The 144,179-nt window shown below is 44.6% G+C and overlaps 1 protein-coding gene across 2 annotated transcripts; it reads left to right on the top strand.

The window, feature by feature from the left end:
• The first annotated feature begins 47,679 nt into the window (after positions 1–47,679).
• Positions 47,680–137,526, top strand: LOC111839361 (leucine-rich repeat transmembrane neuronal protein 4). 2 transcript variants are annotated; one of them, XM_023803196.2, is made up of 3 exons: positions 47,680–48,507; positions 57,876–59,419; positions 137,224–137,526. In XM_023803196.2, the coding sequence occupies exons 1-3, from the start codon at positions 48,504–48,506 to the stop codon at positions 137,440–137,442; spliced, it is 1,767 nt and encodes a 588-aa protein (XP_023658964.1). In that variant the 5' UTR covers positions 47,680–48,503; the 3' UTR covers positions 137,443–137,526. The 2 variants fall into 2 exon arrangements, with proteins under 2 accessions (XP_023658964.1, XP_023658965.1); XM_023803197.2 differs by having other exon boundaries at positions 57,876–59,469; positions 137,224–137,328.
• The last annotated feature ends 6,653 nt before the right edge of the window (positions 137,527–144,179 follow it).

Raw genomic sequence — 144,179 nt, 5'->3', positions numbered from 1 at the left:
CCTACCTGCTGAGGCGTACACTGCCCCATTAAGCTCATAATTAGTCACATTACTAAGCAGTGAGAAGCACTGGATTCATTGTTGAATATTGAGAAGCAACAAAGTCACTCATTTATTCTAATTAAATTTAAAAGAGCACTGAATTCACCATTGAACCCCTAAGAGAACTTTAAATTCACTATCGCGCATGAAGTACCTCTCAGTTCATCATTGAAAAACACTGAATCCCTAACTCAGGCCATTGAACCAATGGTTCACACTAACGCTGAAGAGCATGGAGTACATCACTGAGCACTGAAGAGTACGGAACTCATCAGTGAACACCGAGGAACATTAATGTTACACACTGCACGGGTTTGCTGCCAGGTGCAACAGCTTTAAAAGCATGAACAAAATACGCACACAGGTACTAAGTATGGATAAGGAACGGTTAAGAAAACTGTAACAGAAGTTGGGAAAATGCAAAAGTTCAGCGGAGGGTTTCTATCGGTGAACTTTTGGGCGAAGTGCTTCCATAACAGTTTGTCCAGAGTGCTTTCTATAAAAATATTCCACTCTGTAATGGGGACACATATACAAAAATATTGATTTTGCAAACAGTGGAGACCAAGCATCCATATCTACGATGCGCTAACCTTTGCTAAGCGACAGATCCGCTGTACCGCACCGCCCCAGTGGCTGGAGAGGACATTCTTTCTAGGTTCACTCTAAGAACAGGAGAGCAGCCTGTAGTGTGTGTATAGGGAAAGGTTGGAAGCAGGTGTCCTTGAAGCTGTCTCCAAACTGCAGCCGATTGCACAATCTCCCCTCAGGACGGAGCGAGGCACAGACAGACGCTGAGGTTTAATAAGAACGTTCTGGCAGCGTGAGGATTTCGAGGTGCACTCCCCTGGTGCCGACGTCCCGCCCTCCTCAGCAGGCACGGATATTTTTAGCCGGGGGACGGTCCCCAGTCTACCAGTGGCCGGACTTAAGCTGTGCACACAGTCATCTGTGTTAATTAATGTCAGTGCTCCGTCACCTGGACAGTGCCAAGGAACCAGCAGTGTAAGCCAGCTCGTCCCGCAGCCCAAACCCCCACCCCCTGGCCCCCACTCCCGCCGCGCCCCAGGGGTGACCTCGGCTGCGAAGTATCCCCTCCGCTGGCGAAGCGCGAGGCCAAGAGCATGCGCTGACTCAGGTCCTGAGACGGCATGCGGGGCTGCACCTGAGCATCCATCACCGAGCCTGTGGGGCCGCATTCTCTGCCAACGCGCACCCAGCTCTGCAGGATCTGGCGAGTGACAGCGGACCCACCCTCAGCACGCACCAAAGCCCGGGCTCATCTCGCCTTAGCGGATCTTTGATCTTCAGCAGTGCACGTGCAGGCAGCTCAATGGCAGGACACCCATCCGGCCCGGTATCTCACAGGAAAAATGCAACCAGAGGTTCTCACCTGCACAGGCTGCAGCTCAGAAAGTTGGGCCTTTGGATTAAAGGTCAGGACGGGGTCATAGAACCACACAGTGAACATCAAACCACAGAAGAGCCTATATCCTGCTGTAATGTGTTTCCTAGCAGCGCAATACGGGCCATGATGAGCCTGGAGCCCATCCCAGGAAGCTCAGGGAGCCAGACAGGGGACACCCTGGCCCAGATGCCAGTGGGATGCTAGTTCTAAATGCACTGATTGGTACAGACGGCTTTAGGTAAATGTGTCGGCTAAACAATGAGATAGCAACAAGCATAAGAACAATGTTGCTGTGTGAGCTAGGAGACAGGTACAGGGAAACTGTGCCAGTGTGTCCGGAAATGCAATGAAATAATGCCTGTATTTATAGGCACGCAACAGTTACATGACTGAATATGTGCCTGGAACAATTTAGACTAAGTACAGCATAATGGTCAAATGTCCAGCAGGAGTGACACTGCTAGGTCACCAGTACTTTGCTAACCATTGCCCTCTTTAAAATGCGTGACAGTGTTTGGCCTTCCTGCCTCCCCAGGGACAACCACAGCCCACCAGTGCCAAATTGCACCAACGGCCCCCCAGAGATAACGTAGAGGCAATAACCAATTTCCCGGAAGGATTTCTTGAGGAAAGGAAGAGACCAGACACTCCCTTGCCCTCCTAATCACTCCAAGGGCATTTAAGAAGTCTGACCTACCATCTGGAAGCAGAGTGTCGGTGCACTTTACCTCACGTTGAGCTCTTGTGGTAAATGCGCTGCGTGTGTTTAAAGGTTCCTCCGCATGGCGTTTATATGCAATCTGTGTGGGGTACAGAACAGGTCCAAGGTGACCTACATAGCCCAAGCAGTTATTTTTAGGGTTTACCCTCATATAAAGCCGGAGATTTTACCGGAACAATTAAGAACCTCGCTTAAGGGTACAACAGGATGTCCATCCTGGACTTAGGTGTGTGCTAAATGAATCCAGCCATCGCTGGAGACTTGTTATGAACTGTCGTGTCGCATACGAATTTTCTTCTCCATTTAATGGAGTAGACGGCGCACTCGGAGCGTGTCTAGCATGGCTCTGGAACATTTTTATGCAATTATTTACAAGAAATCAAACTAATGAAACCTGAAATAAACATCTTTAATGTTCCCGAGAGAATCCAGGGTTGCTTTTTGAGAATGACAAATTTGTCCGCTTATTGAGTTTGTGGTTTGGTGACGCGTAATAAGAAAAAGATCCGAGTTGCAAGCGTGCGGAGCTCAAAGTCAGCTTACCAACTGCAGTACAAGACAGGACAGGAGGTAAATCACTCAGACAGTTGTCTGATTAGTTGCCATGTTACCTATATTACAACCGTTTGCAGCAAAAAAAGAAGAAGTTTGTATTGAGGCATGCGCTTGTACTGAGCTAAGACCAAGAATGACTGCTTCACCACAAAATTCAACAGGCTTCTTAAAGATACATTCGAATTCCAAATTGCTTATCCAGTATAGGGTCGTGGGTGGGTCTGGATCCTATCCCAGGATGTACCGAGCAGAGGGCAGGAGATACCCAGGATGGGATGCAATTTCCTGAATAATCCATTGGCGCCTTACATTTATTAAGCAGAGGCTTTTATCTAAAGCGATGTACAATTGAGAAGGTGGGATCAGATGGTCCCTGGGGAGGGTGAAGGGCCCCCGTCAGGGTCCACATGGGAAAAGCACTCTGCTAACCTGGGGGTTTGAACCTATGACCTTTCGATCTCACAGAATCCACACTCCCTCAGTCACACACCATCCCCCGACATGTCAGTCCAAGGATTCGCGTGACCGACAAATATTAAATTGGGTTGCTGTTTGCTAAGCCAGTGATCGTGAGAGATTGAAAAGCAAACTGAAATCCCCCCCCCCCCCATGCCACCAACCAAAGACATAAATAATAGGCCCCCATAGCTTTTTAGAATTCTGCCTTCTGCTCTTAGGCTTAGGCTTCTGATCCCGTGTGTCCATCATGGACCCCCCTAAGCCACGCCCCCATTCTGCTTGCCCAATCTTCTCGCTCGCTACCTTAAATGGGACATTAGCTGCAAGTCCAGTGACATAAAACAGGAGCTCGATTGGAGAGGTGAGGTCACTGAATCTTGGGGGGGCACAGCCGCGCCGTAAAAACTGCATTTGTTTATACTGTGTTCGCCGGAGCTGCCTTTCCATCTTTGTGCAGATTAATTACTGTAGCAAATGTGTTTTAAAGGGTGGAACAAAGACGGAGAGAAGCAGAGACCTGGGTCTGGGGCACATTTATTTATTTTTTTATTTATTTATGGTTTATTTGACACGGACAGTGCACATTAATAAACATAAAATGTAAATGTGCCAGAATTAGCCAAAATGGCTATTTTACATCTGTTGTCCATGGACCGATGGTAACAGGTCAAATACATAATAAAAGAAACAAGATACATAAAGTATACATAGATCATAATAAAAGAAGTGAATAAAAAGACACATAAAACATACAAAAAAAGAAGGGTCAGTAAATAAATGAAGAAAAGAATAATAATAATAATAATAATAATAAATACATAAAAAAGAGAAAGACAGAACATGGCCGATGGCAGAGTGATATAAATGAAGCAGCACCCAGATACAACTAACTAGAGGTGCTGGGCAGTGTGATGTTATTTAGTGTTGACATGTTTGGAGGCTAATTAACCATTTTTTTTATTGTGTTTGAATGTGTGAATGTTTTTATGTCTCTGATGTGGGATGGAATCGTGTTCCACTCAGGTGCAGCTCTAAGATTGGCCAAAACTGCTTTTTCTCATATGAATTATACAGTCACCTCTAATTGTACTTCTTGTAGATATATTTGTAGATGAACCTGTTTTTATGAATTGTCTTAAAACTGAAGGACCATGTCCATTGATAATCTTATGTCAGACATAAGTTTTCACAAGGTTTTCCCAACACATAAGGGATGCTGCTAGTGTATGCAGTATGAGGCCCACTTTGACCACTCAGGAGAGCATGTCAACACCCACCTGGTGTGGGTGAGGAGGGGTAGGGTCCAAGAAAAAACAGGTGGGTTTGAATCAAAAAATCTTCCATCCATTATTTTTCTATACCTGCTGTCCTGGCAGCTACAGTACAGACAAAAGGCAGGGAATAACTCAGAATGGGGCATCAACCCATCGCAGGGCACACACACACACATCCACACCTACGGACAATTTGGCAACTCCACCTTTGCATGTTTTCGGACAGTGGGGGGACACAGGAGAACCCAGAGGAAACCCTACGACAAGATGGGGAGAACATGCAAACTCCGCACGCGTAGAGCCAGAATGGAGAAGCAAACCAGTCCAAACACATTCCTCTTTTCTTTCCTGTCGACACTACAGCGCGGTGTCCTCTCAGCGTCCCCTCCACGTCCCCGGCACTTACACCACAAGCACTTCACGGTTACAGGGACAGTCGCACGGCCAGCCGTTCAGTGGGATGTAGGAAAAAAAGGAATTAAAAAAAGAAGAAGACGGCAAAGGAGAGGACAAAGGAGGCGTTCATGCGTGGCGCCCCTGCTGTGCGGCGTCAGCTTGCAGGCTAGGGAGGGAACATCCCTGCCATTCCGACACCCACATCCCGAAGACGCGACTCTCTTATTACACCACTATTTTGAGAGCTGCGTGATGAGCTCGCCATCATCTCCGAGCCTTTCGCTGTCTTTGGCTTTTCGTTTGCACCTTTTGCAAAGGTTGCGTCATGCTTCACATGTTCTAGCAGTTGGTTTCCAGCGGTCATTGCTGGAGTACAATTTCTAATAAGTCAGGGATGGTAAAACACATCTCTCTATCTGCCTTTTCATGTAGACGGTAGCAGGTATATATATAAAGACAACTTTCTGCTCTTGTAGGCATCAATAACAGCCAAAAAGCTCTTTGAACTCCCTGAGATCTTCGAGACACGCCATAGTGTGGTTACTGCACATACGCAGCTTTAATTAAATATTCAGCCATTTGTTATTTTTGTATGAAGATGGAACAGAACCACGGCTCTGGTTTAATTGAACCGCACAAGCTCTGAATAACGATTTGAAGGACCTGTCACCGCTTATGACTCGACACCTCAGGAATTAATGGAAAATGTCACATGAAGTCCTTCAAGGATAAAACCCGGAACCCAATCGGGGCCTGAATCAAAGTGTGGTCCTAAACGGTGGTCTTAAGAGAATTGCAGTCGGCTATTGATGTGGAAGTTTAAGCATTTGGGAACCAGATGAAAACGCACCAATCACATTCCAGGAGACCTCCAGTCAGGTTGTAAAGGGGGCAATATGGCAAAAACGGAAAACAATGAAAAGAAGAGGCAGAGAAACCGATGCAGAAAATAAACGTCACATTTTACATACCGTGAAGATCTGTCGTTATTTATTTACTTAAAAATGCCTGTGAGCTGATTTTACCATCTCCCTATCAGCTGGTGTTCATGTCGCTTAAACTAATTATCTTCCACTCTGTATGCAGAAACTGCTGGGGATCATGTGTTTTGCTGCTTTCTAATACAGCTTATATCCGTTTATTAAATTGCTAATGTAATAGCACAGATAAAAATGTTTTTTTTTTCCCCCCCTTTGTTTATTTCCCTCCTTCCTCTCTCCTCATCAGTTCCCGTTTCCTATCTCACCAGCTGGAAGCCGAAATGTAAATGAAGAACAATAAAGTCGACGAGCTCTGGAGAATAGCAGGCCCACGTCTCCCTCTGAGTTCGACTCGGCTTAGCGTCACACCAGCAAACAGAGAAAGGCGCTCACTGCCTCCTGGGCTCTTACCTGTCTTTAGGCCGTCCTACCATCTCTTAATAGTGACATATACTTCATCCTGTATCCATGCTAAATAACTAGGAAATCCATGAAATGGTTCTGGAGAGTTTCATCCCCAGAAGCAGGCTGTCCTGGGTGTATGACAGGCAGGATGGTTTGTTATTTACTGTGATCAATGGTTGGTTGCAGCATTTCTGCCTATTCCTGCACTTTTCCTACAAGTGCAAAGTTGTGACAGGTAATAAATAACAAATTTGTAATCATAAGATTTTTTCTCTTGTCCCTAATGCAGAAAAATAAGACCAAACAGAATGAAATCCAGCTCAGCTACTCATATAAAGTACCTGTACAAACATGGATTTGCTCATTAATTGATATTATTTCAAAAAGTAATTAATAACATTGGTGTTTTTAAGTTTTTAGTTGTATTATTTATCCATGTTAAATTACTGTGTTTTTTTTTATATTTCTGACCTTTGATCATTTAAAAAAACCTTCATGTTAAGGGGAAGATATTCTCTTAAAAAAACACAGAAATCCGATTCCAATACTTTTTGAGTGGATGTTTTTTATGTCAGTGCAATAATAATTTAATGATTCTTCTTCACATTATTAGCTTCAGCAGAAATTAATAAATAATTTAAGCACATATTTTCATTCAGATTTAATTTTAACATTCATTATAAGATAGTTGTGTATAGATATTAATTAATGTTGTAATTAATAAAAATGTAATAAAACTGTAGTTAATGATGCAAGTTATTACCAGCAGTATATCATCTACCTGTAATTAAAACCTTTAAAGTATGAAATTACACGCCTAGACTAAAATGACTCTTTAAATATTATAAATACATTATAAATAATTTATTCTCTTTGAACTAGTTATCATATCTTTCAGGATATCTCTTTAAAAAGTAATATCCTTTTGAATAAATAGATTAACAAGCACTGTTTAATAATTCGAAGGCGTTACTACATAAAAATCCCTTAACCCTTCAAAATCGGTAGTTTCACTATGAAATATTGCGTTACATGTTGGGCTTATTAAAGTGATCGGTCCATGTGTCACAATTATAAACAATAAAGAACTTGACTAAAGTAATGCTTTTCATATAAATGATTATTTAATGAGCCAACAATTAAGGATTATGTTAACCATGTACACTCAGTCCATTTTCAAATGTAATATAGACGATCTGCCGTCCATGCATCCAACTTTGAATTACTTCTCTAGTACAAGGTCTCAGCTAACCAGACATGAACTACATTTATTTCAGTGTGCCTCAGCACACATGCTCTGTGTTTCCCGAGGTAGGATCACCCTGACCCTGTCCTGGACAAGCATCCATCCATCCATCCACCCATCCATTCATCCATCGGTCCATCCATCCAAACATCCGTCCATCCTATAACCCCAAAGATTATCAACCTTAATTAAACCAAAGACACCCAGAACATAAAAGACCACGCCTCAGTACCTCTCAGAATTTGGTTAAAAATAAAGTCTGGATTCCTAGTTTACCACCTGAAATGCCTTTAAGTAAAATTTTTGGGCTGATGACTTAGACATAACAGATACCTGACCAGGGCATTAAAAAGTAAAAATAAAAAAGTATATGATTGAATTACTGTACAGTGCATACAATGTCAAGGTTGCCCAATGTCAAAGTCATCTTCTACTGAAATGTCCAGATATCAAAAAAATTATTGAACAAGGGCCTCAGTTAAGAATTTGCCCTCTATAAACAGATCAGTCAAGGTGAAAAATAACACAGCCAGCGGTAATAACACAAACCGTCTCCATAATTTAGTTGTTCCTACTATAAAATGTAATGAGATCCTGATCATATTTCAAAGTTAATAGAATCAATAAAGCAAAATACATTTCCTTGCTTTATGACCATGATTGTTTTGTTAGGTCAATTAGCAACCACTTTAATTAATTTTTTTTTCTTGCTTTGTAATGCATGGTCATTTTATTTGCCAACTGATTAGTATCAATGCAAGTTTAGTCAATAACAATAGTGTTTTTGCTCCTTCACAAATCTCTACACAATAGCTTAACAATAGGAAATATTGTTTGAAATAAAGTGGAATAAAGTGGAAGCTTGTCCCTGATAGGCTAGTTTTCAGGGGCAGGTTCTAATCTTCCCAGCACCTTGTATGGGAAGAGAGCTTGGGCAATTAATGGGTGCATGGATGGACAGATGAAGTGTCGAGAACAAATGGAAAAAATTGGGCCCAAGATTTTCACTGGGGGGCCATGGGAAGGAGGAGGAGGGCCAAGTGAAAGGTCGTGACTGGGGGGGAGGGGCTTGAGTAAGCACATGATCCATAGCCACGCCCCTTTGCCAAGACAGATTATCTGTTTTAGGATGAACGCCTTGATTAAAAATTTAAATTAAAGACAGTATTCTTGTTGGATGGCATTTGGGGGGCTGGGGGGCACAATGGCCCATTTGGGTGGGCCCCATGGCAATGACCCTGGATGGATGAGTGAAATTATATACCCCTACGTTTTAGAGATTTTATTCTCTGAGATGCTACTATTGTAATTAGCATAAGCACTGCATTGTGGAGAGCAGTTCACAAAATAATAAACAGAGAGGCAAGCACTTTGGATATGAGAGCCCACTCTCCGATTCTTAAGGTTTGCAGGTTTTTGTTCCAGCTGAGGCTCTTATTTAATTACCCCTTTGCTTTCATCGAGCCATTTGTTAAATGCATCTCAGACGTTAACTCTTGGCAATCCGAAAATCTGGAGCACTAAATACCATTCAAATTTCTTATTAGCTGTAAGACACCTGTTACATGTTCGAATTATGGCGCTTCTGTGATTTAATAAACCATGATTGACTGATAGTGAGTTTAATTCAGGCGCGTTCAGTCGCTTGTAATGTTTCATTTACGCAAAGTTGTTTGTTCAAGGGCTAATAAAGACTGAGTAATCAGTGGAAAAATGAAATAATAAACACTGTTTCATTCATTATTTACTTTGGATTTTTTTCAGTGTTACAGGTATATGTCAGCAACACAGGCTGTGTTTGACTCTGAGAAACAGAACAAATATTAAATGCACCATTTCACCTGATTTGTGATTAGCGATCGGCTCTATCAAAGTGAAAAGGTTAATTAGTTAAAAGTGCAGTTGCGTTTTAAAAGACGGTATGACCAAAAGCTTGCCGGGCATTAAATGTGAGACCCTTGAATGGGGGTGGATCAGTTGTCCCTTGGCCCTGGGTCAAGGGGGGCCCTCTAACCTTTAAATCTGTTAGAATAATTTGTCAAAAATACATATTTGTTAAAACTTTATACAGTATTTGTGAATCCCATAAAAGTTCATTTTTGATCTTCCTAATTTTCTTTGACAAAGTGGTCAAATTATTTTACCTTTTCTCCCTATAATGCATAAAATAGTCTGGTCTGTTCTTTTAGTGCCAGTCAAACAAACTCGCGGACTTTGAAAAGCGACGTGTCACAACGCAGAAAGAAAGTAGCAGCGACGTATTCAGTTTTCTAGCAGATTTTTCTTAAATAGAGACCGAAAGGTGATAAACCTGGTTTAACATTTCACAGCAAACCCAGAAAGATGCAGTAAGTGGATTGCAGTGGTCAGATGGGAGAATTGGCAGCCCACTGAATACACGTATTTGTGTTTTATTTATATGTATGGATTGCATATGTACTCAGTTTGTCGCCTTTTTTATGCTCTTAACCTCTTCATGGGCAATTCTCTGGGAATTTTACATAAAAATAGAGCATTGAAGTAAAGAAATAATGACTTGAAGAATGACTTGAACATCATCATAGATATCGATATAGTTTGATATGAAATAAAAAAAACACGATTAAATATTTTACCGTAGCGCTCAGCACTAGGTTGACTTAAATATTTCGTCATCATCATCATCATCATCTTCATCATCTGGTTCATGTGCATCACCGCTTGGCTGTTAGCCGTTGGCCCCCCCAGCTGAAGCATTTCGGACACAGTAGCCCTACACCCCCTACCACACTCGCATCTGCTTTGTGAAGTTTCACCCAGGAACGAGACCTTATCAGATGGTCCGTCATGTCTCCTCTCAAAGGTCTCTTCTCTGTTTCTCCCTCGGTGTGAATTTCACTGGCCTGGGAAATGTCACATTTTATCAGACAATGGCAGATATTAGCTCTGCACCGCAGTTGGCATGCTACTTGTGTGTATGTGTGGGTGTCTGACTGTATGTTATGACCAGTGCTACATTATAATGATAAAAATAATACAACGTGACCTTTTCTTGGACACCTACTTTAAAAAGTTTCAAAGTAAAGGCGTATGTTTTCAGTGTTGGAAAATCTTTGCAACAGATAAATATTTATTTATGTGTAAACACTGAAAATCACAACAGAGTTGTTTGCCAAAGAAATGTCTTTTGTTATCCCCCCAACTGAAAAAGCTGCTGCTCGATACTCAGAAGGGTGTGTAGCCAATTTAATGAAATGAAACTTTCCAAAGGAGAAAAAAAAGATCTTAGAGAATACAGTGATGACACTGACTGCGATGTTAATCCCAGCAAACTGGCCCTTGATTGGATTTGTCCGTCTCCTTTGGAGGCTTTGAGCCTTCAACTGGGGATTTAGCCTGGAATTTCTGGAATTAAAGCATAATCCCTGTTTTTGTGGATTACATCCAGGGTTATTGAAATAGATTAATTATTTACAACAAAAGAAGTCAGATGTCATGATGGTGAAAGACCTCCCGGCCTTTTTTAGTTAATCTTTTGGCCCCTTTAAACTCCTGCCCTGAATAAACACAACAGCAGATTGCTTACTCCAGTGCCACCATATTCCTCTGTGCACATTAGCGCTTCGCTGCCATATGGACTGTACCACTTCTTGTCTGGGTGACAAACTAGCTCATTTCCTCGGTGTAGAGCTCTGGGCTCAAAGAGACCCCTGCCTGCCACAGGTACTGCATTCTGTTTGCCGGTGTTCCCCAAAAAAAGCAGATCCTACCTCAGGGTCCATGCAGGACCGCTGCCAGGACACAACAATCGGTACGACTTGGTTTCAATGAAACTGGTCGATGGCCGGGGGCTTCCCCCTGGCATCGCAGTGCCGTGGGTTCTCCCAGCCGCCCCCCCCCCCCCCCCGTCCCCCGTCCCCCTACGGTGGTCTGCACTGATTCACTCAACCGTTCATGTTCATTTTCGCAAGCCTGTTATAGTTTGTTGATTGCTTCAACAGACTGAGTCCCGAACCACCAAACTGACACGTCTGTCCCATCACCTTGTCCGGCACAGATAAGCAGTTTCACAGTCAACAAAATATTTTCTTTTGAGCCCACAGATTGGTCAGCTCAATGGGGAAGACAGGATAAATGAAAGGTCATTGGTAAACATGTGGATGTCTTTCTGGCAACATGGCAGTTTGCCGGGGGGAACGCAAATATGTCAGAGTTGGAACATCGAGAGGGGGTAACCCCTAAGTTTTTGAACCCATACTGTGTCGAGCAAAGTGGTGCTTCCTTGGCCATGAGCGGTGCTGTACCACACTTCGATCATAGACCACACGCTTTTTAGCTTGGAGCACCTTGAGGTGTGCACAAACAAACCACTCCTGCGACATGAATGCGGGCACTTCAGCAGAGCGGATGAAGTAAAGCATCGCTGGGCTCTTGTGATAATTGTACCTCTGCCAGCAGAGACTCTTGAAGTAAACAAATGTATGAATGGAATCATGCGACCCCCTTGCACACCTGTCACAATTCGAACGAATTATAAGCGTAATCAAAAGGTCAATGTATAACCACGACAGGGATTTTTCATCCTCTACATCCCATAAAAACCTAAGAAAACTGTACAGAAACTGCCATTATACTCAGACACATTCCTTTCAGTGCCCTGCATTGTCATTTCATGTGTGATAATTGTCCCATTTGTTTCCCCATGCAAAGAAGAATGTTAGTCATCAGATAAATCATTATCAAAACATCTTTTATTGTTCCTTCCACGGTGTCCCTGGCCTCTGCTTCCTGGGATGGGGTCCAAGTTCACAGCCACCCACTACTGGATTAGCGGTTATAAAGATGGATGGATCTCCTGGTATGTTTGATCTGAAAAGACAGCTAAACAAAGGCCGTAACACCATCAGGCCTCCAGCTGGTGCTTGTTTGGCTATTACAGCCATAGTTGGCAGGTGAAAGTAGTCTATTTCAAATCAGTCTATTTACTCTTACATTGTCTACGACAGTGTTGCCCAATCCAGTCCTTGGGGACCCACGGTCGGTCCATGTTTTTGCTTACTCCGAACTCCTTGCCAGATAGTCTACCTTTTTGCTCCCTCCGAGCTCTCTACCAGGCAGTCCTCATTTTTGCTCGCTCCCGGGAGCTGGGCGTGAGCAAAAATGTGGACTGTCCGTCGGCCCCAGAGGACTGGATTGGGAGACACTGGTTTACAGAAACCGAGAGAAGACAACAGCAGAGCTCTGTGGGCCCATTGTTCAGGACACTGTATCAGAACCCTACTCTTCGGGTCAGAATCAGACCACAGAGTTTAATGTGTATACCAATCATGAAAGATTCCACATATTCCCCTGAAAATTAATTAAAAATCCTGAGTTCTGCCCCATAGCTCCAGCAATGATGTGTTTAATCGCACCTCGCAAGAGAAGAGCGCTCTTACCTAATAGACACTTTTGGAGGAAATAAAGGATGACTGATCTAAGCAGGTTAACCAGAAGGCCTTGTAAGCCTTCAGCGTGGGAACATTTTACTGCCTTCGGGACACTTAGCGAGAACTCTATTAAAGTTTTATTTTTAAATCTCTTGCACAAGCTTGTAAAACTTTGCATTTATTGTTGGGGGTTTGGACCAGGGGCAGACATGGACTAAATTTCTGGTGTGCAGGAAGTATGAACTGTTCCATTCACATTAAAAGGAGCATTGTTATTACTGTACTCCTCCACAAAGTGTTTATTGACTGTCTCACGGTGGATTTGGTGCCACAGAAGCTTCAGTTATTCTTTAATGGTAATGGAGATAACAATGGTAATGGTAATGGAAATAACAATGGTAATGGAATAAATAACAATACCCCACAATGCTAACTGATGGATGGATGGATTTTTCTGTTAACATTAATAGTGGCTCCATGAGTAGTTTTTTTGTTGATCTGTTGACCATGACTCCCTGTTATGGCGCTTTTCCACTGGCACACAGGAACCGAGCCACTTCGACAAGAGACTAGTTACAGCTCGCTTTGGTTTTCCACTGCAGGAGGATCAACTGGCTTAAGGCGACAGTGACGTAAAACCGAAGATACGCTCATTTACTGTTCACACAGTGTACATCATAATTTACTATGTGCTTTTTTTAAAAACTCTTTTTTATTGTGTGGTAATTTCTGAAGCACGTCTGTGAGAATCGCCATGTTCTGCAAGTATCATACACTACCAAAATTAGCATTTGTTGCATAAATTTGCATTATGAATCCACTCCGTTCAGCTTTTCTATAGTACTTATTTAAGTAGGTTGGAAATTTTCAGCTTCCGAGTTATCAGGAATGCATCGCGATGTGAAGGAGATCGAAAGGACCTTTATTAAACCAAATGTAAACAGGGGCTGGAAAACAAAAGGGACCACAAGGGTCCCTAAGGGAAGCTAGATGTCAATGACCAAACTGGGACTGATGAGACAATGTTAAATACAAAGACTAATGAGGGGTAAGAAGCAACAGGTACTGTATGGATCCTCAGGACCACATCAAGCAGGAGATGGGAGGGTTAGGCAGACATGACGGGCAGGACATTACATGTGCGATGCTTCTAAAAATGAATATTATATAGAATAAATGTTTTTCCTTCAGATAATCCATGCAGATGATCACTGGTATCTCCGTGTATTCCGATCAATCAGATGCTGGTGACACAACCAGCTTGATTTGGTCTCGCTTTCGGCCCTGATAGTAAGCAGGACCGTGTCAGCATGGTTACGGCTCGCCAGTTCGTGGTATGGCTCGGTTATTGGTGCTAGCGGAAAGGCGCCGATAGCATTTGGTTAACTTAAAACAAAAAAACAAGACAGGAAAATAGTGAGTTTATTTGACAACAGAGGTGTGCCCCCCATTTAACAGCAAATAAGACTAATAAATACCTCACAATGCAACACAATTATTCTTCACTAAAATCCACATGAGCCTCTGAAGCAAAAACTCTATGCTGTGTGATCTCTGCATCTCAAGGCAGGTTTCTTATTTCCAAATGAATGTCCTCCTTTCAGTATCAAATCATTGTATACGCATCAGTGTATACATTTGCATATGTGTACGCTCTAAAATTTTGACAGGACTGTCTAATTTTATCCATTATTATAATTAGTTGTAGTAGCAGTAGAATTACTGGCATGCAGTAGACAACTAATGCGAAGCATGCACCTGTTATTATTTTTTATAGTTATTTCAATATTTATTTATCTGATATATGATGGTATAATCAAATGCATTGTTACTTATAAAGAGGAAAATGCCTGCAGTAATTTTAAGACACAAACATGTCAGCTTATTAGAGGGCAAAATACACAAGCTACGAAAAATACTAAAGGAAAAATGAGTTTCAAGTTGTAGTTTCTTACTTTCTTTTTCTTTTTTTTGACGGTGTTCCTAGTAGTTTGCGCACATTTATTATTCATAATGTCTTGACTTCCCCAGTCTCAAAGTAAAGGAACCTGCATACATTTAGAACCTGAGAAAACAATGTTTGTGATTTGTGTCAAAAGCATAAGTGAGCAGAGAATAAATTTAAGCGAGTATTAAAAGAGATGTTTGTTCGATCTGCAGCATGCATTTGTAATATATTCATCATTTTTACAATTCAGTAAATTACCTTTTTGACATCCTTCCAGATACACAGTTATTGCGACCAGCTCTTGTGTGCAGGCCTCACAGAGACATGGTTTCCATACAGAATCTAGCCTTTCTGATGAAGTAACCAACCATGGACAGCAAAGACAAATTCAATTATTATTTTATTATTGCTAGTGGGCAGCACCCAGTTGGGGTAAAATCTCACCTAGACCCAAGGGCAAAAGTGGCCTTCAGTTTTAAATTAATTGTGATTTTCCATGTCTTTGGAGGAAATAAGACATCTTTTTTCAAATTTATTTTTATTTTTAATTTCACAGCATGTCCTCTTTAGGGTATAACAGGAATAAATATGTTTCCTTACATCAGTGAAAAGAAAATGTCCACTGCAGTGGACATAAATGAATGGGTGGGGTCTCGGGAGGTTACGTGAATTTTCTCCCACACACTTGCATTTAGGACGAGTGGTGTCTTTAAATTTCCAGCGGTATGTATGTGTGTGACTTATGTATGTATTACCTTGTGGAGCCTAAATGTGCCCAAGATGTGATGAAAACCTGCCATTTTGACCTTGTGGGGACATTTTTCTGGCACCTACAAGGGAAAACTAAATTTTATTAAGAAAAATCTGTGAATGCAATCAAAAAACTAAAAATTCCAAAAGTTTTTTATTTGGTTACTTACTTTAATGGTTAGGGCTGGGTAGGGGTTAAGGTCGTCATGTTGGGGTTAGGGTTATACCCCTAGAAATGAATGGAGATTCTCCACAAAGACATATATACTTAATTTGTGTGTGTGTGCTCTGTAATAGACTGGCATCCTCACCAGGCTGTACCCTTCCCCCTTTTCTCTGTGCTGCCTGACAGAGGCATCAGAAATAGGGGGTCAGGGGGACGTGTCCCCCCAGTACTTAAATAAATAAATAGGTAGCTTACTGAGGCCAATATGCTGTGCATGCAGAGCGCGAGGACAAAACACACCTAATAAAGAGTTCAGTCCTGCATCAGACAAACGCGGCTGCCGTGAGAGACCCGGCTGTCCTGTCCACGCAGAGAGAGGGATGTTTACGCGCATAAAGGGAGGAATGACGTCAGAAACAGCCAGCAAACATAAAGCCCAGTCACTAGCAGCTGTGGTTCTTCTCAGCGCTATTGAGAGTCTCTGTGTCCCTTGATGCTACAGAGCTCCTTGTCGGCTTCGGTTTCAGCCGAACTCTGTGCAGCCAGATAGAAGTTTTGAAAGCATCCATACTTCAGCCCGCTCTGCAGTCGCAGGAACTCGCTTCTTCTTACGCATGTGGAGATAAGCCAGTGCACGTCCTGTTAGGCTCACTGTAAATCACGCCTGTTGTTCAGACTTCATGAGTAATGGCTCTTTTATTGGCAGGGTGATTCACTCTGAAGAGGTCACTGAGCAGTAAACACGCTATGCAAATTAAAATGCGCTCGCATGGGGTTGAGCATTCAGGCATGTATGGCCTAAATCGGTCTCCAGGTACCTGTTTGGGCGTTGCAGATGTCGTTCGTTCTCCCTCTTTTATGATATAGCCAAGGGTGGAACTTAACTATATTTGCTCCTAGCCAACCAGGCTAGTTCAGTGAAAAATGTAGCCCAGCATGCAATAGCCAGCAGGCTAGCATTCAGCTTTCTTCTACTCGCCATTCGTCTAAATTACTCACCTCGGGCGGGTGAGTGAGCTTAATTCCCAGCTTTACAGCCTTTCTGGGGCCTGCTGCCTACTGACAAGTGACACTCTCAGTGAGCCTCGCCATTGGTCACCCCACCCTCCGCTGCCTTATCTCTGTTTCTGTCATGTTCATACGTTAAAATTACAAATGGGCAATTCTTCTAGCAAGTTCATGATTTGATTGGTTCCCTAAGTGCAGCAATCTATAGGTGAACATCCCCTCTGACTCCACAATGCAACATAGCTTCCATTCCTGTGATGAATGTCACATGTCAGGGGTGATTTGCGAGATCCAGATTCAGACTCGGAGAACACGGCAGAGTCACTGAAAACAGGAGGTTCTGTGATTTTTGTATGCTTTTGCTTGTATTCTTTATAATAGCTATATTAGCCATCTTGAATGTGCAATATATAAAGTTATACAGATAAGATATGCAATAGTGTAATGTGAAGGAAAAAAAAGTGCAATGCTGTTATGCGAAAGTGGATAGAAACATTTTGATTAAATTCACAATTCAAGAGATAAAGTGAAATTTGCTCATCACTAAATTCTATTACCTTTTTTGATTTTTCATATACTTCAGTATGGATTTTTAATTTTTTTGTTCATTGATATTTTACAAAAGTTATTTGATATGAGTTACGTGTGTTTGTAAGATGTATCATGTGTGCTTATTAATTTCCTCGCTTGTCATTGATTTTTAGGAAGAACATTTGTAATTGGAAGCTGAGTGACCTCCTGCTGCCCATCTTGGCATCTTTATGCATAGTGACTCTCTGAATTTAGTTCACCAGTGGCGACCCTGTGGGCCTGACCACACTCGTGCTCTGTGACTCCTGTAGGAGTCCAAATCATGTCTTCTTCTGCATGTTCTTCTTGCCATCACAATGCACCTCTGACTCCTAAATCTCTCTCCATCATTCTGAAACACTAGGGAGATATCGCCTCAAGCACTTTCAGAAGTGTAAAATGTAAAGTGTTTGCTTTGGCAAACATTCTCCAAACAAAATGCAGTTACACATCCCAATTCATCAGGGCTTCTCCATATCCTTCCCTCCTTGAGTGCTTATGAGCTCCGCTGTCTCCCGTCCTTCATCTCTTTGCTTAGTCCATAGCGCTCCGCAGCCGCCCGTAGACGTCGTGTAATTGTGGCGAGCATCTGTTGCCTGCTACGGCAAGCTGCTGGCGCAATTTCACAGTCCTTCTTCAAGAATTTGCTACACAGCTATTTGCAGCTGGCCCCTGCCGGCCTCCATTAGTAATGGCGGAGTGATATTTTGTTGCCGATTTTTTTTTTTTATCACCCGAGAAGTGTAAACAAGGGTAGGTAATTATCATTATTAAATTTCCAGGAAAAGAACAGTCTAAAATCACAGCGAAACAATGGCGTGAGAAATTGAGGGGGCAGGATTCCGTGGTACGTGCCGCCCGCTTCGCTGGCCGTGTGGGTAATTAGGGTCTAAAAGTGCGAGCACGCTACTGGAATGCAAATAGGGACATAAATGAATTGCATGTGTCATGTTATTAAATAGTGTTTTTTTAGGGTCACCTTGTTTTTTTCTTTTTTTCAGGTCTAGAACATGTCAGCCTGCGAAACAGCCATGCATCTCGCGCAAATGCCCCCTGCGCATACTCATCATGTGCCTTGGACTGGAATCAATTCCCTATATATTGCAGAGTTACGATCATCGCGAGCGTGCAGCCTGTAAAGAGGGAGGATGGCAACTTATATTGCGTTGTGTGAATGCGAGCGTTGAGCCGTGGAAGAGGTCAAGGTGGGTGACCGTTTGCTAGGACTGCAGACGAGCTTGGTCACAAACAGCACCTTCAGTGAAAGATGATGGGATTTCCCCCGGCATCCCATGTCCCTCGTATTGGGAGCTGTGGTGATCTTAACAAGCCACCAAGCAAAAAAAAAAAAATTAAAAATTGTAAAAAGTGGTCAAACATTTGGATTTAAATGGCCACAAGGCTGTTTAGCTGATGGGCAAGTTTGCTCCCTCTCTCAACATATGTGGGAAAATAAATTAAAACATATGCATATACATACATTTTACATACATTGTTTGCATTGTTGCTAATCTATAAATACCTACTTGTTTTGCAGCTGATAGAATTTTTTTGGTAATGTGTATTTTCATACATGTTTCGCAAAACAATCGGCTTATACACAATTCCATAAGCTGCCATTTACCTATTGACTTGCAGGTTGCTATTTGTAATTCCCGTAATTCTGGATGGCAGCAGTTTTGGCAGGAAAAGAATCACTCATCCAGCACTATGAATGTAGATGCAGACAGCGTGGGTTATGAGGCTGAGACACTGCATAGGATACCAGTCCATCACAGGGCACCTGTGCAGACATTTTTATACCAATAATGTAGCCATAAAATGCATTAAAACTGCAGCAAGATTCCAGTTATTTGGGATGCTGAATCATATTATATGTAAAATTGTGTCACTGGAGTTCATCTCTGTAATGCATATTTACATGCTGTATATTTATTCATCGCTGCATTCATAGATGTGTGGATGATAAATACTAGCTTAGGCTGGATGATTTGCAGGTTAAAATTGCGAAATTCTAGCAGCCCAGGACAAACGTCCATGCCAGGGAGACGAAGGGAATGGGATTTGCAGATTATCTAGACTGGATTTCATGGATCTATATATGAGCATTCATGGGCTGGCTGGTGACCCCCCCGGCTTTGTCTGGGTGCTGATCTGAGAGCATATCCAGCAAACCTGCGAGGTTTAAGGCCGGCACCACGGCCGACCAGAAGTCTTCTCCAGTGACCTGTATCCCTGGCAGTGTTCATCATCTTGCATTTGTTTTGCACTGTAGTTGCAAGTAAGGATGTAACTATAACTGTAAAAAACCTTGAACCTTCAGCATTGGTTGTCAGTCGCTTGATGTTGCAGACAAATTCCATGCTTTGGTTGCTGCTCAGTTTTTGTACCTTAGTGATCAATATCTTATCTGTGCATAAGTGTAAAAATCAAATGGATTATGAATAATATCTAGAGTGACCACCTGATCCATGTCAGGGCGACACTATGAGCTGTGACAGGGTTTGTAAACTACCATTTCAATTAAAAAGACCTGCATTTCACTTTAGTGCTGAGTTTGTGCTGTGTGCTGATTGGTCAGTCCTCTATAATGATACATGTGTCACTAATGTTCGCATAAAACAACTGGATGAGTCTTTCAATCAAACAACCTTTTACTGCAGAACCTTTATTCTTAAGAATGGACCAGAACAGTTCCATAGAGCTGTTAGCTATGGCTAACATGAACCAGGTCTTGGTCACTGTAATATGCATCCTGCCGTTTTCCAAAGCCGTCATTACTTTTTTTCATGCAAATTGCTGAGTACCAAATGAACGCTAAATGCCTTGTAAATCAAAGGTCAACAGTGGCATGACTTTTGGATTTTTTAAATATTAAGTAGGCAATTACTCACACAGCTAATAGAGAAGATGTTTATTCCATAAAATGTGGCACAATGGACTGTGGCAGCCACACTACTGCACAATGAACATGCGCCACCCAGAATGAAAAACACATTTTTTTCCAGTAGGGGGAAACATAGTTTACTTAGGCATTTGTTTAATGTATAGCTGTCCGTCCAGCTGCTGTTTGACGGTATATAGTATACCTACACGTTTGTGCATGCGCGCATGTGTGTATGCATGATCAGTAAATGAAACAAATACAGTGGTACCTCAGTTCTCAAACTCATTAGAACTTGAATTTCTTAAAAGTCGAACCAACCAGTTCGAAAAAAACTGGTCGATCTGAATCTCAGAAGTCAAACTTTGAACGCCAACCTAAGATAACTTGTACGCGCGTGGAAATGAGTCACGCGACACGTCTCAGCGGAAACAAAGGGTAACGCTTCAGTCTCATCCTTGCATTCGCTGTGATAGCACCGTGCATGTTTACACTAGCTGAATACATATATTTAGACAGTAAAAATACATTTAGACAATGATAGATAGTAACAGTAATTATTATTATTATATAATAAAATACATTTAAAAATAAAGATTTCTTATTCATTATTTTAATATTAATAATAAACTATCAATGCATTTAATTATAATAATATTGTCGTGCCGAGCGGGGACGGAACGGAGACAAAGGCGCAGACATCAGGGTATCGGGGAATACGGGGTTTAATTACAGGTAAGGCAGGCAAAACGCAGACGGACAATACAATGACAAGACTGGGGAAACAAACTGAACTGAACGCGGACGAAATACAGAGGACTAATGACAACAACCAGAAACAGCTGATCACATGGGGATTCCACACGGGGTTAATGAGGGGGCGTGGCACACGGAAGGAGCGGACGATCGGGGCAGGACACATTGTTTGGATACATTTATTTTCTTACTTTACAAATTACTGTTTTGATAAATGTGCTTAGATGTGTTTAGTATAGTATATGCTCTTCTTGTTTTATCATGTTCATTTTGTGTTTAAATGCTAAGAAAAACATATTTAGCTGTAATTTTTTGGGGCCGGGAACCAATTAATTGGTTTTCCATTATTTCTTATGGGGAAAATTCGATCACAACTCAAACTTTTTAGGATTCGATCCGGAGTTCTGAACGGATTAAATTCGAGTTCTGAGGTACCACTGTAAATCGTCCCTTTCCCCATCCACAATCAATTTCGGGAGCACAAGCACCCCATAAACACTCAGAATGCACTTTAAGGAAGCAGTGCTTCCTATGAACTTTTCAAGAAACTTTCAGCTAGCTAAGTTTTCCCCACGGCCATGTGCATTTATCATTGCATCAGCCGTCCTGCTGCTAAGCTGCAATTGCTGCAGTCACGCCAGTGCTGGATGTATGCCCCTTGTCCTGAAAAGTGTCCATTCTATGGCTGGCTGCTACATTTGGTGGCGGGGGGGGGGATCTATATGTCTGGGTGTGAGCAAACAGGAAATCGGAACACAGCTGGGCAAAATGAAAACAGGAGTATAGCTGAGCACTCCCCAACCTCCTACCACATCCCCCTTCCCTCCCCAATGGCCTCCTCATCTTGCTCCACTCTCCATTCCTCATTGTGCCATTTTTTTTTTTCACTGCTATATTTTCTTTCTCCACATCACATTAAGGTGGCGACAGTTACAGCGGAAACAGAAGGGGCCTGTTCCCCGCGATCGATAATTCAAGTTTCATGGAGGTCAAGCAGGAGGCAGGACAAGGAGGTCCTGAGGTGAGGGAGGAGGGGCCTGTGGGTCACCGCCTTGCCCATGGGGGGGCTGGTCGTGGGTGAGAAGATGGCGGACCGTGAGGTAGAAATGTGAAAACAAAGACGTACAAAGAGACCTGGCAAAAACTGGCCAACAGCACTGGCACCTCCCAAGTGGTCTGGCGGCTCGCCAAGCAGGAGTAGTGCAGTGGATCATGCTGCAGTGCTGCAGTGCTGCTCTGTCCTTTCCGTGACCAGCCCTCCTCTCATCTTCAGCGAACCCCAGTACAGGAGGAGCAGGGCCTGCCGCGACATCTTCATATATACATTAGCACAAAGGCAGGAAATGCATTGTGGGAAATGATAAGAAGTTGGCGTGCATAGGACAGTATGTGCCTCAGTGGCTTAGGGCACTCTGCATGTGCTCAGAAGGGCGTGGGTTCAAATCCTTGAGTTTCACAGTTTCACCCCCTGAGAATGACCCTTAACCCCAACTTGCTTCAGGGATTGTCTGACCCTGCGCTCTCTAAAATCTCTGTCGCTTTGGATGAAAGGGTCTGCAAAATTAATTAAATGCTAATGTGTGTTAATGATAGCAGTTGGGTTACCTGAATTATGAATGAATATGGACATCAAGGGTTAAGATTCATTCTCTTCTGTTTTAAGACTGTATGGAAAACAGATTCATATGACACTGGGAGGAAGGGATGGAGACTTGGCTTTCAGACTTTAACAAATGGAAGAGGTAAAATGACTGAAGTGGTGCAATTTCAGACTTTAGCTGTGGGGGAAAAAAACTCAGAGACGCAAAAATAACGTAGAGGTTAGGGAGGTGTGACGAGGTCTGGCTGTCAGGGGCCAAGAGGGAGGGCTGTTTCATAACTGCAATATTGGGAAAGAGGTGAATGAAGGGCTCATAACTTTGCCCCGCCCCGGGATGTTCATGGCCTACTGCCATCTTACCCTTATTACCCAGAGTACCTTGCTAGCCGTGTGAATAGGGCACCCTGTCCATGTGTGGCACCCGGTGCTAACACTCACATAATCAACGCCGGCTTTCACGGCCGTGAGCGTGTTACACAGCTGGGAGAACCGTGCAATTACAGAGTGGCTAGGAAAGGTCCCGTGGTGTCACCCGGCATCAGGGCACGTAATTTGGCGGAGAGCGTAGAGAACCACGGCAGGTGACACTGCAAGGAGGCGCTGTCCTCTCACTAGGGGTTTCCCGGCGGAATGTTCCAGACAGACCAGCACTGGGAAAAAAATCAGGTCGTTGGGCAACTCAAACTGACTGCCGCAATTTACCTTTAAATCCAAGTGCTGTTCACCTCAAGCTCCCTGCACCTTCTTCATTCCACATCTTGTTTAGTCTCTCGCTGACTTACACACACAATCATTTCCCTGAAGTCATCTCGAAGACTGTACTCTAAGATAATAAAACTCTACATAAAACCGATTACTGTAATACTCTGCCTTGGAGATTAACTTTGGAAGTAAATAAAATCTCAGGAGAGCTCTATAAAGATATTGTTTCTTTTCATTTTGAGATTAAAAAGGTTTTGGCCTAAATAGTCTTCAAATTGAAAAAATAAAATCTCATTGAAAACACCCAGACACCGAACTTAGCAGCAAAACTGTCTAATCATTTTCTCTGCCTGATATAAATTAAATTCAGCAGTGTTACAAGGACAGAAATGTCTACCAGCACTAGTGAAAATAAACAGTTCGCTCTTCTGAATGCTTGCACCTGCAGCGTCCCAATTTTGTCGGATTCACCGGTAAGCAGATGAGATGCTTTGCTCGTCGAGACTCCAACACACATGCAGAGAACCTCAGGGCACAGTGCAGTTCACCACCTCCTAGGAATGAAGACAAGTGGTGGCCTTTTGCTGGGGGATTAGGTCTAATGAGGCCCGAATTTCTCACTGCTGACATATGATTATGAGCAGGGGTGTCAAACTCCATTCCTGGGGGGCCGGAGCCCTACGCATTTTTGGGTTTCCCCTCATTTAACATACCTGATTCAACTCCTTGCATCTCCTTGTGCTAATTACCACACAGCTCTTTAGTTGAATCATTTGTGGTGGAACAGGGAAAGAACTAACTTGAGCCTAGCTGACTTTCACAATTCCAGGCTACGCTTTTTTTTTGGTCAATCTCAGGTAACCGCCTGCGGGACAGAAGTCAGGACAGTAATTCAAAGTTTAACCCATATGTTTCTTAAATGCAGAAGCGGAATCCATATGTTGTTTTTTTGCTAATGCCCTGCCGTTTCAAGGAATGTTGTTTCTGGCAGTTACACAAGCCACAGAGATAAATGCACGCACAAACAAACATGCAGATGCAACTCTTTAGACCATGAGTAAAAGGAAAATTATGAATATTATACCGCACCTCTGATACCAGCGTATCAGCTATACAGAGCAATGTCCCTAAATCAAACATCAAAAACAGACTCAACATTCAGTAACTCTTATATATAACGGCACCTAACAGAAAATATAAATATTCTAAAAGAAAAAAATTCTCCAGAGCTTCCCGCCCATAGAGTTATTAGCTGTACTCATAATCAGCCCTGAATGATAATGGGGGAAATGTAATCTGGGGGGGGGGGGCAGATTGTGTGCTGCACGGAAATATTAGAGGTAACTTCATGCCTCCAGCAGAGAGTCTGATTAAAAATTGGGGAAAAATACGGAAATGCTGAAATTTACACATTTATTACAGATGCATCCATTTTTCTCGCCTGGGTGTATCCGATTGCAGGGCTGCAATGTGACACAAGCACCTCCAGAAAATTTGAGCCTAAGCTTAATTGTTAAAATAACAAAACATCAGACTTTACTGAAGATGGGAAGATATTTAACCAGTTAGCCGTTACGAAGCACAATAGTGCTTTCCTTTCCACGAAAATCGGGGCAGCCGGCGAAAGTGGCACGGGCGTGTAAAGATGATGACTTATAAACAGGTTCATACCCCTGGGGAGATAATTAGCTCCTTTCAGCAAACTCTTAATAAGAATTAATGAGGGAATTTACATCAGGCACCATGGAGAGGAGGCTGCAACAGATCTTCACAGGACACTGTCCGTCTTCCCAACCGTGGGCACAATATCCTAAGAGAAAAGAAGAAATCAAGGTCAGAAGTGATACAGTCATTCATAACAAAAAAAAGCATTAATAAATGTAAATAAGTCAAGAAAAAGTAACATGTACTCAAGTTGTAAGCATGATTTGACCCGATAAAGAGCCTTCCGGACAGCCTCTGGCCTGCGATGGCTTTACATTGATATTCCAGAGCTTTTGAGGGAGTTATGATGCGATGAACACAATCCCACTACAACCTTTCTTTTTGTTGCCAGTGGATCTTGTCGCTTTTAATCTGCCTCCAGAAATATCAGATTTCCTCCCCACACATGGTGCCGTGTGATAGCAGCGAAGGCTAATCCCGCATATCCTGTACAGCCACGACTATCGCCATATGAGGAAGTCCCACCTGGGAGGGGGGGGGGCCCATAATGCCTTTCATGCTGTTTTAAAGCTTCCTAGCTATCTTCTTATAAGAAGACAAGCACGGTTTGACAAAGAGGATGTTTTCGCTGTTTGATTGGTCACATGGTAAATGTAGTATGGCATGTATGTCTAGCACTTGGGGAAAAGTAAAAAGAAAAAAAAACATAGTGCACTGGATTCAGATAGATAGGCAGTAACTGGTCAACTAATTAATAACTAGGCATGGTAGTAGAGGTTATCCCAAAAACCCGCACCCACACCAGCCCTCCATGCATCAGTGCCCACCCCTGTCGTTAACCATAATGCAGGGCTCTTCAAATCTGGAACTTGATTCCAAATCCAGGCCTTGTTTTCAATTCTCTCGGGTCGGTAGTTTAATGATCACTGATTGTGATTGGCCACAGAGGCTTCACACCGGTCAGTGCTCGGACCTTGGACACCAAGATCGGAATAGGGAATAGGCCGGCCATAATGGGTTCTAGGTTCTCAGTAGTTCCTCAGAAGAATCTGGAATGTGGTTCTTATCATAAAAAACAAACAGCATTCAGTGTTTTACATGGTGGAGCAAATTACATGAATTGGCATCTTACATTTTTTTAATTAGAAGTTAACCAAGTAAAGAATGTAAGCTACTTTACCTGAAATAAAAAATAGAAGTAGAAACCCTTGAAAAAAATTAAATTAGATTGGCTCAATATAATGTTATGACGGATTATTCCGTTTTCTTGAAACATTTCCATGTAATTGCTGTTGAGAGTCTTGCTTCATCCTCGGAATTGCTTTATGAATCTCCTTAGGTTTTTCTGAGCCATCACTGAGGTAACAGATTTATTAACTGCCTGAAATTTTAAACAAATATCGGTGTGGAGAATTTATAAAAACACATTTAACTGGCTTTATCTTCTAGGTTGCCCAGTCCTTTCTGTGTGAATGTTTTTTTTCTATAATCCACACTATGCCATTACTTAATCATTTAAAAGTTTTACATGGTATCTCTACTCCATCTCCTACCTCTCACTCTCTGTTCATAAAGTAAACACAGCATTTATAAATTTCCTGTTTATGGCAGATGGTAATTTTTTTAAATGGGTGAGGCGCACGGTGGACAATTGGCAGTAGTGGAGAAATAAAAGGCCTTTTTTTATTTTAGTCGGTCAGCTACTTATATGAAAATTCTTCTCTCCTTTATCAAAAGTCTTCTTCAGAATGAAATGAACAACATTGGCTGCAGTGTCTGTCATGTTGCTTCACATTCTGTAGCTCAGCTTGAACATACACACGGCTTAGTTTGCAAGCTAACTCCCACACTAGTCTACTAAGAAAATCACTGAATTTGAACATTAAAAGATCAAACTCAAAACTCAATGATAATGACTTTATTTGTAATATTTACAAATGTCAAGGGTGAAAGATGACATATGTAATGATAAACTGGCACACTGGGTTTCAATGAAATGCTTCTGTGCACCTGCATGAAACAGAATGAATGAACGCTGCCAGTCAACACTGCCGACATCATGTGAAATAGTGGTGGGCAGATCGATACAAAGTATCGATATTTCTTTATACATCGATATGTCTTGTTGCATGCTTTCAAAGTATCTATATTAATGCCAATTATATAGATGCCACAAAAAAAATGAAAGAATAAATACATTGTGTGTACATTATTTCACTGTTGTCATTTCTTTACATCAAAAATCTGAAAAATCATGAATGATTAACCAACAAATCAATGCATTTAATGTTCTGTAGCTGAAATCTTTTTGAGGGCACCCCAACGGCGTGGTGACTGCGACCTGAAATGGACCACGGTCTGAACAGACCACGTGACCAATACCGCTATCGTAAATTTTGGGTATCACCCCACCTGTACTTGTCAGTCCTGAGCATTAATCCTGGGTAGAACAGCTTGGCGTCCAGGTGGGTCTAAAATACCTGTTATGCAAGTGTATCTGTCCAACCAACAAAGCTACAAATTAAGCTATCAAAGAAACCCAGTGAAGCACGTTGTTTGGGGGGAGGGATTCGAAAAACACATCATCAGAGTATATTCGGCAATACATTTTTGTCAGTTCTCCATTTAGACAAAGCGTACAAGAATTTTTTATAAGCTTCCACTGAAGCACAGCATCAATGGGCATCTATGGGGCTGTATTTGTCCTAGTTTCAAAGGGAAAATTAACGTATATGTTGTCAAAACCAACTTCCGTGAAATGATCAGTGCTGTGGTTCAATTAGTAAGATAGATTACACTTTTAGATTACACATTGACTAATTCAATTTTTTTGGCAATTTTATGGGGGAAGCGAGCTTCCTGTGCAGTCTTGGAGCGATTGCTTGTTGTACACACAGAATCCATTTTCTGTCTGATAGAGTTGTTTATGAAGTGCAAATGCGGTCAGCAGGATTCCAGGCACACTCACCTTTGCATTTGCCAATGAATACATTACCTTCATCTCAAACAGTCGTTCTTTTTCTCTAGCATCTGGTGTGTATGCAATAAAAGTTTGCATAAAAGAAATTAAAAACTAAATAAAGAAATGAGGATCAATGATGCCACTTGTTTCAATGCAAAACAAATTTTGTATGAAATTTTTGTCAGGGGTTTTCTATGGAAACGTAAAGAGTTATGAGTGTCTCCTCTAATTAGCTAAGAATCTTTTGTGAGAACTGTATGAAATGTGCTACTATGAGCTTGTTTGTATGGTCATTTGAGTGCCGGTTGAATTCTTAACCTTGAAAATGTAATTTTGTGCAAAGATGTCACAGTGAAGTATAAAATCAAACAAATCAGATGCTAAATCATGCCTGAATTATCTGAGAATCTATTCATTCAGGTGTCTTAAATTGAATTCATTTATTTTCCTTTTCTTTAAAAATTAAACTGCTTGTGCTGCTTCAGATAATCTAATCTGCAATTGTAAAATTATTACATTTCTTTTCTCTCGTTTCTTCACATGATGTTATTCCTGACTGTTTAGATACCTGGCGGTATGTGTGTGTGTGTCTGTGTCTGTGTGTTTTATGTTCAATTTGCTATGTGCTTCGAGGAAAGCTCTGCAAATGGTGAAATATATTTTATTGGTCCGTCTTACATATTCCCCAGTGAGAAATCAGAATCCTAATTGTTGAAGTGTCTAAGGTGACATCACGGAATTCTAATTTTTATGTCCCAGTTGAGCAAATTTTTTATTTCGCTATCAAGTTCTGCTTGATTTCCCTAAGGGTGTAAAGTTTATGGCTGTATTCTATGTATTTCTCTGTGGTTTTTTTTTTTTTTTTTTTGCTTTTTATAGAAAAGAGTTCAATTTTCCACTAAGGCTGAAGCTTCAGGGGCAATATAATTCTTCATAATTCCATACATTTATGTAAATATTTGGACAGCCTCCAGTGTTAAGTAATACCGTGGCTTGTTTCTGTTGCTGCCTAATTCCCTGTTTAAAATCTATTATTTTGTTATTATTTTTTAAAGTAAACGTTGCCTGGTGAGTTCCTTAAATATGGCGCCCCCTGCTGCCTGGTGTGCTGAGAGGAGCCAGCCTGGGGTGTAAGCTGTAAATGGACTGCAGGTATCTGCACAGCTGAGACACCCTATGGCAAGCCCCCAGGTCCTGCGCTTTGGCTAATAGCCCACTTAAGGGTAAACTGTCTTTGCCTTTAATCCTCATGGTTTTCCCCACAAGCCTCTTACTTGTATCTACTCTCCAATGTCTTTTGATTGAATTAATAGCAGGCGATCCCTACAGTTGTGTTGTTCACTCTTGTGTTCCGTGCAGGGCCGTGCAGAGATTTTTTGAGTGGCAGGTGCTCAAGGTTTGGAATCAGTGCCTTTAAAGCCCGCCCCCCCCCCATCACACACACACACACACACTTGGTTCTGTGTTTCCTCAGCATCAAAAATTGGTTTTTGCTGGAAAAGACAGAGCCCCGGATTCACTGCCCAAATAAGGTGGCATCTTCTGCGTGATCTGGAAATTGGGGAGTACAAAATGGAACTTAGTGCCCATGACACTGTTTTTATTTCAGCGGGGGTGCTTCATCTGACACAGACAAAAGATAAAATGCAGATATCATGAGGCGGAACTACTGTAGGGTTTCGAAGTGAGGAATCCAAGGAGGAAATTAATTTAAAATTGTTTAAAGTGATTGTTCCCCCAGAGATACAGGTTCTAATTCAGTCATATTAACTGAAATTGCTTCTGTTTTTGGAACTGAAATAAAATCCTAGTTATTGTGTTATGGAACACAAAATCACTGTAGTAAACTGTTGTGGGAATTTGATTTTATGAGTTGTAGATTAAATGACAAGTTAGTACACCAAGTTAGTACAACCAACACAGAGAAAGAGTAAATGCAACCAATTGAACTTTCATCCACACCAGCAGGAGAGCCGCATGCAGTTTAGGTTGGCATGGCAACGCCTCCAGTGTTGTGGGGTCAGTTTCTGAGCCCAGCAGTCTGTGTGTGGGGTCTGCGTGTTCTCCTCATATTTGCATAGTGTTGCTCTGTCTACTCTGTTGTCCCCCCACAATCCAAAAGCATGTGGTGCATTCAAATGTTATCTCAGTTACCTGAGAACATAGTTCTCAACCAAAAAAAAGTGGATTGCCCTGTCCTAGTGGGGGATGAGTCACGGCCTCAAGCGGATGAATGTAAGTATCTCAGGGTTGAGTGAGGGAGCGGGCAATTGACAGGCGGATGGGTGCAGGGTCGGCGGTAATGCGGACGCTGTACTGCTCTGCCGTGGCAAAGCGAAAGCTGAGGTGGAAGGCAAAGCTATCGATTTACCGGTCGAACTATGTACCTACCCTCACCTATAGTCATGAGCTTTAAGCAGTGACCCGCAAGGTGTCTGGGCTCAGCCTTAGAGACAGGAGGAGGAGCTGCTGCTCCTCCGCATTGAAATCTATCTAGGATGCCTTCTGGACACCTCCCTGTGGAGGTGATTCAGGCGTGTCCAACCAGGAGGAGGCCCCGGGGCAGACAAAGGACATACTGCAGCGATTCAATCTCTTGACTGTCCTGGGAACGCCTTGGTGTTCCCCCAGAGGAGCTGGAGGAGGTGGCTGGGGAGGGAGGGGTCTGGGAATCCCTGCTTAGACTGCTGACCCTGGAGCGGCAGAGGATGGATGGATGGATGGATGGATGGATGGACGCATGGATATGCATGCATGGATATCCATATATGGATATATGGGTATACGCCTAGTTATGTAGCACCATTTCATCTATGCAGCCATGCACTGTATAAAATGCGTAGATGCGTATATAATGTGAATCTATGGCAAAAAAAGAAAATAGAAATATATATAGAAATGCTAAAACTTTCAGGCTTATTTCAAAAACATACCCAATCTTTGGCATGACAAATCTTACGGATGAACTTCTGTTTAGCCAAAGTTATGGATTTATTGCATAATTCTTTGATATCACAGTTAATTGAACAGTATTAATACATCAGAGGTTCCAAAGAGAGCAGTGAATTCGAAGGACAAATTCGTACCGGTGCCTAATACATGAAGACCAGCTACACCATCAATCCAACTGTCCATTTTCCAAAGTGATTCATTCATTGAGGGTCATGGTGTCTGGTGGAGGACTCCAGCTTACTTGTGTCATTAATAATGTTCATATTAGTGGATTTCTAAAGCTCAGACTAAAATAGAGAATATCCATAGAAATTTCATTCTCCTGATTGCACTACAAAAACATTATTAATATATGTTAACTTTTCTCAAGTGTTAACTCACTATTCATGCCACCCTGATAATGACACATCTTCTTATATAGATATGTATGTTGTGAGCGACTCACTGGGAAGTTAATCTCACCCCTGCTGGGAGGCTCGGGAATTGCACAGGATTCCGGTGCTTTCTTGGTTTTTGATCCTCTCTTCCCACATACTGTCAGTGTTTGTCACAGCGACAGTCGCTATGGCATCGCACCGCTACAGGGCACCCCACCCCCCACGGTGTCGCAGGCAGTCTGCGCGTGTGCTCTAAATTATTCACGACCCACCCACTGGGGGGGTAAGCAGAGCGTGGAGCGATGTAAATCTTGCCGGTCGGGGGTCGTTTTTGTTTTGTTTTGTTGTTTTTTTTTGCTAAATTAAGTTAAGCATCAAAGTGAGCACTGAAAAGATTTCTGCTGAATTATTAAATGCTGCCCTTTGCTTGTCTTTAGCAGCTGGTTATATTTTCTGTCATACTTGAGCCAGGTTGTCACATGTCACACTAAAAAGAGGATCAAACCACATATAATGTAACTCCTTTGACTTATGTATATAAAAGAAACAGAACAGAACTTGAATGGACTTAATAATTCATGTACTGTGAGCCGAAAATTATTCATGGGGGGGGGGGGGGGTTGGGATCCGTTCCAGTGTAGCACCCACGCGAGTCGCGTGTTAAATCAGACCCTGTCTCCCTTTCCTAACTCGTGCCTTTACAATGCAGTGACACGCGTGAGTAAATTGTGTTTGCTCCCTACTTCACATAAGCCTGGAGTTTGTGTTCACACATGCATGTGTCCTGTTGTTAAAACATCTCCAAAGAGCAATTATTCTTGCTTTGCTTATTTACAAAAACTTCTTCATGAAATGCTTTTCGAGGGGCTCAATAAAAATAATTTCGGTAGATGGTTATATTTACAGCATAGCAGAGTCTCGCCGTGTTACATTAAAGCCGACAGATACAGAGCTTAAATAGGGAGCACGTGGGATCTCTGTGCCCCTCCGACTACCCAGCCAAAGCAGAGTCGCTCTGTAATTACAGGTCATGGGATCCATCATCTCCTCTTGCCACTTAGGCAAAGGTGCATTTTTGGGGCTGTTAGCTTATCATCCTGCCTCTTTCTCCCCTGGATTCATGCTCTCACATCTTCTTCTTCCCCTGGCATTAGTAACTGCATATTCTTCTCCCATTGATTTCAGGACCTGCTTCTTCTGGCTTCCGGACCTCCCCCTTTTTCTCCTCCTACCTTCAGGTCTTGCATTTTCTTCTCTCCTGGCTTCTTCTCCCATTGATTTCAGGACGTGTTTCTTCTCCCCTTGGCTTCAGGTCATGCCACTTCTTTTTTCTGGCTTTCACATCTTGCTTCTTATGCCATTACTTCCATGGCCTGCCTCTTCTTCTGCCAGCTCTACCTGTGACCATTAGCTGCTCATTTTTTCTTGAGATGTGGATTTAATCGGATTTATGTGGATTGATTTAGGTCTCAGCGAATGAATTCAATCTCAGTGTCAGTCCCCAGTGCCCTGTTATTCAAACTGGTTCAATGGTCTTCATAGGTACTTTGTCTTTTTTTTTTTTTTTTGCTTAATTTCAGTGTTTTTTTGCAGACTTTTTGCATTTTATTAATTTACCTGATGCTCTTCTACAATTTGACTTCATTGACCATCAAGCCTAGGCATGCAGAATGCAAATTGCCATCCATTTGTAACAACACCGCAGGAGGGGAATTTTTCTTTCAGGGCTGAGAAACATGCAAGCGCTTCATTGCATTCTTCTACTTCAAAAGTCCCCTGCCTCTGCACCTGCCCACGAACACAAAAATACTCCATGCTGCCCTATGACATGTTCCTAGTGAAATGTTATCCTTCTGACATCATTTTTTTTATTCCCTGCCAATCTATATCAACAAGCACCACTTCTATTAGATCTTTCCGCCAGGCTGCCGGCACAAGCCACAAAGATTTGGATTTCCCTTTCGCGTGGACAGCTCAGCCTTCTGACTCCCGGATGCCGTTCACACTCCTCCACCTGGAATTGAACAGATGCTATTTTTCACTTATCTCTGATCTTTACCACAAGACCAAATACATGCATATGTAATGGGAAACTGAAAAACAGCATCCATAAAAACAAATCATTACTGACTATTACCAAATTGCATGTAATAGACTGGCATATGACACAGACCTATCTGGCCTGAAATAGACTCCAGGCTCTCCCTATGTAATAAATAAGCAGTTGGAAATTTAATGATTGGATTGGATGGATGTACGTGGGTGAACAAGACAGTGATTTCATATAACAGATTTTATATGTTTAGCAAGGATTATTTTAACAAAAAGGTAGTTGTGTTAGGGTCATGCTTTGTTTAAAAGATATTGTATAGTTTCATTCATTGGAAGTTGCGCCTAGCTGCACTGATGCCACGTTGATACCTCGACAGACGTATATTCATGATCTGCCGCATTCATGCATCTCTTTGGATAAAAGTGGCCGCAAAATAAATGAGCAGCGCTATGTGACTCCAGGAATGGGATTCCCGCAGTCGCCTTCAGTGTTCCCTTCGGACACTTTAGCCAAGACAGCCAGTGGTCTTTCACTCTACGCATAGCCACTCAAAGAGACCAGCCCAGGAAAGATGGGAAGCGATTAAAGACACCTTTTGTGCTCTGCGGAGCAAAACCTGATCAATCCACATTGATGTATCATGAAATGTAATTAGCATGGCTGTGTGGGGGTGAAATCCAATACCTCAGCTCGATTCGGACAGGTATGCCCTGCCTGAACACCCCACAAAAATGGAGAAAAACAATTTCTTGCTCTACAAAATCGGTATCGTCTGAAAGTATCCTCCTTCTGGCCCAATCCCTTTTGCTGGTTGACCTCAGGATGCAATGTGACCCCAGGCAGACAGCCTATGCAATGGTCCATCGTCTTCTGCAGCCCCATACTTAAAGAGTTTGCTCTGACTAACATTGACCATTATTTTTGTCATCTAAACACTATCATTACTTCCTGGATCCACATCCACACAATCATTTATGGCCACGAAATCCACAGATATCCAGGGATTTGCCTCTAAGATGATAAGATTTGCAAATGAGTTTCAGGAATCGAACAGCCATCGTGGTCTTGCTGCTAAATGCTAACCACATCTCTGCATGCCTCCCCTTAGCTAATTATTGGGTAGATTCAGATTTTGTTTGTTATGGCTTTAAGTATAACTTATGGTGGACGATTCATCGCGTGGTTAAATTCATTATGTTCTATCCTTGCCTATGTTTGTCGGAATACATGAATTTGACGAGTCATACCTATTTCTCTAAAGCTCTATTTCTCATTCGCTGTCCAGCCAGACTAGGAAGTAAATTTACTCTCCTGAGAGACCATATAGGTATTTCATAATTGGGGAATACTCTGTTTTTGATTGGGGATTTATCTATGTGAAAAATCTGGTTCTTTGTGAACAGATTCACGGGACAGGAGGACTAGAGGATGGCGCAGGGCGATTTTATTGCCACGTGCAGGAAGCTTCAAGTAGGTTAACTGTGTAACCTACAAAACAATGGATTGAGCTCACTAATGAACCAATAAGACAGGCTGTGAGAGTCTGGCCACCGTTGCTCGCCTTGCACTCTGTAACGCGCATAACAAGCTTCCCTTACCGCTGAGTAGATGGACTCGTACTCTGACCTCGCGTTTCCCCTGAACCCTCCTCAAACTCCAGGTATTTCACAGCTGATGGGGCTCATTTAGCCATTATTTTACTGATTCCGCTATTCCAGGAAGCTATGACACCTGTGATTACCATGGAGAGTATTCCTTTCTTGATTCTTCCGTTAGCCTGTCAACCGGTTTTCTCCGTCTGTCACTGAGCCTGACAGTCATGACCTTGAAGGATCACGCTAACAACAGCAACATTAGAGATCGCAATGTTTATTACACAGCAATAAACTGAAGCATGTGTCTAAAGCAGGAAGATGACAAGATGAAAGTCTGAGATCAGACACGGATCCTAATGGTCTTATTATTGTGTCTTATGCTGAACAATTTTTTCTCGTATCACAGTTTCTGAGTGGCTGTGCTCTCTGCTTAGGGTTCATTTACTAAATATTTAATAGTGCATAATTATATTTTTTACACAGTTCAGCAAGGTGACGTAAGTGTTATTTATTTAATATAGCAATATATTGCACTTGTGGAAAAAATAAATCCAGGTGTACCTGGAAAGGAGTTAATAGCTAGTTATTTTGCCTTTAATGACTGGTGACCAAATGAAACTGAATCTATTTCTTTTAAAATGTATGATTTCGGTGATATTCGCTGCTGTGTTAATCGGGTTACATTGTTGTGCAATCTGTTTAATTAACAAGAAAATATACCTGCAGTGGTCCCTGTGCTTCTAGGGAAGTATGAACGCTGGATGGATGGCAGTCAATTTAGGCTTAACACAAAATTGACAGGAGGTCCGGGAACCTCCACATTGTCACATGACCGGATCACAGCACCTCTAAGCCAAACATGCTGGAACAAACCTATTCCGTGCAAAGCGGTTCCTGCTGATTGGTCCCAGTGGTTTGCTATATGTGATTTTGTGTTCTCTTCTGGCCAAACTGCGTGTTTATTTTTAACACATAGCTATCCGTATCTTGCCCCCCTATTCTGTTTGCCTCCCGCTCTCCTCCGTCTCTCTCTGAATACTAATTCTGCATTGACATGCCAAGGTTCTCTTTGAAAGAAGATTAGTTGTGAAAGGCCCTGCATCAGAGTAGAAGCCAGAGCACACACAAGCATCTCATTGAGAGCAGTATGAGAGAGTGGTTGGGGGGGGCAGCGGAGAGTGAACGAGGGACGAGCTGACAGATAAAGGGGTAGCTGAGGGAGGGAAACTGCACTAGAGTCTCGTAAATGAACGTCGTAAACATGCAGACACACTGTATGACAGCGAATAGCTGCAGTGTGTTACTCTTTCTATTAATTTAACAGGCTGCATCACTTCAGAAAACCAAAAATACTATTATGGAACCACGAGTAGGCATGAAGGAATGGCAAAGGACGCGAGGAGAAATCCAAATTGAGAACATCGGAAACATCTGCCAAAAGCCCACCTCAGTGAAAAGGAGATTTCAAAGGGACAAAATAACATTTGCTAATCAAGTCAATAAAAAAAAACCCTCTTTTGTTGCCAAGGATACTAACCGCTTTCAACAAGTCCATGTGACTGCATCATGTCTGCTGATTTTGACATTTTGATGGGATGAAAATCCTTTGCTTTCACATTGTTTACATCATTATCTGCTTAGCTAATACTTTTATCAAATGCAACTTATGTAAAGCTTGTTTTTGGATATTTTATACTGAAGCGGTTCACCTTAAATTCTTAGGTATGAGAAAAAGGCCACTTCTAAACTTTAAGCCAAAAACCTTTGCTTAAATACTCAGCTGCAGAAACTCTACATTGCCACATTGCCTTTCAGCTAGATTGAAACTGGAAATTGAACCTATAGGTCTTGTGATAAATAGTTTTGACCAGTGCAGGCAGAATTGAAGAATTTCTTTAATACGTCACTCGCATTACTGCGTGTAAATGAAGGATTCAATGGCCTGATGATCAGGGAGAATGAGAGAGGAAAACATCTTAAATTGACCCAAAATGCAGCTATTTTTTGTGTATTGTCATTTTTCCATCCATAGAGCACAAATTCTTGTAAGTGCCAACAAACGTCAAAGAGAAGTACAGCGTTCCTTAGTCTTTAGATTTTAAAGCTTTACACTGTGGCAAACAGGCACCTCTGCCAGCTCAGCCATTTGCTTTGCTGTGCAGGGAGTCTCTCTTAAATGGCATTAAGTATTACCTCCTTCTGATATTCTTTGGACTAAGGCACTCACGGTTCGACCACAGGTGTGGCTCTCTCCCTCAGAATCACATTAAAATGCATTACCTCTGCGGCTGGTCAAACCTATGTCCTCAGGGGAGGAAAATAAATAATTCTGAATTTGAATTCTGGGAAATCCACCCTTAATAAACAAGATGCCATCTGATGCATGCCTGGCACTGTGTTTCTGATTGTTATAATGCCTCATATTTATCAAAGGACACACGCTGAAGTTCAGAGAATTATTGAACACATTAAAATTTAATGTTATCACATAGTGTTTCTCCGAATCTGCATTCATCCAGGACAAATTAGTCATATTCTCCTGCAGATCAATCATATTCAGATGTGTTCCGGAAAGTTTACGACGTGACATCGGAGGTCAGTCATAATCAATGAATCGACTTAGGTATATTACTTTGAGTCCAACCATCTATGCATCACATTCATTTTTCTCACATTTGCAACTGAATATTGGAACAGGGAAGAGGTAGGTAGGGGGCATGCACTGATTACAGCATGTTGCCGCACGCACCACCTCAGGGATGAGGACCTCAGTGCAGCCGTGCAGTGGGTGATACCTCAGCACCACACAAGTCCGAATGGACCAGTGTGAGTTTTTTCCAGGGGCTGGAGTGCTAATTCTGCCACCAACCCCTAAATTTCCCTGTAAGCTGGAGGGCCTCCTTTCAGGGCTGGATGTAGATTAACGTCATACCCAGGACGAAGCAAGTACAGGTTAGGGGCCTTGCCCAAGGGCCCAGCGGAGTTGGATCACTCCTGACATTCACAGGATTCAAACTAGCAACCTTCCAATTGCTGGCACAGATCCCTAGCCTCAGAGACACCACTGCACCCAACAAGAAAGAGCAACTATATGAATTGTGGGACACTTCCAGGGAAATACAGAGTCCACACACTGGCTAACCACCATTGGTACTTTACCAATGCCAGTTTGACTGCCTATGTGTCTTTGGACTGTATGAGAAATACCTGCAGGAAGCATGTCACATGGGGAGAACAAGCAAACTGCACAAACCCGGCATAGGTGTGGGATTCGAAGTAGAGTTAAAGTGATTAGCTGTTCCTTGTTGACACATCACAGCAATGAAATGTGTCCTCTGCGTTTAACCCATATTTGACAGCAGGAGGTAGCTAATTCAACACCTGAGGAACAATGCATGGGGGTGGTATCTTGTTCAGAGTACCTCAATGGTTGATTTGAACCAACAATCATTCAATCACAAGTGCACTTCCCTACCCATTAGGCCACCACTGCACTGGTTTGAACCCCAAACCCTACAGCCGGGGTGTCAAACTCCAGTCCTGGGGGGCTGGAGCCCTGTGTAGCTTAATTCTTTCCCTGTTCCACCACAAATGATTCAGCTCAAGGTCTGTGTGGTAATTAGCATAAGGAGATGAAGCAGGTGTGTTAAATGAGGGGAAACCCAAAAATGTGTAGGGCTGCGCCCCCCCTAGACTGAAGTTTGACCCCCCCTGCCCTAGAGGTTTCAGGCAACAGTGCTATCCACTGCACCACAAAGCCTAAATTCCCACATACCTCTGCCACAATAACAAAACTATAACAGTTTGATTTTTGTCTCAAATGGACAGTGGGAAATCCTTTTCATGGGTCTGTGACGAGTCTTTCCTTGTTATGTGAAGTCTTTCCTTGCTTAGCAACAAGTAGGTCCAACTCAGGTAATTAGACAGTCCAGACCGAATGTCCACGATGTAAAGACTGTGACCAATTGTTAATGAGGAGAAGTGATGGAAACTCAATAATGAGAAAGCAGTGACTAATTGTCATTGACAGGATCAGACTCCTCTAAAGGGTAGCTCTACGGACATTAGTGCACATTAGAGTTTAGTAGGCTGAAGTGTCAACAGCACAATCAAATGCAAAATATGGAAACCCTGACAGAATTTCAACGAGGTTCTTGGAATGCATCATGAGAAATGTATTACGAGTGTGCATACATGTGTGTGAGTTTCTGTATCTATCCGAATTTATCTATGATAATATGTGGATTGTATTTCCTGTGTTTGGTCTGTGTGTCAATGAATGTATGTGCAAGACTATAACAAGTACTCAAACTTTTTTTCAGTACATTTTTAATCTCCTTTTGAATTTTGGATGCCTGAGGACCATTAATTACATAAAAATGACCCTCAAGAGATGGGTCCCCATAAAGACATCTGAATATTGTTCTTCTTTACATTAATTGCAAACTACACATGATTATTCTTTGTCTCTGTTTTGATAAGGATTATTCTCCTGATCCCTCTAATCAGACTGAATGAGACGAAGAAGAAAAAAAGTACCAGCAAATTGCACCTAATACGACTAATGTTTTTGTACACATTTGCTCACTATTAATTACTGTTATTATTTACATTTCTTCTGAAGGGAACAAACATGGAAACTCTGCCAAGGGCTACCAAAGACAACGATAAATACTGGGCAATTGACAGGTTTGAGGAAATTTTGATGCATTCTGGGCTCCCATCCCAAGCAGAGTCATTAGCAATTAGATTGATTTGATTTTTGTTACTGCAGAATTTCTCTGCCGCTTCACTGAATGAGCAAGGAAATGAAGGTGATCAGGTATTCATTGATTAGGAGCCACATGTGTTTTCAGCCTGTCTGATTTACCTAAAGTTAGTGATAAGGTGAAGAATGGTAATATCTGGGTAAAGCGATGTACAAGTGTAGTGAATATTTGAGCAGCTGCATGTCTGTGCCTGTGAGTGTTTGTCCATGTGTTCTTTTATTGTATTACCCAGAAATCTTTTTGGGCGTTAATTGAACGATGCTTCTGCAGCATCTAGCGTATAGCACCCTGCAGAGCTTGTATTCTTGGTATATGTCATGCCGATGTCCTGATGGCGGGGTGGACGTCTTCCAAGTTGGTGCTTCTCAACACCAAGAATGCAAAGATTGCACTTGTGGTTTTGGCAAGACCGATCTTGTTGATTTGCCTCCCAAGAACGAACTTGGGGCACAATGAATCATAGGATTGGTCTCGTTCGATGAGGATGCAGCTGACGTATTCGTGATTGTTGGGATGGAGCAAGACCAAAATCCAGGGACTTTTACCTTACTCTGTACTTCTGTTCTTAGTATTGGAACCAGTCTTTGGCAATGTAAGATAACATAAAACAGGTACACGAGAACGCAAGTACAGGCAAGTACGCATATTGAGAAACACCCAGTGAAAGGCTGACAAACAAACATGGCACCTTTGACACACTTCAACATGGTTGTGCCGCTTCATATGCATTTTAATGAAAAATCAACAGTGTGGTCAGTCTGGCACAAAACTAGTCCACCTCTTTAGATTCCCACCCATGATTGTTACTCTTCAGACAGGCGGAATACAGACACACACAGCATGAAGCCCTCACACACACACACATATTCACAAATCCACAGCAGCGTGCATACAGAGCTGCGCACACGGCCTGTTAACAGCATTTATAATTGCTTGCTTCTAGCCTGATTTTGCTTTTTTTGTTTTCATTTATGGAAGCTTTTTCTTTCCGGTGCTCGCAGTCCCCTGTTGATTGCATGCCAATCTCCCTCATCATTTCAGGTGGCCCCCTATTCATTAAGCTTTTAAGCTGTCCCCCCCCCGTGTCCATGCAGACCGTATCGGCAGTCATATGGGAGTATTGAGAGTCTTGGCTCTGAAATGTCATTCACTTACAAACTCTGGAGAGCTATGATCACCAGGATCATAAATGTTCTCAGCTAAAAAAACACGATAAAAAAAAATTAAAATTAAATGCCACGAGTTTGGAAGCTACTTTACAACTAAAAATAACCCTGTGAATAAACTGAGACATGCCTGCTGTTTAACAGTGCTACAAAATATCTTAAAAACACAGTGATTTAACAAATCTGATTAAGGGGAGAAATCGATCTGAGATTGTTTGTTGTAATGTCATATCTATATATTATGGGGGAATTTCACAATCTGTGCTTGAATTTTGACTTTATTTTGGCAATGAAGACATCAAGTACAATATTGTGTAACCAAAAGTATGACTGAGCGCCTGTATCATTCAGTCTGTAAATTATGTAAAGAGAAATAAACACATGTATATTTGGGAAAAGATACACAATATCTCTGTCACTTTAGGCCACTGTCTGTCACTCTTGACGGTTTTTTTGCTGAATTCATCAAAAACATCCGTGTGCAACTCGGCCTCCGAAAGGTCCAGCACTCCTTCTTCTGCATAATTATTTCGGAAGGGGGACAGAAAATCATTGTCAACTTTATACCCACCCATCCCTCCTTAAAAGCCACATCCTTGCCCCCCCCCCCCCCCCCACCACCACCACCGCAGAGTGCTTGCTGGTGCCATACACACCCATCGAAATTACATTGCTCGGAAAGTGGCTACCATCTGTGAATTGTCCTCTGCCAACAGATGTCTGCACAGTTGTGACTGTGGTTATTTTTGCCTGCTTGTGTAAAGACAGAGAGGCCAATGCTGACATAATGTCTTTGGCCCAGTGTCTGTCATCATCCCTGCTGACTAAGTAAACCTGCCACCTCCAGCAGAAACCGACTCTGTCATTGATTAATTTGATTTAATTATCAAAAAGCAAATTGACACACTCGCGGCAGTCCAGCCATACGTCTGAGGAATATGATGAACCATTCTGATCCCTCAGTGAACTTGTGACCCCTTAGCCTTAACACTAGATGATCCGTCGAACAAGGGTTACACAACAAGCCGCTGTAACCCTGCGCCCTCACACTTCATCTACCCTGTGGTCCATCATGGCTGCGGCCATTCTAGACAGTGCCCTGGAGATACAAAGTACTATGTGCTTTTCTTCCAAGCAGCCTCCAGATCAATAACAAGCTGTTATATTAATATTGATCAGTGCAGGAAGTGTCCTGGCATTTATTTTCTCTGACATCTGCGTGAAAAAAAGCTTAATTATACTTATCTAGATGCAGAGCTGAGGGATAATTGCAAAATGGGGAAATAATTTGCCAAATTATATAAATTTCTGTTTTTTTTTAATTCATCATTATTATAATTACATATCTTTCCCAATGTTTCTGTCAAGTGAAATTCTCTGGGAAATATTTGGGAAGTGCTGTAACCAATTATTTCATACATAAGTGTAGTAATCGTAGCTGATTAGCATACCAATGTCTAGACAGGAATAGGTTAGTATAGGAAGAGTGTGCCAGATAGAGTATCACCATTCAACCCTACAATGGTTAGTCATCACTGAATTAATGCTGGTTTAGACACCGTTAGTTACAGGGAAGGCCTACCTTTTCTGGGGCCCTCGGCAAATCTTTACATGGGCGGCCCCATTAACAAGAAAACTGATGATCACTGCCTTCCTCCACAAGGTTGGAAATTTGGGGGCCCGAGGCAACTACCTAGTCAGCCCTCTGTCTTGCTGGAATCGACTGGGTTTTAGTTCCACATGTCAGAAAACCAAATTCCACCCATAGAGTTCATAGAGTTAGTTGGAGTATCTATGGAGAAGCCATATTTATACAGTACACAACTAATGGGGAAGGTTTTACACCGATAAGTTCATTGTATCGTCAGTGCATGGCACTTTTAGATGAATATCTCGCACGCTTTACGCACCGAGAGCGTATGCAGTCACTGAAGAGTGCTGTATCTGTCAGTCTGAAATCCTGCACTTTTAAAATAATGGTACCTAAAAGCCAGAACTGAACTTAGCTTCTGTTTTACACTCACCAGCGAAGCTGACAGCAGGAAATGTATGGGCCCCGCATTTAAGGCTGAGCGTCATGGGAGTTCAGGCCGGGTGTGTGTGTTGGGGGGGGGGAGGTGAATTGTTGTTGTGTTTGGAGGAGAACAGAAAGTTGTGATTTAGTACCACGAGTCAAATAGAGTTTTCTTTCTGCTGTGGGAGACGAATGGTGCTTCATTGTTTTGCTGTCAGGAGGGACAGGCCAAAGGACGTGCCAGCAGGTTCCGCACTGGCTCTGAACACCTACACCTGTGACCATTATGCACCCCTGCTCCTTTCAGAAACTCCAGAAGATTCTACGTACTTCACACATAAAGGTTCCACCTCATGGTTGGGTGGGTGGGTGGGGAGGGGGCACTCATTTCAAATTTGATCCCCAGTGTCCATACACCTTACCATCTTCCCCAACCCAAGTCCATGTCCAGGTAAAATCTTACTTACGTAAAACCCCATCCATCCATCCATCCATCCATCCATGTTTGATGAGTGTGGGAAAACAGTACTCCAATAAATTGTTTCAATAAAATATCTTGCAGCATAACTGGGTGAAAAAGTATACTTCACTCATTACTTTGAGATAAAGGTCTCAGAATCACAGTAATGTAGATGCTGAACAGCGACTTCACCTGCAGAGACAGAAGCTATTGAACTTTTGCAGCTAAAGTGGTTCTATAGTTTGTACATTTATACAGAGATTGTCTGTCTTATTACAAATACTAAACAGAAAGCAGCCTTTATGAATCCAAATGAGATTCTGTCTTCCTTCACACCTTAATGGAATTAGATTCAGTTAAATTGTTTGGTTGCTTAGCAGATATTTCCAAAGCTTTTTTTTTGCCTATTTCTTCCTTTTCAAATACATTTCATTTACTGCTTTTATTAAAAGCATAATAGAAGATCCTCGGCCAATATTTGAAGCAGAAACATTACAGCTGCAAGATCAAAAGCCCAGACCACTTCACTGCCTGCTGCCCTGTGTTGTTCTTGTGGGTGGGGGGCGGATACATTTTTATACAAGATATATTTTAACTAGCAAAACCACCTTAACACCCTCACTTGGGTCATTCTGAGCACAGAGCACTTCTCTATTGTATAAAGGCAGCAGCTGTAAAGTAATGAGCCCCTCAAAGATGAGTAGCATATTGCAAGCGTTACCACGCCAACCAATGCCATTATTCCAAATCTCCTACCAGTTTCATCCCTTTTTAAATCACCATATGATTCAATAACATGTTGGTTCCCGGGCTCGAGTGGTAGCGCTGTAGCCTTAAAATGCTACCAGTGAGCACCTCTAGGGTTACGGGCTTCAGGTTCTGTGGTTGGCGATTTAGAATGCTTTGTTCCCGCAGACCAAAAGCATGGAAGATTGGTGTCTCTAAATTTCCCATTGTGTGTGAATGTGCGTGCATGAGGGCGTGAGTGTGAGCCCTGGCTGCCTCTCTGCCCAGGGTATCTCCAGGCTCCCAGCCTATTCCTCCTGGGGCTGGTTCCCGGCTGCACTGCATTAACAGAGCAGGCAAATGAGTTGGTGATGGTTCCTTGTCTTCCCTGCAACTTTAGAACTGCACTAGTGGCCAAAATTCTGGAAACATCTAGTATTTTTGGCAGAATGCCTTAAAAATGAGTCCATGAACAGTAGAGTTAATAAAAACAATCAAAGAATGTTAAAAATGATCATACATTGGGCAATTAAACTGGAGTGACAGTTGAATCAAGTTCTGCAATCTCTAAAAACTGGAAGTGTTTCCACAATTTTGGTCACTAGTGTGGGACTCTTTTTCTTCTTCTGAGCCAAACCTCTGAGCAGACTGCTTTGTTACTCTGACACGGGTCTTCACGGGAAATTTTATGCTAACTGGTATGATGAGCGATCAGCCATTCCCTCCCGCGGGCCGTGGCGGAGAAAGCGAGGGTAAAACATGAGACTCTGTGTCAAACACCAACAACTCTCCCTCCGTTCCATGTGCTCTTATCTCAGACCCAGCGCACGACGCTTTCTTCACTAAAATCCGGCTGCCACTGGGAAACACCTCAAAGCACCCGGACGGAGCGATTCGCTTCTTATCGACACGCCCGCCGGACAGCTCAGTCTCCCTTTTAAGATGTCGTCCGCATTTGTACCTTTCCCCGTATCTCAAGAAACCAAGCTACGCTTCACAGCTGAAGACACTGAACATTCCGATCACGTCTAATATCACGTATAATGTGACACAACCCAACACAACACAACAACGCGCATAACCTGTGCCCTGGGCTCCATTTCTTGAACAAGCAGCGATTTGTTCTGCCAATGATATTGTGTGCTGTAAACCACTTTACCTAGATGGGCGTCTGCCCGTAAACATATTGCTCTCTGTGTTTAGCTTGTCACATGGCTTTGTGACACAACAAATGCCCGGATTAAGTCCTCGGGGGGACAGGAAGGAGAGCTCCTTTAACTTAAAAAAAAAAAAAAAAAAAAAGTTTGCACAATATATCTAGAAATGTACAAAACCGTAAACTGTCTACAAAGCACACAAGTGGTGCAAGTTTCTCTGAATAACAGTGTTATGTAAATAAATGGACGCAAATATAAATCCTTTTAGCAATTGTTTTTTTTTTTTTAACATAACATCACCCTCCCGTTATAACTCCAGCTATACGTACTGGCTTTAATGGCCTGATAGGTTGTATATCTTTCACTGCCACAACCCAGCTCTATTGCATTAGAGATATGAGTTTAAGTGTCCATTACCTGTAATTAGACGGGTGATCAAGAGCTGCAGGAGACAGAAATGCAATGGCATTGTCTCCATTATACAATCGCGCTACACAACCTGTGTTTGCTCAGAAAACTCTTCAACAGATAACAAGAGGCGGAGGACCCCCAGCGAATCTGAACAAGCTCCAGGTGCCGAGTCCATAACTCTCTCATCCTGACCTGTTCCCCAGCTCTTCAGATGGCTCACCAAAATGGTATACTGGTATTTGGGGCTGCTACACAACCGTTACCTTGACTACCGAAAAATATGACTGCACACTCTTTTTGAGTTTTGCTACAATCGCAGCCATATGATGCACAAAGGAAGCAACCTGTTTTTTTCCATTAATCATCCTTATGCATAGTATAGTATCATATATTACAGTATAGTATAGAACACTGTAGTATACCATAGTATGGTACAGTACAGTATAGCAGAGTGTACAGAGAAGCAATTGCTGTGTGTATTGAGTATATTGAGTAATCCAGATGCTACATATTTGTGGTTAAAGTTATTCTTTATAAATAATGTGAAAAAGAGAAAGATGAAATTCTTCTGCTAGAACCTAAGGAAAAACAACACTGTATTGGTAAGCGTACAAAAAAAGTCCCAGTGGTTGAAGATGAACTACAACCTGAAATGACACTTTTTTATTCACCAGACAAATTCTTACATATTAAGGGAACGATTCAGCATTAATCATCATGAGGGAATGGGCCATTTCCAAAGTATGTCCCCTTATTACATGCAGGATAACGGGAGGCGGAGCGACAGAAGCAGGCTGGGGGTAGCATGTGCAATTTCCGTCTTCATGGCGGATCATCATATGTCCTGAGGCTATGAAACTTAGCCGATCCTGACCAAGGCTGCATCTCCTGTCCTCTTTTGACTGATATCTGCAGCCATGGGCGTAACTTTGGCTGGAACATTGGGGGGGTCGAGGTCTCCACCCATTACAGGGGAAAAATTATTATTGGGGGGTTATATTGGCTGGATCTGATTATTGGGGGGGGGGGGGGGGGGGTCATGACCCCCCTAACCCCCCTGGAATTTACGCCCATGTCTGCAGCACAACCTTTCCCCAAGAGATCCTTTTGCTTACATGTGTGTTGGCTTTTTCCCACACATTTTACATTTTTTTTCAATACCTCAGTATGTTACCAACCAAAAATACCTGCGGTGGCCTCATTCCATAAGGTCCGAGTGCTTGGACCAAGGTGTTAACCTGAACTGCTTCATTAAACAGGTCAAGAGTAGACATGTCACCAGCAGTGCACGGTGTATGTACCAAGTCCAGTAAGCTGTTAAAATCAACAAAAGGCAGTACATCCCCTCAACGTCTCAAGTTTAATAAATCTCAAATAAACATAGCGACAGATTCTGTTTATCTTGGGCTTTGTTTCCACCAAATTGCAACTATTCCGATAAAAATGTAATTACAGTGCACTCTGCGGGACGGGGCGAGTTGGTGTTCGGCCAGATTGCTTCACTGCACCTAGGAAGAAGCGCCGCTGACTTCCTTGAGAGTTGAGCTAATTCTCGGTAATTAGATGTAAATTGCAAAGAATGGCAAGGGGGCACGCGGGACCTCTCCTTTCGCGGCACGCGGCGGCGCAGAGGTTATGAGCAGACGCTAAACGTTTAATAGCGCTTCGGCTGAGCAGTGCTGTTCTTTCGGCATCTTGAGATGGCAAGAATAGTAAATGTATATTGTTTCAAAGACGTTTAAGAAACCCTCTCTCAGTGCACACTGTGCGCAATATTTACTAAAGAGTGAGTTAAGATATTAATATATAGGGAGAATATAGCAGATACATATATTGCACATCGCGCGTACTGTTGCCGAACCTTAAGTAAAAACACATCTCAGGGTGACGAGTTTCTCGGCGTCCGTTTTTTTCCGCTAAACTTTGTATAAATTTGACATGTGTCCTAATAAATCTAACAACCCTCAGTTTTGTTTGATTGCGTCCTGATGCATACTGAATGGCGTTTGTACAGTAATCGGAGAGGGCAGCGTAGGGGTCGGCATCGCTGTTTGCTGCGGGGGTTCGCTTCTCGCCAGAAGAGGGCAACCGGAATCATGCCTCCAGTCGCCGCGTCGCCTTGAGAGACAGCCGTGATATTGCTACAGTAGTAGCACGCAACTCAACCGCCCACTCTACCTCTATCCTGTTTGGGACTGTGGAGACGGAGGCAGGAAATAAAGAGTCGAAACCGCATTTAATCTTTCTGGACAGTTTGAAGAAAAAAATGTTCCGATGCTGCGCAGGCACATACCCTCACGCATCGCTTTCTCGCCTGATCGCTGGAATACGAAGTCTTGGGAAACCCGCAACACGGTCCACTTAAGCATTTGGAACAGTTTGCTTTTTTTCCTTCTGCAAAGGAGTTTCTAAAATATTATTTCATGTAAAATTATCTTCATCTTGCGGGAAAGGTTGCCCGCGGACTATGACACGGTTTATGGATAAAACCCAATAAAGATGCGTGACATGGTTTCCCTAAACTTTTCTTTATTATAAAAATAAAACAGGATTTAATTAATACGGGTTTGGGATTATTGCCCGTGCATTGTACCATAACTGCTCCAACGCATACGGACAAGATTATTATAGTAATTCTTTTTTTTTTTCAGACTAATGCGCTCAGGTTCTGGGGAAGATTTTTTTTGACTAGCTTGCACCGGGGCACCCAAATGTGCGACATGGATGGACTGCAGGATTGAAAGGCGGTGTGAGGTTTTCTCCTGTCCTGAGCAGAGAGCCGGAGAGCGTGCGGCGGGCAGGAGCGCCTCGCGAAGCCGGCTGACGCCGAGGGGAAGCCGTCTGAGTGTCATGCGGGCTGCGGCGTCAAGCGCTAGTTGCCTCTAAAGCCGAGGACGGCCGCTGATAGATACGCGGTGATGGGTATGTGAACTACCATTTTCTAAGCACACGTCAATTGATTTCCCGTACACTGGTGCTTTGCTTTAACGGTAGACCCTGCAATCGAGGGCATCGCTGTTTTGTTTCGTATTGTGTTCATTGGGGGAAAAAAAGTCTCTGTGGTGGCATGCCAAAGGAACTAATGCCAGGATTTGGGTTTTACATCCCTCCCTTTTTAAACGCTAAAACAATGAACTTGTTGTTACGACGATCGGGTCTTAAAAGAGCATAGCACTGATTGTTTTTGTAACGTGTATATTTTTATGACACGACGAAACTGACATGGTTTACATACTTTCCTTTCCTTCCGTGGAATCTTTGGTTGTGCGTAAAATGGGTAGAAGATCGACTGCAGCGCAGCGTTTATGCTGGAAAAGCCAAGAAACATCTGCATCTATTTATTTTCAGATGCGGCTCGTATGCACGATGCTGGTGTTTGATTAAGAGACGCTAGATATGCAGTTTTAAGAATGAATGATTCACGTATGCTGAAGTCTTATCTCGCTTTCTGGTTTATTTCAACAGATCTAAGAATGCCTATCGACTGAGTATGAAACCGTAATTAAGGGGAACGTGAGAAGCTCCGCAACTTTATCATGCGTGACGCCGTTTAATTATCTAATAAGCTCAGTGGCTGTTAATTCCTATTGCATACATAATTAATAAATACTTCATTTGCTGTTCAACAGGTTCGAGCATTGATGAACCCTTAAATTGAACGTGTTGTGTTTTTTTTGCGAGGTATACCAAATGTTTGCTACCGTACACTGTGCCCGTTTTTTTATCATTATTATTATTGTAATATCGCGTACTGCTCTCTGTTTAGGTTTATGAAACGTCAGTAGGCATTTTGCCGTCACTTCAGCAGTTGGGGAAATCTGCAGGGTTTGATTAATACCTTTGCAACAAACTGCGCATCACATGTCCCCACGTTGCGTTATGCTAGGGGCCTCGGAGACCGTACACGCTGTATTCGCTTTGGCTGTTGACCTGATGCGGCCACAGCTGTTTCAGCCTCCCCGTTGTTTTAGATGATCAGTGTGTTTATAGAGGCAGGCGCTTTCCGCTGTAGCCCCCGGTCTCTATACGCCTACGGCGATCCCGACCAACAACGTCGTAATTCTCTCGGGTACACAGATGGCCAATAGTCTCCATACCAACTATGGTCATTAATAACTCCCGTGTGTGATCTATCTGCACAGTCTTCGTTAAATTATTAAGAGATATAGCCGTGTTTAACTAACTCTGTGATAATGTATTCTGGGTAATTATATTAGTAGAAAACACAGATTTTGTGAAGAACTGAACTGCCCCCCATTACCTTTCCCACCTATTCCTAAATCAATTATAAGGGGCTACATAGTTAAAACAATATGTTCCTTACAGTGCGTGGCTTAATGCTTTATTATTATTATTATTATTATTATTATTATTGTGTTGCTGCTACATCTATAGGCCTACGTGTTTTTCTAGAATTACTTTGTACTTATATCAAGATATTGTGCTCAATTCTGCAGTCTGCTAAAGTGCGAATTAGGATTATTTATGTACGGCCCGAAGCCAATAGTTCGGCACTTGCTCGTTTTTCGAATTGTATATCTGCCGGGGTTGACGTAGGATTATTAACAAACAATTAACTCGTTTTACGAACTGCGGCTGTCTTCGAAGGTGTTTGCTAAGGACTGGCGGAGCCACTGGCTTTAAGCCTCCGATGTAATGAATATCGCCAGCGGCTCTGCGGCAGTGTAACGGGCTTCGTGTTTTTGCCAACGCGAAATGACAAGTGAGCGGGGAGCGGAGGCGTTGAGTTTAAACAGGTATACAGTAAATGAGGCAAAACAGGAGCGCAGCCGCGGAGAAGCGACGTCTCTGCGGCAGATCGCAGCGCCACTGTTATCCCCCCAGTTCCCCTTTTCCCCAACTTCGGTGCCGGTGTTTCCCGGTCGCCTCAAAATCGCGTCTCAGAGACTGTAAAATCTGAAATAACTCATCATTTTCTCTAATTCTCTAAACAATCCACAAAAAAACTGGGAATAACATTTAGATCATATTTAAATGAAATGTTCGTTTCCGTTAGATGTAGACGGCTGACTTTACTTGGTTAGTTTTTTTTCTGCAAGCACTATGCCGTTTGGGGTCGTTAAATGAAATCACCACAGGCCTTTTCGTAGCCATAAAATCGCAGGATTAAAAAAGTAAAAGCCCTCACGGCAGCTTTTATTTATGGATTAATTTACTAATTCATGCAGAAAGCGTCTTCCTGATGAACACGATTCAGATTACAAGTAAAGGCGACGAAGAGGACAGTGACCGCTGGATGCGCGAGCAAGATTCTGAAGCAGTCAGTTACTTCTGCTTTTAAGTGAATGAAATGCAAATGAAATCGCTTCGAATGATCAGTAAAGCAGTATGTGGATAAATCAGGCCTTCAGTTGGCGATGGCTTTAAGTGAAAGGGCAATGTTGTGGTTGTATGATTATTACAATTTGCAATGATACACTAGAGTATCAGTAACGCGAGTAAATAGGCTACTCCCCGGATACCGCGAATGTTGATGGACTGTTTTGCTGTAGTATCTTGATGGCTCGGTTTGTTGGTCTGGACACCAGCTTCAGATAAATCTGCAAAATGAATAATGTGATGTGAATGCTGTTTCACCACCGGGGGACCACTGATAAGGAGCAGTACAACAATGACGTGGTCTGGGGGGGCGGCGGTGGAGGGGTGAATACTTAAAGTTTCAGGGCCGTGGGGCAAAGCAGGAATCTCTGAGGCAACACTGGGTAGCTGTGTCATGTGTGTCCCTACGGGGGCTGAATAGCTGAAGATTTTTACATGGTTTGGATGCTGCCTGGATTTGAGCCTGCGTTCTAGTAACCCAGCGGCGTACCCCCCGCCGCCAAAGGCGTGTGAGAAATCCTTAGCAGCTACACCTTTATCTGATATCGTCAGCATGACGTAGGAAGAGGCAAAGCAGCTACCGGCCCTGCAGACTGGTTAAGGTTAAATTAGCCGAATGGAGCACTCAAACCAGCCTCAAAGGAAGGTGGGTTAGAGGCAGTGGGCAATAATTTAGTTCCATTAAACAGAGAATCACAAGCTTCTCATGAAAAGGAGAATCTGCATAATGCACAAAAGGAAGATGACTCAAGATGCAAAGAAGAACTGAGTAAAGATTACAAGACTAGAAGATAAGAATTATGTGAGAATGAATTATACAGTTCGTATGGAATTATTAATTAACCAGATTCTTGAAATTAGAATAAAGTTGCTGTATTTTTAGAAATATATGCTTTTATCATCCTTCCAGAAACTATGGAGAAGGTGCCCCAATTTTCCTTGCACCAAACTAGTGATTCAAAACAACACTTGCAGCTGAACTGAGCACAGTTTTCTTTTTTTCCCCCATGTGTACAAACAACCAGACGCAACTTCAGGCTATAGATAAAACTCACCACAGGGACTGAGGACCCTGTCCATATGGGAATTTATTTTTCTGTGGATTTCCTTGATGTTTCCACACGTTAATAATCATGCCCGAGGCCAGCCTTTCTTCATGGTAGTGTGAAGGCCATTCACCTTGCTCGCTGCCTGGTCAACCTGCAAGATCCGTGTCACAAGTTGCTGAACCCAAGCCGGGCGTAATTCTGGTCCCTTGTGGCAAACTGTCTCTAGCCGTTGTGTCTATTTCTATGTCTACATCTGAGCATCTCTTTTAAGCATTGTAACTGCATATATCTCGGCGGTGACTAGATATTTTATCTTGACATATAGGGCAGCTTCACTGTAGCTCTCTTGCTGTCTGATAAAATTTTAAGTCTTTCTTTGAAGCATTAGAATCCCTTTGTCAGTGCAGAATCGAGTGGTGTGGTGAGGTCCTTAACGTCACTACTTTATGAGAGATACAATCTAGTCTTCAATGACCTTAGGTATTTCTATTGCTGCCCCTATCAAAGCCTCACACCGTGCATCAAAACACCTTTGAAACGGCCTGGTGTGTTGAATCCGGCGTGGATGTTTGCTGCATCCTGAACGCGGCCAAAAATAAGAATTCATTCATTTGTTTGATTATGACTGATTCGTTTAATAAGGCTCCAACACTTTAACTTCACTGCATCACTTGGAGACTCCGCAATCCTGTATGGCCATTAAAACAGGCATAAATGTTTAAAAACATTTGTATTTTTTTTAACCCCCTCCCCTTTTAAATAGCTATATGATGCTGAGATGCTGTTAGGCAGATGATGTGTCCCTTACTGAATGACTAAGCTTTCACATCTTTGGAAGCGGAGGAGGTGTCAAGAAAGATTAGACTGTCGAAGATTGAGAGTCTGCTGAGGGGCGGGAAAGGTATGAGCACAATATATATCTGTTTTTACCTCTTCTGCCGCTTATGCAACAAATGATTTTGCTGTCAAGGGAAATTAGAATCCTTCCTATGGACATGTTGCAGGCAATGGGATGAAGGGAGAAATGACCTCAGTGTACTTTGAGAATCCATGCTTTGTTGTCGGACAGGCATATTAAGGTCTCACTCATGAGTGTTCCAGTTCTGTGGCATCATCACTACGCATTATTAAAGGATCCTCAACATCCTTCCTAATTTGAAAATCTCCACGACGAGAGGTGACACTGAAGTGAAAAAGGTCCGGTCCTTCAAGCGGAGTAACATGGAGTCGCGATGCACCGGCGTCTCTGTGTCAGAGAAGACGGTCACATGGTCCCCGTCCACGCTGGCCAACCTTAGATCCTCTCTGCCAAAGCCAGAGCGAACGCTAAATGGAGCACTTATCGCAAAACGGCCGCTCTTGCCGAGCGACTGGTTCTCTGTCCACAGATAGGGACGCCGTCACCTAACACCACACCAGACAGGCAGTTTAGAGGGGCACTGAAGCACGGTTAGTAATCATATGGAGAAAGGTGACTTTTAAGTTGAAAGTAATGTCATTATGTTCATTTTTGGGCTAAGCAGTACACTGGGAATGGTCATTCGTCTATCACCATCAGCATACTCAACTTGTGCTCTTTTTTTCTTCTTAAAAGCAATTCTAATTTACATCATCGGTGAATGAATTTATTATAATATAATGGGCTCACTGGCCATTTTATTAGGTACACCTGCTAGTAGCTACCAGGCATAATCTTCTATTGCCAGAACTATTTTAAGGGTAGACACATAGGGTAGCCATGTAGAGGACAGATGTGACTTTCTGATGCCAGAGATGACTATCAACTTATCCAACAGTGCCTCATGAATGGGAGGGTGATACTAAGTGACCTTCGAAAAGAATGGGACACATCAAGTGGTGTGAAGTGCACTGCTAGGACAATTCATAATAGGCTCCTAGAAGCAGGACTGAAGTCCCATAAAGCAAGGAAGAAGCCCTTCATCAACGAGAAGCAGAGAAGTGGCAGGTCAGGGTTTACAAAAAAATGTGTATTATGCAGAATCATCCCCATAAATTGAGAAAAATTTTGTTGCGGTCCCTTCATTTTTTCCAGAGCTGTAACGGATAATTGTTTCCAACTGTATGTGTGGAAAACAATTCTAATAGAATTGAGTGAACTGCTTTACTGTATGATAAATTATCTCCATGTTTCGGAGCTGACAGGTTGAAAAACCAAAGGGAAACAAGGTGTACAAACAGAATGCACCACATTGCGTGAACCTTAACAGGAAGTCTTTGCTGTGAAGATCTTTTCTACAAACCTGTTGATATTCTGTGTCCATTTAGTAACACGGCATGATCAGTTCCCTGTGAGCAGGCCCAGAACTCTTTAACCACTTAAACGTGCTGACTGTGGTTTTTAGCTGGTGTGCAGAAATGCACAATGGCCTATTCTTCCCTGTAGTGGGAGAACAGGCAGGGATAGTTACTTTATTGGTGAAAAATAATGGTGTTCCATTAGCCACTACAGGATAATGAAGACATTTGCACTTGGTAGCTGGACTTAAGCCAGGCACAAAGAAGCAGTTTCTGAATAGTTGCATATGAAAACAATGCATATTGTGAAGAAGAAGCTGACAGACGCTTTTTTTTTCTTTTCTTTTTCTCTTTTTCTCATAATGCTCATGTTAGGCCTGGATTCGCAACGTGAGACCATTACAGTGACAAAATGGCACCACTTACTAAAAAAGGAACATGACTTTATGGAGGCAGATTGACCCATTACGCCAACATCCCACCCGTTAGACTTCTAAAAGCCATTAGGAGTTATAACCTTGGTCTCCGCAGAGGCAGGGTTGTGAGGAGAAATGTGTGCTATGCTGGTTATCTGCATGTCGGTGAGGCCTATTGCACAAGTGTGGCCCATTTTCAATGGGCTTTCCTGACGCCAAAAAAAACAAAAAAACAAATCTCAAGCTTCATACTAACAAGATCAAGTTCCCCACATCGTCTTTAAGTGAAGACTTAGAAGGAACACTGGCAGGTCATGAGTCATGCTGGTCTTTCTGGCCTCTGGGGGTTCGGTGCTGCTTAGAATTGAACGCATCAACACATTAGCGCATTTAACATTATTACCGTGTTTCCTTATTGCATAATTGTTACCCTTGAGGGAAGTCTGTTATTTTTTATGAATGTATACATACTCCTCCATCCAGAGACGTGACTGATGAATGGCCAGCCAGACTGAAGGCTCTTAACACAATATGCCATCACACTCTTTAAGTAATTGCTGAGTGTGCCTGCATTAAACTATAGGTTTAACACTCAGTCTGGAAAAAAGGTGTTTTTTCAACTTCAGCTTAAACTGAAGAGATGATGGAATGTATCCAATGTTTAAGAGCAGGGGGTCATCAACCTGTCCGTATATGGATAAATGCCTCCGTGGCGAGACTCGTTTATGTTTGTGACAAAATGTTTTGATTGGGGGGAAAAAACTACATAGGCCATGTTTTTAAACATCATGTCTGCATAGGGTGACCACCTAATCCATGTCAGGGGGACACTGTGAGCTGTGACAGGGTTTGCAAACTACCATTTCAATTAAAAAGACCTGGATTTCACTTTAGTGCTGAGTTTGTGCTGTGTGCTGATTGGTCAGTCCTCTATAATGATACACGTGTCACTAATGTTAACATAAAACTGCTGGATGAGTCTTTCAATCAAGGAAACAAACCAGTCAAAGCACAAGAGGAATTGAAGTAATTAGTCGAGCACGGGAGCCTTTCAGTTTTAAAGTAGTTTGTAAAACATGAAGTAGCTGGTAGTGTCCCCCTCCGACATGGATTATCTGGCCACCCTATGTCTGCAGTAAAAATAAAGTTTGATCAAAATGTCCAGCAGCATTCACTGTAGTATTTTCCTTGTTATTCTCGTCATGAAAAGAAGATTGCGCTCCAGAGGTAATATTCCGCATACCACTTAAAAATGGTGCAGATTTGCCATCAGACTGTTTGTCTCTGATAGTGTAGATGAATATAAGAAGCGCTACAGTATGTAGAAGTAGGACCACAGGGAGTCTGTCGTAGCAACGCTGCGTGTGTGAATGATGATTGTCCAGATGTACAAACACAAATGCATGCAGATGGCACTGTCACTCCTCTGCGCGGTAAGGCAAGCCCGCAGGTTAAACTAGTTTTAACATAAGCTATGGGCCAGAATGTCAGAATGTGACAGTGAGTTATGTCTCATTTCAAGCACCAGCAAGAGGTATTAATCTCAGCTTGCATTTGAGAAGAGTATTCGGTAACACAAGTGAATCCTTAGAAATTTGCTAAATATGGCATTGATTTTGGTTACCAGTAGACACTATTATCCGTGAGCTCCATCTATGCTAGTTGACCTCAAGCGGGATTAAACAGGTTGGGACCAATGTGAAAATCCACACAAACAAAATTTGAAAAATTGAGGTAGAAGTCATTTGAATATCATCACAGTAATATAATTATAATGTAGAGCATTCTGACCTTTCATGCCTGTGTTCACTTTGTAAGCATATGTTTGATGTATCAACTCATTCATGGTCCAGCACCTCTGTCATTAAAGGATTTGGTTGAACTTTGTTCAGATCAAACAGAACCTTCCATGACAGCGAACTGTTTTATACACAGAGTGTATGATATAGGTTTAAAGAATTTGAGTGGTTCACTTTCTGATTTAGAGCAGATACTCTGGAGAATTTAAAACAATATTTGCATCGACAATGCATTAGATACAGCCATTTTGAAATCCTGCTAGAATTATGGGTAAAATCAGCAACCATGTGATCATTGCCTTGCTGTAATGTTTTAACTTCTGTTTCCTAGTGATTGTGTGATGTTCTGTTTTCTTGTTAACTTGCCAGATGTCATTGCATCATCTGTCCTGGGACAGAGATACAGAGGCAGTTTTGGTTATATCACATTAATTATGTTAATTTTGCAAAAGGCAACAAACTATTTAAAGAAGTGTGGGAACGAGTGCATAAATGGGGAGCAAGCAATGATGGAAATATCTCACTTTCCAGGCGGAGAGAGATTTCCTGCTAATGTCAGTCAGGTTTAAAATCTTCAGTCCAACTCATTCCACCTTTGATGGTTTGATCTCTTTCTAAATTGTGATTTAAAATAGAAATTTTAGACAAAACGTAAGTTGAAGGATGAAAATCAATCTACAAATCTCTTTTTAGCAAAGCTGTCAATGTACGTTTGAACTCTGTTGATTAATATTCATTAGCTAGTGACTGGAGGTATCGATGGCAACAATTGACCAGCCAGTTTTTGACTGAAAGAGTTTTACTCTCATATACACAATAGCGGGCTTTTATATGTGGTTCTATATGATGCAGAAAAGCTTTTCATACTTTTTCTTTCTTTTGTATCTCTTAACGTGAGTTACATCATAGACCTAATTTCCTGTTTTAATAGGAAAATTGCATTAGTGACTCAGCCAAATTATCTGCTTCATTCCTTTTCTTGATGAAGTATGAAGTTTAAATAGACACACTTACGTCTGCGCATGGAAACACACACACACACACAAACACACACACACGTATATACACCCCTTTCTTTTTTTTGAATGACATATGAGCTTCAGAAGGTGCAAAAGTGAACTTAAACACCATCAATATGAACAGAGGGAGAGAAGGTGAATTACAAATTGGAGCTAACTGGCAATACACTACATAAATATAAATATATTTCTGTATCAGTGTTTGGTCGGTGTTCTGCCAAATGATCCGAGACGACAATGACTGAGACACGTCTCTCTCTCTCTGTCCCACCAGAATCATTCTGCCCATTTATACAGCTGGGTTATGTCGCAGGATCACTTGAGGTTGCCCAAGCGTACAGCATCAGGACCCCGTCGGGGATCTCAGTTGACTAATTTCGGGTCACATGCCCCTTCTGTCTGTGTCCGCAGGGTCTCTGGTGCGAAGCCAGTGGCTGGTGGTGCCTCTCCTGCTCCATGCCTGGATCCTGGCCTCCCCAAGCAGCCTCCGCGAGCGCCCTTGCCCCCGGAGCTGCCGCTGCGATGGTAAAATTGTCTACTGTGAGTCCAGCGCTTTCCGCGACGTACCACAGAACTTGTCCACGGGCTGCCAGGGGCTGTCGCTCCGCTACAATAGCCTGGCGAGCCTGCGGGCCGGCCAGTTTGCCAGCCTCGGCCAGCTGGTCTGGCTCTACCTGGACCACAACTACATCAGCACCGTGGACGGCCGGGCCTTCCAGGGTGTGCGGCGGCTGAAGGAGCTCATCCTGAGCTCCAACAAGATCTCACACCTTCTCAATGACACTTTCCACGCTGTGCCCAACCTTCGCAACCTGGACCTGTCCTACAACAAGCTGCAGGCCCTGCAGCCGGGCCAGTTCCAGGGTCTGCGCAAACTGCTGAGTCTGCACATTCGCTCCAACTCTCTGAAGAGCATCCCCATGAGGCTCTTTCAGGACTGCCGCAACCTGGAGTTCCTGGACTTGGGCTACAACCGCCTGCGAAGTCTCACACGTAACGCCTTTGCGGGACTGCTTAAGCTGACCGAGCTGCACCTGGAACATAACCAGTTCTCCAAGATCAACTTTTCCCACTTTCCACGTCTTAACAACCTGCGGGCGCTCTACCTGCAATGGAACCGCATCCGGTCCATCAGCCAGGGCCTCACATGGACGTGGACCTCCCTGCAGAAGCTGGACCTCTCTGGAAATGACCTGCAGGTGGTGGACGCACATATCTACCAGTGCCTGCCCAACCTCCAGACCCTCAACTTAGACTCCAACAAGCTCAGCAATGTGTCCCAAGAGGCGGTGGGCGCCTGGATCTCACTGACTACCATCAGTTTGGCAGGTAATGTGTGGGAATGTAGTCCCAGCATCTGCCCCCTAGTGGCCTGGCTTAGGAACTTCAAAGGAAACAAGGAGACGACCATGATCTGCGCTGGACCTAAGGAGGTCCAGGGGGAGAAGGTGATGGATGCCGTGGAAGCATACAGCCTCTGCAGAGCCACGCCGGCCCCACCCGTCCAGACGCCATCTACTCTGTCCAGCAGCCCATCTAAACCCAAGAGGTTACCCATCCCCACCTTGTCCAAAGCGACCGAGGACCTGTCCCGTGGCAGCCAGGCCAGCCCGTCTCCCACGGGCGACTCCTCCGCCACCCCGGAGCAGGAATTCGAACACGTGTCCTTCCATAAGATCATCGCTGGCAGTGTGGCGCTCTTCTTGTCGGTGGCCATGATCCTGCTGGTCATCTACGTGTCGTGGAAGCGGTACCCGGGCAGCGTGAAGCAGCTGCAGGAGAACTCGCTGGGCCGCAAGCGGCGGAAAAAGGCCCGCGAGACCGAGCGCACCCTCAGCTCGCCTCTGCAGGAGTACTATGTGGACTACAAGCCCACAAACTCTGAGCCCATGGACGTGCTGGTCAATGGGTCAAGCCCGGTCACCTACACCATCTCGGGCTCCCGTGAATGCGAGGTATGATTCGCCACCCTCCTAAAATCCATTTCCGCTGCGGGGAACGAGAGGTAAATCTTCTGGAGTTTTTTTTTTTGTTTATCAAGGAAAAAAAAGATGCGCACCCCCCCTCAACCCACCCCTTCCCCTGCTGCTTGTGTGTGTGGGGCAGGAAAAAATGGATTGCGTTGCATCGTAGCTTGACTCATACTTTCTTGGGCTTTACAGGTTCTTTTCTTGCCCAGTCAGCCGTGGCAAATAGTAATCTATAATTCATTAAAAAGCATCAATTGCTTCACAGCGTGTCACCGTATTAGCCTAAAGAATGGTTTCACTGTCTTAAAAATAACCCATTGCTTTGCCACAGAAATGTATGTGCCACCTCAAGTTACAGTGCAGTGAATCATTCCCCATCCTGCATGGGTTTGACATTGACACTAGCACAGGCTTTGGTGAAATGACTGGAAAACAAGGCTCAGTTGAAGCTGTTTGTTAATTATAACACCTGGCTTTATATCTTCTTACCATCTGAGTCATTTGCTGCAAGTGCTCCCAAATTAACGTGTTTAACATTCTGGGATTGCAAACCGCCAATTGATACTTGCACTGTACCAAGATCTGTAATTCCCTCCAATGACGACTTAATCCGTTTATAAACCTGTGCATTTGAACGAATTCCGGAATGCCTTTGACTTAATCAGTTAAAGGGTTTGCTTTGTTTTTTTTCCTCGCCTGCATTTGTTCCTGCGCCATTTTCTATTTCTGTGCGGCATTTTCAATCGCTGAGCTCAGATGTGGTATGGCCTTGATGTCTGTCTTGTTGGGGAAAATGCAGTGTGCAAGTTTCGAGGACAGGCTCTGTCATAAGAGGCAGATCTTGTGATCATATGTAAGCAGCTCTCGCAGGCTTTCCTCAGGTGCCCATCAAACTTCCTCTTCCTATGTTGACATTAGACTGAAGGAGCGTGTGACACGAATGATGGGCCCTTATGCCATGTCCCCGCTCAGACTTCCTGTGCTTGTCTGCTTCCCCGGTCTCTGTGCCTCCTGTATTTCGCTGTATTCTTTCCTGCTTGCAGTGTGATTTATTTTGTGTGCCCCTGTCTGTAGTGCGCAGAATGTTCCAGCTTCATAGCAAATCTGTGTCAGTCTAATTTCTTAATGATTACCCGCATGTTTTGTGCGACTTTCTTGCGAGAGCGGTGACGTGGATCTGCCACGAAGGCCCCATCGTGATTTACCGCGGTATCTGAAGGTTGTGGTTTCTGCTGGACTTTGCCGGCGCCGTGTAATTATCCCGTTTTATTATCGGTGTCTGTGCAACGCGCTTCGCTACCCAAGAGCGTGGTCAATTACCGATGCAGATACTGGAGGAATTTTTATTGCATTCCGGAAGGCAGAGGGGGATTTAAAGAGAAAAATAAAAAGGATTGTAGCACACTGGGGCTGCGGGGTGCTGAGGGGCGGCTGCATGTGTCACCGTTGGCTTCCGTGATGGTGACTTTCCGTGCTGTGTAGACATCCCCAGGCTCCCCGGGTGCCCCCTGGGGCAGGGGGGGTGCCCACTGGGGCTGGGGGGGGTTGCTCTCTGGGGATCCAGCATGCCCGACTATCATCTGTTCCCGTGAGTGTCTGTGCCTCTCGACTGCTAATCCGGCCGGCTTTGCCCCGTGCCTCCATCTGCCAGGCCTGTGCTGTCTGATGCCCACTTAATGAGGGGGTAGATTACCAATATAGGATTTTCATCACTGGGGAGGAAATGGGGGGCCTCTTTTCAATCGCTGAAAGGCAGCAATAAGTAGCCCGTAATGGGATCCTATCATTCTATTTGTCTTGCCTTGTCTATCCAGCCTCATTCCTCCTCCAGTCATTTTCTCGTTCCCTCGCTCTGGCCCTCTCTGCTGCGTCTTTGCCTCTGCGTCGTCGCAGCTCTCTGTGCCTCACTGGGGATCTGTGTCGGCTTGTGTGCGTCTCTCTGTATTGAGAGCTATCCCTAAATAAGCCTGTTCTGAGTTTGGATGCGAGATGCAGGCGGCGGGAGCTACTGAGGAAGGCCGCTGAAATTCCCCACTCACCGGGAAACCCCTGTCAGTTGTGACAATGTCTTTTTGAAAATGGAATCTCTGCAGTATTTCCTGTATATTGTTACAATAAATAAAAAAATCCTCACACCCATCTATCTATCTATCTATCTATCTATCTATCTATAGGAATCATTGTCCTGCCAGTTCTTATTTAGGCCCACCCATAATACCTTTCTGCCTTTGCTAATCCAGCCCTATAATTGTCCTCACTGTTTTCCATTCCATTTTAAAATGTCAGCCGGCTGTGCCGTTGGTCCCTTCTTTCCATCGCGTAAACATGTATAATTACAGAGTATTGCCGTGTATAATTTTATTATTATTATGTTCGGATAGTCAGGTGAGATCCCTGTGCTTTATGGATCATTTCAGAAGGCCTCAGTTTTTTCGTAGGGAAAAGGGAAGTTATTTTACTCTGTTAATATGCAATGAGATGCTTGAATGGGAGGAATACATTTTTGTGAACATGCTCTTAGTCGAAATTCTTCAGAATTCTGCAAATGATGATGATTAATAACAACAACAACAACAATAAAAACATTAATAACAACAATAATATTAACAACAACTACAATAATGATACTAATAATAAATTTGTCATGACAATCTCTGGCATCTCATTCATAAGCAGCCTCTTTGCCCTTCTGTGATATTTAGGGCTGTTTTAAAATGCATAAGAAAAGATCATTTAAGATGTTAAGCCAGATGCCGATGCCTGTCCTCCCTAAGGTGTCATTTAAATGGATGAAACATTCTGCTGTGCAGGCAGAAAACTGCATTTGATTCCTGGTTGTACGTTGTTCGTTTTCATTAACACAAACATCAAGTCAGAGTGCAGAGGGGACTACGAGCATATGATGAGCAGAAGGGTGGGACGTGGGCTCGGAGCTCATCACGTACTGTACACCTCCGAGTCAGGGGGGTACTACCCCGCCTCTGCCTTGCAGCGTGTTGGGTTTGAACCGTATCCAGCGGTTACGCAGGCCTCCCCTGGGTATCCTCCCTCAATCTAGGGATCGGCATCTCCAGGTTACCTTGAGTGTGTGTGGGAGTCAGCCAGGGTGTCTCATGCGTCGTGCTCTGTCTTTCCTGGGAAGGGCTCCAAGCGCAGGACAGGATGAGCAGTAAGGAATGCGATTGGCTATAGTATAGCGCATTACATAATGCGAGCCACATATGCAAAGCACACATGCTGTATAGTACTCTGGCAGTTTTATGAGGTCTATCACCCTAACCCAACCACTGTCCATCTGCATCTGTCATCACTGGCTTCCAGCACGGCCAGAGACCAGCCCTCCTACCGTCTATCCTGCGGTCACCTTCATTTCATCCCGGTCCCCTCCGATAATAATACGGTATGGAGAAGGGCGCCAAGATGGCGAGTGGCTAGAGGCTGTGGCTTACGGGTGAGGGGGATGGATGGCGCCGCCCGTGGAGTCTGACGGCCTCGCTTCGGGGGGGGGGGGGGTACCGTGGTGGGAAGCTCGGTGGCAATCTGGTTAGCAGGCACAAACAGGATTAATTGCACGGGGGGATCGGTTTAATCATCAATTAATACTTTATGAAAACCGCGGGTGAGAAGGCAAAGCGAAGGAAAAACACACGTGTATCAAGATGACACCTTGGCGTGAGCCAAAAGCGCGCGGAGCTTAGCTGGACTGCCAGAGAGGGAAGCCAGCACAGCCGCGGCGGGGAGCCGACAGGGGGCCACTTCTGCGGCAAGGCATTGTGGGCCGCGTGGGATCTTTTTACGGAGGGACACACATCATAAACGGCAGTAAATCTATGCTTAATTGCACCCACATTACCTGATGTCACTGCATCACTGCAAGTGTTCATGGTTGCTTTATAGCACAAGGGCTTTAGTCAAACCTAAAAATAGATACATAAATTAAAAAGATTTGGGTAAACAAAATGGCATCATCACTTCTGCAACATTGTAGTGTTTCTCCATTACTTTGGTTCATTTTTCAGATCAGAAATAAAATTCTCATAACTACTTGTACAACCTCCACATCATCGAGTCACTCGTGCACATCATAAAAGTAAATTCTCATTCTTTTGGTCAAACTTCAAATGCATTTACTAATTCCTACATTATCAAGTTTTTATATCACGTTGGTCAAAATGTATTATACCGGTACTCTGTTGAATAGTCCATCCATCCATCCATTTTCTGAAACGGCTTATCTGGTTCAGGGTTGCGGGGAGTCCAAAGCAAATCCCAGATGCTACGGGCACAAGGCAGGGAATAACCCAGGTTGGGGCGCCAACCCATCACAGATGCTCTTACATGCACACCTTTGGGCAACTTCCCAAGTCCAATTAGCCTCTGCATGTATTTGGACTGTGGGGAGACACCGGAGAACCCGGAGGAAACCCCACGATGACACAGGGAGAACATGCAAACTCCACACACATGGAACCCTGGCAGAGACTTGAACCTGCTGAATAGTCTAACCCCCCCAAAACATCTAGGCATTAATTCATTGTATAAGTTGGTACATGCAAAATGGTTGAACCAGTTGTCATAATCTGTCAAGCATATTCTCTATTCAACTCTATTATGATTTCTTTTTCTTTTTTTATAAATGTGTCCTGAATTGATGAATTGCTCTTGACTTTCACCAATAGAGGGGAATGTTTGAAGCGTTAGATCAACCAATGATCAACCAGTTCTCTAACATACCTTAGAGGTACATCTCATGAATCTTCAGTTAGGAAGCATATATTGACGGAGCACAACACAGTGTTACAATCTGGCAATGGAAGAACAACAAGGAAATGAACAAAGTCAACAGCCGGTAAGAAGAAGAGGAGTAAGGATGGTGGAAGGGCAGCGAGGCAAATCAGAGGTAGAGGTAGAAGAGGCCAAGATCAGAGGCACGTTCCTGGTGAAATAAGGGCCACAGTTGTGGAGGCTGGTCAAGGGGTGCAGCTGAATGGTGGGAGAACAACCGTGTCCTCAGTCATTCAGACGTTTCATAGAGACAACAGGCATATAATCCAATAATGTACCCCGTACTGTAATGCTGTATGCTTACTGCAACGCTTCATATTACAGCAATCCACTTGCATTTTATAGTATACAGTAAATATACTTTATACAGACACGTACTTTACATATACTGTAACACGCAAATGTATGTGTGTGTGTGGGGTTATGACTAGCTGGAGTCATGACTACGCCCTGGAGTTTGTACTCCACCTCAGTGATGTCGTCCTGATAAGGTGACCGCAGGTGCAGTTATGACTATGCCCAGGAATTTTCACTCCACCTCAGTGATGTCGCCCCACAAAGCTTAACAGCAGGTGGAGTTATAGCCGTAGCAGCCGGACATGAAGTGGCCCAGCATGAACCCATTGAAGCGCCTGGGATAATTCTTCGCTGGCCTGCGAGTGAATGACCCTGCAAAGAAGGTGAGCGTCTGCCTGATGTTCCTGCACAGGAAGACTCAGCCTCATGCGACATAAACCTGACAAAACTGCAGACTGGATGAATGATGTGGCCCGTTTGCTCTATCTGTCCTGGTGCTTTTGAACCTCCGTCATCCAGCTGAACTGTTTGGGATGCTGAGCAAACAGGATTCTGGGGAGTCACCTTCAGATGAGAATGGGATGCATCACCCCCCCCCATCGCCCCCCCTCGCAAGGCCTGCGCAGACAGACAACCAGAGCTGCAGTGAAGTGTCCCTCCCCATGTACGTGGGGACACTAACGACTCATCTCTATAGATATTAAAATGGGGGGGGGGGGGTTGTTCCTTTATCGCCCCTTCAGATAGCGACGGCCGTGTTCAGGGCCCATGGTATCTATGTCCCTACGGCACTCCAGCGCGCAACATGTGACAGCTGTCACATGGGAAAGATTATCAGATGATAACACAGCCTGAGAAGTAAGAGCGCAATGCCCACTAAAGCATCTTGAGGTATAACACTTTGTTTGTTTGTGTTAATGTTAAGCGCATTACTTGAAAGCAAGAAGTTGGGCAGATATTTCAGTGTCTGTTAATCCTTTGTTTGAAGGACCGGGTTTTTTTTATGTCTGTGAAGAAAAAGTTCAAAACACAGTACAGATTCCTCCGTCGTAACTTAAGTGCTTCATCAGGTATGGATTCTGCTTTGTAGAGCAGATCAAGTATGGAAATAAGTACAAAAAGGTCCACAAACTTCATCTGATGGATCAGATTTATTCCAGGGGGAATTTTCATTAAGGGAATGAACTCTATAAATTTAACTAAATTTCATTGCGGTAAAAATATCTTAAAAAAGCTTTTTCCCCTGGATTACTGAGAATAAACCAGCTTGGGCAAAAAAATATCAATTTGGTGATGTGTGTCATATTAAAGTGAGGTGCTGTGTAGCTCCGTAGATTTGGCTGCTGTGCTTGTGATCAGAGGTGTGTCGCTGCAGATCCCTGGGTCGGCAGAGTGCTCTCACCATTGCAGCTTTGATGCTCTCACCATTGCAGCTTTGAGCAAGGCCCTTAACTCCACTGGCTCCTAGGGACTGTCTGACTTTTTCACAAAATATGCGTCGTGTTGGATGAAAGCTTCTACGAAATTAATGAAATGTAAGTTGATGTGTCGCTGCTGGCTTTCTTTGTTGGGTTATAAACTCGGAGGCATGGAACATTCCAGAAAGGCGCAGTGCCTGAGCGCCTTCTTTTGTTTCATTCCTCTTTTTTTTGTCTTGATGGGAGTCTGCAATCCAATCAGACAGGAGTCCTAATTAATCCCGCTCCTCTGTTAGCCGGTTCTGCATATGTCTGCATTCTCATTGTCTCTCTCGCCGCTAGCGCTCGCTCCCTCTTCAGCCCCAGCGCTTTATCTCCCGGTCTCCGCCGACCCCGGTCTGTCTGCCTTTCCCTCTCTCTCTCTCTCTCTCTCTCTCTCCCCGATCCCGTGCACCTGTCTGTGCCCTACTGATTCGGAGGCAGGAGCGCAGTCGAGGAGACGCTGACGCTGCTCAGTGGGTCCAGGAGAGGAGGCGGTAAAGGCTGGCAGCCATAGCGCCCGTGGGAGTCCTTCACAAACCCATATCATAGCTTTAGCTGCATGCCAGCACAGCGTTGCCATTTTATTTAAATAATTCCGATGCCGCCTCCGATGTTCAGCTCCTTCCCGAGCCGGTTACATGTCATTTCCGGACCTCCCCGTGCTGTCATCGAACCAGAAGGTTTCCTTTCTGAAAACAGGAATAGTGTTTGTCTTACAGCGCATTATCCTGGTAGAAATGTCAGGGAAAGTCCCGGGTGCTCGTCATTGATCAAATCGTGCTTTCTTCGAGCCATTGTGTGGGTTTATAAGACCACATTTAACATTTCTGGACTGCATTCGTTTTGGTAATATATGGAGATTTTTGATATATAATGTCCTTGATAGTTTCATTATGCAGATATATTGGAAATGGAAAAAAGGTTAAATTTAAGTGGCAACATAAATGACACATAACTAACTGCCAGGTTCCTTTAAGCCATTATCTTGTCAAGATTTCACTTTAAACCCAGAGGAATGAGGTCTATTTGCTTATCAAGGTCACCAGCGTCTCTCCCCTCCCTGCACCAGTTCCCAATGCCCTCACAAGGACCTTTTCGTCATCACTGTCTCTTTCTAAGTTATTATTTTAGTCTGGCCCAAAACTAGACACGGTGCTCTCAAAAATAAATAAATAAATAAATAAATAAAGCACAACGGAGGGGCAGGGATGGAGGAGCTCAGGCTGAAAATGAGACATGGAAGTTCTGGCCACGCGTTGGTCTCTCCTGCACTGTCCTGAAATTGGGCCAACTGCAGATCCCGCTCCGGCTGAGACGTACCAGAAGCTCCAAGGTGCCACGGCAGATCCCGCGGTGCCGTCTGTCACTGACGAGCCCCGGACAGGCCCGCTCTCAACGTCCCGTCCGAATCAGGAGCTCCAGATGAGCGCGGAGAGCGAGAGGCTCCTCTGCAGGCCGCCCCGCACCGTGGGAGCACAGGATGCCCAGGCTAATGGCAATTCATCCAGCCTGAATAGCTAATGGCCCCATGGGTACATGCCCCCCCTCCCCCCCATCCCAGTGTGATGCACCCCCCTTAATCTCCTCAAGTGAGCATTGAGAAGGAGAGCATTTAGAAAGCAGTGATATCCTTTTCATTATAACCTCTAAGTCTCCGCGCATCTGCCATGCATTTATTCAAATGATGGGGGTTCTGGGTTAATCGTCTGTTAGGAGACTCTGCAGCTCACCCTACTTCTTTCCCGCTCCTCCCTTACACAGGAAGAGTGAGGCGTTCATCCACAGACCCTCTGCTCCCCAGCAACAAAACACCCACATAACTTACATTCAGAAAGTCACATGTACACAGACATGCAGACGCACCCACATGCACACATGGTGAGAGGGTGTGGCCTACAGACAAGTCAAGAGGTAGAGTCAGGTGACCAGGGTTTTCCAGGCCACTGAGTCACACCCATCCTTTGTTTGAACCCCTGAAAACCCTGAGAACATCTGTAGGTGCTTCCTTGTCCTTACCTGTGTCTTCGTTCTAGGGTTATATTCACCCCTGACCCCGAAATGTCAGTTTCCTTTCATGCTTGTTTTTCTTCTCCTTTTTTTTATTATTATTACTTTCATACTTGTTGCGTTACTCTGGTTCCGATCTCATTTACGCTTTGACCGTGATCCCCAAATAGCGATTCCATCCAGACAGCCTCACACACACACACACACACACATACACAGAGTGAAAAGAGAGAAAAGCTCAGGTCCCAGTTCTCTTTCCAGAGCACAGTAGCGGTGGTGTGTGAAGCTCGCACGGACAGCCAAAGTTAGTGTGACTAATGAAATGGTGCTCTGGTCTCATCCAGATTCCAGCTACATCCAGTCGCACCACAATCCAGTTAATCTGCCAGAGTGGAGGGGCGGGGTTAATGAGCCGTTTATGATGTACCTCTTTGTTAGCGACAGCCATTGAGGTCTGGTTTGGGGTGAGCTCCAAAACAAGCGCAGTTCTTCAAATTATTTTACAGCAGGTGGGTACCCTACTGGGTTGAGGGTTTCAATCCTGCCTCCATCCGGTGTGCGTGTAAAGTGTGTGTCTGGCTTCCTCCCACTGTCCTAAAATCCATTGTTCTATGAATCGGTATCTCAGAATTGACCATAGTGTGTGGGTGTCTGTTCCCTGTTATCGGGTAACGTCCTGTCCAGAGTGTTCTCAAACCTTGTGCCTCCTGGGTTCTCAAGATGAGCCTGTACTTGGTACGCGGTTGGAAGATAGATGGATGGGTGGATATTCAAATTAAATATCTGAAGCTCGGCTGCTTAAAAGCCTAAGGGGATGTTTTAGAGGAAGGTTCCATTCCTGGCATGAGTAGTGGATGTGAAGTCGAGCTGCCCAGAGACCACTTTTATCATGTCATAAACACTTCAGCTGTTGCGAGTGCTTGCAGCTCCCCCAAAGCGGACGTCACGCCTTTGCCAGCTTCTCCACAGCCTCAGATACACGGCCACACTCCACAAAGCCTCAGCGACCGTTTCTGGGTTTTGCCTTAATGTGTCATGATTCAGACTCGCTGACATTTACTCAGCGAGCAAGCGAGCACAGGTATGCCTGTCATTACTGCTATATCAGGGGCTCACGTTTGACCCTGGCGTCGTTTTTCTGCCTAGACCCGACACGTCACAAGCCTTGGGCGTTCTAGGCTGAGGCCTTGAATAAATCTGAATGAGCCTGGAATGACTTGTTTTGCTCGGATGTTTTAACTTCCATGCTCTCAGTTTCCGAATCCCCAGACAGATTAGGTCTCTAGGCTAAACCCCGGATGTCTGAAGATCCTAACAGTGCCCCCGGTCGAGACGCAGTGTTGACGCAGACGGGACCCTTTCCAATGGCTGTGTCGAGCCCTGGTTACATAAAACTCTTCCCTCCTGAGTTTGCAGGAGAAGCTGTTTGACTGCAAACAGCCCCTAATAAGCCAAATTGTGTTTGCACGGTTCCTTATCCAACCTTTGGCTAATGCCGCTTTCCTGGGGGAGAGCAAGGCCCCCTTCCTCGCTTCCTTTTCCCTCCTTCCCCTTCATGGCTGAGCCGGCCCGTTGCGAGCGCTGGCCAAATTTGCCACGGAGCATCGGGCTGCTCAGAGGCTAGACACCCTGTGGTTAGTGCTGCCCAAGTCAGATAAGGCTGGTTCTGTCGCTGAGAGGAAGCAGGATGGCCCTTTCCCACTAAACGATCTCACTGGAAGGCAGCAGCAACGTTTTGCACATTGACCGGGAGGAATTGGATGAAGGGTCTCAAACCTCACACACAACCAGTCTTGGGATTTTTCTCTAAAAACACTGCTAAGTGCTAAAGTTCTATATTCTCAGTGCTGCCAGTACTACCTACGAGGATGTTGTCTCGAAGAAGATCCTTTTGTTTACTGCGCGTGGGTCTATGTCCCAGGTATAATGTGTTCGGAGGTGGTTGTCCATTCCCCCGGCTCCTCTGCCTGGCACTGATCGGACTCCCGGCGACAAGGCCGGCTCTGTCTTTCAGATAATCCAGCAGGGCCATGGCAATGCCATGGACTTTGTTGGTCGCCATGGTTACTAAATCCCTTCTCTGGTGGAGTGGCTTCGGGGAGAGTTCTCCCGGTCCTGCTGCCTGGAAGGATGGGAGGTAGAGCTGCCCCTTACATTTAAAAAAAAAAAAAATCCACCCGCACTCATTCCTCTCCACAGTCTCATCAATCGCACCTTTGACTGTGTAACGGTCCCCTCTCTGTTCCCCTGAGAACTGAGTCCTATCTCTTTGTATTATTTTCATGTAGACAGAGCCTGAATGACAATGTAACTGTTGCAGAGACTTCCAAAGGCAACAGACTTGAGCCTACAGTTTTTCTCGATTGCTTTGGCACATTTGATAAAACATTCTCAAGACTATAAGAACATTTCTAAATACAGTTCATGCATATAGCACAACACTGTGGTTTAGCTGCAAGCCTGTAACGTACCCAAAAAATTAATCCATGTCTCAAAAGCAAATAATTCCACTAATGAATTTAAAAAGTACAGTCCGCATCGTTTTAACCATGAGAGCCAAAATGCTTAGATACATTGTCAATATGTCAGTGTAAGTCTGTCAGTGTAAGTATGTTAATTTATGTAATATATTTTTAAATCATTTTGAAAGCTTGGTTAACTGTTTTGCATGTGGTGGCTAGCTTGATGATGATCACATACATACATAGTTTTCAGTGTAAAATCATTACAATGGGAAACTACATAATCTATTTTGACCAACAAGACTAAAGCAACTGAAAATTGTGATAAATAATGACAACTATACAAAACCATTTGCATTTATGTACTAAAATAGTTGTAAATTTGTGTGAAGCAATGAGAAATGATGTTCTGCTGTGCAGAAGTGACATTGTGGTGTGGGGATTACACTTCTTGTTTTGCAAATGTTAATTGTCATTTGAGACATGCTCCAAAGCAATCGAGAAAAACTGAAATATAAGGCCATTGTAAAGTTTCACCTGTCTGTTTACGAAAAGTAGCCTCTATCCATCTGGACAAACAACGGTAAAGCTGAGAAGTCCTGAAGTGCAGCTGAAAGATGCTCTTATGTCACCCACCATGACCTACGTTTTCTTGAACAGTCTAAGTGCTGGTGAAACATAAAATGGACACATGATGCTCCATCCAAAGGCCTCTGTTAATATGCCAGTTAGAATTCTTTTTCTCATCACCGTTTGTAATGTTCTGGAATCTGGCACCTGACTGTAGCACGGGTCCGCCAATAGTGGCAATTATCGGTGAAACCAGAGTGCGCCGTTCCGCACACGAAGGGCGGCTCTGCGGCTTAGCCCACCGTGGGCAACTTGTCAATTCAAGTTGATGTTCAAAAAACCAGGGCGGACGCATGCAGGCCCTGGACCTGACAGTTGCGAACCAGAGGGATGTTCCAAAATGCATACAAGAGGCCAGTTTTGTGCTGCTTAAATATTTATTCCATCAAATCATGGGCCTCATTTTCATGGCTAGCAAGGGTAAGCGGTGAGGAAGTGGAGTGGGACGTTAATGGCAGGAATAGCTGAAGAAAATGTGGCATGGAAGTACTGTATGGCAAAGGTCATTTCTACAGCTGACTTTGGATGACTGACACCCAGCGCTTGCATCCATGGTTCCAGGCCATATGCTCGATTGATCCTCGGTATTGCACCGTTCTTATCAGTCCATCAGCAATGAGCAATGCTGGGGGGGAACAACACTTCAACTTCATCTGTGTTGCACTCCGGTTTAAACATTTGCTGGAGCCATTTGAGGAATATTATCGGTACAGCTTATAACTTACCTTTCATAGTGGGGGGAAGGGAAATCGATATTGCATGTTCTGTAAAGTGTTCTCACCTGAGATAAATCAGCAGGCCAGATTATCCCGAGGCCAGAGAAGAGGGTCATTCCATCAATGGCGGATCAGGGGCGTGTATCGATTTGCTGGCGTGGGTCGCAACTGGCATCACTGAGTCCCCCTCATCCGTCCCAATTAGTTTCCAGTAAAGTATCTCATCAATCCCCATGTGTTTTCTGAACCAGCATATGGCCATACTCCATGGAAGGGCATCCAGGCCGGTGGAACCAGCAGCATGGAGAACCAGATTTAGATTCTGGCCGTTACCAAGTGCTGGCAGTGATTACCAGGCTCTCCACAGCCGGGCAACACCATCAGAGATCCTTTTAACTCTGCTAAGCACGGTGAAGGCTAGCTGAGGTCTTTTAACGATGTCGAGAAAACTATTCTCCTTTCACAGTAGGTGCTACTGGAAGCAGAGGTGTTCTTGTGATCATATGCCATTGTTTTCAGTTGTGGTTAAATTTTGAAACAATTTCCTGCAATATCCTTGTCTGTAATGTTATATTTGATTCAGTCACTTATAACCGAAGCCAAGAACTTGAAACAACATCTAGTCCACCTGGCAAAGTTGGGCTGTTGGATTCTGCTTGCTTTCAGTCTGATAAAGATCTGGGTGGCTTACAACAATGCCATATGAAGTATCAAGTGTTCCAAGATGTTGGTATCTTCTCCTCCGCTAACTTGCTAATGATATAAGGCCCTCTTTCTGGATATGGAGACTGTGACAGGGAGGTTGTAGCCTGCTGTCCTTCTGCCAGTTCCAATGATTCGCAACGGAGGTTCTGATATGCGCTGCAATGCGCGTGCAGTGCGGATCGCGGCACTGCTCTCTCATGTCACATTTGTCTGCGAGTCAGGCCACGGGCAGCACAGCTGCCGCAGATCCTCCAATTCCACCCCGCAATGACGGACCTGTTTATTGGGAACCAAGGAGTCGTTAAGCTCGGCGATACACGGAGGAGACACCTTCAGCTCCTCTCAGTTCCCTTTTTCGTTTTTGCTCGTGAAAACGCCACTGCGATCCAATAGCTCAGCTTCAAGCTGTGTCATCCGTGGAATATGAATCTGGTCACAATCCCAGTAAACTGAATTTGATGACAATATGCACTTGGCGATCGAGAAAAGAAAGAAGGATATGGAGATGGTTGTGTGCCTCCTTGGAGACTTTTTGGTTCTGTTTGTATTCCAAAGTTCGATCCAGTGCTGCTGAGTGGTATAATTAGGTAGCAGTGGGAGACAGGTGGGACAGGCGTAGCTCCTCAGACCTGCTGAGTCCACACCCCACGTTTCGGGGATGAGGTGTGGATATCTCAGTCACTTTCTGGAACAACGCCACCTACCCCATCCTTCATTTCCCAGTCCCCCCATGTCTCATATGTATGAAACAGAGCCGAACTCCCTAGTCCCCAGTGGTGGTGGGGCGGTCATCTATCAACAAGGACTTCTCTTCTATATCTCACAGTAACTTTTGCCACTTGTATCTTCCTGAGGTGCACAGGCTCAGAGTGTTTTCCATCAACAGGCTATGCAGCCCTGTCTTATTCCCTGTCAAACCTGTAAGCAGGGATTTCCTGTAAAACCTCAAACTGGGACACAGTGTTCAAAATAAGGGAGTGGAGGAGGTTTGAGCTTAGCCTTATGGACCATGTGAGGGGGAGAAGTTGGAGATGTGCAGTCGTCCATGTCAGGGTTTCTAGGCAGGTCTTTGGAACGTTCTCCAAACCACCCTGGGTGGCAAAGCCTGTTATCCATCCACCTTCTCCTCTGCAGGCCATCGGCCATCTCCACGGCACTTTTCACATATTCCTTGGTCCTTATGCCATCTTTGCTATTTTTTGTTCCATGACAGGGGGACTGGATCCCTGTCTAATGAGGCTCCTAATAAAGGAATGGGAGGAGGCTCCATCACTCTGCAGGCTTTCTGCCTTAAAATACCTGCTCACTATGCTAATGGCCATGCTAAAGCTCAGAATACAAGGTCTTCACAACAAGGACTAGATTGAAATTCATGGTGTTTTTCTGGCTTCTCTCCCCTCTGTCTTATTTTTCCTTTCGGACTTTCCAGCTATTAGTTGTCAATGGAGGACCGTTGACTTACAAACGATGCGCCTCAGCGATGGTCAAAGAGCTTGGACTTGAGATCAGAAGGTTCTAACCTCCAGGTATCTGCTGTTGTTCCCGTTTGCTAAGCCACAGACTTCTTCTCACGTCGTAGAAAGTCCTCTTTCTACACCATTTCAGATTCAGAGGAAAGAAATAATAAAAGATTATCGCGTGTCCAGATCAGGATTAGCCTGAGAAGTCTTATTAAATGCTTGAAAGAAACACTTCTGGACACTTCCCAGAGTCTTTATTTTTTCAGTGTGATTATTTCCTGGCCTTTTGCAGTGTTCGTCGAATTCATCCTGGTCCCCTGGGATAGGCCGTCCACATACACCTACAGCCACTTTGGATTCTGGGTCCTCAGCCTCCGTCAGCCCCCCACCTGTTTATCAGCTCCCATCCCGGGGACAGGATGTGCAGAGGCAGGTGTGCAAAGCAGTGGGTGACAATGGGGAACCGAAAGGTTATGCTGTACCATCTTAAAGCTGTTGACCGTTCTCTGCCACGTTTGGAAGCAAGAAAATATCTCAGCGAAACTTTCCAGGGACGAATGGAAAGGATTAAAAAATGAAAAACGTCGGAGGTGAAACTCGTAACGATAGCTTTGTATATCTTTAGTGATTTTCTTCTGTTTTGTTTCTCACCTTACAAGATGAAGATGAACGGCAGGGGGTGGGTTTAAAAATTCTAGGGCCACTTCTGTAGCGAGCCCTTTCCGGCTGAACATGACTTTTATCACAGCATATGAAGATAAATTGAACATCGGTTTGCTTATCTAACTCCCCTCTCGTCCACGATTCCTCGTGCGGAAAATCGATGAGCTGATTTGTTGGTCGAAATGAAGAATTTAGCCTGCCCAGGCGAGACTTGCAGGGAAGATGGCGCAGCGCATCGCTGTCTGACGATTCGGGGTCCATGTGGGTTGGGGGGGATGCAGACAACGGCTGTTTTTTCCCTAGTGTCTGTTTATCCCGATTTGCCGAGTCATCTCCAACATTGGAATACTCCCTGACGTGACCGTTTGTAGGTGAGACCGTGTAACGTGGAGAGAGGTTCCTGATATGAATTATGCCTTGCACGGAGCTGGCAGACACTCATCCAACTGTGTAAACACCAAAGTGGCAGCATAAATTAGGAGGCAATAAACATGCAATTAAATTGTTTAGCTCAAACCAGCATGGGAGATGTCAGGCAAGGTGTTTGAATTGCTCATCTACGGACAGTTGGTGGTGACTGATCATTTTGTGTGGCGCACGGTACCGCCGGTAGGGGGGAGAGAGAAGAAATTGAAAAAGTCAATATTATGCCAATGTGGACACAACAGGAAGTGACCTCAGAGCTGAAAGATTATTGAGAGAGCCCATGGAGGTAAACAATACTTTTCTGTTGGAAAGCAATTTGCCGTGCAGCCCTTTAGTTGTTTATTGGTCACAGCTGAAAAGCAGATCCCTGAAGTTCTGGCTGGGCTTTGAGCTCAGTTTTCCCAAGGAATTCTCCTGGAAATATATTGTTGTCAATTGACACAGTGCTCTGCCACAGAGTCCTAATGGAGCCCTGCACGCATCGGGGCCAGGAGGCTAATTGGCTGTCCTTGTGTGATTGATGGCCAGGTTTCCCGGATGTGCCAAATTAGCAAAGCCCAGGGTGGGGCGTAGGGAGGGAAGGAGGGCATGCTGCCGGGAATAGCGGCACATCCATGAGCTCTGAAGCGGAAGGAAAAAAGGCGGCGCTGCGAAACAGCAGATGCCCCTCAGAGGGGCCACCAGATGCTGTCTCGCTGATGGATGAGTCGGGGGTATGTGTTCGGGCAGGAGACCCGGCACGGTGCACCAGACTCTGTCTCTGCCTGACTGGCATCAGGTACATCTTCACCCTTGAATCAAAGCACAGATAACAGCTGGCTGGTCTACACCTTGATACCCAAGACTACTTCATTGTTAGTGTTGGATTTAGTCACATAAACCGCAAACCTAGTGCAGATCTGAGTGTGAGCGGGGAGCTGGAACGGGGGTATAACTCTGCCAGCCGCAGTGCGATCATGGCAAAGCTGAGCTTCCTGTCAGAGCAGACATGCGACGCAGACATGCGACGCAGACATGCGACGCAGACATGCGACGCAGACATGCGACGCAGACATGCGACGCAGGCATGTGTGCATTCCTGTGCACACCCTCGCTGTTTTTTAATTTTGATTCAGTTTACATTTCGATAATGCCAGGTAAGGCCACCCATCTCACTTCAAAGCACACGTTTATGTGTCCTATCTCCCCTTTGGACCACTTTCAATTGCTTGCAGCACTTAGTGAAATTTTATTTAAAAGTAATTTAACATAAATTGATAAAAAGTGGAATCTTCATAGTAAACGCAGTACATGAAATGATTACTGAGAGCATGCAGTAGTACAAAAAAAATAGCAACCCTTCCCCTTTTAGCCCCTATGAGCATCGGCACACGTCTTGCCTGCTGTAATGCCAATTCAAATGCAATTCTGTGAGAAGCAGCATAGTTTGTTGCAGATCTCGACATTCCATGGGGAGAAACGGGAAGTCAGTGTCTCCCCGGACTCGGTGCCGTCTTGGTTCTGGCAGTTGGTCGCCGAATCGCCAGGGCAGGACACGGTACCGAAGTACAGCCTTCAGTGCCTGACTTATTTAGCACTAATGGTGCGTGCTGATGGAGGTCTTTTGTCAGGGTGAAGGACAGGGCACAGGGAGACAGCAGTCGCTGCCTTGCTTACCGGGCCCTAACATCGCTGTTGGAGACGTATCCTCAATGCAGGACACGCTGCACACAGGACATTTGGGCATGACAGGAACACAGGGCATGACTGGAACACAGGGCATGACAGGAACACAGGGCATGACTGGAACACAGGGCATGACAGGAACACAGGGCATGACTGGAACACAGGGCATGACTGGAACACAGGGCATGGCAGGAACACAGGGCATGACAGGAACACAGGGCATGGCAGGAACACAGGGCATGACAGGAACAAAGGGCATGACTGGAACACAGGGCATGACAGGAACACAGGGCATGACTGAAACACAGGGCATGACAGGAACACAGGGCATGACAGGAACACAGGGCATGACTGGAACACAGGGCATGACAGGAACACAGTGCATGACTTTTTCGCCTGTTATGTTTTGACAAGAGGTGGCGACCTATAAAACAAGCATTTGAAAAGCCCTTGAAAAATTGTCGCGTTTTATCACTGATGATCTTCCGAGATGTCAGATTAATTCCTACGACCTGAAGGGTACACACCCACACACACAGACCTGTACTCATATCTTTGTCGGGACTCTTTATTAATTTCTATGGGCATAATCCTAATCCCACAATGACACCCTTAACCCCTGCCCATCCCTAACCTAACCATAAGCAACCAAACAAAATACAAAACTTTTGGCAGTTTTAGTTTTTAATTGCATTCACAGATTTTTATGAAACTGAGGTTATGCTCGTGCAGACCTGTAACATGTAACAGATCTTACCATAATGTAATACTAACAGGTACAGACAGATAAACACACAGACACTGTAAGTCCAGGATGTAGCTGATGCCGAATGCACTGCCATAGTACCAGCACATAGTCACATATACAGCTACCCATTCTTACCACCAGAGTTGGGTAAAAGAATAAAAGTCCAATCCGGGATTTTGTTTCAACCAACCAGTTGAATACTTTGTGACTGTGACTCTTTATGCTCAACTGGTTGGTTGAAGCAAAATCTTGGTCTGGACTTTTACTCTCTGGACCTAAATCTGCTTACGACATCACCTACTAGCAGCAGGACTTCTTAGTATCATAGACATTCAAAGTTGTGTTCTCATTTAGAAAATCCGAAAATGGAACTTAAATGGGCATCAGCAGGCATAGCAGATGGGGATATGGAACCTAATGTTACCTGTTCAAATCTCATACAGGTATGGCTATTCTGGCCTTTAAAAATATTTTATTTAAGTAAATATGAAAAATCAACATAGCCATGACATCAATAGTTAAATACTAACAACGAAAAAGCCACAAGTTACAGAAAATTTTAATTTCAGTAAATATTGAATATTCAACATTTAAAAGGACACTTTTTTATATGCTTACGCGTATTTAATATAATATATATATATATGTGTGTGTGTGTGTGTGTGTGTGTGTTTGTGTGAATTTGCTGTCTGGGAAGATGCGCATTTATTTCTCAGTGACATTTGTATTCCTACACTAAACACCACTGCATGCTTTCCATTTTGAATAAATGACATATTCATGGTTTGAATTTGTAAATGGAAAAATGCTTAACTGGAATTGTGTTTCGGGTCTCTTTACCTCTTATTTAATGACTGAACAGCGTAATGGATATATGTAGCTGAGAATGAAATGGGATTCCTGCACACAACAAATGAACACATTGTGCATCTCTGTGTCACAGTGTAAATCAGCCCATATAATTGCCAAGCGCCGGAAAAAACGATTCTGAAATCATTCCTTTAGTTGGGCTGTAGGGCTAACGCTGGCTCCTACACAAGCTCACCTGTCAGCTTATTCGTTACCCTTTATTCCTCACAAGTTAACTGCGATGAAAAAAATTAAAAATAAAATAAAATTACTCTGTTGATCAAGAGTCAACTGTGAAACGGTGGTATGGAGTTATCTTCACCCCGAGATTTAAGGTGTGTGTCTATCTGTCACAAAGTAGAGGGTCATTGGGTCTGAATAAAAATATATTACTTGGATGCATTAATCAAGAACTGGGGCAGCCCTTCAAATGTGGTGACGATCTAAGAAAAAAAACAGAATTATTCAAATGGCAACAACAGTGATAATGAGGACTATGATCATGCCTATTATTATTATTATTATTATTATTATTATTATTATTATTATTATTGTAGTAGCAGTAGTATTATTGTCAGTATTATTATTGTTATTAGTAGTAGTAGTAGTAGTAGCAGTTGTACAGTATTTTAATAGTAGCATTTTTAGACGTCATTCAAATATCTGTTGGTCTTTAGGTATGTCATATCAATCATCTGCAATTCTTTGGCCCTGAAAAGGACTGTGAATTCCCCACAGGTAATTGGGAAAATCAGCTGTAAACCGGAGGTATATGTCACAGCATGCAGACTGTGGCAGTCAGTAACAGGCCTCAATGCTAAACAGAAGCAGTGAGGAACAAGTAAATGAATGATGATCATTTTCACGATTAAGGTTATTGTCACGGATATGTTTAAATGCTCCATTTATGAGCAAACACTTTTTTCCTAAGCCACCTTTAAGTCAATGCATATGATGGAAAATACATTAAATGCTACACAAAGTTCGATATGAGTAATCAGTTCTATTAGCATTGCTACATAAATAAAAAGCTAAAATACAATATCCTATTACATGGTTGTTTCATGTGTCATATAAGAAACAACTATTAATGATGCTTAAAAACATACATAATAGATAAAGAAACTCATACAGATTCAGTTCAAGCAACAAGGATAATTAAATTTAATTGAATATCAGCGTTACTGTTATTGTTTATCTTTACAAAGCAATTTACCTCAGGTGATTTGTTATCCATGGTGACATACTGTATGTCCTCCGAAGTATGGCCAGGACATTACGATGGTACTGAACGGAGATGAAAAGAAGAAACGGGGAACTTGAGGTGATTTGGTGGTCTTTGGGGGGTGGGCTTCAGCTGTCAGCCATCCCGGAGTGGGCCGCACAAATTGCTCTCTCGTTCTAGCACTCTCTCTCTATATTCCATACTAGCCACAGTTAGAAAACTCTCTCTGAAGATTAACAGGAAAGGTTCCGGAACGCGGGACTGCAAACCCAGCCCTACGCATCCCAGAAGCCACAGGCGTAACAGCGGCGTGGTGGGAATCTGGCCGCGCGCCACAGAGACGGACCAGCGACCGTGGAATTCCCGTTTTTCCGAGGTCATGGCGTTCACGGTTCCCATGGTTACGGCGTTAATTGCATCACCCACAGTCGGGCGTGAGCGGGACGGGCGAAGCTGGCGTGCTGGCAGGCGGCATCATTTTGGCCCAATCCAGTCAGCTCAGCGTGAGCGCGCGTTTGAGCAAGAGCATGTTGAGGGTCTGCTGCTGGGAGTGTGTTTGCTACAGAGGCACCAGGACTTGGCTGAGCGCCCAGCGGAGGTTTGTGGGAAAAATGCTGGCCGGTGAGCACGCACCCAGCCGCTAGCTATCCACGACGTCATTCTGTTAGCGCCGGTGCCCGAGCACACTTTATGGGATGTAGTCTTAGGGTCGGCTGTATTCTCTGCTGGATGATGTCACCGCCATGATACTGCAGGTCACATGATCTTTGTCATAGCAAAGGCCTCACTGAGATGCAGCTATGGTGGGGTCTCGTCAAGTTCAGACAGGGGGCCACAAACCGGTCGTCCAGCTTTGTTGGTTCAACAAAATGGCAGCTAAAGCTATAGGAACAGTGTCTCTAAAGGTAAAAAGAAAAACAAGTTACAAATTATGCTTCTTTCATTCACCACATGAATCAAGGCTTTGCAAATCCATCCTTCTGGGGCAGGATTCCTGCAGGTTTTTGAGAACTTTTTAATCACGCCTGATTAACACGTAAAATACAAGGTGTGCTGATTTACTAATCAAGTAATAATGTTAATGAAGGACTGAGGGTTGTGTACATCATGTACAAACTTAACATTTTTATGTATTAATGGGGGATTCTGATTCATACGTGTACCTTTCTTACGTTCCTGTATAGATGTACGTTCAGTCCTAGAAAACTAAAGGCAGACCATAATGTACAAACGGTTCAGGAAGAGAAAGTGCTCCAAGCACCTAACAACCTGTGACTCCTTCCGTTACACAAGCCGTCCTCAGGTTATGAACGAGATCCGTTCCCTAATTCCATCTTTCAGCCGAGTAATAATGTTGAGTAATATTAAGAGTAACTACATACAGTACTCTACTGTACCTCGAGTCGACAAACGCCGAAGCCATGCAATGTCTTCATGAGTGTCACAAAGTTGTGTGTGTCCATAAAAATTAGCCACTGCATTTATCCTGAATTTTTAATATAATAGGCTTAATGCCGGCCCGTTCGTAAGCACAAGTTGTCCGTAAGTCAGGCGTTCTTAACCCAGGGACTGCCTATAGTTCCTTAAAAATAAAGAAAATAATAAGAAAGTGCGCAGCTCTTTACGAAGGAGTAAATATTTCAAAGCCCATAATTAGATACAACCCCCGTGGATTTGGCTGTACAGCTGCAGTACTTAAGGACAAATAAAGCCACACTCATCTATATTTTTCAAATGAGATCGGCAATAAGGATCACAAAGCCATTAATTTACTTCAGTGTTTACGCATTGTAAATCTCCACATTCATTAGGATTTAATTTCAAGGACGATCTGTAGGTCAAATTAGTAACTGTTCCCATCTTTATCAATTAAACAGCAAATGTTTTCGCATGCTTTCTTAGTAGAACTTTACTGGATTTGTGTCATTGATCATAATTAATAGCATTTTATAGCGGAAATTAGTGCTGCTAGCACTGTCCTATCAGGCGTGGTAGCATCCCGATCGCATGCTGACTTTGGGGTGGAGGGACCTACAGTTATTGGCCAGTGGATTCAGGGGTGCGGGGAGGGAGGGGGGTAAATGCTTCAAGCGGAGCCCCTTTAGCAAAGACATGAGAGCCTCTATGGCATCTATTAGTTGAAGTCTGGCAACATTTTCATTAGACTGCATGGAATCAGTCACCAAAGATGTGCATCTGCCTTTATCTGCGCATCGATCGTGTGTCAATAAGTAAGATTTAAGATGATTTATTAGACACATGCTTAGCATTCTCCCTCAACCACATGCAGTACAAGAAACAGCTAACAGAATTAAGTCAGTAATTCACAGCCAATGATACTAAAATAAAAATATATAGCAATATAAATGAATAATAAAGAGGCAGAAAAGGCAATAGCTGTTAGTGCAATACTGCGGTGAAACACTTAAGACATTATAATTAAGCTTAAGTACAGGGATTGAAGCGGTCTATATTTAACTGTTGGAGATTCAGACAGCTTGGGGAAGAAACTGTTCTTCAATCTGGTCAGTAGAAGATGCTGCAAAGCCTAGCAGACTCAGGAGACGAGAACGTGGTTTGCGTCCCTTATGTTTCTTTGTGGCGGTAGTTGAGATATACTTGGTCAATGGACTGGGTTGGGTCCATCTTATAGATGGCTATAAATGGGCATACAGGTAGCCTCCTACCCCAAATTTACTTTGAATAAATACTCCCCATCTTAAATGAGAGACAAACTAAGAGCATCTTTTTTATTCTTTATTGATTCTGTGGGAGAGGTATTTTGCATGCTAACAGTTTTGTCACTGAATGTACCTTTATCTGTGCGCACAGTAAATTCTGACATTGTCCGGGCATGATCTGGGTCCCATGGAGGAACTGGGAGTGGTTCAGCCTTGGACACACTGCAGCTAACAGAGTTTTATACCTGCTGCCCCGCTTCCGCCTCCCACGCACCATCTTAGCGTTACGTCACCGCCGGCCAGTTCTGATACCTCCCGTTTCGTCTGGCGTGAACCGCGGCCACCAGAACTGGGAGATTCCACAACCAGGATACAGGGAACGGAGGAAAGGGCGGCAACTTGCGGATCGTGCCCAAAGACTGGGGTTAGGAGCACAAGCATACACGAATATTCAGATTTTCTCAAAGACCGTCAGTGAGTGAGATAATCAGCAATTTTGTTAAGGCCACGTCTAACTTCAATCATCCAGCAGCCTGTTATATTTTTGTAATGGTATATCTGCAGGGGAGAGAACGGTGATTTAAAGGTTTCTGGTACAAGACATATTTACGAATGTGCTACGAAGTTAAACTCATCTTACGATATTATTAATGCAAGCCCGATGCGAGCGCCGTAAGGAATTGAATATAATTAATAAATTAAGTTAAATATAGAAATTGCATAGGGTGTATTGCTTGATTATGTCTTTGATATACGATATAGACAATTTTTTTTCTAGAGGTTAATGTTAGGCTGTTAAACAGTCTCTATGAAGTTATTACTTGGGGTGCTCACCTTACACGGACACTAGTGAACATGAAAAAAGGCGACTGCCTGGCTTCTGTCTCCTCCAGCAAATGAGAGCTTAACCTTCCCCTGGCCTGCATCAGTCAGCATCCGGCCTGCGTTACGGAAGCCATACGGAAAAACAGAGAGGGCACCGCCCCTTTTATTACCGCGGATTAGAGACGGATCCGCCGGACGGGACAGGAAATAGGGTTCACGGCCCGGGAAGTAACTCAGACACGGCTCAGCTTCCCTCAAAGACATCGATCCAATAACTCGATAAAAACGACAGGGCAGACGTTTTTAATATTTCACCACAATAACTCTTTCCATTATCGATCCTATTATTATTGTATATTGAGCAGGTTGCATATTAAATTAAACATATTTTGAAGATTAAACATGCTGCTTAGACATGCATAGAAAGAATAATGATTCTGGTTACTTAGTGCGTGTTGTTGTGTTTAATTTTTTTAATTGATTTCATTGGATACTGTAGCATTTGTAATGAATGTTTTATGCTCCACCATTATATATTTTAATTTTAATTAGTGTTCTTCTTTGTTAGTTTTCTTTGAATTGAATTGGCATGCTTTAATCTCATGCATTTAATTTGAATTGGATTTCTTGACACATTGAAATTCGGCATTTCAATTCCATGGAGTTTTGCGAGCAGCTTTCAGTGTTAGATACTCACCGTCACAGAACCAGCAGAGTATTAACCTGCAAACAGCTGCTTAAAAGGCCTCAGTCTCAGTAACTCCTTTAGTAACTTTCTTTAGCTGAGCTTTATGAACTATGTCCGCCTGTGATTGGCTGGCTCTATCCCGTGCTTCAGGGATACGGAATGCGTGTGTGGCTGCAAGATAGATGGGGGGGCTGTGTCCATTCTATACTGCTAACCCCAGACCGATTGTAATTGAACCTCTTAACTGATTAGGAGTAGGAAAGAATTCTTAAGATGATGTAATTGTGTAATTGCTGAACACAGAGGATGCATGGACACAGTGATGCTCACCGAAATGCCCGCCCATGCGTGCACACACACACACACACACACACACACCTGTACTCATATGTTTGTGGGGACCATCCATTCATTTCTATGAGCAAAACCCTAATCCAAACTATGACAACGTTAACCTCTACCCAGCTCTAACCTGAACCATAAGTAACCAAACAAAATACTTACGGCATTTTTAGTTCTTTTTTTATTGCAGTCACAGATTTCTATAAAACTGAGTTTCCCCTTTTGTGGACTGAAAAAATGGTCCCAACAATGTCAAAATAAGAGGTTTTTAAATACATTGTGGGGACATGTATATACCTTGACCACACACACACACACACTGGTCACTAAGTGTGGCCCCTGGCTCATCCACCTACATCATGAAATGAAAATAAATTCATGCTGGTCAGCTTGAGTTGGCGTTTATCTGTTACATTTTTGTTGTGATTAGAATTTTTGTAAATGGATTTGTTGTCCGAAAGGTCCTTCTTCATGGTATCATTAAACCTCTGGAGAAATCCAGCCTGTTTAGCTATATAAATAGGTGACCTTGTCCTTTACATCTCCTCCTTTTAAAAAAAAAAAAAAAATCTATTTTAACAAATCCCCCAAATCTGCTTGGTGTCTGCAAACCAGCCCCGCTGGTTTAGCTTTAGCTAATGTTCCCGTTCCTCCGGCAGCCCGCTGTGGTGGGGTGCCGCGGGTTGTTTTCCTGTGAGTGATGCTCCAGCCATTAGCGTTGCTAGCCTGGGAACGCACCTGGGGGGTAACTGGGGCCACCTTAGGCGCAGCCTGCTCACAGCTCCCATCCGCGCGTAGCTGAAGGGAGCGCGGTTTCCCGATAAGACGGCGCCGGCAGCCGCGAGCGCCTTCCTCGCCTGCGCCTTCCTCGCCTGCGCCTTCCTCACCGTCGACGTGGCTAGAAGCCAGAAGCCGCTCCTGTAGACACTTAGAGACGACCGTGTACCGCTCTTCCACAGAGCTTCATGGTTCCCAGACAAAGATGGGAGGAGACAGGGAGATTAAATCGAGTCCCACACCAGCAAGCCGCTGAAGGTGCTGAAATAGTTCCCGAATGTTTTCCTAATGCCACCTAGCTAATTCAGCGGACAAGTTACCAGCGTCACCCCACTCAATCCTGGGCTGTTGTAGCTATGGCGTCCCCTGAGTCTGAGAATGACTTGCCAAAGCTTTTTGTAAAGACATTTAAAAAAAATACTCGAAGGCTGCAAAGTGCGATCGCAGGAAATTGATGTCTGCCTTATTTCCCAACACGCTTTCTGATTCACAAATTTCAGTCCATGCCCCCCCCCCCCCCCTATAATTCCTTCCTCTGAAGGCAGCTGGGGAGTCCAACAATGGTGACTATTTCCACGCGCAGCCAAATGGAGCTCGTATGAGCCCAAATGTGCACTAGAAATACTGCTGCGCTTTTTACTGCTCACCTTGTTGACCCGCAGATATGCGTCCCGGTGCTCTTAATTCACTGCCCCCCTGCCCCGCCGAGGCAGAACCCGGTGGTGAATGCGAATGCGCTCTGGAGCTCCCCTCCACTCCTACCGCCCTGTAACCGGACAGGAAGTGGCGAGCGGCCTGCAGTCCGGCGGGCCGCCGTTTCCGTGTCCGGAACAAAGCCGACCTCTGGAGTGGACGGAGCGGCGGAGCCAAATTCCAACGCACAGAAAGAGGAGCGGCGCTGAAACGCTCCCAGCGGCGCTGCATGTGACAGGAGCCGGAGGTGCTGCAGCCTGTTTGTGGGATGTCTGAGAGCTGTTTTATTTAGGATGTGACTGCTGGTGAAACAGAGTGTCGGAGAAAAGCTGCCTTCAGCCAAATAGATTTTAATGGCCTGATTTCCCTTTTTGACTGTTAAAGGAAAGTATACATTTTTGAAGAACAGATAAATGTTAGAATGGAGCCTAATTGTACTGACTCTAAACTTGCATGGATGGGTGGATTAGTTTAATTTGTTTCAAGCTTTATTGTCATATACTGATAATACAGTAAAATAGAACAACATAATAAATAAAAGAAGAATGGAGTAATACGTATAAAATAAAAAATATATGGATGGATGGATCAGAGCGGTAACTTCCTGATACATGCCAGATGACGAGGGAGTTTTCTACACACAGAACACGTCTCCTTCAGGCTAAAGTAAGGGGAGAGTCTGGTGGCCAGAGTAACTACCAGACCTGGGCTTATCGCAGCCTGCCATAGCCCCATTAAATTCTGGAGGTGTGCTGTTTTCTCAGCCATTCGGATTACATCACCAGCTCTCTGCATCATAATTCAAAATGAAAATGAACAAATGAATCTTCAGCCAATCAGGCCGGTCATTTGCTGTGATGTCACTCTGATTGTTGTGAAAGCAGAGAGCCCTGTCCACGAGCCTCAGTGTTCAAACAGCATGATGGTTTGACAGTTTAATGGCATGCTGGATATGTCATCCCTGTTGCATCACCAAGCGTGAATTTGCACACACTGCAAATAAAGTTTATCACGCACATTCTGTTGCCTGCTCGCATACCGTAGCTTTGGCAGTCGCACTTACAAATGCAGAGTCACCAGGGGTCTAATGTCATTTGTTGTCAGTGAGGCCCAACGTAGCACCTGCTCCAGTCGGCCAACCAGAAGCATTCCCTGGGATACAGGCCCGGAGGGGGTCAGCTGGGGGACAGCCAATAACCAGCCTAAGAAACTGGATCCCTGACTCTGTATCTGTCGGCCCGCAAAGACAGGGAGCAAAGCGAGACCAAAATATCCACAAAATCAGCAGAAATCCTCCGTGGGCAACATATTTAATTACCACTGTTATTATGAGACAATGATGCAAAAAATGACACAATGGCCACTGGCTACTTTCTGTAATAGTCCAGACTGCGACGCTAATGTAGCGGAGATGGAGAGGGTGCGCAGAAACTCAGGGGGAGGGGAGGAGGGGCTCTGACACCCCCAGGGAGAAACTGCGTATCACGAAGGAGCCTCAGAGGGCTGGGTGATACGGAAGCACATTGGTCACATGGCTTGCACATGCAGCGAAGGCTGATATTCAAGGACCCGGAGAAACACCATAAGCCAGCCCCAGTCAACCACTGACATCACCAAATGGTGCAGCCCAGTGCATTGACACGGTTACTGTTGGATTCCATAATGCATGAAATCATATTTTAAAGGAGGACTTTGTCACCTGAATCGAGATTTTTTTTTTCTTTTTTTCGTGCCACTGGCTGGTCCGGCGATGATGGTCAGTGAAACATATATTTTTCTGCAGGGATTTTACTGAGTCTTGGGGATGACAGGGGAAACAGACAGGTTACACAGACAGGGAGTGGGCCAGCAAGCTGGAAGGTCTCCATGTTGTTTATGTAATTGTCTTATTATGATGTCAGGCATTCGGAGGTAGATGTGAAAGGTCGGTGTGGTTCTGGTGTCCCCACCCCCACCCCCACATGTGTCTCACGGACCAATGGTGAGCAGGTCTGCTGGATGGGGAGGGGCAAGACAAAGATGCTGAGTACACTGGCAAGGTGCAGCTGACGGAGGTCGCGTCTCTGCTCGCATGTTGCAGGTCGCTGGGGGATGTGTTTGGCTCATTGGGTTAAACCTCTGTGCCTGGGATCGGAAGGTCACTGGTTTAAATCCCAGCCTTGGCATAATAGTTACATCTCCACCTAGCCTTTGACCAAGGCTGTGTAACCTCTGGAAATATTCTTCGGGTTCCAGGTAAATGACACCCAGCTTCACTCCCAATATTACATAGTGGGGGCCATTTTTCGGGTCCCCACAATGATCTGTGAATGCAATGAAAAAAGTAAAAAAGCCAAAAGTCCCATATCGTGTTTAGTTACTTATGGTTAAGGTTAAGGCCGGGTAGGGGTTAAGGTCGTCATGTTGGGATTAGAATATTCCCCTTAGAAATGAATAGAGAGTCCCCGCAAAGATATAATTACAAAGTGTGTGCGTGTGTTTCATAGGACAGTATGATGGGACATCCAAAAAGAGGCCTTCAGATGTACCTGTGCTCAGCCATTCTCCTCATTAAAACGACCCTGTCAGAAAGGGGGCCTCCTGATCGCCCCCCCCCCCCCCCCCTTCCTGTAGGGCAGCACCTTGCTCCTTTTCACTGCCATTTTAATGTGCCCGTCCATTCAGCATGAAAGCCAGGCCCATTTCCACGGCGTGGTGTGACATTCATGTGAGGATGCTCTTACTCACCCCCATCAGTGGGGGAGGGGCGAGTAATTAATAGCTAACAGAGGGGAGAAGGCGGTTATGCACTCGGCCTGAGCGTAGCCGTGTATTTTTGTCGCAGGCATTCAGCCGTGGTGACTGAAGCATGGGGCACCAAGCACTGACAGAGACAAGCGAAGCTGGGGACAGTAAAGTCTGGATCCTAGTGCCCCCTGGGTACAAAGAACAGGGGGCAACAAGTAGAGTCACTTCAGGGGCAGTTTGTCAGGTCCCGGTGACAACAGGTAGCGGTGAAGCTCACCAGCAGGGTTATTATAAACCCCCCCACCCTCCCCATCTGACTCCGCAACCACCTCATGTGGGTGACAAGCCGTTCCGGAGACAGGGGGCCAGTTGTAGGCAGACACCAGCTTGAGGAAACATTTCTTAAGGGGGTATATAGCCTGGATGTGCTTCTCGGGAAACTGGCTGTAATTGGTGGGGGTGGGGGGGGGGGGGTGGTATTTATGCCTTTATGTTGCTGTCATGCCTGGGGAAGGTCTGTCCTTGTTTCTGGATCCTTGTACACGGCTCCCAGCTTACTCGGCCAGTGTGCCTATTGCATTACTGTCAAAGGCCTGTCCGTGTCTCTCTTCCACGTCTCTGAACACCGTGGGACAACATGGGCCCGGTTCTGACAAAACCCGGCGAGCCGCTCGACTCCGAACGTCAAACCGGAAGGGATCTTACGCAACATGACAAGTGCTTGATAACAGTGCATGTAAGGAACATGAGCCAATGACAGGAAACCTCTGTCAGATCTTTCTAGAACAGGTCAATAGTAAAAGAGCTCGGAGAGTGCAATTAGCGGCAGGGAAAGAAAATCGGAACGTGAGGTTATGGTGGGAAAATTAGGAAGTGGGATAGATGCATGTGCTGTCTATGCAAGCTGGGATGTAGAAGCTTCTGGAACACTGGTCCCAGGACAGTTCTTCATCATTAATATCAGTTCACAGCATAAGCCAGGCGGGGAACAGTTAGCAGATGTCTGGAGAAGTGTTGGCGAAAGCAGGAGCCTGGTGGCAAGTAGCAGCTGTGATCTCGGGGAGGTAAGGATCTCATCTCTCAGGGACAGGGAGGAGGATGCTGATCAGGTGAGGCAGGCCCTGCTGGGAGACTGGTCTACCTTCAAGGCTTCTTGGCACAGGCGAGGTCTGCTCCGTAAGCCCTCAGGGTTTGGCGAGAGGCAGGGTCAGCACATGCGGTGAGCCAGGGTGGGAATGGAGGCAAGAGAGTGTTAACAGGGTGGCAGTGAGCTGCGGCAGTTCGTAAGACGTTTGGAATTTTGGATGGAGAGGGAGTGAAAAAAGGAGAAGAAAGTGTTTCAGCAATGGGGTGAAGCTCAGATCAGAGGCAGAACATTCTGGAGGAAGAGCCAGTGAGGAGCCAAAAGGAGGGACAGCAGGAGGGCAGGATGAAGGAAAGGCAGATGGCGAGATGGATGGATGGTGTGAAGGTGCAAAGGAGAAGGCAGGTGGTGCAAATTCAGATGGAGGGAGCATGAACGAGAGAGGATGGCCTGGCAGCGTGTAGTGTGAGCTTAATGCACCCAGAACACGAACAGGAGGGTCACTCTTTACCATGAGTGCTGGGCTCAGCTCACACTCAGTCCTCCTTGGTACAGGTCATTAGTCATAGCTAGTAACAGCAGTCCAATGCATCGCGACGTGTTTTTACAACTGTGCTACAGAGCCGGAGTGCGCGTTGCACCGTTCATTAGGTGCTGTAGCACTCTAGCTGCTACCACCAGCTAATTGCACTCTGAAGTGTGATACTTCTTGCAAATGATTATCTTTAGGAAGGTGTTGGAATCTAATTAAATGTTGACACTCGCTAAACTGGGGGGTGAACACACACTGCCATCTGCGTGCAACATAATTGCTCCAAACCGTTATTTATAAATAACAAAAAAAAAAAAAAAACTAGTGTAAATGATCAAATTACTACTTAATACAAATCACTACACAAACACTGTAGAAAGCAAAGGCGTGGTAAGTGGAGGCAGATCAGCCTAACAGAATCGCTTTATGTGAATTTAGCTTTCTGCTGGCGTTTAGTGCTAATGTTTGCTGCCTGTTTGTGGTGCCTCTTTATTTTTCCTGTCTTTTCATGGCACCAGGTGCCGGTACTTGGCACAAGGGGAACCAGCTCAGTAAACCGAGTGACAGGAAGTAAGCTTAACCAGATCTGTGGAGTTGAAAAGTTTATTGGTTATGGAAAGGGTTTAATATAACAAAACTAGATGTGTGTATTGTATATTCCTACACACCATACAAAAGATAAGATATGATGATGATGAAGACATATTTTCGAAGTGGCTTCACGGAAGCTATGGGTCTGTGGGCCCTTTTGGTACCGGTCCAGTCTGGGAGCGTGTGCTGAGGGAGGTATGGTCCCCAAACGCCGTCACCAAGCATCCTGTGCCTCTCTGCTTCCACCTGCCCCCCTTTGGCCATCAATGCGGGGTCATCGTGTGCCGTCAGCCCTCCCTGCCCAACCCCGTCCAGCATTAGTGCTCCTTTTCAGGGCCTGCTGTGCCCTAGCGGCCGCGCCTCCCTCCAGGCAGACAGACGGCGCCGCCCTTGTGGCAGCACGCATCAGCGACATGGTACCTTCTACCGACACGGGATTTTTGACGCCTGCTTCAGAGGCATTTACTCGATCTAGTCTTGGCCTTGCCAGCATTTTATTCCAGAAGCTCACAAGTACTGGAGCACTGCACTCAACAAGGAGCACCAGCGCAGGTCGTGTTAAAAGTGCTCGCTCTTCCGAACACAAGGGGATAACCTGGCTCAGCTACAGGGGTAATTCTTGAATTTTTTTTAATAGTGGGGAACAAAAGAGGGGGCATAATTCACATAGAGGGGCCAACTTTATCATTAGCCAATGATATGTTTTGAATCAGTGAGTGACAGAGGAGAGGGCATCCAGGAGCCAATCAGCTTTCCTGTGGCCCCACCCCTGCTGTTGTTTTATCCTTTTTTTGCGATGTGTGAGTCCAACAGAGTGGAGGGGAAGGTCACAGCTGCCGGGGGCAGGAGTGCTGAGCACACGCCTCCGTGACGGGCGTATATCACCGCAGCCTCTACGTGGTACGCATTCTGATTTCCCGCTCCATCCATATTGGACATAGATCCAATGCGGTTGACACCGGACGCCGTTAAAATACAGCGTTCTCCAGCAGAAAGAACTGAGACGGGATGCGTCACCCATCACGCTGTGATGTCACGCGGCGCTTGTGTAATCGAACCACATGTCCTGGGGGTTGGGAGGGGGGGGGGGGGGGCGCTGCTGTGCAGGTCATGTGGACAGTCTCCACTCCCACTCCCGATGCTGTGTGCGGCTCGTGGCCGACGGGCCCAGCCATGCGGACATAAATAATGTCCCCGGGATAATAACAGAGACCCCGCAACCCGGAGGCGGCTGAGGCTGGGAGCACGATTGATAGTTTGGGGGGGGCATCCATCAGGCAGGCCTTCAGCCATGCAGAAGAAGGCGCTCAAGTCGCCTGCTCTGTAACTCCCAGGCACGCACACGGACACACACGGCTTCTGCATCTCCGAAGGAAAACGTGTTAAAAGGTCGTGATACTGGGGTGGGGGGGGGGGGGGGGGGGGTGGCGTTAGAGCCTCACATCATGCAGCTAATCTCAGCTCTTTTCCAAATTTTATATCCCCGCCCTAAACCAGAAAATCACCTAAAACAGCTATAATCACTGACTGAGGACTGCTACCTATAACATCCAGCAATTAAATGGCCAGGTAATTAACTAAATGCACCACTATTATTGAGGGAGGGTTTCAATTGGCCGATAAAACGCAGCTGGCCTCTTGCATAAAACAAGTGAAAAAGTCCGAAAAAGCAACCTGGACGGAAAACACACGTGTTTGTTAGCAGACGCAGATCAGGCGGAGATACGATCGGTCCGCAGACGCAGATCAGGCGGAGATACGATCGGTCCGCAGATCAGGCGGAGATACGATCGGTCCGCAGACGCAGATCAGGCGGAGATACGATCGGTCCGGTTTCACATGATGACGCTTCCCCCTTGCTGGCATCTGGCAAAAAGTCGCCCTTCCTCCTCCTCCCCCTCCTCCTTTTCATCCTCCTCGTTCCTCCCCCTTATCCTCCTCCCCTTCCTCCTTCTCCTCCTCCTACCCCCCCTTATCCTCCTCCCCTCCTCCTCCCCCTTATCTTCCTCCCTCTCCTTATCCCCCTCCTCCTCCCCCTTATCCTCCCCCACCTCCTCCTCTCCTTCCACCTCCTCGGTTTCCTTACGTGCGAGAAGTGACCTGAAGGGCAGAGACTGAAAGCCTTTAATGAATTAAAGTGTCCATAGGTGATGCAGCCCAATCAATAGCTGCATCCCCAGAGAGCCCTGCACTCAGCCTGCCAGCATACTGGAGAGTGGGGTAGGGGGAGGGGGGTGATGGAGGAGGGACCGGGGCCAGGGAGGCAGCCTTTCAGGGGTGTGTCGCTCTTCGGGATCTGCCAAGGAGCGTGCCGAAGATGGCCGGCGCTTAGCCGGGGTGACCCCACCTCATTAGCGTGGCCACACGGAACGTGCTAGCACAATCGTTAACTGGCTCTTGCGGGTTTCGTTTTTTTTTTGTTTTTTTTTAACGCCAGCTTGCATGTTTTTCTCACTGCGAGTGAACAAACACACTCACTTAGCAGTGCCTAACCAAGAACTGCGATCGCCAGTGCGCGCAGAGGGATCGATGACGGATACCCCCAGGACAGGTCACTAAGGAGCACGCTCCCTGTCACTGACAGGCGTGTTCACTAAGTACACGCGGACAGTGGACGGGCTGGCAGAAAGAGGCGGAAACTTCTAGAATTCCAGCTTCAGTGGGTGTGGCCTAGCGGCTAAGTGGCGTGGGTACAGTCAGAGGCGCCACAACGGGGGGGGGGGAGAGTTAGAACGATTCCAAGGGCCTCTGAGCGACAGGGGCCCTAAAAGAAATTAGAACATAATTGGATTGGCCTGGGACGTGTGCCCAGTATGATGTCCTTTCATGGGGCCCCACATCTCCAACAGCGTATCTGGGCACAGGGGCTTATGTCTTGTTCTTTAAACAATGCATCAACAATCCAGGCACAGATTCTCCGGCACCTCATGAGAAACCTGCATCCTGGTGGCCTCCTGTCCTGACCAGGGAGTCCAAAAAGCAGAAGGTGGATTCGCAGAGAAAAGGCCGAGCAGAGCCCATGTCAGTCTGACAGTCTGTCTGAAAGGCAGCCCCCAGGGCAATCTGGGCCATGTCATTATCACCTACTGTCCTTTACATTCTTCTTTGCCCTGCCATTTAGGCTCATGCACCCAGATTCTTCTCATTACATTAAAATCCGTACACAGGCCTTGAAAATGAGATATAAGTGTAAACTTTCTAATCCACGTGCCTCTGCCAACTCTCAGGTATGACCGAGTTCTGCAATTATTCTGTTATGCAAAAGAGCTTTTTTTTTTTTTAATTATGATCTTTGTTCTTTTTGTGGTTACAATTTGTAAATTGCATGAATAATTCTCCAGGCAAAAAAAGAAAGAAATGACTATGAAATAAAATTAGTTAACCTACTTTTTTTTTGCATTTTTTTAGAAGAGAAATTACGTTCACGTTTTGATTAACTAAACAGTGAAATATCCATGGGACTGCTTTGTGTCTGGGGACTCTTCCTAAATTCTGGCCTGTATTCCAGTCGTATCCAGTGGCCTTTTCTGCAGCTTTCCAGAGAAGTGGGAACTGACGAGGAATGCCACAACACCCCAGGGGATCTCTCCTTCTAAACGGGCTGCTCATCTGAGCACGGTTTCATTAAACTGCTCGCAAACATCACCTGCTCTTGTTTCAAATAGCAGATTCTCATCACTGTGGTCAGAGGAGCTCCTTCCCTCTACTGCCCTGGCCCGGACGAGACCAAGGCCTCATGTTCAATTCATTGGCACAGACAGAAATGACCCTGATGTCAGCATCACCTTCTGCGTTTGCCTCTCTCTCTCTCTCTCTCTCTCTCTCTCTCTCTCCATCATCTGATTGGCTGTTATCGGCCATCCGTAGACCATATAAGTACAGCCCTTGCAATATATCAAAAAAAGAAGAGTAAGTGTTAATGAAGCATCATTAGAGGGACACTGCTTTCTGCACGAGCGTGAAGATCCGGTCTGTTTGGAAAGCGGCGACTATGCACTCTGGTTCCCTGTGTCTGTGACATGCATAAGTCCCATCGATGTATCGCCTGTCATTCATTAGGTTGCGTAGCACAGCACACATATATGCACACAACCTCTTAGAGAACATGTATGAAAAAGGCAGATCGGGGGACGCTGAAGCTATATTAGTGTTAGCCGTATGTTTTTTTCCATCCATCCAATATGTGAAATCAAAAGAGACTTACAGTGTACCTAGTCATCTGACCCCCCCTCAATTTGCCACTAGATCTCAGCCCCCAGATAATAAAACGATCACAAAAGCCATTGGCCGCGATTGATGTTATGATTTCTCCAGCAAACCGGGTTTAAGCGGCCAGCCGCGCTCAGATCTCCCCTTTGAAATGGAAATATGTTGTGGCGATAGAGTAGGACAGCGGCGGCCCGCTTGCGCTGACGCTGTCACGCGGCCGCGGAGCCGCAATTAAGACGGAAGCGGGCCAGCGCCAAGCTCCTTCAAAGCTCCCCGCTTAAGGGGCGCTCTCTTTGAGGCTCGCCTTGCCGGCACGGAGAGCGCGCACTGATAGGCTGCCGTCGTCTCGGGCGCTTCCGACGATCCCGTCTCCCTCTCCTGCGTCTCCAACAAACAAACAATGAGGCGGCATGCGGGTCGAAGTGCTCGTTCTGCAGCGGGATGTTTATCTGGCCCATTACAGAAAGAATTGCTCATGCAGATGGGGTCCGGAAGCCCTCAGGCTTAGTCTGTAAGCCGCCTCCCACTGCATGACGTCGTTTCCCAGGCTACAAGTCATCTTTCTGTCTATTATCCTGCACTAAAGCAGATTCAGTTGGTTCCAGATAAATTGAAGAAACTGGATTTTGCTACCTAGCGTTTTTTTTTGGAAGAGGGGAACGCATCTTCTCGTCCATCCATCCATTATCCTGGTAGGACCGCGGGGGGGGGGCTGGAGCCTATCCCAGGCCTCAGGGGCGCGATGCAAGGGCACACCCTGGATGGGATGGGCTCATCATCTCCCAACTGTTTTATTCATTAGAACAGAGCACTTGACAGAAATAAACAGGATCTCTCTTTTTTTTTGTCGCTAAATATTGACCTGTGCATCTATTTTGCAATTAACGTCAGCGGATGTTTTAACTAAGCAGCAGATTTAAGTCGTAAAAGGGAGAATGAAAGAGTTGCTTAGTTCTTAAAGGGAAAGATAAAGAATCTTGTAAAATTCTAGTACCTGCTGTTAGTCCCCTTTTCGTTTTAGACACATGCTTTAAAGGTTATGGGACTTGTGGAACTGATTCTTTGGAAAGGTTAATTATCAGAGTGTAAAAAACTGCTGTTCTTAGCTTACAGTTCCAGACTATTCTGGAGGATCAGACGCCTGCTTCCCTAAGACTTTTAGCAACTGCATGTCCAGTGTTTTCTATGTTTTTTTTTTGAGTATTTTTAATTGATATGTTTGTCTGTTATGTATTTGCATCAGTTATTAATTGATAGTAGTGGTGATAGTAGTAATTGGTGTGTGTGTGTGTGTGTGTGTGCCTGTGTGTGAGCGGGTTTACCTATCCTTATGGGGACACAATGTCCCCATAACGTGATAAATATCCGGTTTTTTTTAAGGGAAAACTCTATTTTATAAAAATCGATGACTGCTATGAAAAAACTAAAAATGCAAAAACTCTTGTATTTTGTTAGGTTACTTATGGTTATGGTTAGGGCAGTTAAGGTTGTCATAGTTAGCGTTAGCATTTTTCCCACTGAAATGAATGAGCGGTCCCCATAAGGATATGTATACCCTACGTGAGTGTGTGTGTATGTGTGTGTGAGTGTGCATGTCAGCTGATCTGGCATCCCATTTGAGGCCTGTGCCCTGCCTTGTGCACTCTCCTTCCTGGTACAGACTGCAGGCCCACCCCTCTTTCTGTACTGGATAAACTATCCAAAGATGAATGGATGCTCATTGACAGGAAACATTCCCCCATCTTCCCAGTAGCCATTTAATAGTTGTTTTTTTTAACTACTTCTTTGGCTACCAATCAAGCTTCACCAAGCAAGCAGCCTCAACATGCACATTACATGCTTGGCAGCCACCCGCCTTCCTCACAAAGCAAATCCATTGACTGCGTTTTGTCCCAAATATCCGATTGTCACTCACCGATGAGACTGATCTTCCAGCATTCACGAGGTACAGCGACAGCAGAAACGCTGACGTGGGGCTTTACGCAGGTCTACTTTAATCTGCCGTCTGTGTTGTCCAGGTCGGCTTTTACGACCTCACGGTCACGCTAAGAGGGTCTCGCATTAGCATGAGCGTAAAGATGGGGAATGGATCGCAAACACGTGACGTTCGGGGTGTCCAAACTTGGGCAAATGTCCCTTCTGCTGTGTAACCTTCATGCATATTTTAAGAAGGTCATTAAAAATATACCAGGCTGTCCATCTCAATTTAATGCCGCTATTATTGCCCGAGCTTTTAACAAAATTTTGTAGTGGATACTGTAAGGGTGTCTTTTCTGGCTAGAGAAGACCTTCAAACAGATGCCCTTCAAACAGCTGTCAGAGGTAGAAAGTTCAGGTCCAGAAAAAACAAATCCAGACCGAGGTTTTGTTTCAGCCAACCAGCTAAGTCCTCTGTGACTGTGACCCTTTATACTCAACTGGTTGATTGAAACAAGACCTTAGTCTGGATTTGCACTTTCTGGAGCTAAACTTTCCACATCTGACAGCTGAATATTCTAATAGTCAGTCAGTATGTATGCAGGTTTTTGGGATTATCTTTAGGACAGCTGTTCAAACCCAGGTGTGAGGACTCTTGAGCCAATCAGTCCTCTAATTAGTAATCTAATTAGGGAGCCGCAGCGAAGACCTGCATACACACTTGCCCTTTCTGGATAAGATTGGTCACCCCTGTAGTATTACTAAGACTGAGAAGTACTGAGATGTCACAGTAGATGCTGTTCATGGAAATTCATTGGTGCTTTTTTTGTATACTTTTATCCTTAAATCACACTGTAATTGTAGCTCTAGGGCTTGTAATAGGGTCAAATTCTCACGAATGACACCCTGGAACAGACTTCTGGGTATTCAGGCTCCCGCCAAAGTTCGCTCACATTCACTACAGTCATAAAAATAGACCCAGTGAATCACAGATGGATTCTTATCTTCTATGCTGTTGTGAGAAGCTGCTGGGTTCAAGGGGCAGGTGTCATCTTGTTGCTGGGGGTGTGACTTGGCAGAGTGAGCCCCATTGACAGCAGGGGGCGCCATTCCCATCCAATCCAGGGCCTCGCTGCCGTCCATCTACTGGCAAGCTGCTCATTTTAGTCATTGTTGTGTGTATGGTCTCTCTGAGTCTGGACTACACCCTGCATGGGATACACACACACACACACGCAATGGGGAATTTTGAGATGTCAGTTAGCGTAACTGCAGGAGGGAAGGCACACCACACCGGGAGAGCATGCAGACTGCACACACACAGAGCAGAGATGGGGTTCGAACCCCAGTCCTGTAGGCGTGAGGGGGTGGTGCTGCCCACAGAGGCACCAATCTCTCTCCCTCATCCTGGAAATGAATTCAGAGGTGATGGCAGAAAATGGGGGGCCATATGGCTGCTCCCTCCCCCACAAGTATTAAATTAGACTATTAAGCCATTATCCATCACCTTTCCAGTAAAGGTGATGGAGGGGTTGGGGATGTGGGGTCCCGTCATCGCTGGTGTGGTCTCACCCTCGCTGTACCTGTGCTTGTGTGCATAAGTCTGCATGCATGTAATAAAGTGTCACATTATATAATCCACCCTGTAACTACCCGCCCCGCGACTCCACGGCGATTCCACACGTCGCCATTCGTATGAACCCACGTGTCAGTCGCGGCGAGCGGCTTTGTGTGTACCACCAGCGATTTGCTGCAGTCTTTGTATCGGTGCTCTCTCCCTCTCTCTCTCTCTCACATTCCCCATTGATTTATTCATGCGCTTATTTAATAATTTATTTATGCGTCATCTGTCGCAGGCCCCTATCGGCCCAGCTGCCGTCGTTTTTATTTATTTAGTATTTAAGTGTACAAGGCGCGTCTTCTCTCCCACTCGCTTTCTCGCCTGCTCTGTACCTCCCTCTTCCCTCTCTTCTGCCTGCTCCCAGTCACAAGTCACACTTACCCCCCCATCCCAGACATGGGCGGGACTTTTGCTGGAGCGACCGTGGCCTTGTCAATGGTCAGAGGGCATATAAATTGCCGACTGCTACGCCAACGGCTCACGTCGATGGATTAACGGAAGGGAGGAGTGGCACAGGGAGGTCGGAAGTCACAAGAACCTCCCTTGGGGTCAGCTCCCCTAGGCTGGGCCTTGCAGCCCGGCCCACTGCACATGGCCACACAGATGGGGGCCCCCCAGGGGGCTGTAGGAGTTCGGCGTGATTTATCACCGGTCATGGACAACATGGACCCAGGCGTGTCCAAGCAGCGGTGTAACATTTTCACGGTGACAGGGCGTGCTGTGTGTGACCAGCTGGGGATGCACTCATGGATCTCAGCGTTCGTGTATCTCTGCATGTCAGGTCGTGGGTGTGTGCAAAGTATGTTTTAGTGATTACTCAGCATTTCCTCAGCGGTGTGGCAGGGGCGGGTTGGGGTTGGGGTTGGGGGGGTCAGTATTATGGACTCTGGATGGTCTTGGGGAGGCGAAAGGCTTTGAAACCCATCAAAGAAAACCTCTTATTCCTGGCATTCAACGTCGGTGCCACAGCATGGTCAGCAGAACAGTCACAGCTCTGCTCCCAGATGCCTTTTTACTTTATTATTATTTCCTTTTTTTAATAAGACAGTTTTCCCGCCTCTGGTGCCTTCGGCTGCACCCCCCCCCCCCCCCCCCCAGGCCCTACCACCAGCTTCCGCTTTATCTCTAATTAAACTATCCGCTTCAGAAATTTGACAAAGGGGTTACCTCTGCACATCACTTTCTGTCTATTATGGGATGGCCATACAAAACACCAACTACTAACTATTTTAGTAATTAAACGCTTCTTAAAATAGAAATCAGCCTAATATTGCCAATATAACGGATTTCTGTGATTATATACTAAAAACTGTTGTCATACTACCAAAAAAATCTATTTATCCATCCATCCATCCATCTACCCATTTTTGACTAACCATTTAATTTTCATTGACCACACTCTATGATTTGATAGATCCAGGCGGATGACCGAAACCGTTTCTGGTCACCGGTCCTGCAGACCTGAAGGGGACCACACTCCGCCATTCCTAATTGCCGTCCAGCATTAATAGCAATTAATGTGCAGGACAGTTACAAGCTGGGGCCTTTCATGTCGCTGCTATGCTACGGGTAACTTTCTCCTGTATATCATTTTTTTTCCAGATGTGAGTAATGTTTGCGACCAAAAACTGCAGCTGCAGTCCCGCCCCCCCCCCCCCATATCTTTTTTCTTCATTTTGTTGAAATGAGGTTAGAAATCATTAAGTCTACCTTGTGCAAAAGTGTGCAATTTTTGAGCCAAGTTTAACATATAGTTTTGTCAAGAAAGATTTTAATATTTTTTCCCCAAGTGTTTCAGTTTTTACAAAGATGTCCTTTGGATTGAGGTCACCAATGAGTTGTTCAAATTACTTTATTGTATCTTAACACTATAAACAGCTATTTATAAATATATGAGCAGTCGAGTTATAGACCAGTCCATAGCTATTTCTGGTTCTATGGTCTGTTGCATTATGACCTATCAATTTGTTATTAACACCAGTTTCAATATTATATAAGTCACTTAAAATATTAGATTAGTATCTTAATGCGCATGTTGCCATGGGAATATACACAATTAAGTCCATTAAATGCCATATGTCTCCTATAGGTCTCTCATTTGTTCATAGCACCTTTTAATTCACACATAAACCTCTCAATACCAGTTGAATCAATTCCCTAATCCCCTGAAAGGTAGGAGCATCTGCTTTAGCGCTGTAGTGATTGAATTTAATACTTGGATCCAGACATCTCTCTCTCCGTGGAGCACATCTGTCACAGAACCGGGGCTCTCTCTTCCCAGGTAAGACGCTAACCCAGCTTTGGACGATGTAATCAGGTAAACGGGTTTGTCAGCCGCATTCTACATCGAGACGTTAGGCACCCACCAGAAATTAAATCGTGACGAACGGGACAGAGCGATGACATTCACTTTGACTTCCGAGGTTTTCCAGTTAATTGCCTTCGGGGTGACAGCCTAGCAGCAGCGTCCGTGAAGCACGCAGCGGGGCCTGGGGGTGCCTCCAGCCGTGCGCTTTCACACGGAGTGACCCTCACAACAAGCGAAACTGCCAACGTCGCCCCGCCGAGTTGAAAATGGGCTCTCTGTGTCGAGGAGGTGTCAGGCAGGAAGATGGCGGACTGCTCAGGCTATACGAATCTCCAAAAACACAAAGGCTAAACTGCCATATATATATATATATATATATATATATATATATATATATATAACATCCCCCATCATGCAACGGGGCAGGAGGCTGCGGTGCAGTCTGAGCAGGCCATCGACGACGAATCGCACAGTCCCCCAGGGTTTTAAATGTCTGGCTACAGTTTGGCCATTCTGAATGTAATGAAGAGCCTCCAGGGTAGATTTGGAAGCTCTAGCTGAATGTCACACGGTCAGGGACTCAGAGGAAATCGGATGTCACTGGGCAGAGCAGGGTCAACTGGTCTATTTATGGTACCATGAGTACCCAAAAGTCACAATCAGCAGAAGGAAAACAGCAGTACCAGATTGTATCAGGGAAGATCACATGCTTCGATACAGTGATATCAAAATAAACATCTTTCAGGGCCATCCTGTGTTATATCGTCCTCTATTACAGCTGTTTTTTTTTTTCTGAACTTCCTGAATTGTTACAGGTCGGTTTTATTTCTTGCAGTATAATGGCAGCTCTCCCCAGTAGCGATTCTTTTTTGAATTCCCCAAACTATATTTTTGCAATTGCTTTAGTTTGTTACCAAGTCCATAATTAAGGGCCAGCTATGTCTAAAGGCCTCTCAACTACCTCGAGATGGCCCTGATTTGTTGGAAATGTCATACTAAAACTCAACAATCTAGCACTTTCGCGGAAAGGGCAAATCAATGTGCGCCCTATGATGCTCAGAGACCTATTACGTTCTTCTGGTTTCTTCGCTGCGCTCTTTTTTGATCTGTTTTTTTCACCTTTCCCGGTCAATGCAGACCCTTTCGGGCTCCCCTCTGTGTTATCTTCTTTGACAAAAGCGCTATTCAGATCCAGCTTTGGTGGGGTACATTGAAAGACCTGTTGTCTGTTGTTTCCACGTTGTCTTGCTGCCGGTTTTATGACGGATAATCCTCATCTTGAGGAAGCTGCCGATTCGACCGCGGTCCCCCGCTGATAATCTCCATGTTTTCTTTCATGTGTTCCACATCTTTACACCCCCCATCACCCCCCCCAACCCCAGAGCTATCACCTCCCTTCCCACGTTTCCATGCCAACCGATGTTTGAACCTGAGGAGTATGCCAACCACGCAGTGCCCACACCACCAAATTATTAATGGGAGATGATTCAGTGACAGGGTTCATTTACTGAGATGGCCTTGCCATTTTAGCCAGCGTTAGAGGGTATTAAACAGTCATGCTGGTCCCACAATCAAGATCTATGGTGTTTGATGTATGATCAACAAGAAAATGTGGTATTAGTGCACCATTGCACAGTACAGATGTCAACGTTATGTTGCTGTGTTGTAAAGAAGTATATTTCCCAACACAAAAATGATGTACAATCTGCTTTCCAAGTTTTCTCCAAGGTATTTTAGAGGAAGATACAGAGATCACGCTTAATCCTTTGTAAAAAATAGTTACATCAGGAGTCCAAAACCACGGCCCAAAATAAGTATTTCACGGCTTGTTTTTTTCTTCAACTTAAGACAGAAGGTTAGAAGGGGCCTGATCTTTAGCAGCCAAACTTCAGCAGCCGTAACCCAAATATCGCCAAGCCTTTGCCAGCCCAGACAAATGCTCTATTCTCCGTCTCTCAGATCAACAGAGGGAAACTGTGAAATCTGACAAAAACTCTGCCATTGTAACCTATTAATGTTACACCCGAATTTCTCTGGTTAATTGTTCAGCTCTTCAAACATGCAGCAGACATTGCGAATATACTGACAATAACCAGTAGTCTTAATTTAGGAATTCTCCGTGGCCTGATAGAGTACAGTGACTACTTTTTCGGTCCAGGATTATGTTAAGGACATAAAACACTTTTTCTCGTTTTCAAGCATTTAGTAACCCTAACCAAAACACTGAAGACATGAGAGTTTCCTGAAGTTGATGTCTGTGAGGTTTGCCTTTCTTCGTGTAGAGCAGTTGTGTCGAACTCCAGTCCTGAGGGCATTTTTGTATTTCCCCTCGTTTAAGACACCTGATTCATCTCCTTGTGCTAATTACCACACAGTTCAGTTGAATAATTTGTGGTGGAACAGGGAAAGAACTAAGTTACACAGGGCTCTGCCCCCCCAGGACTGCAGTTTGACACCCCTGCTGTAGATTATCTGCCTTTCATGCACTACCTCAGATAAGACACTCTTTTTTCTGTTATTCTGTTATTTTTCTTCTAAAAAATGCCAGAGCCCCATTTTGCCTATTAATTTCCGCTTCTTTCACATCTAACCCTGAGTGCTTTTTTACGTTTTCATTTATTGCCACTCATTCATTCAAACATGATGCAATAATTCACCCCAGGCTGCTCAGGAAACAAATCATTGTTGACGATGCACCCCAAAGAAGCCCTTTGTCGTCTTAATTAATGATAAGACGTTTTGTTACAGTACCTGTTACAGCATATAAAAAACTATTACTGTCCCTGTTGAGGGTCAATAAAAATTGCATTCGGGTGAGTGATCACCTTTATTTACAGTACACTGTTTAATTAAATATATTAAAAATGAACACAGTGCTGTTAGAAAACCTGTGTAGATATAACAGTATTTCTGAAAAATATAATGACAAATAAAAAAACACCATTAAGAAGCTGGACTTAGGGGCCGGAGGTCATGGGTTCGATTCCTAGCTGGATCCCCTTGGGATACCCTGGAGGCAGAAGTTAACCTGAATATCTTCAGTTGAGCACATATTGCTGTGTCATACAATCAAAATTTATACCCTGTTTATATAATATTATCTGCAAAGCATTTAACAACCAGGGCACACTTTTACACCTTGTTGTTTTACAGGTGATGGGTTTCATTGCTTATAGATATATAATTGCATAAATGTAGAGCTTTTAGTGCTCTCTAAATTGCGTTTTTTAAAATCTCATATTTCAGAGACTATTCCGGGAGTGTGACGCCATGGACGGCCTTGACCTTGATGCATCTGAACTGTCTGGTCATGTTTTATGTTGATCAAACGTTTCTAGAACCTTCCAGTGGTATTAGATTGTTCTCGTCGGCATCCTCGCCCTTCGTGCTTGGCTACGTGCACGGGAGTGGGGGGAACCATCGTCACTCATATACAAACTCCCAAACAGTTCTGCAGCTGGTAACCGGGTCAGTGGTAATCTGGTCCATGTCAAAGGGGACCCCTTGGCTTCTCTTAATTTAGCCTGTAGATTCCTAGAATAATACCATCACAATAATAAAAAGTAATGTGGCCTAACGAATCAGAACGCAGCAAGGGCAGATCGGATAAGAAAATATGCCGTACTTAATTCCATTAGAAACAGGCTTTCTGATTGCTACTCTTAATTAGAATCACTTTCATGGAACAAGGGGAAGCCGATTGGTTGCCAAAAACATTGCAATTATATATATATATATATATTGTCATTGTTATGAATAACTTTACCCTTCGTAGGATTTTCCATTTATTTATTTCACACATGAACTAAGCATCGGGACAATCAGGAGTATGATGCATGTAATGAGGGAACTAGAAGCTTCCGGGCTGTTATCCACAGTTCGGGGGATGTGTGGCAGAGGTATCTGGATTCAGATTTAGCCGGCGGACAGGAGCAGCCGTCGGTCACGTGGCACTTGTAGCATGATGCTTTGGGCTTTTCCTCTTGTTGGTGTGGTTCCTCGCCAGGTACGGGATTAGCATGCATATGCGTGCCACTATTAGCATGCCATGCATCCTGCTGCTGTCTTATTATTGTCTTTAATTACGGTACCCAGCGTGACAGCGCATTCGAATGCTTCTCTGAATGGGAGCGAGAATATGAATTAACTGCACACCCAAAGAGTTAGACGAGTGCTTGCCTGGGGAGAACAGAAGTGTGTGGGAAAGGAAGTGCCGCACAACATATGCTGCGCGTATCGCGGAATGTCTACATGTGGCAAAGCAGCAGCACCTTGATCCACAAATGGCCTTTGGAAGACCGTCGCATGCTGCTATTGTGGGAGAAGCATAGCAGTGGTTATCAATTTCAATTTAAAAAGTCTTTATGGCCATTTTTTTAGAATTAAAAATGCATTTTGGGTTAAATACTCATATACCTGCCAGGGGTTTTAAATCTATTTTTAAAAACTTTAAAAATCCATTTCATTGATTTTTTTTTTTTAATTTCAAGAATTTTATTCAAAGGACTTTGAACTGCCTCCAGTTAGGAATTCTGTAATACATTAGCATAGCTACCGCAGTAGTAGATGCTCTGTTACCATGTTCAAGGTGACCAAATAGGACTTCCATAAGCTGCCAGCTTAGTTAGTTAGCCCCCTTAGCCCTCCTCAGCCCATGTGACTCATGGCACCTTAACATGACTCATAAGTATGATCAAATTAGTAGGAAGCAGTGGCATTGCAGCAATAAGATTGTACTGCTGCCAATTTAGAGAGCCTTGATGTGCGGTTCAGGGGTCTTTGCTGATGATGTGTGATGTGTCTTTGATGGTGATTTGGGGTCTTTGTTGATGATGTGTGATGCGTGTGGTGGGTGGGAGTTTCTCTTGTCACATGCTCTGCACAGTCACAGAGTGGGTCCGCAGTGCCTCTCACTGGGGTCGCTAGCGTGGAAACGGCTAACGCACTCATCAGTTATGCGAAGTGTTGGGGTTCGATTAAAAACACCATGCTAAGCACATGGAGTATGATAAGGGTGTGACTGAACGCTCATTCATCCACCTATATATATTGTATTTAATTCTTAATAGGTCAGGCACTGCAAATACATTTCACTGCATGTCGTACTATGTATGTGAATGTGACCTATAATATTTGAATTTGAATTTGAAACTGAAGGCAGTGGGATTGGGATGTGAGTCAGTCACACATTTTCACGGTGTTCCATGAACAGAAGATCCATTTAATAACACAGGAATCCAGCCACAAAATGCAACTCTTACCAAGTGTAATTGAGTATTAAGCTGCAGTTTCAGGAGAGCTGACTCCCTCCAACCCTACAGTGAAATATGCTATTAAAATTCATAGCTCATCCCGGGCTGGGCTTTCGTCGAGAGAGAGTGTAAGGAGCGCACAGGCGTCCCAAATGGAACCGGTACTTCTGCGGGACAGCGGGGCGCTGGGGGGATCCGACCACTTCCAGACATCATGGTTATCGGATATCATACCCCGTGAGAGGATAAGTTTCGTCCATAACTGATCGAAGGCGTTGCTGTAAAACTCTGTAAAACTATGACAAATTGCATTAGTATGATCCCTTTAAGTGCCTTTCCTTACAGCGAAGGTGACATCGGGACAAAATCGAGATGTAGACTAGACCTCTCCCCCCCCCCCAGGGCCATCAGAAATACAGCGGTGATGATTAACATATGTTAATTCTATTATTATCAGCCCTGCCGCTGGATGATAATCCCTCGTATGGCCATTTTTATATGGATGTCTTTCACATCTGAGTACAAACAGTCTCCAGCAGCTGCATTATAGGCAGAGACTGGGCAGCCCTCCTGCGCCCTGTTAAACCTCCACCTTTCAGAGGGCCCTCATTCTCAATGCCGTTTCATGCTATTCATAACACATCTCCAGGCCAGCAGATGGTCCTCCATGACGTGGAGCTCGCTGTGCGCCTCCCAGGCCCGAGAATGAGCACTCTGGCTGCCTCTCTGTCGCCCCGCGAAGTGTTTTGAAAACGAGTCTGGCCGGGCCGTTTGTGACGCCGCCGGGGAGCGGCGGATCGATGTGTGTCCCTCTGCCGTTCCTGCGGTAACCGGAGGAAATTCTAAATCGAGCATTTGTCAGAAAAACAGCTTTTGTCCCCCCCCCCCGGTGTGGTATTCTGCGATATGCAAATCACCTTGACATGCAAATCGAGTTGCAGCACACTCGTAAATTAAGGGAAGGCTTCAATACACCAGTTACATTTGTAAATGTAACTAAATTGAACTGTTTTAATAAACAATGTGTATGTATATGCATCTGTCCATATTCCATAGTCATATATTGTATGCAGAATCATGGTGACTGTCTGGGAGACATCCTGCATGCCTATAACTCATAAAACTGACTTAACATTACATTTATAACTGTCTTCTTTGTCCACAGTTAGTTTCAATACTGTCCTTTTCCAACATACAGACACAGTGTTTTTCTTTTTCTTTAACACATTAATTACCAAGAATTACTTAGGAGTCAGTCCATCTTGAACAGACAGCAGGAAATGGCCATTTAAGCATGACCCGGAGGACCAAGACGGGGCAGGGGACCTGTTAATAAACAGCAGGTCTCTCTACAAGGCAGCTCTTCCAGGCAAATGACAAGAATAATAACAAAACTGTCAAGCGCAGGGTCAATAAGCACATGTTCAGCCACGCGCCTCCCCTGCAGACGCACCTATCCGGGCACGGTCCAGCCGGAAGATACCCCACAATTAGCACGGCGTGACATTTGCGGCAATGCTGATCCTCTTCTGAGGTGGGGAGGAGGGTTCTGTCGGGCCGAGCCAGAGCGCGCGGGAGCTGGGGGGGGTGGTGGGTCGCAGCAGAGGGAGCCAAACACACGCCCAGGGTGCAGAAAGGGCTGGGGAGGCAGGATAACGAGTTCCGGGGAATCCCGGGCGAGGAAACAGCACCGGAACGTTTCACGATTCCTCAACGAGCTTCAGTATTAGTTCAAAATCAGCCACTGGCATTTTTTATTTATTAATTACTGATTCCGGTAAACTTTGTAAGCCTGATTGTTTCAGTGATTATTTAGTATATTTTCAGCATTCCCTGGACACCCCGTCTGGTGACATTTCAGTGGGGGGGGGGGGGGGGATAGGTATGAGGTTGCCTATTTGACCATATTCCATCCACTATTTCACAATCTCTTGCCTTTATAGGTTGCACATTCACTCCTAACCCACGGCTTATAGGCTACCCATAATTCCCCGGTTCTTCCTAGAGATAAACGACCACAGTCAGGCTGAGGTTAGTGTCTCCTTCGCCAGCCACGCGGCCCGCCGCCCCCTACTGACCGGGTGGTGTCGGAATCCAAAAATCAGGCGGGTTGCAGCAACATTGCGGTGGATTTTCCGTGTGAGGCTTTCGGTGAGGAAGCTGCAGCTGGTCTGTCCTGTTTAACCTCTGTTCCTCCTTTATGTGAGCCTCAGGAGAAACCGTCCAGCTGCTCCCAGCAATAAGAAACACTGTTAATTCTTGTTTCATGCTGCATTCAAGGCAATGCATTCTACAGATTGTAGTGGAACGTCTGTGAGAGGTAAGGAACATGCACTGATTACAGTGCGTTGCTGCACCCCCCACACGACAAACCACCTAAGGGATGAGAACCTGAGTGTATCTGTGCGGCGGACGATGCCTCAGCAGCACATTAGTCCGAATGGACCAGTGTGAGAACGTCTCTGAAATATGTGATTATTAAAATATGGGGTAAAACTTGGTGCTCAGGGATAAACGCTTACCTGATTTGTTGATGCTGATATCCTGATCAAAAGGCTATTTATATACCCGCAGGACTGCACTCACAGGTGTCTGCTCTCCTGAATGTGGACAATGTAGGAAATCATGGTAGATTTGGTCTTATTACCAAGGTAAGGCAGAGGCAAATAATGCCTTGAGGGTTGCATGCAGAAAAGATGCCAGTATACAGACATATCACCCCCAGATCATGCAGAATCTGTATTTGGATCCTGTAAATGGGATTCAAGACACCTGGAAAATCATAAGTCTCCGGAGTATCCAGCGTCACAATGCCAGACCCCCTGTCACCACTTTGTCACTTTCAAAAAGGAAGCACTTCTCCAGTGCATGCTAAAAGGCTAATTCCTCGAGAAACACAGCGTACAGAACTGATATCCTTCTCTGTAAACAAAATTCTGAAGAAAGCTTTTTTCCATGGCTTTCAAAACATCGATTCCGTATGTTGCACTCTGTTTTCTGTTCGGAAATGTTATTCTTAATGGGTCCCCAGTGGCACTCATGACTTTTCATTTAATTCAAAGTCCAGATTTTTAATGCAACAAGGAGGCATAGAGTTCTTGAGCCTGAAATAATTGTATTTTTTTTAAAGAAAATCGCCTGGTCATACCAGACACATTGCAGAAGCATAAGTTTTTTCCCGCTCAATGCATTTCATTTGATCTTACCTTTTACCCTTTTTGAAATCGGTTACATGTTTCAGTCAGATGTGTAAGAGTGTGTCTTGAGATGCACTGGTATTCCCGTCTATGGTGTGCCCTGCTTTGTACCCTATGCATGCTGGGATAGCCTCCAGGCTCACAGTATTGGATGGGTTATGGAAAGTCACGGTCAAATCAGGACGCCTTAAACTATAATCGAAAGATATTAATGAATTCAATGCTAATTTAAATCCTCTGGGATTCCCAACAGAACACCGGGAGCCAACATTTCCCAAAACAAATTTACAAACCACGTTTCACTCATCCAGTGAACACTTTCGCCAACAATATTACAACAAAAGACGCAGTGAAAGATACCAAAAAGTATGTGGTGTTGCATTGTTTTTTCACATTTGAATTGTTGCTTACTGTGGTACGGGTACCCAAAGTGTGTTCCTTTATTCCGCTGTACACACAGAGTGTTTTAAAGAGAAAGAGCGCTGCAAAATCCTGGAAAACAGTGTTAATAAGTGAGAAGAATACCTCCCTCACAACTTGCACACAAAAGCATGTTAGCAACAAAATAATAAGCTGGTGTACCAGACCGGCCAATATTCCACTTACTAATTAGGATTCTGATTTGCTGAATTGCTAATAATTGGCCCTATCTTTGGGTAAAGCTAATCAAAACATGCCCTGCCTATACAAACACTAGTCAGAACAAAATTTTAATAAGGACCATGAACGTGCTACAATGCCTCAGACATTTGAGCGATTCTGCATTTATTTTTGCCAATTTCGGTGCAGGACAACGGCGCTCCTTTTCAGATTAAATGTCCTTCTGTTGCTGACAGAGCCTGACGGAATGACAAACAGAGACGAGGTTTTTTCTGGAGCGTCCTTGGTGTTTAAAGAGGCAGACTGCTCAGGTAGACCTGTCTCTTGCAGGTATCATGCACCTAAAGCAGGAACATTTTCGGACCTGACAGTGTTTGGGTACCTGCATATAAGTGAATAGATGCTTAAGGATGATGCTGAATTTTCTCCTCTCAGATCCTCTCGATCTGTGTTATGTCTCTACTGTGCCAGCCTTATGCATCTTACTGTGGATAACAGCATCGGCTGAGCCAATAAAATGGCATGCTAATTGTGAAATCTGCCCATGGATGCATTTTCCAAACGCTTAGGCAGTACGGGGCTGTCAGGAACCTAGAACCTCTCCCAGGAACCATCTCCCAAGGCGCCATGCACAGCTTTGCTAGGACACACACATACATACACACACAATATAGGCGAGTTAAAGAAGGCAACTCACTCTAACTGCCTGTCTTTGGACAGTGTGAGGAAACAGGAACACCAAGGCAGCATGGAGAGTTACACGCAAACCCCACACAGAACCCGGGGATGAGATTATAACCTACCTGGCCGCCTTGACTGTCGAATGAAATGAAAAACACACGTATAAAATTAATACGCACTGGCTTCATCCTTAAATGTATTATTCAAGCAACATTAGAGCTGAGTCCTGACAGAAGGTGTCCTCTTAAAAGATGTCGGTGTGTGAATATCACAGAACAGAGTCACGCTTCTCACTGTGAGCTATACTCTGGCTTTTTTCCACCCCTCGTTGATATGCAGGTTTAATAGAGAAGCTCTCCTAATTGTCCTTACTTCGTCATCATCAAAAGCAGACAGGATGGCTCTCTTAAATGACAATACATCCCTCTGACACATGCTCTGGCTTGGCCCCTTCCTGAACTTGAGGCAATTTATTGTTCTGGTTTAAATTATAATCCAAAAAGCTTTAAAAAGAGCTGCTGGCATGTAGACTTTGCAAGACAGACAAGGGAAATTTTGGGGCCGGTTTGTCAGTGTGTATAAATAATTCATCCATCCACCTATCCATTCATCTATTCATCTTCTACCCACTTGCACAGCTTGTCATTGCCAGGCAGTACAGGGCACAAAGCATAGGAAGACCCTACGTGGGATGTCAGTCCATTGCAGGGCACACACTCTCATTCAGTCACAATTCAAAGACACCGGTAAACCACACCACGTATATTTGAACCGCGTGAGGAAACCCAGGTACCGGGAGAATGCAGTGTCAACCTGGAGAGACCATGCAAACTCGACACACACAACCAAGGGTAGAACCTGAACCCCCAATCTTGGCTCGTGGGAGTTTTACTTACACAAAATGTTCTGATGACAAAAATAATTTGCTGAGAGGGAAAATCAATCAAATTGTAGAAGAGGTGGGTTGAAGCAAATAGAGGAGGCGGGATCAAGACATGCGATTGGTTGGTCCCACTTCCTCTAATTGCTTGGATCCACCTCCTGTACAATCTGATTGGTTCCTTGAATCATTTTTTCTTCTGCCCGCAGAACATTTTTAAGAACATAAGAACATAAGAACTATACAAACGAGAGGAGGCCATTCGGCCCATCGAGCTCGCTTGGGGAGAACTTAACTAATAGCTCAGAGTTGTTAAAATCTTATCTAGCTCTGATTTAAAGGAACCCAAGGATTCAGCTTGCACTACGTTATCAGGAAGACTATTCCATACTCTGACTACACGCTGTGTAAAGAAGTGCTTCCTTAAATCCAGTTTGAAATGTTCTCCCGCTAATTTCCACCTATGGCCACGAGTTCTTGTATTTGAACTAATGCTGAAGTAACTATTCGGTTGAACAGCATCCAAACCTGTTAGAATCTTATAGACCTGGATCATGTCCCCCCTCAGTCTCCTTTGCTTGAGGCTGAACAGATTTAGCTCAAATAACCTTTCCTCGTATGACATTCCTCTAAGACCAGGAATCATTCTTGTGGCCCTACGCTGCACCTTTTCTAAGGCCGCTATGTCCTTTTTAAGATATGGTGACCAAACCTGTACACAATATTCTAGGTGAGGTCTCACCAAGGAATTGTATAATCTTAGCATTACCTCCCTTGACTTAAACTCCACACACCTGGAGATGTACCCCAACATCCTATTGGCCTTTTTTATTGCTTCCCCACACTGGCGAGAATGAGACATGGAAGCATCAACATACACACCAAGGTCTTTCTCATAATCAGCTACCTTTATTTCAGTAGGTCCCATAAAATACCTGTACTTTATATTTCTGCTCCCTACATGGAGTACCTTACATTTGTCTATGTTAAATTTCATCTGCCAGGTGTCAGCCCAGTCACTAATTAAATTAAGATCCCGCTGTAGCTGCTGAGCCGCTAGTTCAGTATCTGCTACACCACCCACCTTGGTGTCATCTGCAAATTTCACCAGTTTACTGTATATATTGGTGTCTATATCATTTATGTAAATTAGGAACAAAAGTGGTCCTAAAATTGAACCCTGCGGTACCCCACTATGAACGCAGGCCCACTGTGACATCGAGCCTCTTATAACTACTCGCTGCTTCCTATCCGTTAACCAGTTATCAATCCAAGTCGCTACAGTTCCTAAAATACCTGTCGCTTTGAGTTTAAGTGAGAGCCTCTTGTGGGGAACAACATCAAAAGCCTTTTGGAAATCTAAATAGATGACATCATAGGCCTTCTTATCATCAACTTCCTGAGTAGCTTCCTCAAAAAACTCCAACAGATTTGTTAAACAGGATCTACCTCTCCTAAATCCATGCTGGCTATCCCTCAAAATGTTATTTGAGTCCAGGTAATCTACCATTTTCTCTTTGATTATAGCCTCCATAACTTTACCAGTTATACAAGTTAGACTGATTGGCCTATAGTTTGACAAATTACTTCTATCCCCTTTTTTGAAAATGGGCGTTATGTTGGCATGCTTCCAATCAGAAGGTACCACACCTTCAGATAAGGATTTTTGAAACAGTAATGTTAAGGGTCGGCAAATAATATCCCTCATCTCTTTTAACACTATAGGTAAGATGTCATCAGGGCCCTGTGATTTATTTATTTTGAGCTTAGCTAGGCTTTGCAAAACATCAGCTTCAGTTATATATATATTAGTTATAGACGATGTTGAATTAGTAATAAGAACTGGTAAGTTACTAGTGTCCTCGACAGTGAATACCCGTGCAAAACTATCATTGAACTCATTTACTATGTCAATGTCGTTTTCAATTATAAGACCCTTACTATCCTGCAGATTAGTAATTTCAGCTTTTAGAGCTCTTTTAGAGTTAAAATACTGGAAGAAACTTTTAACGTCATCCTTAGCCTCCAATGCGATCTTCCTTTCGACATTCCTTTTAGCTCGTCTAATGTCATTTTTTAATTCAGCCTGTAGATTTAGATACTCTTGCTTTATTATGTCATCATCAGTTATTTTCCATCTCTGGAACAAAGCCCTTTTCCTCCTTACTTTATACTTTATGTCCCTATTAAACCACCTAGGTTGCAATTTCCTAGATTTATTCTTGCTAGAAACAGGTATGAAGTCCTCTTGTACTTGCAATAATGTGCTTTTAAAAAATTCCCATGCCTCTTCAACAGTTTTGTTATTTAACTCCATCCAGTTCACGGTTTCTAGTTTTAATCTCATACAATTGAAGTTAGCCTTCCTAACATTATATATTTTTGATTTGGACTTTGCTCTTCGGGCACTAAACTTAACCTCAAATTTAACCATGTTATGATCGCTACTGTCAAGTGGTTCTAAAACATCTAATTTACCAATCCTGTCCTGGTTATTAGACAAAACAAGATCAAGAATGGCATCTCCCCTGGTAGGGGTGTTAACAAACTGAGTAAAAAAACAATCCTGTACTAATTCCACCATCTCAAGTTCATTTTCAGAAGAGCCAGCAACAATGTCCCACTGTATCCCCGGTAGATTAAAATCACCCATAACTACCACATCATTTTTATTGCTCATAATCCTAATATCACTGTATAACAATCTGCTTTCCTCAGCAGCTACATTGGGTGCTCTGTAACAAACACCGACAATTAGGCTATTTGAGTTTGTAGCATCTAATTTTACCCATATAGCTTCCGTACTTTTACTTATATCAGTAAGCTCCCTTGCCTGCAAGATTTCCTTTACATATACTGCAACACCACCTCCCTTCTTACCTATACGGTCTTTACGGAACAATGTGTAACCATCCATATTATATTCTTGTCCATCCTTATCACTCAACCACGTTTCAGTTATTGCTATAATATCATAAGAGTCCGATGAGATAAGAGCCTCTAAATCATGAATTTTATTCCTAATACTCCTGGCGTTTAAATACAGACAACAAAGGGTAGGCTTATTACAGTGCCTACTTATAATATGATTTTTTTGGGCTTTCCGTTTCCCCCCAGTTACATACTTAACTAACCTCCCTGCCCCCCCAGTCCCTAGTTTAAACATTCCTCAACTACTCTACAAATACGCCTTCCCAGTACACTGGTTCCCCTCCGGTTCAGATGCAACCCATCCGGCTTGAACAGGTCCCACCTGTTCCAGAAGGTCCTCCAGTGCCCCATAAACCTAAACCCCTCTTTCCTACACCATCCTTTTAGCCACGCATTTAATCTCCTTATCTCAGCTAACTTAGCCTCACTTGCGCGTGGCACGGGGAGTATTTCGGAAAATACCACCATGGACGTTCTGCTTCTAAGCTTATTGGCGACTTCTATAAATTTATCCTGCAGAACAGCCCTTCTACCCTTGCCTATGTCGTTGGTGCCAACATGCACCACAACAACTGGATCCACCCCAGCTGGGGCCAAAAGCTTGTCCACACGATCTGGAAGGTCTCCTACCTGGGCACCAGGCAGGCAAGACACCGTACGGGACCCTCTATCACGCGTGCACACATAACTGTCTACTCCCCTAATAATTGAATCCCCCACTACCACAACCTCCCTCTTTCTGGGGGGAGGGGGCTCCTCAGTGCCCAAGGGCCCACCTGCTTCCCCAGTCCCTTCCGGCTCTAAAGCTGGAAGCACCTGAAACCTGTTAGACACAGACACCTCAGGTGATGCCGCCTCTGTAACGTGTGTACGCCTTTTCCTGCGTCTACGACCTACGGTCACCCAGCTCTCTCGACCTCTCTGCTCTTCATTCTCCCTCCCCCCCGTTAGTGGCGTACACACCGTCTCCCTAAACGGCGTATCAACTAGCTCATCTAACTCACTGTTGCATTGGATGCGAGCCAGTTGCTCCTCAGTTGCTTACTTTTGTTTAAGTAAAACTCCCATGAGCTCAACCTTGGAGGTATGAAGCTGGGAATAATCTAAAAATTCAATCTTTTTCTCTGTAGAAACCCAGCAGTTAGAATTCAGAATGTTGATCCGGCTTGTAAAAATCCATAAGGAGAATCTTATCGTGATGTAATCTTCCAAAGCAGTGAGCATGTGTCCACCAGGGGGCGTGTGAGGTGCCATATGCCCACGCAGACAGCATTCCTGAATGGCGGATCAGCCTAATGGAGGGAAGTTGGGTTAATGATTTGGCTCCGTTCATGAGGAGCTGCCGCGGATCTGGCATTGGCTCCTCAGCTGATGTGAAAGATAAAACAGGGACCCTCCGTTTCTGGCAAAGGCAACCCGTCAGGCGCGTTTGATCGCCGTGTGAGGTCATGCTCTGTAAAAAGCCAGTGCTCATTTTTTTTTATAAGGCAACTTCCACTTTTATCTATTTATTACATCTGGTCATTTTAATGGAACGACTCCAGTTAAGTACCTTTCAAAGTAACCTTTCAGTTACAAGGCTGATATTTAACTCCTGAGCTGCCATGAGTCCTAGCATGAGCATCCCATAGTATAGAAGAGAGATGGTACACAGGCTTTTTTTTAAGGTGGAGGACCATAAGAAGGGTCATAATTCATAAATAGGGGTCATCCTTATCATTAGCCAATGATATGTTTGGAATCATTGAGTGACAGGGAAGGAGACATTGCAACAGCCAATCAGCTTTCAGCAGGAGCCAGTGTCCCTTTAGCCCCACCCCTGCATATAATGAAAATAGTGCATTATTTCAGTGCCGTATCCTCTGATACCTCAAAGTATCTCAGGGTACTTAAGTTCCACAGTAATTAAACCTCTAGCATCCCTTGTTTGGCACCCCAAGGCCTTACACAACTCCCACACTAAATCCAGCCTCACGGAAACTAGGACCGCGCTCGACTAATTCACAGGCATTTTTCAGCTCAGACCCAAACCCCAACTCGACCCTGACCAGACCCAACGTTTCCACTTCCCCTCCCAATGGATGAGCACTCACGCACCAGGAACAAGCTACACACACAGGAGACACCATCTGCAATGCTTACACACAGATACAGAAAGACAGCCGCATGCGCGATATACACAAACAGAGACACCCTCCCACACAAAGGCTCACCCACATGATCTAACCACACAAACCCAATGCGCTGGGAGCATTTAAATCAAAGCTCTAATGCATGGTGCTGCTTTACTTCTCATTGTATTTTAGTGGAAAGAAATTATAGAAGCCAAACATAATTTTTCCAGAGGACGGACATGTTGTAGCCCATGGCTAAATTATTATGCTGGCAAGAGCGTCAGGAATGAGGAATGCCCAGCAAGCTCTGAGTAAGGTCACGTGACAGGAAATCATTATCTCCCTCAAAACAAAAATACGCTTTATGTCAGCCATCACAAAACAAACCCAACACTTCGTTTAGCCTTTCACACATCAGTCTGAAAGTTAATCTCCAAATTTGTGCCCGAGGATGGGGGGGAGGTAGAAATTAAGCACAGAACAGAAATGCCCAACACACCCACACACACCTCCTCCGAGACCCCCACCCCCAACGCCCGGCCCAATTGCACCATCCTCAGATTTTTTTTTCTCTCTTATAAGAGCTGTTGCTTTTTATTTAGATGTGCATTCCTCAGCCGGCTGTCATCGCCATGGAAACGGAGCTGGAGTGAGATGGGAGGGGGTGGATCTGGCATCGGCACAGTAGGACTGGGAGTCCGGAGCTTCTTGCATGGGGGTCCCATGCAGCCTCCTGGATCATCTCCAAACACTCAATAACAGCCATGCGACCTCGCTGCCCCCCACCCCGTCCAAAAAGGCGTCGCTACTGACACTGTGGTCAAGGCCAGCGCATGTGTCATCCCGCACATGTAACACGATTTTGGTGGCTGCTAGCACACTCATAGTTATCACAATTTTGGTCTGAATGTGAAAAAAAATGGTTGTTTTAGATAATGTGCTCAATACAATTAAGCTACAAGATCTAACAACTGCTGTTATATTATTGCATTGCACATAACACAAAACCCAGGACTTTACTCCTTTGCACTGGATTTTACCTATTTACCTGGAACTTTGTTCATTTACACTGGATTTTACCTATTTACACTGGACTTTACCTATTTACCTGGGACTTTAGTCATTTACACTGGACTTTACCTATTTACCTGGGACTTTAGTCATTTACACTGGACTTTACCTATTTACCCAGAACTTTGCTCATTTACACTCTACTTTACCTATTTACCAGTAACTTTACCCGTTTACACTTGACTTTACCTATTTACACTGGACTTTACCTATTTACCTGGGACGTTACTCATTCACACTCGACTTTACCTATTTACCTGGGACTTTACTCATTTACACTTGACTTTATCTATTTACCCCAGACTTTACTCCTTTACACTGGACTTTACATATTTACCTGAGACTTTGCTCATTTACACTGGACTTTGCTCATTTACACTGGACTTTACATATTTACCTGAGACTTTGCTCATTTACACTGGACTTTGCTCGTTTACACTGGACTTTACATATTTACCTGAGACTTTGCTCATTTACAGTGGACTTTACCTATTCACCTCTTATACTACAGTAGCATATATTCTTCAGGAAATCTCCTCCTGTGTAATTCCAGCACAATGGAATACTGCGAATCTGAAGGGTGCATAGGCTGCAATTTTGGCTTGTTTTTGTCATTAGTCCATGAGCTGTCATGTGAAATGCAGCCATAGACGGTCCTCTGTGTTGCTGAACACTGAACATTCCTCCACTTCTGTTCTGCTTTACTAGACTTTGACGAGCACAAAGGGGTCTCCCCAGGTCTCTCCCATCATCACTAGGTGTGTTCCCAGCCTTACAGCAGCCTCGGAGTGCGGTGTGCATAGGCGAGCAAAGGACCACGCCGTGTGCTAATCACATGTGTTCGTGTGGCCAATCAGCGCGTTGGGACTCTTTGCCTGTGTTTGAAAGATCCCTGGTTCAAATCCCGGTGGATTTCACCGTCAGGCTCCTGTACAAGGTCCTTAACCGCAGTTTGCTCCTGAGACTGGCTGACCCAACCTTCTCTTTTGTGTCGCTTTGGATAAAAGTATCTGCCAAAGTCACTTTCCAGTCTCTTTCCGCCATCACCAGCTTCATCATAATAATAACAATCATCATCATCAATACTTCATTGGTCCCTGTGGGGAAAATGTCTTTACACCTCCCTCAACTTGCTCTTTGTAGAGTAAGCTGTCTGTGAAGGGCAGCCACCTGTTGGGGTGCCCAGGGAGCTGGGGGTTAAAGGTTAAAGCTCAAGGAGCCACAGACATGCTGAGGCTGGGTTTATACCAGCGACCTTCTGATTACAAGCACACAGGCTTAGCCCACTGAGCCACATACTCATCACATGTCATTGCATGATAGTTCTGTTGACACACACACGTGTAGATGTTAGAGGTGGACATTTCAGGTCCATAAAGTAAAAATCCAGACAAATATTTTGTTTCAACCAACCAGATGAGAACTCTGTGACTCTTTATACTCAATTGGTTGGTTGAAACAATATCTTGTTCTGAAATTTTACTTTTTGTACCTAAAATGTCCACCTCTGGTAGTTGTATGTATGCACATCTGATCTACGAGTCATACACACAGAAATGCACACAAATTTGACACGCTACACAGTAAATGTGACATGCTGCACACATAAACCTACATACCACACATTACATTTTATAAAGCTCCCGCAACACGTGGGCAATGTTTAATTTAGCAAGTATAGCGCATGGCTATATGAATACGTGCTGGATTTGAAGGAAGTCTCTCAGATGCTTGCTGTTTTTTTTGTTTTTTTCTTGTCTGCTTAGATGACAGTACTGAATCTTACATGCATTGTTTTCCCGTACACAGAGTGTCACAGCTCAGTTTCACTTTTATCCAGCGTCCCTGGAACAGCCTGACGGGGACTGTGTGGGATTCTGCTGACGCCTCGAGCGCCGTACAAAAGACTAGTGTTATATCAACAGCGATATATCAGGAACATAGGCTGCGATGATCTGTTTACTCAGGGTGCTTATATGCCTTTCTAAAAAGGCCACACCGCTAACCCTTCCAGCATTTTCGGAGTCTCTGTCGACAAAATTAGCCAGCCAGAACAAAGAGTGGGGGGGGGGGGGGGGTTGTCAAACCATAGCAAAAATGGGAAAAAAATATATATAGAATGGCACTCCCCAAAAAATGAGGTGAAATGGAGGTGCTATGAATGATTTGAAAGCTGTGACCCCCCCACACCTTACAGCGAGAAATGCTCCCAGTGACCATTCATCTGGCAGAATGGAGGGGGTGGGGGGGGGAGTAATTGTTAGGCAGGTTGTTTTATGGGTGTAGAGCTGAAAGATGGAGCTGATACACAGGATCAGACTGCAGGAGCACAGCTCTGTGCTGTGTGGTAGATCTATTTTGGAAGCTGCGTGCCAGTTGTTGCTGGTTCACCAGAAATCAGACAGGCAGCGGAAAGGGGCTTGTATGTGTTACATGATGACAGAGACACTCAAGCTGTCACCAGAACCGTTCAATTAGGCGGAAAAGGCGCTTCTAGTCCCTAACCGTCAATCCCTGGTCTTCTGCAGCCAGCTTTAGGCATTTTTACAGTCCACCTCTGGTCTTCCACAGTCATTTCTCTGGTAGTCTGCAATCCGCCCTGGCCTCGGACAACTAGCCCCGACTTTCTCGCAGTCACGCCCCGTCGGTCTCTCACCCTGAGACGCATCCACACACTTACGTGCCACATGCGACCGCATGTGCGTCTGTCTGCGCACCTGCCTGCTTAGCTGAGTCCAGGTTGCGATTGCGTAAACGTGTCTGCCCCAGTCTCGTTATTAGGCTGGTGCCTGATGCCGGGTGGCATGGTGCTCAGTTCGGTTTGCATCGGCAGTGAGAGACTCCTGATAGTCGGGAGAGAAGCGTGGGCATGACAGGGAATTGTGTAAGGCCTCGGGGTGCCAAATAGGGCATGCCAACCCTGCACATAGATCTAGAGGCTTGATTACTATTGGGTCCTATTGGGTCATACACAGGGGTGGGGTCACTGGAGCACTCACCCCTGCTGAAAGCCCTTGGAGTGGCTTGCATAGAAATGTTCTGAGGGCAGAACGAAATATGACTGCTTTGGAGCCATAACCAATCAGATTGTAAAGGAGGTGGGTCCAAACAACTGCATTAGACAGGACTAACCAATCAGATGTCCTCCTCTAGTTGCTTGGACCCACCTCCTCCACAATCTGATCGGTTATCTCTCCAAACCAGTCATTTTTTGTTCTGCCCTCAAAACATTTTTGTGTAAGTAAAACTCCCATCAGCCTTGGAGTGTCTCCTCCCCTGTCACTCACCAATTCAAAACACATCATTGGCTAATAATAAGGTTGGCCCCCTCTTCATGAATCATGGCTTCTCTTATGCTTCCCAGTTCAAATATATACACATACATATTTAGATCTTATTAGATCTTAACATCAGCATTACATTATGCCTTAAACAACGTCATTATCTGACTATCACCAATTACAATATATAGAGATGTCAAATTTCCCCATACCTGTGCAAAATAATATTCAAACCCACAACAGGCCTCTGAAATTCTCAGGCATGCATGCAATGCAGGGCCCTGTAATCATGAATAACGGCAAATGATTGAATACATTGCTGTTCACTTGATTAAGGGGATGAGTCATAGCAAGAACAAAGACCCCCCCCCCCCCCTGCACCAGCTGCGTGCTTTTTGCTCTTTGTTAGTTTTCATTTCCGTGCTTGCTGAAAATCATCTCTAGAGGTAAAGAAAGGGGAGATTAGCACGTTTCCCAGATGCCCCTGGCATGTCGTTCCTCCAGAGCGAACCCGACAGGAATCCAGCTTTCGATTCCATTTTTTTGTACGAGTGTGTCAGGTCAGTGGCCAGTGATTAAATGTGACGGGGGTGATTGGAATGTGCAGCTTCAATCTGCGCCTTAGTTCTGGTTCAGAGCACGCCGTTTAGGAATGGGAGCGGACAGTGGGCTCGCAGCAAGCTTGACTGGACCAGGGGCCCTGGATGCAACTCGGAGAACATCTGTGACCTTGATTACCAGGCTGAAGCTTGGTGACTCGGCAGGTGACACTGTCATCTCATACCTCCGAGGATGAGGGGCAAGTCCCTGCTCTGGTATGTGTGTGTGGAGTTCGCAGGTTCTCCCTGTGTCGTGTGGCTGTCCTCCAGCTACACTGGTTTCCTCCCATAGTCTGAAGACAAGCAGTTATGTAAACTGGTGTCTATAAATTACCCAGAGGCTAATGTGTTTACATATGTACATGTAAAGCATGCTGGGACAAATATATTAGGTGGTAAATTGATCATGTGTGTGCCATGTTATGGCCTGGCGTCCCTCACAGGCTGTTCCACTGCCTAGTGCCCTTTTCACGATGAATGCTTGCTTATTGGGTTGATTTCTCCACCTTAGTTGGGTGCCCAAATAGCAACTGCAGGAGTCGGAAAACCGTGAGATGCGAGAAGGTCACTTGTATAAGAGAACTGGATTGGCGTAAGATAGCATAATGCATTTACAGTAACAAATGCGACGTCTCTCTAAAACTGTCATTTTCTACCTTGTCCCTAACTGCCGATTATGTTATCTGGCTAGCTGAAACGTTGTTCTCATATAATGTTAAGAGTCGGAAGGTTGTAGGCATCATATACGTTAAGGTTGCTCTTATTGGAGCTCGCCAGGGCGACCCTGAGACTGCGATCACTGCTATGGTTCCGATCCATCACATCAATGTTTGCCCGCAGCTCCCGTGAGTGTAACCGGAAAGGGCTGAGTTGAAGTTCAGAAGGGTTCATTGAGAACAACTGGTTTTGGGACACTTGCAAGTCACCTTTGACCTGGATGCAGTTCAGATGCGAGTGAACTGTTTGCATTTCTCATGCCCCTAACTGGCAGACTTCGAGGGAGAGAGCAGGACACATAAGTCTGTCAGCTACACAGGGCCCGCTGGGCTGAGGTGGCGTATCTGACGTGTGGTGTGCCACAGAGGAGAAGAGGTTCATTTGCATCCATATCGGCCTGGCTGAGTCCGCCGGTGACATTCACCCAAACATTATCAAACATCATATCAGCCTTTACGACTCGATAAAGGAGGTCGCACAAAGTCAAATGACCCAAATAACACAATAAATTACTGGCAGACTCCTGGACATGCACTTTCTTTATCATTAATATTTCATACAGATTCTTCTCACCTATGATTGCAGCTGTACTATACTTTTACCCTCAACCACTGGAATTTTTTTATGAAAAATCTGTAATAAGCACCGTATTTGAGCAGCAAACAGGAATCCACTCTGGGGGTGTGATTCCGATCTACAAGTCCAGTTACTTAATCAGCACGCCAGTGTTGAAACTTTATCTGGTTACTTATCGGGCTTGTGCGGATTCTAAATCAGCATTTTACCCATGTGAGTAGTTTAACACTTGGTAGTAATTAAAAGGCTTAAGTTAAAATCTCTGTCAAGAAGGGCAGGATATTACAGAACATGACTGAACCCTGAAGTTTGTGGCACGTTAGGATTGCACGTGGAAATAAAACGGGCAAAAATTTGATATTGGGGATAATTGTGACACTCAAGCACATCAATAACGAAGAATGATGACTATGGCATCTTTATGGTTAAACAAGCAACGCTTATGTGTTAAAAAGTTAATTTGCAGGCAGATGAGGCGTAATCTTTTGTAAGTCCTCCATCAGTGTAAACAGCTGTTTGGTGTGTCGTTGTTTGATAGGAGGAAAACCGGAACGTACCGGGAAGTGACAGACAAATCTACAGAAATATGTAAACAGATTTGCTCTGAAATAATTCAGGCAGCAGCTCTTCAATTATTTACGGGTGATGCATGAAACAATACATGATTTATAAATACCAGGCTGAGGGAGATAGCCCTCTACTGGGTGATCCTGGTGCTCTCATGCTGTCTGATCCGTGCTCCCCGAGCTGGGATTGCAGAGAGATCCTCAAGAGGACGAGATCGGCTGATTCAGAGCCACGTGAGAAAGCAGACAGGGACGGGAGGCCGGCCACACGAACGGGCTCGCACACACACGCACATGGCGTGCCATATTGGAAAACAGCTGGCCTCCCCTCTTCCTTCGCCCCCCCCCCCCCCCTCCCTTGAAGTCGCACATCGGCCGGCTGCCATGCCATCATGTCGCGTGATTAAGTCATTTGTTGATTTATTAACATGCTTTCCTAGCAGACACCTTTACCCAGGGCAACTCGCTCAGCTTGAAGTCTTTGCAGAACATCTTGCGGTGAAGTGGTTAAGGGCACCCTATCACCCCCCTGAAGATCCCCGGGGGGGGGGGCAGATTGTCACCTGGCTGGTTTCCCCAGAAACTCCAGCTAACCACTGCGTTCAGTCCCCAGTCCCCTGGCATAACGACGCCGTGACTGAGCTGAAACAAGCGGAAGCGCTGAAGTGAGACGGAGGGGCCAACACAGGTGTAAATGAGTTCACGACCCAGCAGGGTATCAGACATCAGGCTGTGTCACTTTTGACTGCAGAGGAGAGCTGGGGGATCCCATTTTATGGCCAGGAAGCATGGCTGGTGTGGGGAAAAGATCCATATATAAAGGTATATAAATATCAGCTGCTTCATTCAAACGGGAGCCTCACCAGTCTGTGTCAGCCCAGAGCTCTCATTTATAAGACGCGATTCTCCAGACAGGACATGGCAATTACTGGCTAAAGGAGGTTTAGCGTGAGGGCGGCGATAAGGAGACCTGTAAACATCCCTCCCTGTGCCAGTCATGTGATGAGAGGGAGGTGATGGGGATTAACATGGTTAACCATGAACTACACCCTAAAATGGGGACAGGTTTACCATGGTAAAGGGCCATGAGAGCTGGAAACTTCTGGATATGGCACAACATGGACTGTGGAACGGTGGGGGGGACAAATTATTAAGAATGTAGCAATGAGCAAACAAAATGACCTATTGATAATTTGATGCAAACCGATAAAACTTAAATATATCCATGTTTTTAAAACGCAAATGTGATTTTTACATGAGTACAAACAGCACTGGTTATTCACTGGTTGCAATTTGAAATCTCCCAGTCCACTGTATTTTCAGACTGTATGTTTAAATATCACATCATCAGCGGCATTATCCAAATCTAAATAAAAATTAAGAGGCAGAAGGTTATATGTGAGTTTTTCAAAAGCAAACAGACAAGTGGACATGACTTTAAGTCTCCTCCATTTTGCGCCCCCCCCCCGCCCTCCAATCAGCTGCCTCATGCAGCAGCCTCTGGGGCACAGTCTCTGTGGAAGAGCACAGTGTTGCTGATGAGCGTTCCATCACGCATGAATTATGGGAAATGTAGGACAATCTCCCACCCTGACCACCCCCCACCAGTGAGCCTGTGTGGAGCCCGTCTGGCACAGACAGAATGCATCTGTCTCCCTGCCACTGACTGCGGAGGTCACCATAATGAGTCTCCCTTTAGCCCAAAGCTACTCTCAGTAAGTCCCACCTGTGATGTCACTGAGAGGAATACTTCTCCCCCAAAGCACTTGTCCCTGGGGCTAAACCACACCCTAACACGGTGGACACCATCCTGTGGTCTGTCTCGCTGCTGTTGTTGCAATCGATGAAGTAAAGCATGGAAGCCAAGCAGCCTCTGAAAGGCCACCGTCTGATTGGTGCCAGTGTAATTCTCTCTATAATTATTTTGAACTACATGAAAATAACAATAATTTAATTAGCGCTGTTTTCTTCTCTGAAGACATCCGCCTCATGTCAGCATTGTGCTTTTAAGGGTTCAGAAACTGTCACGTGTTTCAGGGATCATTTTGTTATCTGGATTTTATAATGCATGAAATCCAAAGTGTACAGTCATTCAAGCAGGCAGAGCACATCACGTAAATGCGAAGGAAACTGGAATTCCCTGCAGTTTCAGGGTTTTTTTTTTCCGTCACATACACAGTTCCACTCAGTACAGTGACGTGAAATGCTTCGTTGTCTGCCTCCAAGACTGTCAACAGGGGACATAAATTAAGAGACTTGACTATAGAGGGCACAGAAGGGTATAGAGACAAGACATTAAACAATAAACCTTAAAAATAATGATAAGTATCTATAATGTGCAGTTGGCAGTAAAGTAGCAGGCCGTGCAAGGCGTCTGAGAATAAGGATTCACATCAGTAAGCCATACATGTGCGAGTTGAGTAGGCTGTTGGTATGTTGGTCGTGCAGGTCCTAGACACTGTACTCATGCAAATGAAAACCGTCTGTTCCGTTCCTGTGCTCGATTACGGGATTCTGCTGGAGACGCTCCGAGAAGGGAGTCCGTAACGATGCGTCAGGGCCCAGCAACGGCTGATATCTGCTAATTATCTTCCCATGGACGGCCACACAGATGCTTCCACACCTGAGCGCGCTAATGGAGACGGTGGGGAGACACCTCATTTTCCGCGGCCAGATCGGGAAGCGCCGGCACGGATGGTTAACTACTAACGGGCCGGTCCAGCGAAAGAGCGGCCGCAGGAAAAGGTGTGAGGCACAGTGGAGATCTGAGACTCGGTACATTTGCCCATGCTTCTGGTTCTTGTCTGTATACCGGTAGTATAAGGTGACATCTCACTGTACGATGAGTAAACTGCCTGATAAATTTTACATCTTCTAACTGCATATCCTGGTCAAGCCCACAGGAGATGCCTGGAGCCTCTTCCAGAAAGTTAATATATGCAATCAGACATAAAAAAGAATAAAAACAGCCTCCCTACACACACATATATATATAAATTTTATAAAGGACAAGGAATAAAAATGAATAAAAAGGCAAGTTATGACGGTAAGAATCACTTATTATGAGTAACATTTTTTTGCACCTAGCAATCACAGTTCATTTCCACAAAATACAAAAACAAAGAATCATTCATTATTTACTATTACTAATGTGTGATATGTTTGTCTTTACACGAAAGGATGAAGTCCTGAAAATTCATATCCGGCTTTATTCTTCCTAGAGGAAACATTTCATTGCAGCAGGCAAACGACATCAGTCATGGACACGCAGTGCTTTTGGAGGAGAAGAGTTGGTGTTTGTGTGCGTATGCGTGCATCTGCGAGCCGAATCCATGCTGCTGTAGCTCTCATACCATTTTGTACAGCAGTCATTATGCCCCAGGACCAATAAGGAAATAATAAGACATCTGAAAGCTAAGAAAGATGCTTAGAAAAGAACGTTTACCATATTTTCGAAAGACCGAGGGATAGAGCTCTCTGTTCCTGCCACTCAGCAACAAGAGCTATTTTCACCCTTGTAACAAACAGGAAACAAAGTAAGAGAACAACAAAAAATTAAAATAAAAGGTGAAACGCCAGAGGACATCGAGCAGACGAAGGCGTGAGGCTACCTTCAAGCGTGCACAGCAGAATTCATCACACGCGCTGCTCCGAGATGTAGACAATACACACATGAGCGGGAACACGTCCAGGGTCAAGTGGAGATGTGAGGACGACCGTGTCATGTCCTGTAACAACGTGCTTAAAAAAAGGCTTGACTCGACCCAGTTACGGGTGTAGAGCGGAGACGATTCCATTCACCGGCACATCGGGGCCGCGTTTACATGTGAGATGGCATTTTGGTCAGGGTCGAGGAAGCGGTCGCATCCACGTTAAAGTGAATTACGACAGACTGGAAATGCAGATGCTATTTAACCTAGGAGTTATAGAGCCATTCTCCGCGGACCAGCGTAGAGCACTTATACGTCAGCGAATGCCAAAATGAAACGGACGGGCAACGTGAGTTAGATTAGAGTGACTGATAGAGTTAGAGAAGGCCATCCAGTCAGAATTCATGTTTATGCATTTATTCAAATGATCATTATTATAGTTTTTTTCTTTCAAGAGAGTTTATTTATTTATTTATTTTTCAGCCCCTTCTAGTCATAAAAGATGATGATCGCGATGCAAATGGGCCGCAGATTCCAAATGGTACTCTGGCGTGGCACTTGATGAAAAGCTGCTTTGATGATGTAGAAGTGGTGACATCACCGTCATGTAATCACAAACCAGAGGCAGTTACACTGACATTTACACCGAAAATATCTCTCTCCATCCCTTCCATCAATATCACTTCATTATCTTTTGATGACTACTGGTTAAGATTACCTAAACCATATTGATTCATTGACTAATATTTATTAGTCTTCTTAGCTACAGGAAAGGACTTCCGAATATGAATGCTGAATCGGGTATTCCTTAATCTCCGCCCAGCCGGTAGATGCCAGGAATTCAGTCCACCATTTTCTATTTCATTCTTCACCGGGCGCTGGCTGCTGAGGCATGAGAATTTCCTCTGTATAGTTATACCAGTTTCCGTGTCCTGTCTGCAGTAAGGGACATGTCACATGACTTAGGGGCAGCGTGTGAGGTCTTCATCTAAAGATATACTGGAGAAAAGCTTAATACACTATACTTTACCTTCTTAGATGGTCCATCCCATTGGTTCATCAACAGTGCAATACAATTGAAATAATGAAGATTGGGTCTGACCTCAGGCAGCTTGTGTCCTTTTTATTTCAGACCAACAGCTGGTTCCATACTTCTTATAATAAGGAGAACACAAGCCCGCTGAATACAGACCCGATCTTCATTATTTCGAAGGATTCATATCTTGTTTTTACAGGAAAATTACTTACTGAAAGGTTTGATGGTGTAGTTAGTGACCCTGTGAAACGGCATCTGCAGTGTGGCCCCAGACCACGGTGTGAGTGGGGGGCAGTGAGTCTCCATGCTGAAGAAACAATCGGTCAACGTGCAAATCTTTGGTGTGTGGTTAATGAGACAGGCTTGGCTTATATCAGTCTTGGACTAGGCTGTCATGCAATCCTACCCCCGTCAAAATAAGGACTATAACTCATTGCAACGCTACATTTTAGATTCACATTGCTAAAGACCACTTCTGGCCCCTGCAGCTGCTGAGAAGCTCTCCCCTATTAAGGCGTAGGAAAACGGGGGGGGGGGGGGATAGTCTAATGAAATCCCCCGATTCTCCCTCTCCATATGGATCCACTGATACTCATTTCAGCTGTGTGCTGTCGGAGTGCTTACAGTCCCATTCACGTATTCCCATAGTGTCTTTCTACTGCATCCCGATTTTCAATTTTTTTTTCAAAGCTGATACTCTTCCTGAAAATATAAATCATGTTCGCTCGCTCCCTGCCGCCCAGAAAGTTAATTCCGCCTCCTCCAATGCTGGAATGGTTTCACCCACAGCACTTTGAAATATTGTTGCGCCTCCACAATAAGAGCCACCCGCAGTCGGCTAATGAAATATTTATCGGGGATTTGTGGATCAAGGCTATTTAAATTGTCATTGGCTGAGGAGGAGTTGGGGCGGGCACACAGGTGGACTCCTGTCCGGCCAATCAGCATTCCCCTGTCTAATGATATGCTTTAGTGCACACGGTGCATGTGTACAGCATGTGTTTATGAGGACAGCGTGCAGAAACAAATGGGACTGGGGACAGAATGTGTGACTCGCACCTCAGCACAGCCACCCCTCTACACACACACACACACACACACAAGTAATCCAACAAAATATTTTGCCATTTTTACTTTTTGATTGCATTCACAGACCTTTGTGGGGACCTGAAAAATGGTCCCCACAATGTCAAAATAACAGGTTTTTATTACATTGTGGGGGACATTTGGTTCCCACAAAGTAATATGAACCTAATCCACACACACACACACATATCACTTGAAGACACTCCAGGACTTTTCAATTCGGGGGAGAAAAAAAAAACCTGACTTCACACTTGTCGTCACTCACCCACAGCCAGACAAGATGTCAGTATCACTCCCCTTTAGCATAACAGCTTATGATTCTTCCTCGAGCTCGAACAAGCGACCTGGCTTCACGCATCATGCTCGTGCGAAGAATCACGTGCATGACAGGGCAATGAGCAGTGTCGAACCCGGGCTCCCTCACAGAGTGCAGCCGGCCATAGGTTACGAGCGACTCATCCGTGGCTTCAGAGTCACCGATAATGAGCTTTATCTCCAGAGGCTGTGCTGCTCCCTCCTCTACTTCAGTCCCAAATCACTATTGTATCACATTCCTATAAATGCAAAACATGTATGTGGGGTCTGGAGCCTATCCCAGGCGGCACACGGCACCAGACCCCAGATGGGGTGCCAGTGCCGCACAGCCCCGCACACGCTGCAGACAGTTTACAGGTGCTAATTAGTGTAACTGGAGGAAGGCTACACAACACAGTGAGGATCTGCAGGCTCCAGACACACAGAGGGAGGAAGGGATTCAACCCTACAACCATAGCGGTGCCCACAGTAGCTATAATAATAAGTCATAATGAAAAGCTCTTTGTTACCTTCTGCAGGACACCAGACACATGGCCTTGTTACTCTTAGCTGTTAAACTGCAGCATCTGTGAGGACTCAGACAGAGAGGTGGGCCCCCATGATTTAATTAACACGCCATCCATCCGTCAGCGTGACGTAAACGTGCTGCCAGAGGTGTCCTGACCGTTTGCCGGTCTGCCCTGGATGTTGTGGCTGATGGTCCTTGCATTTAAATATCTTCACATGGACCCCTACCTGCCTCCCACACAAAATACACAAAAACACAAACGAGATTGAGCCTGTCATTTTATTTATCCTGCAATTTATCTCAGGCAAACGTGTGGCCAGACACTTGCCCCCCCCCCCCAGACAGAAATAGCACCAGATGTCCTGGGAAGAACTTAATCAATTTATCGTTTCGACTTCATGGAGCATTTCGCAGCACAGAATCGTGATCCGATGATCGTTTTATGTCTCGCTGTTGTTCTGCCATCATATTGCCTGTGGGGGGGCCTGAGGCGTGAAACAGGTCATGCCCAACCCCCCCACAATCTCGCCATGTTGCTACCGCCCCCATCGCCTGGAAAAGGGGTGAGGGGATCAGCCGGGAGGCAGGACTCTGTGCTAGCAGAATTCAGAGCCCCCTACCCTCCCTCTGGGGCACAGGCACGACCCCATGGCTACAGCACGGGCCCCCCTAGGGGAAGCAGGCTGAGTGAACGCTTTGATAAGCAATCCAAACCTAACAGCCCAGAAAATACTATTAATTGCAGAGCACGGTGACAGGCGTGCTGATCGCCCATTCTCCCGGGTATTCTTAGTTTGTCTTGGCGGAGACGACTACAGACATTTGGCTCTCTGCATTTGTTTTTTTTCCCCATTGTTTTTTTTTTTTTTTTTTTTTTTTACAGCGAGAGAACAAAGAACTGTCATTCCTTCTCTTTTAAAACCCTAGAAATGGGGGCTGGTTTATAACGTGCCGAAGTTATGCCTCAAAGCATGAGCTCCCGCAATTGCCTGCTTTATAATGTGCCGAAGTTGTGCTTCAAAGCGCGAGCTCCCGTCATTCTCTGCTTTATAACGTGCCGAAGCTGTACCTCAATGCGTGAGCTCCCGTCATTGCCTACTTTATAACATGCTGAAGTTGTGCTTCAAAGCACGAGCTCCCATCATTGCCTGCTGTATAACGTGCCGAAGTTGTGCTTCAAAGCGCGAGCTTCCATCATTCTCTGCTTTATAACATGCTGAAGTTGTGCTTCAAAGCGCGAGCTCCCATCATTGCCTGCTTTATAACGTGCCGAGGTTGTGCTTCAAATGAGCTCCCGTCATTGCCTGCCTTATAACGTGCCGAAGTTGTGCTTCAAAGCGCGAGCTCCCGTCATTGCCACTGGCAGCAGGACGCTCCTAAAATGCCCTTCCGATCTCCGGCGTCATACTATAAACATGGTGCGGCTCAGGTAACTGCAGGCTTAGCCATATTCCCAGCCTGGGAATTACAGGGGGTGCAGCATTTATAGAATGTGGAAACAGCATGGGGGCACATTTAAATAATTAGGTGCAAAACGGATTGTCACACCAGTCCTAAACAGCAGAGAGGACATCCCCTTCGGAGATGGTACCTATAGGTCCACGTACAGGCACATGTGTGTGTGCCTGTATGTGTGTGGGTGCACGTGCGTGGGTGTGTGTGTGTGTGTCTGTGTGCACGGAATACAAATGAAGTACTAGAAGAACAGCTTTCACCCAGATTGGTCTGAAGTAAGTCTTAACAAATTCATGATTAAATGAAACACAAAATGGGAGCTTGTCATGCAGCAGTATGGGGGGGGGGTGATTCAGTGGTTTAAAATTTAAAACAGAGAAATAATATTTCTCTTTTCACTGACCTCACGGGCTTTCCCTGTATTCTTAGTTCAAACCCTGGACCAGAGGATTTTCCCGTTCAGGCAGTCAAAATGTTGATGGCTTTTGTAATTATACACCTTCCATTACCCCCGCACAATCAAGACATAATTACCTAGCAATTAATTGGTACAATTAAGCTAAAGTCATTTGCTTATCACTTCCTGCATGGTCACTCAGGTCACAGGTTCTCTCATTCCTGATTTATTCATTTAATAGAGATCTTACTAAAGATGTGGTTTTAGGATATCAACAAAGATGAATTATTAGCGTGGTCGGTCTGAAAGACAAAACTGAGGAAAAACTTTTTACATTAAAATCAAGATTTACCTTCCAGTTATTAGTCACAGGGACTTTGCCGATGCAGAGTGGTGTTATTCTGGGGGAGTGTCTGCTGCTGGGGTATTTGGATGGAGCAGGTGGTCTCAGAGAGGACCCCCAACCAACCCCAGAGCTCAGACTGATCCAGGCCCAGAGCAGAGACTGACCTGGGCCCAGATTCCAGACTGACCTGGGCCCAGAGCCCAGCCCCAGTGTCGAGCCAGGATGCAGACCTATCCCCAGAGCCCAGACCCAGACCCACCCCCTGAGTGCAGACTGACCTAGAGTCCAGCTTCAGGTCCCACTGCTCAGCACTTGACCCTGAGCATAAACACTGCAGCCAAAGGTCCGTGGTCTGCAGCAATCTGCCTGATTAAACCTGGGCAGACCCTGGAGCCCCGGTGCCAGAAAGGCTTTTTAATCTTTAAATATTCATCACTCAGATGCCGATATAATTCTCCGGGCGGGGTGGTGTGGACGGGGGTGGGGGGGGTGGGGGGGTCAGCCTGGAATGTCTGGGGTGAGATGCATTCGCTGAGCGAGGGAAGCAGAGGGGTGAAAGTGTCGCTTACTCTGCCACTCCTGCTCCACGGCGCCCCCGCTGGCCATGCAGGGTCACGCAAAGATGAAAATGCGGATATCAAGAGGGCCGCTGCGTCCGCTGGGAAGCACCGAGCAGGGAAGACGCCCTCAAGCAGTGACACAGCCTCACCAACCTCAGCTGTGTGCATGCAGCGAGACTAGAAACCAACACAGAGTATGTGTGATGGAATTGGGTGCAGGAAAAACAAACTGGGTGGTCTGGTCACTGCCGCCAGGGTTACGGGTTTAAATCCCAATTCTGCTGCTGAGGATGGGAGTTCACCTGCTTGTCCTACATCACATGGCTTTTCTCCCACAACCCATATGGCACATCTAAACTGCCTGTTGTATGAGCTTGGACCCTATGACGTACTGGCATGCCATGTAGGCTGCTCTTTCCTACATTCTCTGTGCATCCTAGGACTGGCTCCAGGTTCTCCAATACCTCGTACCAGGGGCACTGTATTATTTTTTCCCTGAGATCCAAATTCCATCGGTGACAAAAGCCAGTGTCCACTGGCCTGAAGGGGAGGGGGAAGTAAATTTCACTGCTCACTAGGAGGGAGGGGAGGGGTGTGATGGTGATCATCACTACATCACTATCATCATGGTCCGTGGTCTGAATCAGCAGCGATACTGGACCGGACCTCCTTTTACAAGTAATGACAAGCTGGTGCCCCTCCTGGCTAATACTGCTGTAAACATGTTCTGGTCTATTAACCCGGTGACACTAAGACGTGGGCTCTTCACAAATCGCATCGTGTTTCACAGCTAATCCTCCAATTGGGTGATTGCACCTATAAACCAATCAGATCTTCTCCTAGCCACATGTGGACCAACCCACCCACCACCACTGGGAATGTCTTGTGTTATGTGACCGCATGTGGTTCCTGTTGTCTGTGTTTGTGGTTTCCTGTTGTTTGTGGAGACTTCCAAGCCACATTTTGGACAATGTTCCTTCGGGCCTATCGGTTTAAGAAGGGGCTACACTCTCACGGGACATGTGACTTTTTTCTGTTTGGGGGTGGGGCTTATTGGTGGAGGGGGTGTTCCTCTGGCTAGCTGGCCATTTTCATTTTTTAACAGGTGTGTAATTGTTGAACACACCACAGGAGTCCTCTGTGAGTAAGGGTCTTGTATGACGTGTCAGTGGACTTGAGCCTCACTCTAAAACTATGTTTCCCAGTCGGGTCCTCAGTGACCCACAGACAGTCCACATTTTTGCTCCCTCCCAGCTTCTAACTGAGAGCAAGAATGTGGATTGTCTGGCAGGAATCTGGGAGGGAGCAAAAACGTGGACCGTCTATGAGGCCCCAAAGACAAGGGAAACACCGCTCTAAAACATTCCCAAATCAAGGTGCGGCCCTCCCCCAGTTTAACTTAATTGCTCTCAGGATGCCTACTGCAGGTTAGGAGAGTAAGGTAATGCTGTTTCGGAGGCAGTAATGAGGTGTCTACCCAAATGCCTGCTGTTGTAGAGTTCTCCTATGTTTTGATGTTCATAAATATAGTTTGGCCTTGCAGAGTGCTTTCACAAACCTAGGATAGATCAAAGTAGCTTTCAGTGGAAATATTCTCCTTCCTGGGCACTTCATTAAACACACATCCTCTTATCCTAGTGTTTTTCCACGGCGTGTCCTTACAAATGCAGAGTGTATACAGCTCTTGTGTTCTCATCTCGCTGGGCCTTCTCAGATAATTATCGATGCTGTGGACGAGCGTCGTGTTTGACGGGCGGGGCTTGACCACGCGGGCGGGCAGACGTACCCGTGCGGATTTACGGTCAGCGACAGGCTAAAACTCCTCGAATGGTCAGAAGTTAATATCACTTAATTAATTTGAAGCACCAGAGCACAAAGCTGGAGGAATGCAAAGTGGAATCTGTGTCGGTAATGTAATAAGCAGTTCCCGCTTAATGGAGTCTCTGCTCTCTTCTGAGGGGGGATGGTGTGGTGGTTGTGTGCAGTGGCCTGCATGGAAAAGGGGCAGTGCTTGTGCAGTGGATTGGGGGAGCTAGAAGAGGCAGACCTTTTCCTGATAGGGTAATAGTGAGACAGGGATGGGTGCACTACGAAAATGGGATATGGATCAACACTGTAGGCACTACTCTTTATGCGAAGGCAGAAACAGCACCTCCTGCTGGCCCCTTACCGCTTTGGCAAGAGCAGCCTTATCATTTATTTGCTCGACTGGCTTTCCTGATTTTCTCGTTTCGTTTTTATTTGCCTGTCATTTTTTGACATTTGCATATCGCCAATTACCGAAGCCGGAACTGCACATGCGCATGAAGCTGCATTAATTGGCATTTTCTGCGTCGGTGTTAAAAAGGTGGTCATATACTTCAAACGACATCCCGGCAGTCTGTCTAACGTTAATATTCAGCCAATAGTGGCTGTTAATAAAGACAGAAACTTATTTTCCATTTTAAAATAGCTGTCATCTCCCATATTAAAATGACTCACGCACTCACCACAATACGCTTATTTGCGCTCTCTGTGTGGGTGTACCGTATCGAAAACATTCTGTGTCCTCTAGGGTTGTGGCATGACAAACGCTGTGTCCAAATTCAGGGGCTACACCCTTCAAATGCCGCGATCTACGAAGGTATTGCCTTTGTAGGCTGCATTCTTTGAAGGCTGAACGGAAAGCATCGTCAAATGCGACAGTCTGCCCTTACCCTTGAGTAACAAAGTGCTGCTCCTATCGCCTAAGCCCAGACTCTCCCACTTTACCTCTGCGCAATGAATCTTGGGATATGTTGAGCTGGGAAGGATCCATTGGGTAGATCCTTCGTGACTCAGCAAAAGGAGGACGCATTTGAAGGACCCTTCAAAATGCGACGGCCTTGTCGCACTGCTGCGACACGTTCGGTTTTCAAATGCAGCCTTAGAAGGATGCAGCCCCTGAATTCAGACACAGCCTTTGATTTTGTTTTGTTCAGACGTCGTTTGAAGTACATGGCCATCGTTCCACGTGGTACTGCTCAGATCGGTGAATCCCCACAGCCGGTTTGCTCATTTCTAGTCGAAAAACACGTAAATCTCTTTGTCTCATTACCGCTGCGGTAAATAAATTTAAATGCATTCTCCAGCTGCAGATGTTGAATAGCACAAACCAATCAATTGTTAATTACTCACAAATTAAATCATGTGGATCCTATTTTAGTTCCTTTGGTCTTTTTTAATTCTTCACTTATTTTGTTCATTAACTGGTTTTATCATTCCTAATGTTTCACAACAGTGTTGGTCTCCTACTTGATCCTAAGTGCTTCTTATTTGTCGTCTTGATCTTGGAACGAAAACTCTCAGTGCTCAGAAACAAGTCGTATCAAAGACCTTCCCAATATGCATGTGTGAGCCAGGCTGTGGCACTAATGGGCACTTCAGAGGAAGCTATGGGCTGCTTTTCCTTTCTTGCGTCTCAGTACCTGAGCCTTTGTGAGTCACGGTGAGCGACTTGGGCCGGCTCTCCATTTGGAAGAAGGCAAACTCACAATTGTGGTCCTATCCGGCCCTTAGTGTTTTTTTATTTATATAAATTTCTTTTGCTCAAGAGGAATTCCTGCAGGGGAAGGATCAACGATATGGTATCGTTTCCAAACAGTTTTAATTGCTGAGTGGAAGATCACATACACATGATGAAGGTCTTACATAAGCTCCTGGCTGGAAGCTTCTCTCTCTTTGCAAAACCTATTTACATGCCCACTTCAGAAGCATGGTATAGCAGCATGTGGTGGTTGGAGCCAATGGAACTTGGACTGAAGTCATCAGACATACTACTCATCAGTTTTATAGAAAGCCCAAACATCGCCACAGGAATAAGAACACCCGAAGACAGCAAACCACAGCTTAGGTATTCTCCAAAGCAAGTCATATTTTATGATGCCTGCCCAATTCCCCCATAAACCACTGCTCCTCATTTGCATAACTCCCTCCCACTCCCACATAGTTTCTAAACAAGGGGACCGTTCAAAACAGTCTGCACAGTGAAAGCACCCTCTGCTACAATATTAAATTAGCAGGTCCAATCAGAGCCGCCTCGTTTAGCATAATGGTTAATCACTTGGACGCACAAGCAGAAAGTAAACGGTACAGGTCCCTTGGAGGGAGCTTCTGTCTTACCTGTAAGCAAGGTAATGGCAGCTGCTTTAATGAAAACCCCAACCGTGTGAAAGGCACGACTGTAAAGTGGCATGTATAAATCCTGGCAGGCCGGTGAGAGGACACTGTGGGTGGGGAATTAGTGGCTTTATTCATATACAGATGTGGAGATGGGGGGGCAGGTATTCTAGGCTCACTACTAAGAGAAACACAGGAGAAACAGGAAAACAAGCTGGGCATCAGGCCTACAGTGCAACTCAAGTGACTTGACCACCCAGCACAGCCGCATGAAGAATCCATCAAGAAAATGTGCTTACGTTTGTGTTTCGCCCACATATATAAATGTAAATAATATTAATAAGAATATAAGCTTTATGGGGGGGCACTGGGGGGCATGCATGTTGTCACAGGGGCACCCCCCCCCCCATGCTGTGCCATGAACTGAAAAACCACAGCTGTTTCACAAACAGTCGAGCTACTTAACAACTGATGCCTTCTTCTGGCTTCTGAGAGACAGTAAATGACTATTTTCCCTTAGAAGGACTGGCATCCCATCCAACCTGCTACCCAGCCTTGTTCCCTGTGCGCTTCCTGGGCACTGGGCCATGCTGTGATGCTGTTCTGGATAGGCAGTCATGGATGGATGGATCGATGGATGGATGAATGGATGGATGGATGTTATTATGCAAGCAGGAGTAGACACCTTCATCTAACTCATCTTTCCTTCTCTCCTCTTCTCCGCTGCCCCCTGTGGGATAGGTTCCGCACCAGGTGAGTGCATTGACCTTCTATAGGTATGAGCAGCCGGTAATGGACTACTGCCAAGCCCACCAGCCTTTGCACCTCAACATGGGCTTTGAGGGGCCCCCGCAGGCCTTGGAGGACAGGGGGCTACGTGAGCGCAGCATGGTGCAGACTCTGCCCCCCAACCCCGCCTCGGCCGCCACCCTCACCCGGCCCCGCGCCTCTCCACAGTGAGGGAGGCGGGAGAGGCTGGGCTGCAGCTCAACAAGGGACCCAGACTGGCACAGAACTGTGGGGCAAGGGGGTGAACCTGATATGAAGCAGTAAGGGGTGGGGGGGGGTCGTTACTCACTTAATCAGACTTGTGTCTCATCTGAGGAAACCCAGTAATGCGGGGGGGGGGGGGGGGGGGGGGTGTTCTAGAGAACCAGAACAATTTATCAGTGCAATATGGGTGTATAAAGACAAACCAATTGAAAGCTAATTCTGTAAATGATAAGATGACAAGATGACACTTTTCAAATGTGTCATTTTTTTAAGTTGGTAATGAAAATTCTAAATATTTAAATATAATTAATTTGCTCTTCATTGAGCAGTTCCCTCACCTAAATTTTTCGATTAATTAACGTAGGTGTTTCCCCAGAGCTTGGGAGATAATTTATCAGAGTGTAAAGAAAACAGCACTGAGGAGAAGAAGAGGGACTGAACTGCAGAGCAGATTAAAGTTTAACGGGGGGAAAGTCTTTTTCCCGTTGTGTCCGAAGCGGCTTACAGTTGGTGTGAACACAAACGCCTCTGTGATTGTTTGATTGTATGAGTGAGTTGCCCAGCATTCCCACTCACACCACAGCATTTTCTTACTGACATGTTGATGTATTACTGACACAATCTCTTTTTATATTGCACTCTATTGACAAGCAACATCACCTTAAACGTCTTACCAAAGACAAGTACATGTCTTGTTTCCCATGTTATTTTACGCTTCTTTTCACATACGATGTGCTGGAATGCAATTATACGCAGGCAATAGAGAAGATGCCTCGTTAAGGGCATATTTGTAACTGTTGACCCCTTCGGGTCCTCCTGGTTCTGCTGAGAATGTAGGCCTTGCTGGTGCATCTCACTCTTAATAATCCAACAAGTCTGCACTGTATCTACAAGCTGAGGCGTCCGCACCCATCTGATGCTGAACCACCCAGACCTTTGGCCAGAGGAACCATGAGGGGCTTTGGGACTCAGCGACTGCACCGGGGTTGTTCGCTGCCCCCTGTAGACCTGCGTGTGAACTGCACTGGGCCCAGGTTACTCCCCAACACCCCGAAAGACACTCTGGAGTGAACCCTCCTCACCTGCTATCGCTCTGTCTGCTCCACCTGGATTCTTTCATCCCGCCAGCTTCTCCCCCCAAACCATTCACCCTGCTGCACACAGCAGCCCCACCCCCACGCCTGCAACGGAGAGGGCCAGCCGTCGCCGCTGTTACATTACGGGAGGGATCCGCCCTCTTCGGAACAGAGCTCCCCAGCTTCGGGGAAAAGAGGGGCGTCTTCAAGGCGCCAAGGGAACACTGACACAGATCTAATGGAACTTGTTCGCCTTGTTAATCTTGTAAATAGCAAATAAAAAAAAGGGATGTAACTTCTTCAGAAACACAATCATGTGCCCGCGAAGAGGAGCCTTATCTCAAACCCAGGTGAGCCAGAACAGAATCGTCTGATGGATGTTTATTGCGAATGGATTTGTGTGGGGCTTTGGGAAGCTGGTGATTGGCAATACAGGCTTGCTGTAACAGAGAATTCCTACTTTATCTCATTTTTCTATTCCATGTTTCATAAGAGTCTGTTAAACCCGGGTCAATGTGTACGGCTAGGTTTGCATTCTGAAGGAGCGCCCAGACTTTTCGGTCAAATTCTCCCGCACACACACCTCTAAGCCATGCATTCCTCAAAAAGATGACTTTTGTTTCAAACACGTATTTGAAATATCATACTGCAGCTACCATTGGTTTTAAAAATGTGTTTTTTTTTTTTAACTGTTTGCTTCTTAGTTCTGTCTTTGGCAGCGAGTGTTGAGTGTTTCAGAAAGAAAACGATAAAAGTTATCATTGCTTTGTGCTCACAGCGTCTGTGCATCCTTATAGCCATCTTCAAGGCATGATATGACTGAATATGCAGCTATAAATGGTTTTATACACCTTAAGAGAGGGAAATTTAATGAAATAATATTTGATGGGTGGATGAAAGAAGGCTGACTGGAGATACCAACATCTCCCTGGTCACTGCAGAAGGTGTGACTATATATGAAGTCCATCTTGCTTTTGATAATTGGCCCCCTCCTTATTTTGTAAAGCAAATTTCTTATTAATGAATCGCATTAATAAATAATGTCGTGCTTTCCGATTATCTGCCCCTTCATCTTTCTTCTGGCCTTCTGTCTGTGATTGCGCTCCACCTCAATTCTCCATCACCTGCAGCAGCTTTCCCCTCCCACTCGGAGCCCCCTCCTATCATCATTTATCTTCCCAGCATGCATTGCACGCATGTGTCCAGCTTCCCAGCGTGCACTGTACGCCCACGTCCATCTTCTCCCTGTGTGCGTTGCACTCACAATCAGCTTTTCTGCCCAAATCGCATGTGTTCGCACATCTTCCCAGCATGCAGTGCGCGTCAGCTGTCCAAATGTGCCCCAATAGCGTAAGTAAAGTTCTCCATAGGTTTTGTCTTAATTTGTACATCAATGGAACCCCACAAGGGCCCCTCCATCAAACTGAGCTGTCCATCAACATGCCTGCCTTGTTAAAAAAATAAAAAAAAAGAAGCAGCACATAATTTTCCCCACTGAATGCTCAATCAGTTTCCTTGACCTTTTAATTGTTGGCCAATTATTTCCAATTTTGCACTAAGCAAATGGCAGAGACAGAAGAGGAAGAAATTACATTTATATTCCCGTCAAATTGAAAATATTCAATATTCATGATCTCCTTTATGATAATCGCAGAAAGTAATGGTACATAATGAAATATTCTCATGCTCACTGATGCTCAACTAACTTTCAATAACTCTTTACATAACCTTTACAGTTGTATGATTGCAGTGTTCAGTTTCTGTGCTGTTTTGCCCCTTTGAAATAATGAATGGCAGTTCAAACAAAGTTACAGGTTAAGAACAAAATACAAAAGTGTTATATCCTAATATAATGTATAACACTTAATATAATTGTGTTTTATGTAATTGCAAAATAACGTAATTACAGCATCTCTTCTTTTCCTATTCCATTGTTCTGTTTTAATGAAAATCAAACCAAACATGTGAACTGGTGAAGTCATTTCAGAATTTGCACTAGTGCAATTGTCCATGTTATACTGTAATCTCATTGTACTTCCCCAATGACTATGTTCAAACGAAAACACCTGTTTAAATTTCTTTTATAAAACCAGTTTTGCATTGTTCCTGCCATTTATACCTTAACTCTTTGATGTGTGTGCCATTTCTGAAAGGATTTGGTGAGGTATTAAAAGATCAATGAAGAAAAACTGGCTGAATCATCCCAGCAATTACCTACCTGAAGATAAGGCTTAAATTTAATAACTCATAAAGAGTCTATGAGAACACATGGAAATCACATGACTTCTGTTTTTTTACTTCCTGTTTTAGTTCCTGTACTTCCTGTGCTTGTCTTTATTCATTCAGTGGCTGCAAAATGGCCAGCTTGTTCATTCTTATTCCGCGCACATCGAGTCTTTCCCAGGCAAGCTGTTCCTGAATGTCCAAAACAGACATTCGAAGTGGGGGTTGGGGGGCTGAAAGACCCTCTTCTGCGCTGACCCAGCCTTTGTCTGTGTGACGATAGGTTTTCCACGTTGCGGTTATAACGTTTTTTCCTCACTGTAGGCTTTCTTACGATGCGCAGGCAGACTGCGTCAGCCACAGCGAGGCAGGTGATTCCACCCGTCGTGTCCGGTGTTACGGGCACACATGCATGTGCGGTTGCGCGTTCGGCTGCGCGTGCGGCTGCGTGATACAGTCGAGGCTTTTCGAGGTTTGGCCCAGGAATGTAATCTGTATGGCTATTTCACACCTTGTGTTCAACTTCTAGGTGGAAGTCACAAAAATTCCATTCTGGGGGGACACTAATGAGCTCAGTCCCTGTTATAAAAATTCCGCCATCTCTCTGTTAATAAAGCATTTAGCTCCTTTCGGACTCTTTTCGGCCCCATACATTACAGTCATACATTCCCAGTCATACTGCTATTCATACTATTATTATTATTCTGTATTGTCAAACTTGCAGTGGCAGCCCAATACAGGTGGCTTACCTGCTACCCTGCTCTTCCTCTTAGGAAGGGACCTTCTTTCTAGCAGGTAAGAGAGAGAGCGGGGAAGGTGAAAGCCAGGCTCGGATCTGCAGCCCGTTCTATTACACAGACTTCAGGCGGAACGGACAAACTCAATTACGCTTGACTCCTGGGCCGTTAAATTAGTGTTTGTCATTCGCTACCTGACATTGTGTCTCTGGTGTAGGTTCAGCTGGGGGTGGGGACGACGGCTGAGGGCTGTCTACACTGATAACTCGGACTGTGTAAACTGACAGTTCAACAGTAAAAAACTATTTTCTGCCTGTGCTTGCCTGGACGTTAGAACTGTTAGTTTGTTTCTGTCAAAGACTTTTCACCTAGAAGTACCAAGGATGGATTAAATCATTTATCCCCACGTCTAGTGCTGGTGTGCTTTCTTTCGTGCTGACTACATGATAGAAATATCATTACAGATGTCAGTATCTAATTTCTTTATGCACTCTTACATGTACGTTCTGTAATAATGATTCACTATGCCATGCAACATACAGTACATAGCTCCCGGGGGGGGGTTTCTCCATAAAAACCGCTGGAGGACCGAAGCTTTCGCTCAGTTTTCAGAAGCAACGTTCATAATTCATTCATTATTGCAGGTGTGTCTAAAACATAAATGATGTATGTTTAGAGGTTCTGCAGCGCTCAGTCATTTGCGTTTATGGAGACTAACGCCATCAGCTTCCCATGTAATTCATCCGTCGTCCGTGGCTCAGTCGTGACGCTTTCGTGATGTCGTGATGAAGCAACACTTTAAATTGGTGTCCTACTGATGATTTGGACCTTTTATATATATTATTTTATATATTATTATAATGACAAAATGGCACACCAAGTGTTTATATGGAAAGGCCAATAATAAATAATGATAATAATGCTATATTTAACATTAGCTGTACCATAAATGTGTGTTCACACCTCTATACGACAAGCAGTTTGATTCTCTGGTGGAGATTGCAGGCTTACGCTGTAGGTATCCTCAGCTGGGGCTTAACTGAAAAAAAAACCCCGCAAATCTGTTTCACATTATTATTTTGTGTGTTGTAGTGTTTTCCTCAATCCTTCAATCCCAGATCATTTCAAAGAAAGGAGAAGAGCTGCAGTTTGTGGTGTCGCTTCACAGAACACATGCCGCAGCGTGTATTCACTCACAAACCCTAGCCAGCGTCTACCGGGGCCCCAGTGGGGAGACGCATCTCCTTTGTGCCATTGATGGTCTTCCTTGGCTTCCTGTGATTTCAGTCCACTGGCCTGGTGTTTAGCTCCACTTCTTTTTTAACACTCATTCCCATGTGTGTATTTTTCAGATGGATGCTGCCAAAACCGTCAGTCTGGTGGATATGTCTATTAATTCCCATATCTTGGTTATTGATATCTGGGGAACCTTGTGTCCATATCACATATAATGTCGTTATCCAGTGACCTTTATCGTGCAGGAAGACGAACTGATGAAATTTTTTACTTATGCTGAATTCTTCATATGGAATCAATAAAAATAGGCCTGTATTTTAGTTTACTCTGTCCCCAATAAATTTATTTTGGTATTTAATATAAGAGCAAGATTTATTGATCAAGATGAAAGAAAAGCGTAAATAAGTAAGCAGTATTGTTAACACTGTTGTTGCTTGTGATGGTAATCGGTGCCAGCTGAGCGATACCCGCGACTGGCCTGATTCACCTGCTTCTCAATGACCGTTTACTTGTTGTTGTTGTTGTTGTTTTTTTTTTTTTTTTTCATTTTAGGCAAAAGCGCGGTAAAACTGTAAATACATTGCCAAGCCTTTTGTTAATTTTTTTTAACTTATTTTTCTTTCTTTTATCCTGAAAGTGGTTTTATGGCAACCTGGTCTGACGCAAAACTCAGCTCTTCTTGAATTATATAATTGTCAGAAATGTTTTGTAAAGTTTTGATGATGAAATTAAAAAAAAAAACAGAAATTTAAAGAATCCCATTCAGAGTGTGACATTTTTTATTTTCTGTATCCTCACAAATACATTTATTTAAATTTAGAAAAGCACTTTAAATGAATACATCACCACCGAAATTGTAAATCTCCAACAGGCTAAACATATGCAATTAACATACTGAGTTATTTTAAAACCATCATTGAATATTACCTTTTAAATTAAAATATTCTATCTATTGTTAAAATTGATTGTCAACATGGCAGTGAAAAAAAGACGTTTTATTTTTCCTCATCGTCCACAGCTCTTTTTCATACAAACCAAACTGACATTTTCTAGGACATCAATTATTCAGCTCGTTTGAATCAGATACAATTCATCAAACACGGTTTTCACAATTTAATTTCAGTTCTCACACTCAACATCACAAAAGCAGCCAACATCTTATTCGTTCAGAAAATTCGATTGCTCAGTGGCTAATGGAAGAGCCAAAAAGGTTAATTGATGGTGAAGTTTGTAATAAAGGAAACCGGTGTCATTTACCTGAGAACAGGTGTGGCTCATCAGAGGCCAGTTAGGACAGAAAACCCACTGGATGGTAGCTGGGGACCCTGGTGTATGGTGAATGAATCCCTTACTGCCTTCTGTCACCTTTCTGGAGAAGCGTACAAAGGATAAAAAGTCCCTTGTCGAATTTTGTCTATGGATGGATGGATGG

This window comes from Paramormyrops kingsleyae, chromosome 2 (genome assembly GCF_048594095.1).
Source record: "Paramormyrops kingsleyae isolate MSU_618 chromosome 2, PKINGS_0.4, whole genome shotgun sequence".
In the NCBI taxonomy this organism is placed as follows: Eukaryota; Metazoa; Chordata; class Actinopteri; order Osteoglossiformes; family Mormyridae; genus Paramormyrops; species Paramormyrops kingsleyae.
The sequence above is the reverse complement of the archived record's forward strand: the minus strand, read 5'-3'. Positions and strand labels throughout refer to the sequence as shown.

Coding starts and splice junctions, on each gene's coding strand:
- LOC111839361 (XM_023803196.2), top strand. Junction 59,420..137,223: donor CGGGCTCCCGTGAATGCGAG/GTATGATTCGCC, acceptor CCTGTGGGATAG/GTTCCGCACCAGGTGAGTGC.